Below are 144,179 nucleotides of genomic sequence, written 5' to 3' on the forward strand. Positions count from 1 at the left end.
GATTCTGATTTTTAATACCTAAATTAAAGGGGATTAATTACAATAGGATTAAACAAAATCAATACAGACGCAATTCCCCAACCCCCCTCCCAACGATATTCTAATCCCTACGGCAAACAGTCAGACACGATTACGCAACCACGCACACAGTCAGACACTCTGATGCACACACCCCAGATCCCAATCCAACTGAAATAACACACATACAGATTAGGGCAGTGAATGAACGACCAAATGGAACACAATTTTTTTAATCTTATTTAGAATGATAGTTTTGGAATGCCCATGCACATCATTTAAAATGTAACACAAATTTAATCTTAATTTTTTTATGGTCAACAGGGGAAGAACAACGTGAACACGATGCACAAGAATGTGTTATGGAAATAGTGATGATGGAGCAAAATACTGGAAACCTGCAACACAAAATGAGAAGACCCCATACGAAGGACCCGCACTTGAATATTTATATTTATCAGACTTATTATTACTAGCACTTGATTTTATTGCGTGGAGTAACATACGCACACATGAAGATATATGTTCGCACACATGTTGGAGGATTAAACCCATATTGCCCAGGCGAGCACACTGTAACATATTGCGGTGCACATAGTGGTTAAAATATATCCTAATCGAGGGACGTGGACGTCTGGCTGAAAATCATGAAAATAAAAATCATTGTGCACACAGGAAATTATAAACATTGCACACACCTCATACGTAGCCTCAGACACCAAAAGAAGAACGACAGATTCGTAATCATTTAATGTGTGCACGTTATTCGTAATTTGTGTTACTCGTAGATTAGCGTGGTTTTGAATAAACTATTTGCTATTAAAACAATGTGCATACATCTAAAAAATATATAACTATTTTAAAAACTGCCATGCACATGTTCAGTTAACTGCGAGCACACACCCTCTAAAATATATATATATATATATATATATATATATATATATATATATATATATATATATATATATATATATATATATATATATATATATATATATATATATATATATATATAGATTTTGGATCCGGTGAGGTCACCCTAATTAGGTGAGGTGGTGAGGCTCAATCTGGATCATCCATTGTTTTATTTTAATGGGTCAGATTTGGAGTTTTTTTAAGTGATTTTCGCTGGAAAAAATAGGGGTGTGGGCTGTTTAGTAATTTCGTTTATTCATTAATTAATTGCCATTGAATATCGAGATATTCTCGGTATCTTCATGGTACCTTCCTTAAATTTAATTTTATACTCCTTCACTCCACAGAAGACATAGTAGCCGATCTCTCTCTCCCTACCGTTTGTACAGGCGATTCAAATGTTCCATGGCAGACTCCTCGCTCCGGTGGTCAAAGGGGCAGAAGCTATTGTCTTCTGATGGTATGCAAGGTAAGTTTTTCCTCCTTTTTTAATGTTTTTGATTTGCGTTTTTCGGCTAGATAATATTATGCTGATAAGGATCTCTTCCTTAAAAAGTTTCCTGAGTGCTTGCAAAATGAACCAACCAAATCAGCGGTTGACGTTTCATCTGTTTGTTATGCTGAAAAAGTGGCTGTTATTCGTAGAAACCTAGGTAACTTGCTCTGACTAATTCATCTGATTTTTTAATCTACTTATTAGGAATTTTTTTATTTTTTTTTTTGCTTTACTAATGATTAGTGTTTCCAGGTTCACTTCTGAGTCATGCTGAATCTTTAATTCCTACTTTTCTAAATGAAGAGGATGTGCAACTTTTGAGGTGATTTAGATCTCAATTTTGCAAGTCTGTTATTGCATCCTTTTTCTTTGTATTTTGTAGGACTCTTAGTTGTAGATCTGGTCATTACATGAGTTTTGCTATACTTCCTATTGGTATATTTATTTCTTTATAATCAAATTATATGCCATCTGATCTTTCATTGCAGGGTGTTCTTCACTCAGTTAGAGTCTCTGATTGCTCCTGCTGAAATTGGAGAAAACCGAGTTCAAGTAATTTCTTTCTTCCGATAACGATGTATACCATTCATTTTATTTCTACATATTTGATTTGTTGCTCAGAAATGTCTTTTCAATTTTCTTAGTAATGGTATAGTTAACTTGTTTGTCTACAAACTGAACATGTGCTTGAATTGTTCTATTGAAAGAATTCAATAAAGGAAAAGATGGGTTTAACATGTTAGAATAAATTATCAATTAGCCCAACATGATGACCTGAATGCTATATGTTTTTATTCATTTTCCCCAATAAATTATGAGATTTATAAAAAAAAAAAAAAAAAAATTGTGGTGTGATGGTAGTTGGGTTTATGTAAATGGGCGTGTGCAAAATCTTAGAGTGCAGCGTTTTAGCTCATTAGGTTTTTGGAGTTTGATTTATTTTCGTTAGTACTTATTTGCCCCTGACATTTGGGTAAATTGTGAAATAGGGAATGGGTGAATTCCTGCATGATGGACCAAAATGTTGAGACCCAGGTGTGAATCTTTATTCATCACAGGGAGGATATGTAATCTGCAATATAAGAACTTGAATGAATCTTGAAGTTAATTTTATTTGGTTAAAAGAGGAGGAAAGTCTTGAGGATTTGCAAAGGACATTTGTGGAGATGTTCGACCGAGATTTAGCGAACATGATGGACAATGAAGATCCAATGGTGAAGAAGAGACCACGGGATTATGGACCTAGCTTGAGGACCACGTGTTTGAAAGCATGAGTATTGTGTAGTGAAACTAGTGAAATTACATACATTGTTGTGTGCGTTGGTGTTGGATGGTGTGTGCAAATTACTGGGTGATGTGTGCAAATTACTGGGTGATGTGTGCATTGTTGTGTAGTAGCCTGTACGAATCACTTGGCGGGGCAAGTTTGAGAAGACTAACCACAGTGTTACTTTGACTAAGATTGGGTCCATGGTGCTTTGATTAATATACTTGATTACAAAAAAAAAAAAAAAAAAAAACCATTTCAGCGACTAATTCTTTCATTATATGTTTAATTTTTTTAATTTATTTATTTTGTTTTTTTGCAATATAAGACCTCTTGTTTTTTATTTGAGATTAGACAAACAATTTTATTCTTCGACGTAAGCTTTTTAATTAGGAAACAAAATTATTTTATACGATCAACCACTTCTATTACTCGACTTGCACAGACTTTTAAGTACATATGCACAAGTCAATCACGCCTTCATCTTTGAATACCAACATGTACAGCAAATGCACACGGCCGCGCATACGAATGCACAGACCTACTTAATATGCAACTTCGTTTACTAGTCTTGATTACGATAACAACATTCCAACAACTAGATTCTTTCATTATATGCTTTTTTTTTTCCAATATAACACCTCTTGCTTTTATTTTAAATAAGACAAACTATTATATTCTTTGAATAAGCACACATCCATATTTGAATACCAACCTTTACAATGCAATGCACACGAATGCACACTCCTACTATACGAGCAACTTTGATTACTAGACTTTATTAAGATAAAACCCTTGTAGCAACTAGATTCTTTCATTATATGTTTTTTTTTTTTTTTTTTTTTTTTGCAAATATAACACCTCTTGCTTTTAGTTTAAATAAGACAAACTATTATATTCTTTGAATAATCACACATCCATCTTTGAATACCAACCTTTACAGTGCAATGCACACACACTAGCACACTATACGAGCAACTTTGATTACTAGACTTTATTACGATAAAATCCTTCCAGCAACTAGATTCTTTCATTATATGTTTTTTTCAAATATAACACTTCTTGCTTTTATTTTAAATAAGACAAACTATTATATTCTTTGAATAATCACACATCCATCTTTGAATACCAACATTTACAGTGCAATACACACGGCACTAGCACACGAACGCACACACATACTATACGAGCACTTTTGATTACTAGACTTTATTAAGATAAAACCCTTCCAGCAACTAGATTACCCTACGCACATATCACAGTGTTAAAAAAAAAAAAACACAAACAAATAACACCCAGAAAACACCAAACGGTTAGTCTATGCACAAACTTACGACCTTTCACGGGTACACGCACAGACAAACATATATAGCACGCACACATCGGCAAAAATATCAATTAAAAAAAAAGCCAAAAAACAACGCCTAAAACACATTGCTGATGCATTACGCACACGCATGAGCCCATTCACGCACAAATCGCCTTCTACTTTAATGATGTTATAATAAAAACAAATGCACATACCAGGATTGTTACTTTCCATGCTCAAGCTCTGAACTGATAAATTTACAAACCTTGACTTCGCTGGTTTTGTTCTCAAAAGCACTGGTCAGCATTATCTTGTGCATATTACCATGTATATAATCCCACTTTTTATGCTAAAGATTACATTATTAATTCTCACCATATTTAATCATTTTGATACAATTACCTTTAAATCCTTCTGATAAAATAATATCCTAAATTAGTTGACATTAATCTCTCAATCTAGACCATCCATTGTGTTTGGGTTGATGGATGTGATATGGTCTCATGATCTCACAAATCATAGAGATCTCACTGGATCTGTAGCCTATATATATATATATATATATATATATATATATATATATATATATATATATATATATATATATATATATATATATATATATATATATATATATATATTTAGTACATGTTTTTGAAAAAAAATTGAAGGAACCAAAGAACACAAATAGGAGCTAAAAAAATTACATGAAACCGGGCATCAAAATTGCCGTGCACATTTACAGACAAATGCTAGCACACACCCTATCAAAAAAAAATAAGTAACTATAATAAAACCTGTCGTGCACTAGTTTAGTTAACTGCGAGCACATACCCTGTAAAATATAGTTACAACATGTTTTTAAACAGAAAGTGAAGGAACCATGGAACAAAAGCATGAGCTAAAAAAAATACATGAAACCGGGCATTAAAACTGACGTGCACCTCTACAGACAATTGTAAGCACACACCCTATCAAATATAGTAAGTAATTGTTTTTAAATCTGTTGTGCACATGTTTATTTAATTGCAAGCACACACCCTCTAAAATATATTTACAACATGTTGTTGAATAAATAGTGACGGAACCAAAAAACAAACACAGTTGCTAAAAAATTACGCGAAACCGGACGTCAAACTGCCCTGCACATTTACAGACAAAAAGCTAGCACACACCCTATCAAAAATATTAGAAGTAACTAATTTTAAAACTGTTGTGCACATGTTTAGTTAACTGTGAGCACACTCCTCTTCGGATATCGAATCATCATCAGGGGCATTCCACAATGGGTCTTGTTCCAACCTTGCCAAGAAGGCCAACTGTGGCGAAACGAAGTCGTCATCACTCACACAACTTGGTGCCCCACCTGGAACACACCGCGACACCTTGAACTTTTTACCTTGAAAACAAAACAACAATACCATCCACAATTGGAAAACCAAACAAAACCAGGCAGAACAACTACAACTACAAAAACACCAAATCTACCTCTTATTTTGCTTAATTCCACAACTAGAAAACAATTTAACACCCAAAGCATTCCCATTTTCAGATTTTGCAAGGCCATTATGAAAGACAACATAAATTGATTGCAGTATCTTGACAACATAAACTTAGAAACAATATAGCAGTATCTTGGAATAAAAAATAGCAAAAAAATGATTAAAAGTACAACACACGCTGATTTACTATATTCAAAACAACAGAAACCAATTTAATAACGAACCAAAAAATTAAAAGAGAAGCCAAAAACAACTAAATTCATCACCACCAGCAACCCCCACCCCAACGACACGGCAGAATGCATATTATTTTTTAAAAAAAATGGCAGAATTGGAAACAAAAACGAACACAGAAACCATTCCCATCTCCAGATTTTGCAAAATGATAATCAAAAACTACAAAAATTGAACTCTTAACTTCCAAACAATATAGCATTATATAGGCATCAAAATTAGAAACAAAACAAACTAACTAACATTATGTAGGCATAATATTCAAAATAAGAAAGAAATTGAACCATCCAAACACATGCCAAAAACCAAAAACCGAAAACCCTAGCTCCAAAATACTGCATAAATTCGACAACAAACCCCTTGACCACCCCACAAAACACACAAGATGCGTAAAAACAATGAAACCCCCCACAAAAAAAAAATGAAGCAGAAGCAAAGACCCACCAACAATATGTTGGAAAAATAGCATTAAAATGTCATTTTTAAGTGGCTATTTTGTGGTACAATTATCGGTGGGGTCCACTTCCGATTTGGGTCGGGTCAAAGTGGATTCGGGTTCTTCATAGTGAGATGAAGAGATTGATATATTGTACGCTCAAAACGGATAATGGGTGAATGAGATATTGATTCTCAAAGTAGACCCATTGAGTTGGAAAAATGAAGGGAAAAAGTGAGGTTTTGTCCCACATTGGTTTGGAAAGAGGATTTGACCCCCCTTTTATACAAGAGCATTTTTAGAGCTTGTAGAATTGTATAGCATAGAGGCTCTCTCGCGCCGGGGGGGGGGGGGGGTGCAAATCAAATTCTAACTAGACGAGATTGAAAAAGGTTTGATTCAAGCCCGAGCTTGTGTGCGCCGGCACCTACGGGCACGAATGTCGTCCAGAAATTGGCTGGCCTTGCGGGTCTCATCTCGGTCTAGGCTGAACTGAACCATGGTTTTGGCCAGACCGAAACAGAATGCAGCAATGTTTCGGCCCCTGAGGCTGAAGGCCAACAGTCCATTAGTTGTGGATTGGATTTAAAATCTGAGGACTATTAGTTCCAATTTCGGTTGATATATATTGGTATATCTTTTCCGTAGATATATATGTATATATAACCGTTGGTTCCGTCATATATATATTTGTGTGTATATATATATTTTGGATATATATCAAATAATATTTTATATACTTGTGTGTGTATATATAAATATTATTTTGCAATATAAAATCGATTTTGGTTCATTATCACCAACAATCTTAAAACCTTATTTTTTTTATAATGAACAAGTCGATGGATTCCAAAAGTGTTGGATCCGTGAAGGTTGCTCGTGGTGCACATTCAAATGGTCGAAACGGCAACGATGTTGCACATTCCGTGATGCCGGTTGACGGCGGCAACGTTGGAAATAAGATTTCCATGGGAGTTGCGAAAACACACGATGGTGCTCCGGAGAACTTTGGTTCACGAACCGGTAGACCTGTGGCTAATGGCACACAATTGGTACCTATTGTGTTGTCTAGTGGATCGGCTAAAAGCCACAAAGGATCCTACGATGGTGTAATCACTACATGGTCTGAAGACTATTGTAGTGTGACCAATGTCTTCAACGATAATCAAAGGAAAGGCAAGCGGAAGCTTAACTTTCAAGAAGATTATGAGAAGAAGGAGAAATGCCACTACAAAGCGAACTGTCATCCTAGTGAAAAGGTTGAGGACAACTTCGCTATGTTTAAAACATGTGGATGGTTGGACGAGTGAGGTCACAACCGAGGTACCCCCGATGTGCGCTATGGACCACCCTTTGTAGAGTGGACGGTTGAGAATGGAACAAGGCACACGGGTTCAAAGGACTACTACATAGGAATAATGGAAATTGGTTTCCAATGTAATTTTTCCTATTTATTTATTTGTTAAATAAATGTTGTAGTATCCTTGTGATACTTTTTTTTTTTGTTGAATAAAAAAAAATGAATGAACAAATTGCACTTTTGGTCCTGTGAGTATTAGGGTACTGACAATTTGAGTACGTGACTTTCAAAACTCCCAATTTAAACCTTTAACTATGCAATTATTGGCAGATTTGGTCCTCCGGGCCAAATTCCCGGCCAATTTTGGCCAGAAAAACATAAATTGGTTCAAATTGTTTTTTGACGAGGGTAAAATTTTCATTTCACTCCCTTCTTCTTCATTCTCCCTTTCTTCTTCGTTCTTCTTCTTCTTTGTCCCGATAAATATTCCGACCTGTCTTTCTTTCTTCTTCCATTTTGTACAACTCAAAGCCTGTCTTCCTTTCTACCATAATAATACACAACAATAACAACAATATAATCAAAGATTTTATCTTAATGAAAATGGCTTAAGCCCCTAAAACTAAAATTGTTCTCACCTCTAACTAAATTCAATCAAACAGATGGCTACTTTGTATGGGTCCTCAACCATGGCTGACATTCACCATCTGTGACTGCTTCTTCCCCAGCTTTTCTTCTCATTTCTGTGACTTCCTTGTGAGAGCTGGAGTGTGAAGAAGGAATGAACGTCGGGCTAGCCGCGGGTCGATATTTGGGAAATAGCCGTCCAGAACGGTACCGAACTCCACAGGCATTGCAGAGTGTTTTTGGCCCCATTGGTCCCTCCCTCCACTGTGGGGTTTTTGTAACTTTACAGTGTAAGCATTTTTTAACTGGAGAACTCTGCCGTCCCTTCTGATGCATGGTTCTCCTGGGGGTTTCTGATGTCCTTTGCGGCAATTGATCTCTGCGACAACTTTCTCTCTCGTTTCTTTTTGGTGCTGGCAGAAATAAAATGCCATGGTTTGAACTTTGACAATCTCATGCGTTTGGACCGAGTGCCTACTGCCTACTGGGACTATGAAGTTAGATTTTATCGCCATGATCATTTTGCCCAAGTAAAGAGCACGGTTCTCAGAGATGCGGGTTGGGGTTTGTGTCTGAAACATTCCAGATTTGTGGTCGGAATATTTATCGGGACAATGAAGAAGAAGAACGAAGAAGAAAGGGAGAATGAAGAAGAAGAGAGTGAAATGACAATTTTACCCTCGTCAAAAAATAATTTGAACCAATTTATGTTTTTTCGGTCAAAATTGGCCGGCAATTTGGCCCGGAGGACCAAATCTGCCAATAATTGCATAGTTAAAGGTTTAAATTGGGAGTTTTGAAAGTCACGTACTCAAATTGTCAGTACCCTAATACTCACAGGATCAAAAGTGCAATTTGTTCAAAATGAATTGTTCAATTGAGTTATTGAATCATAGTACATACGACTTATTTGATGAAATAATGTTAAATGTATGAAATGGTTCAATATGGATGCGTAGAGCATCACGTAGCATTATATGGAAAAATGCTAGAATGGCTTAACGGCCGGAATGAAATGTAACAAGCGTGTTACATGCTTGAAATCCCGTAGAGAACTTCGGTTCTGGTTCATGTAGAACCATAAGGATTTCAATTATCAATTTGTCAAAAATTGGGATAGCTATATAATCGTGAGCGTCACAGCTAAGTGTTGAATATTTTAATTAATATTCTGAGAACGATTATATAAACTTGATTCAACTAGTCGGAAATTTGGTTGATTTGCTCTCGTTGATTGTGTTATAATTAACTTGATCAAAAATTCCAAATTATACTAGTATATTTAATTTGAGACAAAATTGTGTTTTGGTGAATAGTGCTTTTGTAGCACTAATGGAAAGTGTAATTTGGCACTTTGAAGTGCAAATTAAAACACTGTAACAGTGCTATTAAGCACTAGGTAGAGTGCTTAATTAGGCACTTTCTGCCACTTGGTGGCTGCACCTTTAGGTGTTGAAAACTTAAGCATTTGTGCTTTGGTAATAGCAATAAAGGTTCTAGATTATGATTGGTTTTAAGGCTAATCTACTTAGCTTAAACCTTTCGTATGTGGCTAATTAAATTTAGCGTTGTAAAAGTGCTATGTGATTAGCACGAAAGGAGGTTTGGTTAATTGTGTAATTAACTAATAATCCTAGTGCTATGTAGCATTGGAATTATAAATTAAGCATCCGAATGTTGCTGTGAGTTTATAATTTAAAGCAATAGAGATTGCTTTGGAATCGGTGCGTTAGTTTGGCAGCAATGATTCGTGCTTTGTGTAGCATGTTTCATGCTTCACTACTAAGCACTGATTCGTGCTTCAAATTTCGGAAGCATTAATTCGGGTTTGTGGCCTCTCGGTCAAAAACCGAATGGATTCGTGAGGGCTAATCTGTTAGCACCTACGAGATGTGTTAGTGTCTAACACATGTTTACTCTTTAATAGAATAAAAGAGAAAAACCAAATTAATCGTGGATTAATGCGGTTACGAACAATCAATGTGGTGAACATGAAAGACCTATTGGTGATTCCGGTGCAAGCATTGGTATCGTACTCGAGCGTACGACACGGTATTCACCTCGATCAAACGTTGTTGCCGAACATAAATATCAAGACGCTGATAAGTTCGGGTCTACCTCAAGGTACGTGGGGTGAGACAATATGATAAACATTATTTTTGTTGTTATTTTAAATAATTTTTTTATAGTTAAGTTGCAAATAATTGATTAATTTTTATCTAATTTTATTTATTATTGTCATAAGTAGTTTTGTTAATATTAATCTATTTTAAGATTGTTTTTATTAAATTTGTCTATTATTTGAATTATATTAGAACAATAATTCCTTAACCCCAATTTAATAAGATTATTATTATTATTATTATTATTATTATTATTATTATTATTATTATTATTATTATTATTATTATTATTATTATTATTATTATTAGATCTGTCCATTTTGTTAGGATCAGGACTTTAATTAATAAAATTTGAGAGAGGCGCAGCTTCATCCCATCGGCTAACGAAGATTCGGTCCGGTCAGAAGACCCGAAAGAAGAGCCGATCCTCATTCTCCTGCGACATCTATGCCAAGAATTGAATAGTGTAAGGAGAAGCAGTCGAAGGCTATAAATAAAGTTCGGTCGAAGATCAGAAGCGAACCTCCTCACCGCCATTTATCACCTTCATCACCGACCACGGAATTTCACCACGAATCACCACCCACCATCAGGTTTTACTCCGGACCACTTCCAAAGTTGATAAACGAAGGAGGCGATCTATGTGCGAAGTCCTGTCGGCGGCGAGTTCTGGGCGTGAAAACTGTTCGGCGTGACAGCCGTGAATTGAGCAGCAGTGAATTACATTCTAGAAAGCAGCACATTGTCCCTGGTTCTATTTCCCTTACTTCAAATTGCAATTCGTTTTCCTTTTCACTTTGTTAATTTATCAAACTCTAGGTGTAAGCTTATTTATATTTAATTTTCATGTTAAGCGTTGTTTTTCTTTCTTAATTTGTTTGTCTCGTATTTGTTTTGTATGAGTTATTAATCCAATTCCTTTAAATTCAAGTATGTTAAATTGCAAACTGAGTTGCTTCATGAATCATTAATATATGACGTTAGCCAATTAGTTAGTATTTTGAATAATTACCAGGTTTATGATTTCAAAGCGGTAGTGTTAATTTATAATTCAAAGTCTTTCTCATTGAGCTTTTAATTTATGGATGAGTTGTCGGTTTATTTGCTTAGGGAAATGTTGAATAGATAATTGCATTTGCTTAAAAACATGATGATATTAGTATTAATTGTTTGCAGTAATTCACGTTTAATTTGTCAATTGAATTAAGTTTTATTCCATGTTTAATGTTGAGATTAATTGTGTTGAATTTGGCCAATTTAGCATGAGTTAATTTATTGAGAGAATTAATTGAGTTAATCTAGCCAGTATTCCTTAGCTATTTCATTTCGTGGTTGATTATTTATTGTCTTGCTTAGTTTTCTAATATGTTTTATTATCTTACTTGCCTTGTTTTCTACATGCGGTTCCACTTAGTTTATTTCATTTTGAATTGTTAAGTTGGATATTTTATTGGATTTTATTGCTAAATTCTTTTCACTTTTACAATTGATCTTAAGCTTATTGCACTTTGAGTATTTTGGAACATTTCATTCAATTATTTCTTTTGAGTTCAGTTATTAAATTGCATTATTACAATTCCCTGTGAGATCGACCCTTGCTTTGCACGCTAAAACTACAATTGACTCGTGCACTTGCGAGGACATAAATAATTAAAATTGTCCATCACAATACTTTGGACAAGTAAGTACCTTTTAAATAAGGTTACCCGCATGAAATTCTTGCAAATTATGGGTACGTAGGAAGCTTTCCTACTAATGCCTGAAATGTGGGGGTGTCTTGCCAAAGTTGTGTATTGGTTCTTAGTACACGAGTCCAAGAGTTTGGATGTACATAAGAACACGAAAGATTGATTCAAGAAATTCATCGTTCTTGGAAGATGTATTTTTGTGAAGGATCAATAAAGGACCTAGCATGTTGAAAGGAACTTCCGGCGTAGCTGTGGTTGGAGGGTATGAAAGATAACCCGAGCTCAAAGCTAGACGTATCAAGAGAGTTAGGATTGAAAAACCCTTTGGTCCAGATTTTTTGACGTACATGTTAGAGTGTGATGCGCACAATCTAACTTGTTTAATAGAAAATAAATTGGATTTTCTGACATGGTTGTTAGAAAACGAGCCTCGAACGTATGTAGAAGCGTTGACTTCTACAAGTGGACCAACCCGAGAGAGGTTATCGAGAGTGAAGTAGATTCTATCTTACAGAATCATACTTGGAACTGGTTGTTCTTCCTTCGGGTTGTAAGACCTTTGGATCCTAAGTGGATCACTAGTCGGAAGATAAAACCGGTTGGTTATATTGAAGTAAAATGACCAAGCTTGTAGATTACATGCAACGCGAGCGCTACGGTTACTTCGATATACATTCTCGTGTGATGAGAATGGAATCCATTAGAATGATACTTGCCAAAGCCGTTTAGCGAGACTTGGAAGTTCATCAAAATGGATGTGTCGCTTTCTTAGTAGACATGGAACGACCTGAGGGTTTGTGGTTCCACGATGTGAAAAGAATGTGTGTAATTGGTGAGATCATTGTATTGTTCGAAACAATTGCCTTTGAGATTTGGCATGTAAGGTTTTGATCATGCAGTGATGACCAACGAATTTAGTATAAACGGAAGTGAAAGTGTGTCTACGTATTGCGTACGATAGACAGTGATATCACTGTTTGTTTATACACGATAAACTCATCGTGGGTAGTAACGATCAAATGATCAATTCTACCAGAAACATGTTAAATTCGAGATTTGACATGAGAGGTGTGAGTTTGGCATATTTAATCTTCGAGATTAAAATCGTGAGAAGACCGTATGGTCTCTTGATAAGCCAATCTCATTGTGTTGATTGAATCCTTGTAAAGGATGATAATCAAGTGGCTTGGACACCGTTAGATACTAACGTACAGCTAGCCAATAATCACGGAGATTGTACTTCTCGTGGAGAACACATTCAGATTATTGGTAGTTTAATTATATCAAATGGGTTGTACTAGGCCAGATATTACCTTTGCGGTTAACGAACTTGGTAGACATCCGAGTAACCCTAGTGTTACGCACTAAAAGGGAATAGTGAGGGTTATGAGATACTTAAGGTATGCTCGTGACTTTGGACTGCACTACGTGGGATATCTAGCCGTACTTGGAAAGTATAGCACGAATATCAAATGACGCTAAGTCCATTATAGGCTACGTGTTTACATAGGCCAGTGCAGTCGGTTGGATGGAAATTCTCGAAATGATTTGTGATAGCTAAGATCCGACGGGATCTAAGCTGAGAGCCTTACACTCGTGTCGCGAGCGAGTAGGCCGAATGGCTATGCCATTATTTCGAGAATGTTCTTGGTGGTGAAATCGTACCTCCAATTTGTGTGCATTGCGATAGTCAAGCCAAAATTGGTTAAGTGCAGAGTTAAATGTGGAACGGTAAGTCTAGACTTATAGACATAATACCATTAAACAATTTCTCACAACGAGGGTTATCTCTATTGACTACGTGATGTCAAAAGATAACGTAGCGGCCGCTAACTCGCTAACCCGAGGGTAAGCAAATGGTTGTTGAGAAATTGGAACGAGGAATGGGTCTAAAGCCCTTGGACTAAAAGTTCTATAGTGGATACCCAACCTAGTTGGCACCTAGGTTCAATGGGACAACTAACTTATGGAACGGAGCGTGTCACTGTGGGGGTTTTGGACTCCCTACCACTCCTCGTTAGAAACAGTGACTCCCGCACGAGGCTAGCACGTTGATGCTTTAATGATTCGAATGTCTGTTGACATATGTGAGTATGCGGGATACTCGAGAAAGAATCGCCTATGTAAGAGAGAAGTGATGGTCGCTTCAAAGGAGAATTGTTGGGCACAATTCTTTAGAAACTCTCGCAAAACCAGGAACGGTGACCCACGATCAAAATGGGCACACTCATGAGAACAGAGCATGGTTGGGAGGTTCCTGTGTGAGATATGTCATCGTCTACACAAACGGCAGTCGGTTCAAAGACATCGCGTTCTACCGAATAGCCAGTAGAGTAAACATTTCTTCACAAGGGAAGGTTCAAAGGGTATAGTGACTCCCTACCTATCCTATGCAGGGATCGACCGTTTGAACACAGTTGTTTTGGATTTCAAAATACCCCGAAAATCAATTTTTCATTCATGTGGGGTATTGTTGGAAAAATAGCATTAAAATGGCATTTTAAGTGGCTATTTTGTGGTATAATTATCGGTGGGGTCCACTTCCGATTTGGGTCGGATCAAAGTGGATTCGGGTTCTTCGTAGTGAGACGAAGAGATTGATATATTGTACGCTCAAAACGGATAATGGGTGAATGAGATATTGATTCTCAAAGTAGACCCATTGAGTTGGAAAAATGAAGGGAAAAAGTGAGCTTTTGTCCCACATTGGTTTGGAAAGAGGATTTGACCCCCCCCCCCCCCCCCCCCTTTTTATACAAGAGTTTTTTTTAGAGCTTGTAGAATTGTATAGCATAGAGGCTCTCTCGCACGGGAGGGGGGTGGAAATCAAATTCCAACTAGACGAGATTGAAAAAGGCTTGATTCAAGCCCGAGCTCGTGTGCGCCGGCAATGTTTCGGCCCCTGAGGCTGAAGGCCAACAGTCCATTAACTCCAGTTTTGAATTGTGAATTTAATTCTGCTAATGGGGGTTGTTGTTTCAGATGTTACACAATGTGTAATTAACGCCGTGATAAATGCTATTAAGTACTCCTCCCCTATATAAGAAGGGGTAGAAGGTAGAAGCTTTACACACCAAGGAAACACACAAGAGCTCTACACGAAAATTTATTTTCAAGCTTCAAAATTTTTCTGCTTCTACTCCTTTCTTTGCCAAAACTGTGTTCATAGCTTTGCTCTAGTTCGCCGGGTTCGCTCGTTTGGGTACGCAAACGTCAAACCGTAGCGCATTTTATCCTGGGAAACCTAGGCCACGACGCTCCTAGCACTTGTGGGAGGTGGCAAATAAGGTTTTAAGGAAAGAGTGGTCTCTTGACTCACGCTAAAAACCCTATACCCATACACGAGTCATCTTTCCTTCTTTCGGTTTTGGATTATGCTTCTAAGCAAAATCCTTCTCTCTATTTGATTTAGTTGTGGATTGGATTTAAAATCTAAGGACTATTAGTTCCAATTTTGGTTGATATATATTGGTATATCTTTTTCGTAGATATATATGTATATATAACCGTTGGTTCCGTCATATATATATTTGTGTGTATATATATATTTCGGATATATATCAAATAATATTTTATATACTTGTGTGTGTATATATAAATATTATTTTGCAATATAAAATCGATTTTGGTTCATTATCACCAACACAATATAAAAAACAAAAAACAAAAACGGCGAGAATACATACCTCGGCCGGCACCTCCCACCGGTGATCCCCGCCTCTTCGATGTGCAGCCGACCATTGCTACGTGGAAGTGAAAAGTGAGGGATGAATCCGTAAAAACGACACGAAGCTCGGAAGTGTACGACCAACGAACGGACAGACAAAGAGAAGCGGAAGGAAAAGGCTGCAGAAGTGTGATGCGCGTGAGAGATGAGGAGATGTGGTCTAAGTTGACTAGGTCTCAAACATAAGTAAAATACCAGAAATAACCCCTTACAAGCAAAAACACACCACTTAGCGTAAAAAAAAACCCCTACCGCACGCGCTAAAACTTATACCACATCTGGACCATCCAATCTCAACATCCAACGACCCCATATTATCCACAGGTTTGTATCTTAAGATGTCTTTTTACCTGAATCTAAATATATATATATATATATATATATATATATATATATATAGAAATCGGTTCTCGTGCGGTTGTGCGGTTTAATCTGAGCCATTCATCTCGCTTTAATCAACGTCCAAGATTATCAAAATTTAAAAAAAAAAAAAAAAAACGCGGTGACAATTTTGTAATTTTTGCATCTAGGTCAAAATTAAAGTGAGTGGTTTATATTATTATATTATATTATTTTTAATAAAGTTTGTTATATTTAATAATATAATATTTAGTACATTTTGTATTTTCACTTATTATTAATTAGTTTTGTTAATATAATAATTGGGGTTTTTTTTTTGAATGCTACTAACTCTATTACATTGTAGTATCTGTTCATATACTTTCTCAACCTACTGAAACACAAAGAGCCAATAACGCCTGTACTTGTTAAGTTGTTATTATTATTATTATTATCTTAACTATAATAAAGCTATATGGTTTGGGAAGTAATTAATATTACAATTATTATTTTGGTGAGTAATTATTGTTACAATTACTATCTCTATCCTTATTATTATTACAAAATAACCACAACATCCTTTACTATAAAAAATTTAAAAAAAAAAAAAAAAAAAAAAAAAAAAAAAAAAAAAAAAAAAAAACACAGCATTTGAAAAATAAAATAGCTATTTTTTTCTCCCCCATAACAAAGGGTTACATTTATTTTAAATTTACTCATACAAAATTTGAAATTTGCTTTCTTAATGTAATTATCTTAGTTATTATTCGTATTTGAAAATTATAATATAGATGAAATACAATTAAGAATAAATCAATGTAATTATGTAAATTCTCTCTATAAGTTTATTTGAATATGTACATAATTAGAGATTATATTAATCATACAAAATTTTAATTTTAATTTTTATTGTAATATTGTATTCTATAAAAATAATAAATACTTGACCAATGGAAGTTCAAAAATACTATTATATTAAACAATTTAAATTATTTTTATTTTTTCTATTTTTTATTTATATTTATAATAACATCATTTTTTTCCGTGCATCGCGCGTGTGAATTACTAGTTATAATAAATAATAAATAGTAGTTTTAGTTGAAAAAATTTTACCAGCCCATATCTAAACCCAAGTCTAGGGCCTATTCTTAATTAAATCGTCCTTCCGGACCTTCCCCTTTCTGATGGTCACAAAAGCTTACGGAGAGAGAGGCGCAGAGTTTGGGAACCAAAGACCGGACGGTGTGGAGAGCAGCTTCAGAAGACACGGTCTTCATCAATTTCCGATCGACCATCGGAGAACTTCGAACGGACAGAAAAAGTCTTCTATGGATGCCCCTAGTATGAGCCCATCTGTGGAAGTGCTACCAAGAATTGGAGCGATATTTGTGTGGGAGCTCGGTGAAGTGGTTGAGGCTAGGTGTATAAAAAGAGAGACCAATTCGATCGGTGGATCATCTTCATCATCAATTTCACTCCGAACTAATTTCGGAGGCAGTGAGCAGCTTAAATCCGATCATCAATTTATCCCGAATCAATTCTGGTCGGTACGGTTGGGTGTAGTTTTCCGGCGGCTTTAGCGAATTTCGTGATTCAGCAGTCCTAACAAGTCTCCGTTCGGCACAAGTATATTAGTGAAATCTGGTTAATCTTCGTACTTAGCATTTCATAATTCTTTTCAATTGGTTTAGTATATGTGTAGTGTTGATTTTTAGGAATTCCGTATTGCATGTTGGATTGAATTGAGGAGTTTTTTTTACTGCCTATTTATCTTAATGAGATTGTTGTTAATCTTTCAAAGATTTGCTAAGTAATTTGTTCTAGGAACTTTTGATGAATTTACCTTTAAAATTCTATATTGATTTATGATCCTAAGCTTTTCCAATTTAATTGTTATTTGATTTACTAGTTCCTAGTGATTCATTTGTTTAGCTTCCTGAATTGTAATTCAATTATTGGTCTTTATTATTGGTATTTGTCTCTACTATTTTACATTGTTAAATTAATTGTTTTTCTGCCCGCCTTTACGTTAGCCTGCGTTTCATTTAGTTTAATCCATGTTGATTGTCGTTTAGTTTAATCTATTTGTTATTATGCGTTCTGGTTTAATTTTATTATTTAAATGATAAGTTGATTATAATTTTGAAATACTAAAAATAATAAACAAATGCTTTTATAATTACTTCTAATTTTGATACATTATTGATACATTCAGTTATTAAGTTATTTGAAATAGATTAGGACTATGTGGTCCAATGGTACCCAGGTTGGACTTCCATTAGGAAGGTTGTGAGTTCAAGCTTCAGTGGAGGCGTTATTAGCTCCTTGTGTTTCAGTAGGTTGAGAAAGTATATGAACAGATACTACAATGTAATAGAGCTAGTAGCATTCAAAAAAAAAAAAAGTTATTTGAAATAGAATAATTTTCAGTGTACTTGTGTTTCAGTAGGTTGAGAAAGTATATGAACAGATACTACAATGTAATAGAGCTAGTAGCATTCAAAAAAAAAAAAGTTATTTGAAATAGAATAATTTTCAGTGTACTGGAGATCGAAGAACACAACTCCCTAAATATTATTGTTCAAAATAATATAATCAATCTTAATACACTTGAATTTTTTTTTTTTTTTTGTATATTACAGAATACTTGAAACCTATTGTAAAATCTGATACATATAAAAGAGGAAAAAGCTATACAATACTTAAACCCTTCTATGTCATCACTTTATTACCAAATAAAATTGAGAATGATGATCGGTCACCATGCCTGCCTGGAATACTTTCTGCAATATGAGGAAATTCAAGACAAACAACTATAATAGAAAACAATTAATAAATAAATATAAAAGGAAACTAAAGCATGAATATAACATTTTATATTGCCAGATTAAAAAAAAAAAAACAAACAAACAAACAAACAAAAACTGCATAATCACCAAAAGGAACTTGTAATCTTTATTTAATTTCACATATAGAAACTAAAGTTAATAGAATGGAATGCTTCAAATTGCTCTTCCTCAATCTTCTGTTTAAGTCTGGGTGATGGAGGGCAAATTATGTTGTGCATCTGTATGCACCATGCATGGTGCATACGGATGCAAAAACGACGTCGTTTTAATAAAACGCGCGTCTCCCCTTAAAAAAAAAATCAGGTTCGATTCCCAGCAACAACATATGAACTAAAATTCCATAATCGATGAACTATAATTCTATAATCGATGAACTATAATTCCATAATTGATGAACTATAATTCCATAATCGATGAACTATAATTCCATAATCTAATCTATGAACTAAAAATTCCAGAATGAATGAACTAAAATTCCATAATCTATAAACTAAAATTTCAGAATCGATGAACTACAATTCCATAATCGATGAACTATAATTCCATAATCAATGAACTATAATTCCATAATCTATGAACTAAAATTCCATAATGAATGAACAATATAATGTTGTTGCTGGGAATCGAACCTGAATTTTTTTTAAAGGGGAGACGCGCGTTTTTTAATAAAACGACGTCGTTTTGGCATCCGTATGCACCATGCATGGTGCATACGGATGCACAGCATAACGATTGGTGATGGAGTGCTGGGTTTGGGCTATATTTATAGGTGATTTAGGAATGTTTGAGTACAACATTGAGTTGTGAGATTGAGTTTGATTTTAACTGGGTTTATCAGTGTTGACACATAAAATATATTGCCCTATTGTATTATATATGAATAAGAATTTTAATGTAGAATTATAGTACGAATAGGAAAGTAGGAAACAATATATTTTATTAGAAATTGTATTACACTATTTTATAATATTAGAATATGAATTTTAAACCCGCATGGGCAGCTCAACTGATCATAGATGTGAAACTTTGGAAGAATGACCAGGGATCGAGTCGATAATCCAGAATCCATGGCCAAATTGAAGGAAGAAGTAACAAGAAGCTTGGGCGTTAATGTGTGCGTGAGTTTTCTAGTTTGCTTTCTTCTGAGCTCGTAATTCTGAACTACTCACGCACATTAATGTGCGTGAGTTTTCTGTTTTGCTTCCTGAGCTCGTAATTCTGAACTACTCACGCACATTAAGCACAAATCTCACGCACATTAAGTACAAAACTCACGCACATTAAGTACAAATCTCAGGTACCATGATTTACATCCCCCCAAATGCTCTGTTGGGTCGGAGTGTGGGGGGGAGGGGGGGGGGGGGCCCTTAGGGTTGGGGTTCAACCTTTTGAAAGAATATGAATTTTAACCTAGAATTATAGTACGAATAGGAAAGTAAAAAACAATATATTTTATTAGAAAGCGAGATTTTTTAGGAGTTGGGAGGAATTTAAAATTCAGGATTTTGTTTTTATATATAGTATAGATTTCATCATCTATCTTAATTTTCATAATATTTTTCTTTTGAGTACTAGTGTCCATACATACTTTCTCAACCTACTGAAACACAAAGAGCCACTAAGATTACACTAAGGTTCGAACATGTGATCACCCATTTGGAAGAATCACAGTTATATTGCTCCATAACAATGTCTTTGGTCATAATATTATTTTATTTATTATAAGTTTTTTTTTAATACAATGTAATAGAGCTAGTAGCATTCAAAAAAAAAGTTTTTTTTTTTAATACTATTATAAGGTATCTTTAAAACTGCAAGTAATTAAGTAAACATATTGAGTTCGGATAGTCTGAATACGTACTAAGCATTAGTTTTCTTTAATTTTCCAACCACTTTTTAAAATTTCAAATCAATTCTTGTGGATCATTCTTATTAGTTTATCAATGTCTCTTTGGATTTTGATATGCTCCATCTCTTTAAAATTTCCATTAACTTGCAAGATCATCCTTTAGAATTTTATTAAATAGATAGGTTACGTTGATGATGAATTGATGATATATATGCATGGGAGGTTAATTAGTGAATCTTTTTCTCCAACTATTTCTATTACAATTTTTTTGAAAATATTTCTATTTAAATTCTTTGCCCCCCGAAAGATGAAATCTTTCACTTCAAAAGTCTTAGACTCCAATCCATAAAGATGGTGAAATAGTGGACGGTGAATTTTTCTTTGTTTAGTATTTGCATTATTGTTGTTAAAGCTAAGCTAAGAGTGATCGCGATTTAGTTTGAGTTTCGAACTGTTGGTTCCAATTTCGAAATTAAAACCTTTTAGGAAGGTTCATGTTCCTAGAATAGGCGATTTCGGTTTGAACTGCCAGCAGAGGTGTTTGGGTTGAGCTCTTTGTACGCAAAAGCATATAATTTAATGTTGAGCCTCAAAATTAAATTTGCATAATTTACCTCATCATAAATCTAAAAAGCAAGTTCATAAGATTTATGATATTATTCAGATGAGTTCTACTACATGTATTCTCAAATTCTACTACTTTACTTTTACTCCCGACAAACAAAAAATTTGATATTTTAATCATGTAGGCTTTCAAAAATGTCTACATAAAAGATTTGTGAGAAGAAGTAGAAGTTGGGAGTAAAAAGTGAGATTCTATATTTTCCTATTCAAAATAGCTGGAAACCTGTGTTATGGGTACGTGAGGAACACGTGCAGACGCCAGCCATCCACGTTTTGACAAGACTAAGGTTTTCACGGATTCCTGGGATAAAACCTTGATGGCTGTCTTTGCAGTTCCTGTAACATCATAACGCCAAAGAAGATTTTCTCCGAATCGGGACAGAATTGAATCCAACTTCCCGCCACACATTCTTCACCTCCCTTATCTCTCTCCTCCACCAATACCCTCGAATCCCCGCGCTCAATTTCACCAATGCACCCTCATTTTGCAGACTTGCGCCACCGCTTCACTCCCACCACCATCCCCACAACCGCCGCCGCCGCCGCCATAAATGGCCACCAAACTTGTCTTCACTATCACGACTCCCCGCTTTCTTCGCGCCCCGCTGAGAAGACCATTCATTTCTGCATGTTCACCTACTTTGCCTTCTAATTCTAAGCTTCCGTTGATTGATTTCGCCCGTGGGAAGTTCTTGCTTCGACGGAGGCTGCTGCTTCTATCTCCCAAGGCCACCAGTGATCGGCCAGGTTAGTCTTCCGGCCAAAAATTCTTATTTTCTTGTATTATTTGCTTAGAATATTAGAATACTTTGAAACAGATGATTATGGTGAAAGAAGAGGAATTAGATTATTTGAAAAAATTTGTTAATGGGAAAAAAATGAGCAACTAAGGATTCATATGAGCAATTGGATGCTTCATTTTTTTTAATGAAGTCGGAAATTGCAACCACTACCCATGTGCACCGGCTAAATTCTGCCTTGTAACCCTAGCGGTCAAAAGATCACATGGAGGTAAAGCAATCTAAGATGGCGAAATTGTTAACTTGGTAACTACAACAATTACAACTTCACACAAGGTTACAAGTTGGACTCCCAACGAGAACGGCCAACAGGCCGCTCCCTGGAAATCGAACTTGTAACCTTTTGGTTACTAAGTCAACAATCTGACTAACTTGGTTGGAGTTACCCCTAGATGTTTCATTTTGTATATATGAAGCTGACATGAAGTTCAGGAAGTACTGGACTAGCTAATAGTCCAAAATTTTGCCTAAGTAATTGGAATTCATGTGATTTTGATGTGTAGTTTGGATTAATGGCATCTAAGAAGTTATTTTGAGTTTGGAATAGTTGTTAGCTGATTGAGTTAGTGGGTTTGACTAATTGATAACATTAACTGATTGCAAAAAGATGTCTGGTAAATTAGTTGATAGCTGATTACATGTAAAATGACTTCATCAAAAAACTTATCGAAAAATTTGCTCATTTTGGAGCAATAAGCTGTTACAAAAAATTAATTAATCAAACACTCATATTGGCTGTTTAACCAAGTCAAACAGGTAATAGTGGTCAAGCCAAAATTGGCTGATAGGCTAACTATGTTACCAAACAGGGCCAATATGGAAAATCAAGCACAGGGTACCATTTTGATAGCATAGCCTATGTCGATGATTGCAACCAGTAAACCGCCTTTTTTTTTCAGGTGAAGTCAAAGAAGATGAAGTTGAAGACAGTAAGATCTTGCAGTACTGCAGCATTGACAAGAAAGAGAAGAAGTCTTTGGGCGAGATGGAACAAGACTTTCTTCAAGCATTACAAGTATAGAAGCAGAACCTTTAGTTCTTTTTTTTTTTTTTTAACTTCACCTCTGAAAATCTCCCTTAAATTGTTTCATCTTTAGTCAAGATTGCTAGCTGACCTGATTTTCTCTAAAAGGAGATTCTATTTGTGTGGCTCGCTTCTAATTCTATGATATATATGTTTTTTGATTCATTGCATAGGCATTCTATTATGAAGGAAAGGCGATAATGTCAAATGAGGAATTTGACAACCTCAAGGAGGAATTGATGTGGGAAGGGAGCAGTGTAGTCATGCTAAGTACGAAAGATTTTCATTCACGAACCATAGATTTTTTAACATATTTCCAGTCATTATCATTAAATTGATGTGTGAATATTGGCGATAAATCCTATAATGTCAAAGTGCCATAAATTGCAGGTGCTGATGAACAGAGGTTTTTGGAAGCTTCAATGGCTTATGTTTCTGGGAATCCAATTTTGTCTGACAAAGAATTTGACGAGCTAAAATTGAAACTTAAGGTGCATTAGAATCAGCATCAAATTCTATTTACTCTGTAAATACCTTAGTATATAAATCCAATCAATACACTAATGAAAGACCAAATCTTATTCTTATCCTTACTGCATGAACCTTTCACTTAGTGTACTCTAAATTTCAAAAGAATTCTGTTCCGTTGCCACATAATTTTTCACCAAACGGACAGAAACTTATTCTGTGTTACTAAGTTTTCCATTAGAATCAGCAACTACTTCTCTTTTGTTTTCTAAATTTATATGCTTTTTTTTTTTTCCCTTTAGATGGATGGTAGTGAAATTGTGGTTGAGGGTCCCCGGTGCAGTCTTCGCAGTAGGAAGGTTTGTTTGTCAGTAATTTGAAAGCAATGTTCTAGAATAATTGTATTGCCCCGGGATTTAGTTTTGGAGTATAATCTAAGAAAGGAATTAGTTATCCTGGATTAACTGGTATTACATTCTGCAGGTTTACAGTGACCTCTCTGTTGACTATCTGAAGATGTTCTTGCTCAATGTTCCTGGTGTTTTGGTAGCCCTGGGATTGTGAGCGACACAAACTGATTTTTTTTTTTTTTAAATTTTAAATTTAGAACATTACTTTTGTCATAGATTTTGTTGAACCGCTATAAGTTTTAATTATAGGAATAAAACTTAATCTGTTCTTATCTCATTCCAGATTTTTCTTCATTGACGATTTGACTGGATTTGAAATCACTTACCTGTTGGAGGTAATTTTCTTTGTTACTTGTTTTGGTTCCTTCAGTTACTTCCTTGCTAAGACTCGGGTTTACTTTGCAGTACCAACATTCGTAAAACTTGATAAATTTCTGCATTACATATTTGATTGTTTGACAGTGCCAATTGTGTATTCATCGAGCCATTTGCTCCTAAGCATCTTTGGTGTATTCGTCTTGGCGTGACATGCTTATTTCATATTTGCAGCTTCCGGAGCCATTCAGCTTTATCTTCACATGGTTTGCTGCTTTGCCTTTCATCCTGTGGCTATCTTTTACAATCACGGGAATCATCGTGAAAGATGTCCTGATCGTGAAGGTAAGCTCATCGTTTGTAGATGTTGGGCAGGGCCGGTAGAGGGCCAAGTCCATCACCCTGCCTCTCGAAAATGTGATGGCAGTATATAAGGAAATAAAGTTGCGCCTTTGCTACTAGCTATAACTTGAACTTTGCTTGATGTTTCATCTGAACTATATTTTTGCGTATCGTTCAAAGTTAACTAGTGAAGCTCTAATTCCAGGGCGCCTGTCCAAATTGTGGAACAGAAAACACTTCATTCTTCGGTACCATATTGTCAGTATCCAGCGGAGGTTCCACCAACAACGTAAAATGCACAAAGTAGGTTTGACATATACGCTTTTCCCTGCATACATAACAAGGTATTCTGCATATTCTGACCCTCGGCTTATTCTTACACAGTTGTGAGACGCAGATGATATACGATTCAAAAACACGTCTGATCACCTTGCCTGAAGGAACCTAGGTACCTATTCTCGTCTTATATAGTTCAGTCTAGACCAGCTTAAACAACCTCATCTTTCTAATATTTTTAGTAACGGTCGTTTTATTACGAAGTATTTTTATAACTAAAACATGGTAAAATCAACACTGAAGAGTTGTTATAAATACTTGGAACCCACAGAGATGGAGTTCAACCATATTCTGCAGTTTTCTTACTACTTTTAGTCCATGTTTGATATGTGATTGCAAGTATTAGCAGCCTTTTGACACACTCATTCTCAATGCAGATGGACATTGCACATTGGCAAAATGAATAAGGTAATGCATATGGATGAAGCTATGAAAGTGGAATCAATTCTAGTGTTGAGGGGGTGAATATATACTGTACTGCTACATGAGAATTATATTGCCAATGTGTTGCTATCTTGCTGTGTCATATGTATATTCTTGAAAAATACCTTTGCTCAAGCTTCTAAATAAAACTGCATTAGCCCATCCTTATTCCTGCAATACTCTCTCACTTTCAAAAATGGGTCACACTTCTACATCATCAAATTTGCAATTTCTCCACTATTTTCTTTACATTCCTACAATATTCTCTCACTTTTAAAAGTGACCTCACTTTCATATTATATTATAAATATAATAATAAAATAACTAATAAAAAAAATAATGGTGCGGCAGCTTTTGCTGCCATTAGCAAACTTACAAAAGTAACAACTTTGCTAGTCACGGTGAATTTCAAACAAAAGAAACAATTTTTTTTTTTTAATTTCCACATCATCTTGCAAGTCCAACATTGGTTGGGTTGAAAACAGCCTTACTTCTACTTCTGCTAAGACGACCAGATGATTTATTTATTTATTTATTCTTATAGTATGTGTTACATTAAAAACTGATTAACTTACCAACCTATAATTGTTCCAACATTGATTCCAATATAATAAGATGCAGACCAAATTTGTTCCTAATGTTGGGTCAGATTCATTGTTCTATTCTTCCTAAAAAAATTTAAATACCAAGTACAAATGCAACAGCAGACATGTATAAAAACTAGGGATGTCAATTTAGCCCTGAACCAATGGGTTAGCCCAATAAGTCCTAAAAATTGCAGGGCTAAAATCCAAAAAGTTCAATCCAATAAAAAAGTAAGCTCATCAATCGTTATGCGTTGGACCCGTGTCCAGCATGCTTGCTGGACATGGGTAACAGTGCCGTTAGGCACTGTTATCTCTTTTTTTTTTTTTTTTTTTTTTTTTTTTTTTTTAATTTCAGACCGCTTCATTATAGGAGTATATGTTCATAATTTTATTACTATATGTTAATAACTGTACTTTCATAACTCCATAACGGTACGTTCATAACTCTATAACTGTACATTCATAACTCCATAACTGTATATTCATAACTCCATAACTGTACATTCATAACTCCATAATTGTACATTCATAATTTTCGAAGCTCTATGTTCACAATTTTAGAGCTCTATGTTCATAATTTTATCACTATATGTTCATAATTGTAAGTTCATAATGTTAGAGCTCTTTGTTCATAATTCGGTCAATAACTGTACATTCATAATTCCATAACTGTAGATTCATAATCTCATAACTGTAGATTCATAACTCCATAACTGTAGATTCATAACTCTATAACTGTACATTCATAATCTTCGAAGCTCTATATTCACAATTTTAAAGCTCCATGGTCATAATTTTATCACTATATATGTTCATAATTGTAAGTTCATAATGTTAGAGCTCTGTGTTCATAATTTCATAATTGCATAACTGTATATTCATAACGGCATAACTATACATTCATAACGGCATAACTGTACATTCATAACCAAAAAAAAATAACGCCGTTAACGCTGTTAACGGCAAAACGCGCGCGAATTTTTTTTTTTTTTAACTAAAAGACGCGTTTTTTTTGAAAAACGACGTCGTTTTGGGCCCGTGTCCACAATGAATTGTGGACACGGGTCCAAGGCATAATTTGCCTAAGCTCATTGGGTTGGCCCTATTGGGTTATTGGATGGAGTTGGGGCAACCCATGGATTGTTGAGCTGGCCCGTGTAATATCCAATCATTATTGGATGGACCATAGTCCATACAACTTGTGTGGACCATGAATATATGGTACATTTTTAATATACTAAATGTACATTATTTGTGTATTGAAGGTACATTATTTGATAGTATATATAAAATAATGCACTTTTATACACTACACACATTATATATACACTACACACACACACTATATATATATATATATATATATATAGAAGAGCGCTCATATGCGGTGGGGTCTTACGGTGCGGCGGTGCGGTCAAATTTCAGAATACACCAACAGTGTTAACAATATGCACCAACAGTGTAATAAAAACACACCCCAACGAAATGTAATAAAACATCACAAAATACAGTGTATGGTGTTTTTAAACACACCTAATGGTGTGTGTTTGGTGATGCAGGGCTCTGTTTACTCTGTTTTGTGTGGTGTATTTCCTAACGTTGATGGTGCATATTTGGTGAACTATTGGTGTTGCCGCACCGTAAGAAATAACCGCACCACAAGACACTGCCGCACCTGAACCCGCCTCTATATATATATATATATACACACACACACACACTACACACTATATATATATACACACACTATATATATACACAAACACACTGTACACACAGACACTATATATATATATACACACACAATGTACACAGAAACATTATATATATATATATATATATATATATATATATATATATATATATATATATATATATATATATATATATATATACACACACTACACAAACACTGTACACACACACACACACTATATATATATATATATATATATATATACTACACACCCACTGTACACACACACACACTATATATATATATATATATATATATATATATATATATATATATATATATATAAACACACACACACCATATATATATATATATACACACTGTACACACACACTATATATATATGGTGTGTGCGTGTTTATATATATATATATATATATATATATATATATATATATATATATATATATATATATATATATATATATATATATATATATATGGGAAAATGGCACTTTTTTCCCCTAAACTATATACTTATAGCACTTTTCCCCCTGAATTATTTAAGTGGCTCTTTTTCCCCCTAAAATGTTAAATGGACATATTTACCCTTAAAATAAATATTTAAAATTAATATTTCATTTATTTTTATTCTCCAACAAATTATTACTATAATTTGGTTCAAACCAAACAGATACTATAGCAACCAAACCAAAATATTCCAATTACAATTTATAATCAAAACGCGATATTTAGAGTTTATTAAAATCGCGAACCGGAATGACTGATTCATGTTCCGAACTGAAAAAATATAAAAATACAGTTATTGTTGAATTTAACTATTTTAAAATAAAAAATAAAATTTTAAAATAAAGACGGTTCAAAATCGCGAACTGGATCCGAAACCGCCGGTTCACGGTTCATGATCCAGTTTTTTTTTTTTTTTTTTTTTTTTTTTTTTTTTTTTTTTTTTTTTTAATTCTTAAATTTAATAAATTAAAATCCAAATATTGGGTTCTAGATCTGAATCATAACTGAAAAATTTTAATTCGATTGTTATAGTGTCTTGTTCAGTTCGAACCGAACCGTGGTAATCGCTACATATACGCAATAATTTGTTGGAGAAGTGAAATAAATAAAATGTTTGCTTTAAGGGTAGAAATGTCAATTTAATATATTTGGGGGAAAAACCACTACTTTTAAAATAATTGAGGGGACTAATGTGCTTACATAAATAATTGAGGGGGAAGAAGTGCTATAAATATATAATTTAGGGGAAAAAAGTGTCATTTTCCCTATATATATATATATATATATATATATATATATATATATATTTATGAACCTACTTTTTTTTGTAATAATAATTTTGTTTAGTAATTTAGCCCGTTGGATTAGCCTAACAATCTGTTGTTTAGGGTTGGGGCCAACTCAACTCAAAAATAAAAAAAAATAAAAATTCATTTAGCCCAAGCCAATAAGTCCATCAACCCTGTAGAGCTAGTCCAAAACTCAAAGGACTGGCCCATTTGACATCCCTAATAACAACCATGCACATCTCTGAGAATATTTTGCCTTTACGAATACTAATAAAACATATTATTTGACTTTTGTTTCAGCTAAGGTGATAAAATACTATAGTACTTGTTCAGTTTGGATAAAATACTCTGCAATGCAAATATAAAACATTATAGTATGCTGCGAAAGTCAACATTCGTGAGGGCACAACGTTGTTTCTGTAGTCCAATTATAGGAGAAATTTAGCCTTATTAAAGGCAGCATGCAGAAGTCAAATCAGCACATGAAGGATCTACCACATATGAATTGTCAAGTTCGAGTGTGGTGGCTTCTAATTTCTAAATACTAGATGGCAAAAGGATAGTTGATATGTACACTACATCCTCTAGATACTCATATCATTGTGTTATATGGATGGTTAAAGTTTGTCTTTTTTTATTCAAGTTTAAAAGGAAGCTTGACTTTAATGTCTAAATGAGAAAATTAAAGAGGGAGACAGCTTTGTGTAATTCTCAAAAATTTGACAAAGTTGTGTAAAGTACTATTTCTATTACTGTTGCATTTGTACATGGTCGAGTCAGCGAAATGTCGGGAAGTCGAGTCAGGTGGAGTGTTGAGAGAAGAGTTGGCTGCAGGGGGATAGCCAAGGAGCATAGGCAATGAGAGACGATGGATCTGTTGCCTATAAAGGCTTAGTTCCTCCCACACTTTAGGAAGGGAATCACTAGATAAGGAAAGTAATCCAGAACAGATTTCGTGACAAATTAGAGAAGGTCCTATAAGAATTAGGAAAGAAATTAATTATATGCATTTATGATTAATGTAGTGGTGACGCTACTTTTCTGTGATGGAGGAAGCGGCAGCAACATGCAGAATAATAAAAGGGGGAATATGAAAAACACCAAGAGTCAGGTAAATAATCTATTGTACTCCATCAAGCTCAACATAAATGTATTCTTGGGTTTGGAAAGAAGAAAAATTGAGTTGGAAATTTTGATTACTTGAATTGCCTCTTTCCATTGGGGGCTGCAAAATAAATTGGTTTGAGATGCATAAATTGAAAGAGTGATATGAATGAATTGAGGGTAGTATAAGAATGAATTGAGAGTATGATGAAGTGTTTAAAATTGTTGAAGAGATAATATTTATAGGAAATAAAAATTATAATAATTATTTTATTTTATTTTATTTTTTTGATTTGGGCGTTGCATTGGCAATGGCCAAATGGCCATTCATTTTAGAGTGGCTGCCAACTCTGAAACGCTCCAGCGGGCGCGTGTGGGTTGGACAATAAGACGCAATTGCGCGTCTCGCTGTTCAATTTTTTTTTAACTGCAAAAATCAGTGCATTTCAGGAGAATCTACCTCATATTCAAAATCCAATCTTCTCATTTGTGAAAAACCTTTCCATCAGTTTTTAACACTACAAAAACCATTGAAGATCCTTCTATTGGGATTGCTCTTAGTATTTGAAGAAAATCATTGTTTTAACAATTAGATTTTAAATTCTTGAGCAGTGTATAGTGGTGAATTACTTGCTTGTCGGAATCCATTTCTGATTCTCCTCATCATTCTTGGATAGCTTTCGTTAAACAAATTTCTAATCGTTAGTATTAAAAACAAAAAAAGTGTCAATTTTACCGCCAACTTCTGTTTGGCAAGGGAGTTGACAAAATACGAAGTTGTTGCCTCTTTTTTTTTTATTTTTTCTTTTTTTTTTCATAATTCCACTCTTTTCTAAATTTAATTTTGGAACATTTTTCAAAATTTACCAATTTCTTATGCATTTGTGATTATTTTTTTCTGATTAAGGAACCATAAATCATAGAACTACTTGAAAGTATGCAGGATAAATCTCACTCGTATACATAAAAGGTAAATCATACAAAAATAAAAATAAAAACACAAGACAATAGACATTTATGATATTTATTAGTTACTCTCATAGGTTGCAGTTCACGGCTGGAAATTATGGAATTTCCGACCACCTGAAAGTGATCTTATATCAAGTCGAAAGTAAAAAGTGGTCGGAAATAGCAACAAAGATTTTTCCGGATACCAAAAGTAGTCGGAACAAGACTTTCGACCTGATTTAAGATCATTTTTAGATGGTCAGAAATTCCATAATTTTCAGTCGTGTTTTACCTCAAGTTTAAGAATGTACATATTTTTTTATTTTATTTTTTTTTCACACAGCATGACATTCCTAGCATAGTAACAATGTACATATTTATGATTACTAAATAACATGCACGCTTCACATTATTTTTTCATATCATAAATAAGTTCAGTATCAAACTACAATCATAAATTTAATTTCCACCCCCACAAATTTTGAAACCGAGTGTAAAACTACAATCATAGGTTTGCACCCCTCACAAATTTCAAAACCTAGAACATTGAGCATGACCTTCAATGGTAAAATAAGTTATGACCTAGATGTACCCAAAAAAAGACACTGGAAAACATAAATCTCAGAGTTGATGCACACAATCTCGTAAGAAGAAATCTCAAGACCCCATGAATAGCAATTACTGTATGCTTAAAAATCATTTAAGTTTCTCATTGGAGATGAAGCTTTAAAAGGCCAACAACATATCTAACCAATTCTACTTCCCAGCATAATATAAACATTAGACATAACCAAAGCAAACATTATGGCGAGCTCTCCATTTCAGTGCACAGCAATTCAAATGCAACCTGCTCGGCTTCAAGAATTGACAACGAGATAGTATGATAAAAATTTAAGCAATGTGGACCCTAAAGAATTTATATATTACCAATCAATGAAGAAAATTCAGCTCTTCCGGCAAGTTTCCTCAGTTACAAAATCAAAGTCGTAGACTGGCAGTGAAGTCCTCATAGCTTTGTCCTGCCTCACCAAGTTTTTCGACAATCACCAGCTTAACTTCAGCTTACAGTCATCATGAACAGCCACCCCAAGTGTATGTGGGTAAAGCAACACAAAAAAGATAGGGGAATGTAAGTGTACAAATTTAGTACACGTTAAAAACCTTTGTTGACTAATTTATTTAGTTTTAATTTAATTAAATTATTAGTTAGATTAAAACTCTTTGGACCGTTACTTATTATCTAATATTAATTAAAAGGCTAATATTAAATGGTGGAGATTGGAAGTCTGCTTTTGCGTGAAGTATGAAGGGTTCAAGACAACATTGTGTGGCTATGGTTGATTGAAGACTTTGTGATGTTAATAATATGGATCAAGTGATGGGTTACCTATTACTATAAAAGGAAGCCACACCAATGAGGAAAGTTGCCGATTTGAAAACTGCTATATTGAGAGAAAAGGAATTCTTTACTAAGTGATTATATTAATCTCCTTTCATTAAATTATTATCTCTTAAGGGTGTTTTATCTGAGCTGCACAGTCAGTACCTAGAACAGCTGAAGCTTCGCTTGAAGATTGTTATGGCATGCATGGTTCAGTCCTGAGTAGGTGTTAGGATGGGTTGGGGTAGTTAAGGCTGATAGTCATTTGTACTTACCTTTGTATAACTCCTTGGTGAACATCTATAGTGGATTGGACAGACGTGGGTTGCCCCGCAGACGTAGGAGATGCGCTCTGAACTGCGTAACAATTCTCTTGTGTTCTTACGTTATTTTATGCTTTCAATTTCTGTTATTTACATTTGATTAAATAATCTAATTAATGAAAAGGATTGTCGCATAACATAAAATCAAGTAGAATTCTAAGTTATATCTTACATTCAAGATTCACGGTGTAATTTCACTTGGTATCAGAGCCTACAGACATAATTTATTAGTCTGTCGATCTAGCTATTCCGTGCCTCTTGAACTCAAGCTTTCAGCGGCTTTTTTTTTATTTTTCCGTATTCTGTTAATTTGTTCAATCTCACGGGTTGTTGAGTGTTATCGAATGGATCGCGTTAAGGTTCTTTCCCAGCTAGTCGGCGAAACCTACGCTTATTGGAAAGCTCGCACACGTACACATCTTAAAGCTCAAGGTAATGCAGTATGGCGGTCTGTGGTGACAGGTTGGACTCATCCGACTAAAGCCAGTACCAGTGATGATGGAACGCGAGTAACTAAACCTGAAATCGAATGGTCCCAAACTGAAATAACGAATGCTGGAAACAATGATAAGGCTTTAGATACTATTTATTCTCTTATCCATGAAAGTCAATTTCCCATAGTTGCAGGTTATGATTCAGCTAAAGGCGCGTGGGAAGCCCTTGAGTCTACTTACGAAGGCACAACGTCTGTAAAACAATCGAAGTTGCAACTGGTACAGTTCGATTTTGAAGAACTCCGGATGAGTGAGGATGAAACCATCACAAATTTCCTCACACGCGTTCAAGAACTAGCAAATCGTGCGATGGTTCTCGATGAACCTTTTCCCCAAGAAAAACTTGTTAAAAAAATTCTGAGGTCGTTACTACCAAGGTTCAAAATGAAAGTCACGGTCATTCAGAAACACGACGGCTGGGAAAACAAAACTGTTACTCAGTTAATGGGAAATCTTAGAACCTATGAAATGAATATTTTAACTGATCACACGAAAAAATAAAAAAATGTAGCTTTTGCTGCTGAAGAAAATAATGTTGTATATGATTCAGACAAACCAGGTGATGATACTGTTGTATTTTTGACTAAACAGTTCTCTAAAATTTTGAAGTTGAGTTTAATAAGTTGTACCCTAAATGGGAAGCCCTACGAAAAGCAAATCATAAATTGACTAGTGAGATAGGAATTGTAACCAATGCTATTAAAGTGTATCAAAATCAAGTAGCTGACAGAGATTTCCTCCTTAAAGAGGCAGCTGATGGAGAAGAGAGACTGAAACAGGAGGTACAGACACTGAAGCAGGAGCTAAGCACCTATAAAAGGCAAATCCAAATGATGGACACAACTTCAACACTTGACCAAATACTTGATTCATGAAGAAAATCCTCTACAAAATTTGGTCTGGGTTTCACTGGGGGTACATCAAAGGACAAAACGGTGTTTGTCAAAGCATCAGGACCTGATCCAGTGGACGTCCCTGAATCCAGCTCAGCTAGACAAAACAATGGTATAGAGCAATCAAACAAGCAATTTTATAAACCCTATAACCATGTGTGTCATTATTGCAGGTTGCGCGGTCATACTAGGCCCGAATGCTACTACTTCTACAAGGATCAGAGAATCGAGAAGTTCAGGCACAAGAACATCCAACCCTTTACAAAATAGATTTGGGTTAAAAAGACTGACTATATCTCTTTTGTCTCTTTTTACTCTAAAAGTGCAGGAAGAGAAGAGAAATGATACTTTGACAGCGGATGTTCCCGTCACATGACATGAAATGCCAAATTTCTAAGTAACGAAAATGCAAGCAAAGGTGAAGTTACCTTTGGAGACGGTATTAAAGGTCAGGTCACTGGCATAGGAACGCTAAATATAGTTGGCCTGCCAAAGCTAGAAAAAGTATTGCTAGTCAGTGGACTTCACGCAAATCTCATAAGTATAAGTCAGCTATGTGACCAAAACTGGAACGTGTGCTTCACCAAAAATAACTGTAGTGTCCTGGACAAAACAAATCAATGCGTTATGGAAGGTAAAAGGTCAACTGATAATTGCTATATTCTAACTAACAATATCTCCTGTTGCAGGACCAGCATAGATGAAGTTGAGCTATGACACCAAAAACTGGGGCATCTTAGTTATAGACTACTTGATAAACTAGTGAAGATAGAAGGTGTTCGTGGTTTACCCAAGATGAAAGTCGAATCAACCATTTGTGGTGCCTGCCAAGCTGGGAAACAGACCAAATCATCTCATCCAGCTCAACATACCATAAACACGAGTCACTGCCTAGAACTGATCCACATGGATCTCATTGGTCCAACTCAAACAGAGATTTTTGGAGGTAAGAAATACATACTGGTATGTGTTGATGACTTTTCTCGTTTTTCGTGGGTAATCTTTCTCAGGGAAAAGTCCAAAGCACTTGAAGCGTTCAAAACACTGGGACTAAAACTCCAAAAAGAAAGAAACGAACCCATTATTCGAATTTGAAGTGACCACGGCCGAGAATTCGATAACAAGTTGTTCGATGACTTTTGCAATCAATTAGGAATTACCCATGAGTATTCTGCTCCAAAGACACCTCAACAAAACGGAGTCGTTGAACGAAAAAACCGCACCATTTAAGAAATGGGAAGGGTACTGCTAAACGCTAAAGGATTACCGCAGAAATTCTGGGCAGAGGCCGTAAACACTGCATGTCATATCATCAACCGAGTCTATCTTCGACCGGGCACAAATCAAACATCATATGAATTATGGAAAGGTAAGAAGCTGAACATTAAATACTTTCACATTTTTGGCTCACGATGTTTTATTTTGAAGGATAGAAATCCTGTTGCAAAATTTGAACCAAAAAGCGACGAGGGGATCTTCCTCGGTTATTCAACAAACAGCAGGGCATACCGTGTATACAACAAAGTGACCAAAACCATCATGGAGTCCACTAATGTTGTAATTGATGATCAATCGAGTGAGATTGTTGAAGTCTCACAACCTGAGTCCGTGACAGAACCTGATACAAACCGGCCTAAAACTCCTGATCCTGAAACTTCTGAACCAGATCTAGAGTCCCGTATGCCGTCACCCACACCAACTCAACCTGACCTAGAACCAGAATCATAATCTGATACTGATCAAGATGGCATTGACATCCCAACTCGTAACCAGAAAGATCATCCAATACAAAATGTCAATGGAGATCCCAGTTCAGGCGTGAAAACTAGAGGGAAACCAAAACGCGATTATCTTTAACTGGCCGGTTACGCCTGTTATACTTCACAAATCGAACCAAAGAATATCAAAGAAGTCCTGACAGATGAAAACTGGATTAAGGCCATGCAAGAAGAACTGGGGCAATTCGAAAGAAATAAGGTATGGACTCTAACGCTTAAACCTAATAATGTAAATGTTATAGGTACCAAGTGGATTTTTCGCAACAAAACTGACGCAGCTGGCAGCATCGCTCGAAGTAAAGCCCGCCTTGTAGCTCAAGGTTATTCCCAGATCGAGGGAATCGACTACGACGAAACTTTTGCTCCTGTCGCTCATCTAGAATCAATTCGGCTACTGCTTGCTATTGCATGTGCTTTAAAAATTAAACTTTTTCAGATAGACGTTAAAACAATCTTTTTAAACGGCTATCTCACGGAAGATATATATGTGGCTCAACCAAAAGGGTTTGAAGACCCACATCATCCAGATTATGTATACAAGCTACAAAAGGCCCTGTATGGACTTAAACAAGCCCCGAGAGCCTGGTATGAAAGACTTGCTCAATACCTTCTTCAAAACGATTACAAACGAGGAGGATCGGACAAAACTCTGTTCATTAAACAGTCAGGTAAACACATTACTATTGCCCAGGTTTATGTTGATGACATTGTCTTTGGATCCACACAGACAGGTGAAACGGATCAACTGGTCAAAGTCATGCAACAAGAGTTTGAATTGAGCATGATCGGTGAACTAGCCTATTTTCTTGGGTTGCAAGTAAATCAGCCAAAAGAAGAGATCTTTATAACACAAGAAAAATACGCGAAAAATCTCCTAGCGCAATTTGGTCTTGAATCAGCCAAAGATGCCAGAACGCCTATCTCAACGACAACCAAACTATTCAAAGATGAAAAAGGAGTCTCTGTAGACTCTACCTTGTACAGGAGCATGATAGGCAGTCTACTATACTTAACTGCTAGTAGACCCAAAAGAATCACACTTGAAGGCGGTAAAGCGTATTTTAAAATAAGTTAAAGGTACACTTAATTATGTTATTTGGTATTCAAATGACACTAATCTCAGTCTTACAGGGTTTTTCGACCAGACCAGGTATCACAAATAAATTTAATTCTTTATTGTCATAACCGTGTTATTTTTTTTTCTGCAGAATCTCGTGCGTGTCATTCCGGTCGTGTGGTTTTTCAAAAACCCATCTTACCTTTATAATTCTATTCCATCCAAACCTTACCTTAAATGTTTAATCCCTTTTAAACACTAATTCTACTCAAATCTTACCTTCAGATTTTAATTCCAAACAAACTCCACTCAAATCTCTCATATTCTAACTCTTCATCTTAGATTTAAAAGCTTGTCTCATCATCCATCACATCCCACGCCTTTTGAGAAACCACCACATCAAAAACTAATTGATTTATCTCCTCTTGCCTCTACTCTACGCCGAAACCACCTCACTCTCTCATCTTCAACCTTTCACTCTTCCACCATTGTCAAACTTCACCACGCTTCAACCATGGAAAATCAGTTCATCACCTACACATCCTCGAGTGCAAGACTTGGTCTCTTCAGGAAAATAATTGATGTTGATTCCCCTCTCTCATCAGAAGCTACGAATAGAGTTCTTGCCACCATCAAGCACAATCTGACTCTTCTTGAAGGCCTCACGGATAGGGAGAAACGACAGCTTCTGGCCTTTGCCCGACACATATCCGATGAGCCGTGGCCTATTCCGGTCGAAGCAGCCGCACCTCCTTCGCCACTGCCCGAGACCGTGCATGTTTCGTCACCCACAAATTTGGTATCCCTGTAATCCTATATCTCCTTCTCCTCTAGAGGATAATCTCTCACTATCTGCATCTAGGAAATTAAATTTTAGTATATCTCTGCCTGAACAATTTGCTTCTATACTGCCTAGTGGTTCCTTCTGTGCCCAATTGTTGCCTGTGCCAGGGGATCCTTATGATCCTTCTACTCATAATTTGCCTAGCAATATCGTTTATCATGTTGCCTCTGAAAATTTAGTAGCATTGTCTGATTTTGTGCACTCTATGCCTTCATCTTTTTCTATTCGTAATGTTGCGCAGTATGTGTCTTCCTCTGTGACACCCGTGACCTGCTCTGCCTTCACCATTCCTATAACCGTTCCTATCCTTTCATCCAAGCCGGAGCTTGCTCCTATACCTATGTCATCTACCCATGAATCTGCCCTATAATCACAGTGCCCTTGGAAAAATCTTCCCGAAAAGGGAAAGGAAAATTTTTTGTTCAGGTACGGTTGAAAAACGAAAACTGGATCTTTTAGATGACGTGGAAATTGTGTCCGCATCTAAGCAACAAAGAAGGGGCTCCACACTTCCCCCTCGGGTGACACGGTCCGGGACATGTGTTGATTCTGCTACTATCTCTGCCCCATCCGGTTCCAAGTCAAAAACATCCAAAAAATCCTATCGACCTATTTTATTATCTCCATCTTTGATGTCAGAATGGCGGGTACATGCTAATCGGGTTTTATATTGGAAAAATCCATTAATATGGAAGAGTTGGCAGAAAAGTGCAACATAATTCCTATTCTGCGTGACCAATATCTACTTGCCTCTCTTCAGAATATTGGCCCTTATTCTGCTTGGTTGACTACTGAATTATACACCAACCTCAACATGGATACATTTGCTGAAGGTTCGGCTCATTTTCAACAAGTTTTTATCCGGGAAAATGGTATCCTTTTGGCCCGGCTGACATTAATGCATACTTGGGCACTCCAAATCACCAAGCCATTCCAGACCCAAGTCCTCCTTTACTGGCTGCGGCATTGACTCACAACAAGGAGATTTCTTGGCCTAGTACCAAACTCAAGAGTTTAAAACTTACTACAGTCTATTCAGTTCTTCTACGGCTTGCCTCGGCTAATTGGCTTCCGGCGGTTCGTCATCACCTTGTATCTGATCAGTTGGCTGGTTTGTTATACACGATCCGGAACCGACATCCTTTTCATCTTGGTGAAATTATCTTTTTGCATCTCATGGATTTTGTGAAAAAGAGGGAGGCCAAAATACATTTCCCTTTTCCCAGTTTGATATTTGGTGTACTTCAAAATCATGGGTTCAAGCCGTACAAGGATGAGGCCGTGACAGCTCATGACAATGTCTACCAATTTGATGACCATTTGACTCATAGGGATCACTATGATGATCGTGCTACTCTTACTGTCATACCTGATTTTGCTACTGCAACGCCTCCGGTGTCTGCTCCAGCTTCATCTACTGACACAGTCTCGGCTCTAGTTCCAGGATCTCGGGCTATCCCAAAGGAGCCTCAAACCCTTGTTAACCGTAGACAAATTGTGATCACTCTTGAAGCCTCTATTGCACAGCTTCAGTACAAGGAAATTGGCGAATAAGAATATGAGAAATAACATCTAACAATGTTAACAGTTGCTAGTTGGGGATCATCTCACAGATATAACTCTGTTTATACCATAAATAATCCATAACAAGATCATTCATGTTTAATATAACAATGCTCGCTAGATTGAAAGCCTGATCGCGGCATTCCTACTTCATACTCATTCAACCAACAAACGCATTATCTGCTCTAGATGTGGACAAAAACTAATTAGTTAATACAAACTAGGCATGCGGTTAATCATGAACTTATAATTGGAATATCAGGCTCAACCAGGTTCAAACTAGTGACATCTTGATCTACAGTTAAATACTCTACCACTGAGCTATGAACCCTTGTTGGTGGTTATTTTATTTAAAATATTATGCACAGTATAGTTTAAATTTAACACTTAAGCTAAATCCTAAGGTCAAAAACCTGGTGAACTATATGTTCTTCAATTCCAGCGAGAATTCAGACTCATATAAACACTGTTTTAATTCATAGAGGTGGTTCTCCAATTGTGGCTAAATAGTGTGTCGCAAAGGATTTAAAGGCAGTTTTCAATAAATATGGGAATCAATGGAAAACTTATTTCGTGTCGGTTTTTAATTCATTTAGCGACGGTGGTGTAACCGCCGCGAATAATTAGTTATTTTTGTGTAGAGTTTAGCGACACTTATATAACCGCCTCTAAATTTTTTATTTATTTTTACTTTAAATATTAGCAGCGGTTATTAGGTGTCGTAAATATTTTTTATTTATTTTTAAAAATTCTAGTGGGAATTATTTAGTGTCGCTAAATATTTGTCTTTATTTATTTTTTAAAATATTAGAGGCAGTTATTTATGTCTCGCTAAATAATTTTTTTTTTCATAATTAAGTGTCGCTAAATGTTTTATAATTGTGAGAGTTATTAATATATTGGTTGTTGTAGTCAAACTAGACTCTAGCTAGATGTCCTATTATACAGGTTTAGTTACGCTAATTGTGTTGTATTTAGTATTTGTGTATTATCCATTTACAGTTTGAATATACAATTAATCTCATCTGGTATCAGTTAGCGATATGTATCCCGATCCTCTCTCTACCCATCACCCATGTCGACTAATTCCTCCGAAAGAACCGTCAGCGTCACCGTCGTTCCGGCGCTGGCCATCCCCAATTCCCTTTCATCCGCCCATCATTTTGTATCCATCAAACTCACCATGCGAAACTATTTGTTCTGGTGCACCAAGTTAATCTCGTTTCTTCGAGGTCAGGGCCTCCTGGGGTACGTAGAAGGCGATCATCCCTGTTCGCCAATGGTTGTCGAGTCATCCGCACCCGCCGCTGGCACCTCGGCAGTTGTCGAGTTCGGTGCTGCTACCACCACGGTGAATCCAGTGTAACACCCCGTGTTACGGCCTTCAATCCCGGATTAATTATTTAATTAATCCCGTTAATAATAATTAAATATGATTTAATTATGTTAGGTTTACCTTTAATTAATTAGTAAGGTCCACCATGAACCGTGGACCCTTGCCCGAATAAGAATCTTAAGCCTGTTAGGAATAAAGGAAGTAGGCCTTTTACTATTCAGATTATGATTAGGATCCTCTTTAATTAATATGGTCCACTATGGACCATGGACCCTTATCCCTAGAACAAGCCCTAGCCCTATAAGGAATAGAATTAGTAAACCCATATCATTCAGGCCCTAACTAGGAGTCTTAAATATATAAATAGGGAACTTAGGAGGCACCTAGAATCCCCACCACAATAATCTCTCACCACCCAAAGAGTTCCAAGAACCCCCTTAGGAGAAATCAAGAAATCAAGAAAGCTTAAAGAAAGATCCTTCATAGCCAAGGAATTAATTAAGGCTAAGAGGTAACCCATGTCTCAACAAAACCTATTTTCATAGCTATGATTCCCCCTTAGGGTTTCCCCCATATTATTGTGTATTGGCGAGATATGATGATTATTATTGATGTTTGATGTGATGATCCCATGAGGGATCTTGATAATCTTGATATTGGGAGATTCTTGATAATTATGGTGTTCTTGGTAATTATATGGAGTTCTTGATGATTATGTGTTGTTCTTGATAATTAGGTGATGCTCTTGATGTTTATGTGTTATTCTTACCGAATCTCGCAATTAGAAGACGAACCGTATTCTTGTTGATATAAAAGTGATTAGAACCCTAGGTTGTATCGTATGATCTTATTCTTGGATTATCGGGTGGGGAAATCGCATGTTTGGGTGTTGATTATATTTAGAAAGGCATGATAGGTTATGTGCCGTTCGTTTCTTGTATTTGATTCGTTAATTGTCTACGTATTGTCATTAATTGCGTTGTAAAGTGTCTAAGCATGGTTTCGGGTTCCACAGCGGTTCCCGGGGCGTAAAGTGTGTGAAAAGAGTCAGTGGGGGGTAGGGGACCCGCCACCTACCCACGGCCGTGAAACACCGCCCGGCAGCGGGTGGCCGGCGGGCGGGCAGCTGCCCGCCGGCGACCCGCTGCCCGGAACAGTATTATCCGGCGGGCAGCCGGCGGGTGGCCCCCACCCACCGGCTACCCGCTGGAAATTCATCCCACCCGGGATCCCGGCGTCCCCGTTTGATGTTCCCCCGTTCCCCGTGGTGTCCCAACGGACTCCGTTTATCGTGCCTATGTCTAGTTTGATGTTTCGGGTACCGTTCGTAGGTTTATGAGTCTATTATATTGCATGCTAGTTGAATTGGTATCCCGTTGACCTAGGTGGAAGAAGTATGAACCCCTTAGGACTATTCTTAGTAAGTGATGGATCACGCATAGGTTTTGTTTTACGCTTTCTCCCCCTTCCCAATGTGTAATGTGGGTTGCATGTGCTTGCTATGTGTTATGTGTGTGTGTTACCCCAATTCGGTTGCGATCGGATTGGTTATCCTGAGCTGCGGTTCAGAAGCTGGCTGCGGTCAGATTGATACTCTTGGGCTGCGGTCCACCGTTTGGTTGCGATCAAACGTTTCTATACGAGCTGCGGTTCGTCCTTTTTCCTGGCTGCGGTCAGATGACATTCTCTTGGGCTGCGGTCCACTGTTTGGTTGCGATCAAACACTATGATGAGCTGCGGTTCATCGGTCGGTTGCGATCGACCCCTCCGTGTTGCGATACGGGGCAGGGTGCTGCGGGGCCGTGTCAGAGCTATATGCGCTGACCCTCATGTATGGGCATGCGATTGGTCCTGTGGCGCCAACAAAGTGTGTTATGTGTTGTGACATGGACGAGTTGTGATTACGAGTGTCTTGGGGGATGTGACTATGGGATTTATATTGGGGATTGTTCATGTTGGGTTATGATCATTGTTTATGCTTTGCCTTATCTGCCTTATCTGTTGTGAACTGCATATGCTCGTTATGACCATTGCTTGTGTCTGGCCTTATCTGTCGAGTCATTCCCGGTTTTAAAGCTAGAGTTCGTAGGATATATCTTCATGCTCAAAATGGTTTTCGTATATCTATATATATCTCTATATGTATTGTATTTCAACGCGTTGGAGTGGGTTACCAGCATCTCTCGCTGAACAGATATATTTGGCTTTCAGGCACAGAAGATTAAGTCACTGGAGTGCGCTAGAACTTAGAAGTAGATAGTTTCCCTTTTCGCCTGCGTGCCACGTTTACGTATTTACGCTTTAAGGATATTAGTTAGTTAGCCTGTGCACTTGGGTTCTCTAGCCCAGGTGTGGCATAGCACCCCAAACGCTTGTATTTATATCTTGGGATTTAATAAGATTCTACCTTTATTATAAGTTTTAAATGTCTTGAAAATCTGGGGTGTTACATCCAGTGTACGCGGTTTGGGTCCAACAAGACCAATCGATCCTCTAGTTGCTGAATTCATCCCTCTCCGACGAGGTGATGTACATGGTCATTGGCCGGAGCACCTCTCGCGAAGTCTGGCTCTCCATTGCCTCTGCCTTGGGCTCCTCCATCCGTGCCCGTTGTCTCAACCTCATCGGCCAATTCCAGGCGCTTCGCCAAGGAGACAGTACACCGGTGGAATATCTTGGTCGAGCACAACTTCTGGTCGAGGATCTTTCTCTAGCTGGATGCCCCATGTCCCTCGACGATCTAAATTAGTACGTGTTCCGGGGACTCCGGCCGAAATTTCGTGCCATTGCCGCTTCAATCGCTGTCTCAGGTAACCCAGTGTCTATTCCGTAGCTTTCCGATTATCTACAGGCACATCAATTTATTTTCATGGATGATTTTCCGGCGACGGGGACGGGGTTCCCCGGTGGCTCTCTCTCGGCGATGGTGGCTGATCGTGGGCGAAGGCAGAACGGAGATGGGCATTCTGGAAATCGGCCAGGAGGTCGCAGAGGTCAACGTGGCCGTGGTGGGCAAGGTCGCGGTCGCAGTGGTGGTCTTCGCTACTAAATAATGCCGCTCACATGGCTACACGGCGTTATACTACTTCAAGCGTTACTCCGGGCAGCCTCCGGCTCAGGCGCATGTGGCTGTCGCTGGCGATGGAGGAGCGGCAACGGAGACAGAGGCGTGGTATCCGGACACCGGGGCCTCATCGCATGCAACTCCTGATGCGGCTATGTTGACTCAATCAGAAGAATACACCGGCGGTGATGTGCTACGTGTTGGAAATGGTACAAGTTTGGGTATTTCCCGTATTGGTTTTGCATCTATCCCGTAGATCTATGTCAAAATCTTTATATTTGTCGAATGTTCTACATTGCCATGGACCAGGAGTTCAACGCTTTGTTACACAATGACACGTGGCGGCTAGTGTCGGCCGATCCGGGCATGAATATAATTGGGTGCAAATGGGTCTACCGTACCAAGCGCAAAGCGGACGGGTCTGTGGAGCGCTATAAGGCGCGTCTGGTTGCAGAAGGGTTTAACCAGGTTGCAGGTGAACACTTCTTCGACACATTTAGTCATGTAGTCAAACCGACTACGGTATGCATGTTGTTTTCTTTCGTGGTCTCACAAGGCTGGACTATGCGCCAGCTAGACGTACACAATGCCTTCCTAAATGGGCATTTGGCCGAAACGGTTTTTTATGCACCAACCCCTAGGTTATGAAGATCCAAGGCATCCCGGTCACGTCTGCCATCTACAATGCTCTTTGTATGGGCTGAAACAAGTGCCCTATGTGACACCCCGTAAATCCAAATCCTCTTTAGGGATTAATTGAGTAATTAATCATAATCTATTTGGTAATTTATTCTTTAAATTCCTGAAAATTCAATAGTCGGAGACTAGAAATTGACTAGTCAACCCAAATTAATGAGTTGTACTCTAAGCTTTGTGAATAGTTCCCTTGTTCCCTTACACTTTTCCATCTTAGTAAGGGTAATGAAAACATTTCACCTCATGATTGTATTCCAAGCTAACCTAGAGTTGTCTTTCATTCTTTCCCTAACACACTCAAAACAAAAGCTCCTCCTTTTCTCAAGAATTTAGCTAGCTTCTACTTCAAGCCAAGTTTGGGCATTCCAAGATCTTCCAAGTTTGTCTCCAAGATTCCACCTTTCCTACTTTTGAGCATCTAGGAGGGTAAGATCTATGGTCCTTTAGTGTTTTTAGTGCTTTTAAAGGTATCTTTTTCTAAAGATGAAATCTTTATGGTTTTGTGGTGTGTTCTTGAAGTTGGTGTTGAAGGTGAGCCTTGTTAGAAGCTTGTTAAGGTGTGAAAAGTGAAGTTGTAGGCTACAAGAGGTAACCCATGCTTTACAAAATCTATTTTACTTACCTATATGATGATTTCTTGGATTCTACTTGTGATTTTGCTATGAAATGTGAGTGTTGATGCATTGTCTTGTGAAAATGCATATCTAGAGCTTGTTATTAGGGTTCATGTATGCCATTGCTTGGCTATTCCTTTGATTCAAGTCATATTGTTGTATTTTGTGAGATTTTAGGTGTTTTGGACTTGAATTTGAGCTTGGTGTTGAAAATCCCCGAAGGGATCATTTGTGGTACAGGGCATGTACCCGCGGGCGGAACGGCGGGTAGAGCTCCACCCACCGCCCCTCCCGCGGGGTGCATACCTCGTGGGATGTGGTTCCCGCGGGCGGAACCACGAGTGGGGGTCCACCCGTGGCCTCACCCGCGGGTACGTATATTGTGATTGTTTGGGCATTTGTTCCCGTAATTCTTTTGACTCGGTATTCGATGTTTTGACTTCCCGATGTTCTTTTGTTGGGCTTTGAGTGTCTTCTTGATGTTTCGTACGTCTAGAACTATATGGTAGGATTCCATGTAGGTTTTTGGTGTCTTGAATCGTGCTAAGTGTTCAACCTTGTGATTCGTTGAACCATGATGAGTCTTGTACGTTCTTCGAAACTATGTTTGGTTTACCCGTTCGATAAGCATGCTAGTTTGATGTTGAAATGCTAGTGTGTGGTTTGTTCTTTCCTATTGCGGATGATAACTTGTGTTGATCATCGTTGGAGTCGGATTGTGATCCTTTCCTTGATTGAGTATGGTTTCATATCTTCGTTGTGATCCGTTGATTGATTCCTATGTTGATGTGTGTGTTGGATGTACCTGGATTGCACGATTAATGGTATGGGACATTAATCACCAAGGTACAGATGTGGTCCTCGTGGTGGCCATGAAATGATATTATGGAGTTGTAAACTGGCCTTCAGGCTCATGTGATTTGGGCTTCAGGCTCATGAGATTGGTGGTTGTGTGATTGATATATTCGGTACCCTCGTGTACTTTGAGATTGGTGGTTTTGACTTGGTGGATATTGGAGGGGGAACGGCGGTTCCCAGAGGTATAAGGTTGGACTTGGAAGTACAGGGTGGCACTCGGAGGTAAAGGTTGGAACTAGATATAAGGTTGGGGGTAGCCATATTGTTGGAACCGGCCATAAGGAGGGCATATTGAATCTGGAATGTGTTATGTGACATGTAGTGTCACGGTGGCACGGGTTGCCAATGTGTGTGATTGTTTATCCTCTTCTTTTGAGCATGTCGAGGGGTATTCTACATTGTGATCAGTAGAATACACCTCGAGTTGTACTTGTCATCGTTGTTGTCTTTGCCGTGATGTTTCTACTTTGTGATCAGTAGCTTATATCCTGAGCGGTGTTGAGTTGTTCGGTTGTGTCTTGTCTTAACGTTTTGGGATGTGATTCCCATGTTCTTTGAGAGTGGAATAGAGTCTGTATTGTTGTCTTCTCTCCTTATGGTTTTGAACTGATATATAGAGTATTCCATTTCGAAAATGATTTTGTATTAAACTATCTACATATATGCTATTGACGCGTATTGATGGGTCACCAGCATTATTCGCTGACCGGGCGTCGTCCCATTTATTTATGTGCTTTTCAAGTTTCGAGTAGTCGGCGAGCGCGATATAGAGATGGCTAGTTTAGTCCCCCAGACTCTTTTAGTTATGTTTTGGGCCTGTGTGCCTCTTTTGATAGACTTCTTAGATTGATGTTGATGATGTTGTTGCCTGTGCGTTCACTTAGTGTGGACGTGACATAACACTCTTCGTTTTCCAGTTTTATATAATTAGACTTCCGTTGTGTTTTGCTTATGCTTATGGTTAGAATATCTTGCATGTTTAAGTTTAAAATAGCATGAAAATCGGGGGTGTTACACCCCGGGCCTGGTTCAAACAACTTCATGATATTTTTCTTTCTATAGGTTTTTCTGCTTCCAAGACTGACGTCTCCTTGTTTCACTACACTGCTGGCACCTCGCGGGTATTCCTATTGGTCTACGTGGATGACATCATCATGATGGGCAATGACCCCGCCTTGATGGACACGTTACTCTTGCGTCTCTCCTCTACCTTCAAAATACAGGATCTAGGGGCCCTGAATTTTTTCCTTGACACTGTCCGTTGACGGGAGTTTGACTCTATCCCAGCGTCGCTATATGGGTGATATTCTGAACCGCGCAGGTATGTCTGACTGCAAGCCATTAGCGACTCCTGCTTCCATCACGAAGCCTGTATCCTCGTCTGCCCAGCCGTTTGACAATCCCATGCAATATCGCCACTTAGCTAGTGCATTACAGTACTTAACCATCACACAACAAGATTTGTCCTATGCTGTAACACCCCCTAATTTCCATACTGAATTAAGCCTTAAACATGCAGATAACTAACCAAACATCAAACACAGCGGAAGACTCAACAAGGTTTATATAAACTGGAAATGAAAAGGGTGCTATGCCACGCTCACCCAGAGGTGAACGCACAGGCTAAACATCTGCATAATACACAATCTAAAATCCATACATAACAAAAGTACTAATGTCTATCCTTGGCACACAGGCCATAACAACACAAACGAGGGATCTACACTAACGGGATCTAGACCGCGCTCACGTCTACACATCACCTGAAAGAAACACATAAAAGATGGGACGACGCCCGGTCAGCGAATGATGCTGGTAACCCACCAGTACATGTGGAAATATCATACATAGATAGGATATACGTATGTAAAATCATTTACGAAACGGAATATATATATGTAACACCCGGTGTTACGAGTCCTAAAACCAATTAGTTAATTAATCAATAGCCCAAGAGAAAGAATAAATTATAATGATTAATTAGGGAAAAGGCCCACCACAGCCCGTGGGCCCTCATATATAACCCCAACCCCTAAACCCAATCCTTAATTCCAAAAGGAATAGAATTAGCAAGCCTATAATATTAGTTCCTAATTAGGACTCCTAAATATATAAATAGGGGACTTAAGAGGCACCTAGAACCTCCCCACAAGAATAACGCCCCACCACCCCAAAAGAGCTCCAAGAATCCCCGTAGAAGAAATCAAGAAAGCAAGAAAGCTTAAAGAAAGACCCTTCATAGCCAAGGAATTAATTAAGGCTAAGAGGTAACCCATGTCTCAACAAAACCTATTTTCATAGCTATGATTCCCCCTTAGGGTTTCCCCCATATTATTGTGATTGGCGAAATATGATGATGATTATTAATGTTTGATGTGATGATCCCATGAGGGATCTTGATAATCTTGATATTGGGAGATTCTTGATAATTATGGTGTCCTTGATGATTATACGGAATTCTTGATGATTATGTGTTGTTCTTGATAATTGTGTAATGCTCTTGATGTTTATGTGTTATTCTTACCGAATCTTGCAATTAGAAGATGAACCGTATTCTTGTTGATATAAAAGTGATTAGAACCCTAGGTTGTATCGTATGATCTTATTCTTGGATTATCGGGTGGGGAAATCGCATGTTTGGGTGTTGATTATATTTAGAAAATCATGATAGGTTATGTGCCGTTCGTTTCTTGTATTTGATTCGTTAATTGTCTACGTGTTGTCGTTAAATGCGTTGTAAAGTGTCTAAGCATGGTTTTGGGTTCCACAACGGTACCCGGGGCGTAAAGTGTGTGAAAAGAGTCAGTGGGGGGTAGGGGACCCGCCACCTACCCACGGCCGTGAAACACCGCCCGGCAGCGGGTAGCCGGCGGGCGGGCAGCTGCCCGCCGGCGACCCGCTGCCCGGAACAGTAAAGACTGGCGGGCAGCCGGCGGGTGGCCCCCCACCCACCGGCTACCCGCTGGAAATCTCCCCCATTCGGGATCCCGGCTTCCCCGTTTGATGTTCCCCCGATCCCCGTGGTGTCCCAACGGACTCCGTTCATCGTGCCTATGTCTAGTTTGATATTTCGGGTGCCGTTCGTAGGTTTACGAGTCTATTATATTGCATGCTAGTTGAATTGGTATCCCGTTGACCTAGGTGGTAGAAGTATGAACCCCTTAGGACTATTCCTAGTATGTGATGGGTCACGCATAGGTTTTGTTATACGTTTTCTCCTCCTTCCCAATGTGTAATGTGGGTTGCATGTGCTTGCTATGTGTTATGTGTGTGTGTTACCCCAATTCGGTTGCGATCGGATTGGTTATCCTGAGCTGCGGTTCAGAAGCTGGCTGAGGTCAGATTGATACTCTTGGGCTGCGGTCCACCGTTTGGTTGCGATCAAACGTTTCTATACGAGCTGCGGTTCGTCCTTTTTCCTGGCTGCGGTCAGATGACATTCTCTTGGGCTGCGGTCCACTGTTTGGTTGCGATCAAACACTATGATGAGCTGCGGTTCATCGGTCGGTTGCGATCGACCCCTCCGTGTTGCGATACGGGGCAGGGTGCTGCGGGGCCGTGTCAGAGCTATATGCGCTGAGCCTCATGTATGGGCATGCGATTGGTCCTGTGGCGCCAACAAAGTGTGTTATGTGTTGTGACATGGACGAGTTGTGATTACGAGTGTCTTGGGGGATGTGACTATGGGATTTATATTGGGGAATGTTCATGTTGGGTTATGATCATTGTTTATGCTTTGCCTTATCTGCCTTATCTGTTGTGAACTGCATATGCTTGTTATAACTGTTGCTTGTGTCTAGCCTTATCTGTCGAGTCATCCCCGGTTTTAAAGCTAGAGTTCGTAGGATATATCCTCATGCTCAAAAATGGTTTTCGTATATCTATATATATCTCTATATGTATTGTATTTCAACGCGTTGGAGTGGGTTACCAGCATCTCTCGCTGAACAGATATATTTGGCTTTCAGGCACAGAAGATTAAGTCACTGGAGTGCGCTAGAACTTAGAAGTAGATAGTTTCCCTTTTGGCCTGCGTGCCACGTTTACGTATTTACGCTTTGAGGATATTAGTTAGTTAGCTTGTGCACTTGGGTTCTCTAGCCCAGGTGTGGCATAGCACCCCGAACACTTGTATTTATAGCTTGGGATTTAATAAGATTCTACCTTTATTATAAGTTTTAAATGTCTTGAAAATCTGGGGTGTTACAGTTGGTATCAGAGCCTAAGTCTAACCCTAGGAAAAGACTCTTAAAGACCGGACCTTAGGACATTAGGCTTGAACTCCAGGTACTTAGGAACATAGGTCTTAGGGATCTTAGGACGCACGGTGAGATTGAGAAACCTACACATCACCTCCCCTCACTTCATCCCTCTCTAATATAAAGAAACTCTCCTCCGCTTATTACATCAAGGTGAAAACACAAAATAATATCAACCTTTAACCACCAGGATGGCACCCAAGAAGAAACAGACGGGAACACCGGGACACCCTACTCAGGAATTCCTGACCCAGAATCTACAACGCCTGGCCCAAATCACCCAGGCACTAAGTACTGTCATTCCCCAAACTCTACCAACAAACGAGAACTTGGAGATCCACCACCAAGTCTCGGCACACCAACCACCCACCTTCTCGGGAGACGAAGACCCCACAACCCTCGAAGAATGGATTGAGACCTTTGACAGGGTATTCAGGGCAACCCAATGCCCCGAACACCACCAAGTCGGGATAATCTCCTTCTACTTCAGACACGAGGCCGACATCTGGTGGGCACATGAGGGACCTACGTACGAACAAGACCCCAGATTCAACTGGGAAGGCCTAAAAACACGGTTACGAGAACAGTTCTACCCCAACCACCTGAAAGCCGCCACATGCGAGGAATTCCTCCATCTAAGACAAGGGGCAGCCTCGGTCTCAGTATACTACCAACGATTCTGCCAACTGGCTCGCCTCACCCCCGAACTAGTATCCACCGAGGGGATCAAAGTCATGAAATTCTTAGCAGGCCTTAACCCCGAACACCAGAGAGCCTTGGCCGCCCAAGAACCAAAGACCCTCGGAGAAGCCTACGCCAAGGCATGCCAACTACAACAGGTAACGAACCCGCCCCAAGGGACGCAACTGGGGTATAAAAGGAAGCCCAAAAGAAGTCACCCAATTCCCACCAAAGAGCCTAAGAACCCCAAAACCACCTCACTTGACCAGGCCATCACGCTGACTGCCCGGGGAAGGATCCTTACCCTAAGCAAGGCCAGGATCGGAGATAGCAACATAGTCTCCGGAACTTTCCTAGTGCACGCCACCCCAGCCACCATACTATTTGACTCGGGGGCTACCAACTCATTTATAGCAACCAAGTTCGCCGCCCAGCTCGGCCTTAACGCCAGCACCAAGGTCCGACTCCAAGTCAAGGTGGCCTCGGGCGAGATCATAAAATGTGATCGCATGTACGAGCATGTAATGATCACCATTCAAGGAGTGGAATTTCCCAGCAACCTAATCCAGTTCCAACTAGATGGGATGCAAGTAATCTTGGGCATGGACTGGCTAGGAAAATTCCAAGCGCAAATCCTGTGCGGAGAGCAGAAAGTGGTCCTACGAGGACCAAACGGTAAGAGGGTGTCATACCGCGGTACCCGCCAGGATCCGGAGATCAAACTTGTAAACATGATGAAAATTAAGAAGTATCTGGGCCAAGGAAACGAGGCCTTCTTATGCTCAGTCGAAGACCTCAACGCCAAAATACTCGAACCACGAGCCATCCCAGTGGTAAACGAGTTCACCGACGTCTTCCCAGACGAAATTCCCGGGGCACCCCCGGCCAGAGAGGTCGAGTTCATCATAGACCTCATACCGGGCGCCGCCCCGATCTCTAAACCACCCTACAGACTAGCACCAAAGGAAATGAAGGAACTGAAAACGCAACTCCAAGAACTGCTAGATAAGGGTTACATCCGACCCAGAACCTCCCCATGGGGAGCACCGGTACTATTCGTTAAGAAAAAGGATGGAAGCATGCGCCTGTGCATCGACTACAGGGAACTCAACCAAGTTACAATAAAGAATAGGTACCCCCTTCCCCGAATAGATGACTTATTCGACCAACTTAAAGGGGCAGGGGTATTCTCAAAGATCGACCTAAGATCCGGGTATCATCAAATCCAAGCGGCCAAACCAGACATCCAAAAAACGGCCTTCCGGACACGTTACGGCCACTACGAGTTTACCGTAATGCCCTTCGGCCTCACTAACGCGCCCGCCATATTCATGGACCTCATGAATCGAGTATTCCGACCTCACCTGGATGACTTTGTCATTGTGTTCATTGACGACATCCTAGTCTACTCCCGAAATAAAGAAGAACATGAGAAACACCTTCGCATATCACTGCAAACCCTCAGAGAAAACCAACTTTACGCTAAATTCTCCAAGTGCGAATTCTGGCAAGACAGCGTAGCCTTCTTGGGCCACGTGATAACCAAAGAGGGGATCATGGTGGACCCCGCTAAGATTCGCGCCGTTAGAGAATGGACCACGCCGAGCTCACTCTCGGAAGTCCGAAGCTTCCTGGGCCTGGCAGGTTATTACAGGAGGTTTGTACCCGACTTCACCAAGATAGCCCAACCCCTCATTAAGCTCATGAAAAAGGAAACCCCCTTCCGATGGGACAGCGACTGCACCTCAGCCTTCCAAGAATTAAAGGACAAGCTAACCTCGGCACCCGTACTAGTCATCCCCTCCGGAACGGAAGGATTCGAGGTCTACAGTGACGCATCCAAGAAAGGGTTGGGATGCGTGCTGATGCAAAAGGGCAAGGTAATAGCTACGCATCCAGGCAACTCAAAACCCACGAAGAGAATTACCCCACCCATGACCTCGAACTGGCTGCTATCATATTCGCACTAAAAATCTGGAGGCACTACCTATATGGGGTACAATGCAAAATCTACACCGACCATAAAAGCTTAAAGTACATCTTCACCCAAAAGGACCTAAACATGAGACAACGAAGGTGGCTAGAACTCATAAAAGACTACGACCTAGACATCCAATACCACGAGGGAAAAGCCAACGTCGTTGCGGATGCCCTAAGCCGAAAGACGAACCATTCCCTCAACACCACATGGGTCCTACCGGACTAACTGTACAGGGACTTCCAAAACCTACACTTAGAAATAATAGAGCAAGGACAAACCCGCCCCAATGCCTACCTACTCAACACGCAAGCCATACCCGCCCTCTTCGAGGAAATCAAGGCAGGGCAACATCAGGACCCGGAACTAGACCTAACCCAAGGGAAGGAAGGCCCCTTCGAAGCACGCCCGGACGACAGTCTCCGTTACAAAGGAAGGTGGTGTGTACCCTCAACGCACCCTCACTTGAAACAACGGATCTTGGAGGAAGGGCACAACTCCCCGTACTCAGTTCACCCAGGAGGTGACAAGTTATACCAAGACTTAAGGAGGACGTTTTGGTGGCCAAACATGAAGAAAGAAATCGCAGACTTCGTGGCCAGGTGCCTAAATTGCCAAAAAGTAAAAGCTGAACGATGCAAGCCCAAGGGGCTCGTGCAACCCCTTGAAATACCCCAAGGAAAATGGGATTCCATATCCATGGACTTCGTCGGAGGGTTACCCCCAACGAGAACCGGCAAGGACAAAATCTGGGTCATAGTGGATCGGCTGACCAAAACAGCACGATTCATTGCCATGAAGGAAACATGGACAATGACGCAACTAGCCCAAGCCTACATAAACCGGGTAGTGAAATAACACGGAGTCCCCCGAAACATTGTGTCTGATAGAGATTCCAGGTTCCTCTCGCAATTCTGGAAATCGCTACAATCGGCGTTGGGGACGCAACTAAAACTAAGCACAGCCTTTCACCCCACCACAGACGGCCAAACCGAGAGAACCATCCAAACCCTCAAGGACATGTTAAGAGCCTGCACGCTAGACTTCCAAGGGACATGGGAAGAGCACCTAGACCTCATCGAGTTCTCATACAACAACAGCTACCACGCGAGCATTCGCATGGCACCCTACGAATCACTATATGGTCAGAAATGTAGAACCCCCTTATGTTGGGAAGATATGGTCAACCCGGTAACACTGGGCCCCCAATACCTCCAAGACACCATAGCTAAGTCAAACACATCCAGGAAAGGATGAAGGCCGCCCAAGACCGCCAGAAGTCTTACGCCGACCTAAAGCGGAAACAAGCTGAATTCAACCTCGGGGACAAGGTCTGGCTAAGGATCTCGCCCACACGAGGAGTAATGAGGTTCGGCGGAAAAGGAAAACTCAGCCCCCGATTCATCGGCCCTTACGAAGATGTAGAGAAAATCGGGGATTTGGCCTACCGCCTCGCCTTACCCATCGAACTAGAACGGGTACACAACGTGTTCCACGTATCTCAGCTAAAGAAATACATACACGACCCAAGCCACGTACTCCAACCCGAGGTCGTAGACCTAGACGAGTCACAAGTATACGAAGAGAAACCCGTAAGAATCTTGGACACCAAGACAAGAAACACCCGGAACCGAGCCATAGAAATGGTGAAAGTCCTCTGGACCAACCACGGGACCGAGGAAGCAACATGGGAACTTAAGGACACAATGAAGGAGCGGTATCCCGAGCTTTTCACACCAGGTAACTAAAGGAAAACCTTTCACCAAGGGCCAAGCTTCGGGGACGAAGCTTCCTGTTAAGGGGGGAGAGTGTAACACCCCGTGTTACGAGTCCTAAAACCAATTAGTTAATTAATCAATAGCCCAAGAGAAAGAATAAATTATAATGATTAATTAGGGAAAAGGCCCACCACAGCCCGTGGGCCCTCATATATAACCCAAACCCCTAAACCCAATCCTTAATTCCAAAAGGAATAGAATTAGCAAGCCTATAATATTAGTTCCTAATTAGGACTCCTAAATATATAAATAGGGGACTTAAGAGGCACCTAGAACCTCCCCACAAGAATAACGCCCCACCACCCCAAAAGAGCTCCAAGAATCCCCGTAGAAGAAATCAAGAAAGCAAGAAAACTTAAAGAAAGACCCTTCATAGCCAAGGAATTAATTAAGGCTAAGAGGTAACCCATGTCTCAACAAAACCTATTTTCATAGCTATGATTCCCCCTTAGGGTTTCCCCCATATTATTGTGATTGGCGAAATATGATGATGATTATTAATGTTTGATGTGATGATCCCATGAGGGATCTTGATAATCTTGATATTGGGAGATTCTTGATAATTATGGTGTCCTTGATGATTATACGGAATTCTTGATGATTATGTGTTGTTCTTGATAATTGTGTAATGCTCTTGATGTTTATGTGTTATTCTTACCGAATCTTGCAATTAGAAGATGAACCGTATTCTTGTTGATATAAAAGTGATTAGAACCCTAGGTTGTATCGTATGATCTTATTCTTGGATTATCGGGTGGGGAAATCGCATGTTTGGGTGTTGATTATATTTAGAAAAGCATGATAGGTTATGTGCCGTTCGTTTCTTGTATTTGATTCGTTAATTGTCTACGTGTTGTCGTTAATTGCGTTGTAAAGTGTCTAAGCATGGTTTTGGGTTCCACAACGGTTCCCGGGGCGTAAAGTGTGTGAAAAGAGTCAGTGAGGGGTAGGGGACCCGCCACCTACCCACGGCCGTGAAACACCGCCCGGCAGCGGGTAGCCGGCGGGCGGGCAGCTGCCCGCCGGCGACCCGCTGCCCGGAACAGTAAAGACCGGCGGGCAGCCGGCGGGTGGCCCCCCACCCACCGGCTACCCGCTGGAAATCTCCCCCATTCGGGATACCGGCTTCCCCGTTTGATGTTCCCCCGATCCCCGTGGTGTCCCAACGGACTCCGTTCATCGTGCCTATGTCTAGTTTGATATTTCGGGTGCCGTTCGTAGGTTTACGAGTCTATTATATTGCATGCTAGTTGAATTGGTATCCCGTTGACCTAGGTGGTAGAAGTATGAACCCCTTAGGACTATTCCTAGTATGTGATGGGTCACGCATAGGTTTTGTTATACGTTTTCTCCTCCTTCCCAATGTGTAATGTGGGTTGCATGTGCTTGCTATGTGTTATGTGTGTGTGTTACCCCAATTCGGTTGCGATCGGATTGGTTATCCTGAGCTGCGGTTCAGAAGCTGGCTGCGGTCAGATTGATACTCTTGGGCTGCGGTCCACCGTTTGGTTGCAATCAAACGTTTCTATACGAGCTGCGGTTCGTCCTTTTTCCTGGCTGCGGTCAGATGACATTCTCTTGGGCTGCGGTCCACTGTTTGGTTGCGATCAAACACTATGATGAGCTGCGGTTCATCGGTCGGTTGCGATCGACCCCTCCGTGTTGCGATACGGGGCAGGGTGCTGCGGGGCCGTGTCAGAGCTATATGCGCTGACCCTCATGTATGGGCATGCGATTGGTCCTGTGGCGCCAACAAAGTGTGTTATGTGTTGTGACATGGACGAGTTGTGATTACGAGTGTCTTGGGGGATGTGACTATGGGATTTATATTGGGGAATGTTCATGTTGGGTTATGATCATTGTTTATGCTTTGCCTTATCTGTTGTGAACTGCATATGCTTGTTATAACTGTTGCTTGTGTCTAGCCTTATCTGTCGAGTCATCCCCGGTTTTAAAGCTAGAGTTCGTAGGATATATCTTCATGCTCAAAAATGGTTTTCGTATATCTATATATATCTCTATATGTATTGTATTTCAACGCGTTGGAGTGGGTTACCAGCATCTCTCGCTGAACAGATATATTTGGCTTTCAGGCACAGAAGATTAAGTCACTGGAGTGCGCTAGAACTTAGAAGTAGATAGTTTCCCTTTTGGCCTGCGTGCCACGTTTACGTATTTACGCTTTGAGGATATTAGTTAGTTAGCCTGTGCACTTGGGTTCTCTAGCCCAGGTGTGGCATAGCACCCCGAACACTTGTATTTATAGCTTGGGATTTAATAAGATTCTACCTTTATTATAAGTTTTAAATGTCTTGAAAATCTGGGGTGTTACAATATATCAGTTCAAAGTCAAGAGCAGAAGTCAACACAAGACTCTAAGCACTCACAACAAGACAAGGGAACACATTCCAAGACCACAAGTAACAACAACGACTCACAAGAACGGCTCAAGGCATAATCTACCATCACACAGTAGATTAACACCCTACATGCATAACACAAGAGAATAAGGACACGACCAATGGCAACACATGCCTAGGCAACACATGCCTTTGTGACAACACATGTCACAAATAGAGAAACACAACAACGGCTACACAAGCCTTCGTGACATCACCCATCACGAATTGATATGCCTTCCTTATGCCCGGTTCCAACCTTATGGCTACCCCCAACCTTATGTCTAGTTCCAACCTTTACCTCCAGGACCCCTGTACACCAAGTCCAACCTTTTCCCTCCGAGGACCGTCGTCCCCATCCGCCAACGACCGCCAACAAAACCACCGATTCATAGTACACGAGGGTACCGATCACACACACGGCAACACATGCCTCCCAAGAAATACGTGAACCTTACACAAAGGTCACAAACTCCATAATCGCGTCATTGCCACCACGAGGACCACTGCCGTACCTTGGTGATTAAGGCCCCATAAACCGAAATCGTGCAATCTAGGTACAGCCACACACACCACAATAGGAATCAATCAACGGATCACAACGAAGATATGAAACCGTACTCAATCAAGGAATGGATCACAGTCCAACAACAACGATGATTAACACAAGTCATCATCAACATTAGGAAAGGACAAACAACACACACGCTAGCATTTATTCACCGAACTAGCATGCTTATCAAACGGGTAAACCAAACATAGTTTCGAAGAACACACAAGACTCATCACGGTTCAACGAATCACAATGTTGAACACTTAGCACGATTCAAGACACCAAAACCTACATGGATCCCTACCATATAGTTCTAGACATACGAAACATCAAGAAGACACTCAAATAGTTCCACAAAAAAACATCGGGAAGTCAAAAGACCAAATACCGAGTCAAAAGAATCACAGGGAACAAATCCCCAAACAACACCATATTGTTCCCCGCGGGTGGACCCACGGGTAGACACCCCCCCCCCCCCCCCCGTGGTTCCGCCCGCGGGTACCACACCCACCGGTCATGTACCCCGCGGGTGGGGCGGCGGGTGGACGTGTAACACCCCAGATTTTCAAGATATTTAAAACTTATAAAATAAAGGTGAAATCTCATTAAATCCCAAAACATAATACAAGAGTGCGGGGTGCTATGCCACACCTGAGCTAGAGAACTCAGGTGCACAGGCTAACTAACTAATATCCTCAATAATGTAGCGCATAAACATGGCACGCAGGCCGAAAGGGAAGCTAACTACTTCTACGCTCCAAATTCTAGCGCGCTCCGGTGACCTACTCTTCTGTGCCTGAAAGCCAAATATATCTGTTCAGCGAGAGATGCTGGTAACCCACTCCAACGTGTTGAAATACATTACATATAGAGATATATATAGATATACGAAAACCATTTTGAACATGAAGATATATCCTACAAACTCTAGCTTTTAAAACCGGGAATGACTCGACAGATAAGGCTAGACACAAGCAACAGTTATAACAAGCGTATACAATCTACAACAAGCAAGACAGATAAAGCTGAGCACAATTAATAATCATAACCCAACATAAACAATCCCCAGCATAAATCCCATAGTCACATCCCCCAATATACTCATAAACACAACTCCTCCATATCTCATCACATAACACACTTTGTTGGCGCCACAGGACCAATCGCATGCCCATACATGAGGGTCAGCGCATATAGCTCTGACACGGCCCCGCAGCACCCTGCCCCGTCTCACATTACGGAGGAGCCGATCGCAACCGACTGATGGACCTTTGTCCTACATAATATTTATATACCTGACCGGTCTTTACCATCCTGGTTAACAGTTGGGATGGTTCTCAGCCCATTCAACTGCCCGTATAGTGGACCTTTATCCTATATAATATTTGTATACCTGACCGGTCTCTACCAGCCTGGTTAACAGCCGGTATGGTTCTCAGCCCATCCGACTACCCGTATAGTGGAACTTAGTCCTATATAATATTTATATACCTGACCGATCTCTACCAGCCTGGTTAACAGCCGGTATGGTTCTCAGCCCACCCGACTGCCTGTATAGCCCGATTGATCTTAACCAACTCGGGGTTACATGCACAGGTAACACATAGCAAGTACATGCAACCCACATTAACACATTGGGAAGGGGGAGAAAACGTATAACAAAACCTATGCGTGATCCATCACATACTAAGAATAGTCCTAAGGGGTTCATACTTCTTCCACCTAGGTCAACGGGATACCAATTCAACTAGCATGCAATATAATAGACTCATAAACCTACGAACGGTACCCGAAATATCAAACTAGACAAAGGCACGATTAACGGAGTCCGTTGGGACACCACGGGGGACGGGGAAACATCAAACGGGGAAGCCGAGATCCCGAGGGGGATGATTTTCCAGCGGGTAGCCGGTGGGTGGGGGGCCACCCGCCGGCTGCCCGCCGGGTATTACTGTTCCGGGCAGCGGGTCGCCGGCGGGCAGCTGCCCGCCCGCCGGCCGCCCGCTGCCGGAGATGTGTTTTCCGGCCGTGGGTAGGTGGCGGGTCCCCTACCCCCCACCTACCCCCCACTGACTCTTATCACACAATTTCGCCCCGGGAACCATTGTGGAACCCGAAACCATGCTTAGACACTTTACAACGCAATTAACGACAACATGTAGACAATTAACGGATCAAATACGAGGAACGAACGGCACATAACCTATCATGCTTTTCTAAACATAATCAACACCCAAACATGCGATTACCCCACCCGATAACCCAAGAATAACATCATACGATACAACCTAGGGTTCTAATCACTTTTATATCAACAAGAATACGATTCGCCTTCTAATTGCAAGATTCGGTAAGAATAACACGTAAGCGTCAAGGGCATCACACAATTATCAAGAACAACACATAATCACCAAGAACTCCATATAATCATCAAGAACATCATAATTATCAAGAATCTCCCAATATCAAGATTATCAAGATCCCTCATGGGATCATCACATCAATCATCAATAATAATCATCACAAGTCATTAATACACAATAATATGGGGAAACCCTAAGGGGGAATCATAACTATGAAAATAGGTTTTGTTGAGACATGGGTTACCTCTTAGCCTTAATTAATTCCTTGGCTATGAAGGATCTTTCTTTAAGCTTTCTTGCTTTCTTGATTTCTCCTAGGGGAATTCTTGGAACTCTTTGGATGGTGAGAGATTATTGTGGTGGGAATTCTAGGTGCCTCCTAAGTTCCCTATTTATATATTTAAGACTCCTAATTAGGGCCTGAATGGTATGGGTTTACTAATTCTATTCCTTATAGGACTAGGGACTTGTTTTAGGGATAAGGGTCCATGGTCCCCATTGGACCATATTAATTAAAGCGGATCCTAATCATAATCTGGATAGTAAAAGGCCTACTTCCTTTATTCCTAATAGATAACTAGGTCTAGGATTCCTAATTAGGATCTGAATAGTAAAAGGTTTACTTTCTTTATTCCTAATAGGCTTAAGCCTCTAATTTAGGCAAGGGTCCACGGTTCATGGTGGACCCTATTAATTAATTAAAGGGAAACCTAACATAATTAAATCATATTTAATTATTATTAGCGGGATTAATTAAATAATTAATCCAGGATTGAAGGCCGTAACACGGGGTGTTACACTCTCCCCCCCTTACGAGAAGCTTCGTCCGCGAAGCTTAGAAATCATTGTAGGGTTAACGAGTCAAGAGTAGAACGGTGGTCTTATAGAGAAGGTATTCTACAGGGAAACTGTATAATTGTATGTCTATGTGTGTTGGGTTTTTTTTTTTTGGGAATGATTAGGTTTACAAGACTAAGAGAGTGGGTTTCAACTTGAGGACAAATTGAATTCAATACTTAGGATCAAGGTTTTCGAGGTCGCAACTTAGGTTGTGAGGTTGTCGCCTTGTGCGGAGTCGTTAAAACATGGAATCAAGAATGGGGTTTGAAGGGTAGAAAGGGTTCTGAAATAAGGATGGGGCCGATTTTCCGAGGAAGGGAAAGGAATTCGGCTAGGATGGGTTAAGGGTTCTTGATCTCAAGTGAATAATCTGGTTTGATGTTTTGATCACGGTGCGTCGACGAGCCGTTGATCCTCCTTCCTCGGTGTTGGCGCTTGGTTGACTTTAAGATCCTTGTTAGACCTTGCTTCCCAGGCTAAGGTTTCATCCTTCTCTTCTATCTTGAGGGAGTTTCCCGTGGTGATTTAACACTTACCTCTTTAATGCGTCCAAGGTCTTGGCCGAGTTGGGTCGACCAAGCCAATCTTTTAGGGCGCACTTCCCAAATTCTTCCCAAAGTCTCTTGGGAGTCGCTAGACTTTGGGTTGAATTTCTCTCCTTATTGAATTTCATCTCCTCGTTAGTGGATGAAATTCTTAGTAAGACTTCATGTCTTCCCCGAGGTTCGGCTCGTGGTGCCCTTTTTGTGTAACTTTTAATGATGAAGGTGTCCTTGCATGCTCTTTTCCTTCTTGAAGCGCAGTAGGTTACCTAATCTCATTGTGGGATGACTCGGTGTCTTTACGAGTCATCTCATTTCCTTGTGGGTCCTTAATGACTCTTGAGGTCTTGGCACAAATGTGCTCTTTACCTTTTTGCTTAGCACCATGGACTACGTAGTTCTTGGTTCCTATACAACTTGTAAGGAGTCCTCTGATTTGCTTGAACGATATCCATGGTTTGGAGGACTCCCGGTCCATCCTTAGCATTTTGACTTTTAAGGTCTTCGTGGGTTCTTGGCACGAGTTCCCAACTCGCCTCCTTGGTTTGCGCAATCCTTTACGCCAAACATCCCTAGTCGGTTGTATCGTAGGATCCGACTTCAATTACTCGTGCAATGCAATTGATTGGGGTTTTCCGATGGTGCCTCATGCGTAGGACACTATGTTTGGGTGGCCCATGGTTCCTTACCCAAGACTCATTTTCATCAATCGAGGCACACAAGTGCGCCAAAAATCAATAAAATGAGGGGTTAAGAAATCAGCACATTGTACCAGTGGGCGCGAGGTGGGCGGTTGTCCGCCTGCCAAGCTCCTGCCAAGGACCCGTTGGGGACCCGCGGGAAAATGACTAGGAAGAGTCAATTCCCTCGGGAAAGGCCCCAAAAAGGCACCGATTCTTGTCCTGACAAGTCCCATGCCCTTGTGCACTAAAAGGGGCTTGAATACATAGGATGACCCATCGTACAACGTTTATTGATCCTTAAGCATGAGTTCTAGATGAGTCAAGACTCTTGTATGTTCGTTCCGCTTAGTAGGTCGGGTCCGGTTTCCAATCAGCAACCTCGTCATCTTCACCGGGTAGTTTGGTTATAAACCAACTTCGTCTTTTCCTTGCTTGATTAAGGGTGAGCCCTCTTGGTTCTTCTTGGAGTTTGGCTTGTCGCCCGCTCTTTGTTCAATCCTTTGGTGACCGAGTGCTCGGTGATGCATTTCCCTTCCTTGGGATGCATTTGATTGACTGCCCTTGACGTTGCATGGTGTATTGGCGACTTTGCGTGTCTCACGTACTTCTCACGGTGCCTTAAAACCATCAAGGTCCTTGTTCCAAGGTAAGATCCTTATTGCTGGGAGGTTCTAGTTGTATGATACTTTCCATGTGTTCGTTGCCTCTTCTTGTCATATCGAGCCTCTTTCGGTGATTCGTGCCAACGATTAGGAAAGGGTGACGTTGACGTACTACCTTACTTCCTTGCATTCTAATTGGCGTTCCCAGTCTCCGGGCTGGGATAGTTGCGCCCATTCGTGACTAGTTCCGAAAGGGTTTGCTCATGCTGGAGGGAGCGGCTTTCCACTTCTGTTACTTCTTCTTTCGGGTTTGTTCCTGGATTCCGCGTTTGGAGTAGTTGGATTCGGTAGAGATTAGCAGCACTGGAGTAAGCCTCATTGAGAGTCCGAGGTCTGCTTACCACTAGTGATTTTCGGGCTTCAAAGTTGAGGCCCGATACGAATCTCTCTACTCCGGTTACCTCGGTGGGACTAGTTCTAGTGTGAAGCGTGCTAGTTCAAGAGAAACCCGATACCAGAATCCCTTTATGCCCCCTGTAAACAAGCTATACATGCGAGAAAAAACTAGCCACAAAATAAAATAAAATAATAAAAGACGAGAAAATAAAACGAAAGAGAAATAAAGCAGAGCACCGCCCTCAAGGCGGGTCCGCAAAGTCGAAGGAAACATAGGGCACGTCATCATGGATGAGGAGAGCGCGCACCCTAGGTGGTAAGTCAGCAAATGTAACGAAGGCAGTCTCCCCAGGTGTATCAAGGGCCCAATCTGCAAGAGCCTGAGTCGGGAGATTCGCCCGGGGAGAACATAGCATGAAATTGATAGTGCCGCAGGAACAGAGGAAATGCAGCCTGGAGACCACGTCATCCATATACCAAGGTGTGGTGGCCGAAGCATCAAAGTAAGCCTCCAGGTCACGGACAGAGGTCTCCACCACAAGAACCCGATGACCTCCGTCCAGGCACCAAGTCAGACAAGAAAAGAGAACTCGGAAAAGGCCCCGAATAGTCTCCCCCTGCCTAGACCAGGAAACCCCGTAGCAAAGCCCGCCACCTTGGTTACGGACCAAGGCAGCCGCCCCCCCTTCTGAAGCCGAAAGCGCAAGATTAAGCTTGAGAGAACCAGAAGAAGGGGGGGACCAACGAACAGAACGGATCACTCGGCGAGGCACATGTGCCTCCAGATAAGACACAATCATCCTCCAATTAGGCGGGAGGATATGCTGACCCGGCCACCGCCGATATAGGCACTCAACCACGCCCCGAGCTACCCCAAACATAACTCGCGCAACACTCGGGGTATCTCGGCTGTGTAAGCACCCATTGCGGTGCTTCCAGAGTTCCCAGAGAACCAGATATGGCAACCTGCAAAGAACAAAAGAGCGAAGAGGGTTATGCGTACCACTCCGCCCCCAGCTAGCGATCAAAGTCCGTAAACTCCTATGGCGTGACTGGAGGCCGAGGGACGCAAACACATGATGCCACACAGCACGAGCTGTGTCTCCTGAGTAAAAAATATGTGCAATGGAATCAAAAGCAGGAGCCGGACAACACCAACATCTCGAGACGACCACATGGCCAAAACGAGATATGACGTCATCCATAGGCAGGCGACCCCAAAACACCCTCCAGGCTAAGAAGGACACCTTAAAAGGGAGGTGCTTATGCCAACATCTAGCAAGGAAGGGATCCGGGTCAACAAGCCTAGCAGGTCGCAAAAAAGACTTCGCCGTAGCGAAAGAAAACATACCGTCGGATGCTGGACGCCAAACAGGAATATCTCGCGGTCCTTGCCCAAGTCGGGACAAGTCCACCTGTAACCCGGCCAAAGCCAAGTCCGGATGATCAAACAAGTCGAGGACGCCATCAGTAACGAAGTCAAGAAGCGGAGCGCGGGAGTACGAGACCCCCGGGAAAGGGTATAGTCTGCCAAGCGGACCAAGACCCGACCAGTTGTCCCACCAGAAATTAACCCGGCCTTGGAACAACCGCCAGCCCATGGCACGCTCTGCCTCATCACGAACAGCCAACATCCGCTTCCAGGTATGAGAGTCTGAAGTCCGGACAAGTTTTGCAACCGGGTGAACCCGGCTACAATACTTTGCCCGCATGAAATCTGTCCATAGCGTGTGCTCAGTGCGAAAAGTCCACCACAGCTTCTCACTAGCAGCACGCACCATCAAGTCCAAGTCTAAGAAACCAACCCCGCCCTCTTTTTTGGGAAGGGCGAGATTCTTCCACGAACTCCAGTGATACCGGGACCCACCTGACTGCCTCCAAAAGAAACTGGCAAAACAACGCTCAAGGTCCCGGATCACCTGCTTAGGCGGGGCGCAGGTGGCGAACAGATGTAGGGGTATCGCCTGTAGAACTGAAGTAATCAAAGTGGCCTTCCCGCCCTTCGACAAGACACGGCGTTCCCAGCTCAAACACTTGGCCTTCACCTTGTCAACTGTAGGGCTAAAGTAGATGCACTTCTTTCATCCCACGTACACAGGGCAACCAAGATATGTAAAGGGGAATGAGCGGTGGATACAACGAGTTGCCCGACATACTCTCTATAAATATGACTTCATTATGCCTTAAATATGAATATATATACATCCATACAACTCTTCATATCCTTCAATATAAATAATGGAATAAATATAAGGCAAATGAAAGGTCTTGTGATAATGGCCATAATAATAATAAGGGAAAATTGTAAAACATGTCTCTCTGTAATATGTCAATTATCAATGTCACCCCTGAATTACGAGTGGTGTAAATGTTACCCCTCAATTATCAAAACGGTGCACATATAGCCCCTCCCGTAACGGACATGTGGTTCCCCGTTAGTGTACGACATCATTAAGTCAGAGTAAATATGTAATTTAGTTGTTTTTTCCCTCATTCGATTCGAAGTACCAGCGATGGGGAACCACAGGTCCGTTACGGGAGGGGCTATATGTGCATCATTTTGATAATTGAGGGGCAACATTTACATCACTCATAATTCAGGGGTGACATTGATAATTGGCATATTATAGAGGGGAATTTTTTACAATTTTCCCTAATAATAATATTTATAACACTCCCCCTTGGCCATTATCAAACTATACGCATGCCTCGTTAAAAACCTCGCTAGGAAAACCCAGTGGGAAAAACCTCGACGAGGAAAAGAGTACACGAAGTATGTCAAACCATGTGCTGCACCGATTGCCTCATTAAAAACCTTAGCCTAAGAAAACCCAGTGGGAAAAAAACTTAGCTAAGGAAAAGAGTACAACCATAAGCCTTCCGGGCATAATCTTCAAGATTTCAAGGTTCTTCAAGACTATCCACTCAAGTGCACCAACATCAGTTGCCTCATTAAAAACCATAGCCTAAGAAAACCCGGTGGGAAAAAACTTAGCTAAGGGAAAAAGAGTACAACCATATGCTTTCGGAGCATAATCTTCAGGATTTCAAAAGTCCTCTAGATTGTCCATTCAAGCACAACTGGTGATTGTCGCTCCCCCTGAAGATAACAATTTTCTAAGCCTACGCATCCTAATTTTATAAACATATTACTCAAAAGTGGATGTAGGAAGAGACTTAGTGAACATATCTGCAAGATTGTTCAGTGGGGAAAACTTTCTCAACAAGAATTTTACAACTCTTCTAGAGTTCATGTGTGTAAAAAGACTTAGGTGCGACATGTTGTTTTGTAAGGTTCCCCTTAACAAACCTATTACTTGCTTGTGCAACACAATTTTATTTGTCCTCATATGGGACATTGGGGGTAAAAATATAACATAACCAGTTTTGGACTTGGCATCATAGGGATCAAATAAAAGAGCCAGTGCCTAAGTAGCCCATCAAAACTACATATGGGTTTCTCACATAAACGTCAAAATCTTTGTACCTCGAAGGTGCTGGAGGATATGTTAAATACCATTCCAATTTTCATTGTAGGGGGAAGCACTAAATGTTGCTAGCAATTTCATCGCAAATTCAATATCAGGCCTGATGCGATTATGGAACATCTATTTCAACAATAGTGCTCCAATAGCAATGAAGTAATGGACTTCCTGTCCCTAAATATCCCCATTATCATCTTCGAGTCTAAATGATCCTTTATCTACTTCAAGAGATTATTGGACAACCGTTTGTGTGATAAGTAAATAATACTTATCCATATAAAACATCTTTAGGACATTTTTCAAATAGGCTAACTGGTGTATAAGACAATACTTGGATTTCCAAGTCATTTATTTCAAAACTCCGTCTTTCAGCATGAGCTAATATCACCAAGCTCTCTATGTGTTTCAATAATATTTAAACCATCAATATCGACTAAGATGATAAATAAATAACTCCATTAGCAATTCGTTAACGAACACATAATGGTACATATTATTTGTACATTCCTTCTTCGAGAGGAAAATGCTCAGTCAATAATATTCAAGTCATACAAAGACTTTAGTAGTTTAATGATACACATTGCGATTTCCACTTTCCTCATTTAAAAAGTGTTGAGTCCACCAGGGATTTACAAATAAATATTAACGTCTAATGACCAGAAAGTTGCGGTCATGACGTTCATCAACTGCATATCTAGATTTACAATTCACTGCCAATGATGTTAATTAGCGGAATATAATGCCATATGTTGTGGGAGAGAATATTTGATCAAAATCAATTCAGGGTCTCTGCGTAAACCCTTAAGCTACTAGTCTCGCTTTATTTCATACCACCCGATTATTTGTAATTCTCATTTGTACAAACACCCATTTGTAACCAGGGGCGGAGCCAGAAAAATACTTGAGCGGGGGCGAAGTTTAAATGACGGTTAGAAATATCAATTACGAAATATCAAACAGTCATAATAAGGTTAAAATACAAAATATATTATAAATTACAATAGAATACTTTTGATAGATTAAACAATAGTTAGAGTTGGAGCAAAAAATATACTTGAGTGAGATGAAAATGTAAAAATATTTATGACAAAATATGAAACATAATCAATTAGATAAAATAATTTGAATAAAATGAAGTATAATATAAACTTGTATACTACATTAATTAAATGATTCATAAAAGTAGGCTAAAAAATATTTATCTTGGGAATGAATGAAAGATATAAAATAAATAAGTGAAGATAAGAAAAAATGTTTTTAATGAGATTTAAACCTATGACCATACACTTTTTTTAATAATTAAATTTAAAGTTCAACTAACTAAACTACTTTAACTATTAATAAGTTAAACATAAATATAAATTTTATATAACATTTAATGCTATATATGTAGATATATACATACATATATATAAAGGGGTGGGGTAGGGGGAGTGGGAGCAACTGCCCCCACTGCCCCCATACTGCCTCCGTCCCTGTTTTTAACCTACAGGGTTAACATAAAATGGTGTACATGTTATAATGAGAATATAGTTTTAGCGAGTTGAGCTGTATATGCCTTAATTGCTCTTTTATACATTAAAAAAAAAAAATCAGGGCACTACTGGTGCCTAGCTCTGGATCCAGAATATCATATAACAAGAGCAATTTGTAAAGGCAATTCTGTTGTCGACAACTATAACATTTTTCATAAATTTCTCCCATATATATAAAATTCATGGCAATTTCTAATTCAACCAGACTCTAGACATTTCCCAATAATATTTTTATCTGGTCGTTCCGCATTCCGAGTATTATGATTTTGGGTGCACCTATAAATTCAATGGAGATTTTCGCCTTCTGGACAAATGTCTTCAGGACATACTTCTTTAAACGATTTCAAGAGTGACGAAATTTTCTACAAGCTTTAGCTTTCCGCGGATTCTTGTCTTTTATACCAACATGTCTCCACGCTTCTGGCTTCAAGGAGCATTGGTAGATACATACGGTCCATGTTGGGGAAGATATATAGGACCTAGTCACTCTTTTATGATCAATATATATATATATATATATATATATATATATATATATATATTGGCAGATTAATTATCTTCTGAACTTCCAGTTCAGTTTACTTCTTTTGAACTTCTAGTTCAGTCTACCTAGTACGTGGACTTAAATATTGAAGATCAATCATCTATAGAATTTCTCGGCATTCTATTAAATTTGAGATCTTATCTCCCCCTAATGTCGTGAAATGATCTTCATAAAGTGTGCAGTCAGCGTACCTAATTATATATTGATCCCTTATCATGGGCTCTAAGAATTTAAATAACAGACGGAGGTTTATAATCAACATATATATGCCCACAAAGGTACGTTATGGTAGTGATATAGGAAAAAGACTGCACACTGTGAATAAAACGCAGATGAGAAATGTTTAGTTTTATACCACGTACTAGGTTCTAGGGGGAATAATTATGATATGCAGTAGGTCAGATTGTGATAACCACAATAGCATATAAAACTGATGTCCCCAACAAGAAAATATATAATCAGATATGAAAGCATACATATCAAATGATATTACAAGGGTACACAACAATCATAGGGAAGCTGTGAAGCTTGTCAAATAAAATAAATCTTCAAGATCTTCCAAAAATCCTTATCCTCAACTTTACATTAGTTCACTCACTGGTTTGGGAATTGTTTCGTGCAAATTCACATGATATAATTCACTCCCTCATTTGCTTCGGGAAAACTAATATGAAATAATTTATTCCTTCGTTTGCTTCAGGCAAATTGATATGATATAATTCATTCCCTCGTTTGCTTCGGGCAAACTGATATGATATCATTTTTTTTATCTTTCAAACTAATAATATCTAAATCAATCATATCATGTATGACATAAGTCAAGGATCATTCTTATAAAAGGGTATAGTATACAACCCCTTAAATAACACAGAATTGCACTAAGCCATACTTGGAGAGGAATTCGACATTTTGACATCATAAATTTAGTCAAAAGATGATTATCATAATTTGTTAATAATATCAATCCTTCCGGAATTGATATAGGATTTATGGAACAAATAATAATTTAATTTTGAATTAACAACCAGTCAATTGCATACGAGAGTCATGTTGCATGCATGAGAAAACTTCCATATATAAATAAGCATGCAAACTAAGAGAATTAACTCTGAGAAGTAAACTTCCTCTGGAAAATAAAGTTTCAGAAAGTAAAATTTCAAGAAGTAAATCGAGAAGTAAGATTACAGAAGTAAGCTTAGAGATGTATTCTCTCTACTCTTCCATTCCATATTGTAATATTTTTCATACATACAATCGAAGCATTGTTGTACAACTATCACGCGGAAACTGAGCTAATCAGAAGGCCAAATTACAACACGTTATCAGCACGAGTCTCTATTGTAATCTCCGGTGAACGGTACTATTGGTTCATTTTCCTATGCATTTTGATTTTTTGAATCATATGCCATTGTTTATATATAAATATTATGTGTATATATGGCTACGAGTTTGGTTTGGAACCTTCAATTATTGTTTCTATGAAATGAGTGATTATTCTTCATGTTTGTTAACAACTTTTGAGTGGTGAATCCCTCATCAAGACATGGTTAAGAATTTGGGTAAATACATGAATTTGTAAATACATATTATCTTTATTTATTCTCTCAATTCTTGTATATGAGTTAGGCTCTATATGAACCATGATGCTTTGAAATGGTAAATACATGTAGTTATATGCCAAATTGTATGTATTTGTATCCATGTATGTTCTATGACTATGGATATCAAATGCATAATCAATCCTTATTATATGTTTGCATCGGATTGTTGTGTTTGTATTAGAATGCTAAGAAACATATATTGCATATTTATGTAAAAGATGTTTCTTCATCCATTGCTTGAACATGTATTCAAAATAATGGTTTTTCCCCAAGTTGTCACATTGCTTCCCAAAGTTGCATCAAATGATGATCTTGTAGATCATGCCTTTCATTGAAAAATGTGAATCTATTGAGTTCGCTCATGTCTATAGCAATTATTTTACTTAGGCTTTGGATATTGAAATATATTTGGCATCATAGAAATTGAGCAAAACTTTTGTTGCTAAGTCACAGAGCACCGATGCCTAAAAGGCACAAGCTCTCATTTTCATACGTCACCACTTGAACCACGATCTTAAAAATTTGTATCTGATTGAAAAAGAATCCCTTGAATTAATGGAAGTCCCTGAAGGACTATCCCGACCAGAAGTCATCAAATGTTCTTCCTTAGACACATTTTGACTAGTTTAATCTCATATTTAATTTTGATATTATAATGTAAGTCAATGATTAACTATATTCAGCTATGCACAAAATAGTCTCGCAAGTGAAATTCTAAACAAGAAATTTCAAAGGAATATTTAATTGAAAAGACATTGCCAACTTTTCATCAAAGTAATTTTGTACTCCAACAGCAGTACATGATAACAAATTATGAGAAACATTACAAGCTGATTTTAGCACCTCTTGTTGCTAAGAAACGCAACCATTTCTTGATGAAGAATCATAATGCAAGTATGGTTGTCTTTGCACTGGTGCCTGAAGCACATAATGTTGCCTAGTTGAGTAACTTTATAAGGGGTTGCGGTCGAGATTATGACTAGTGTGGTATGAGTTTCGAGCTCAAAATAATAAGAAGCAAAATGATCAAGATAATTAAGGACGACCAAATTCATCGAAGCAAAATTCTAGCCAGAAGCAGGTTTGCTTTCAATATGAGTGTGAAGGGCATTTGTCCATACGTACCGCACACCAAAACATTTGGTCATCGAAGAATGAATCTCATCTTGATGATTCTAGTTTGCCTGAAGCAAATATTGTGATAAATGATGATAATGAAATGATGAGGTATTGATGAAGAAATGATTGGTGTCATGATAATGTTTGAGTAATTCATGAAAATATATTCATGGATAAAAAGGTTAGCTTATGCCTGAAGCATGAAGCATCCAAGAAGTTAACTCACGCTTGAAGCATTCGAGAAGTTAGTTTATGCCTGAAGCACCCGAAAAGTTAATTCATGGTCGCAATAACTTATTGCATAACCGAGTAGTATATACACTCCAAATGTGTTTTTGAGAGCAAAGTTATTTTTGGAGGCTAATTATTATGAGTGCAAAGTGACTTTACTTTGCTGATTTTACTACTCGAATTGACTATTCAAAAAGTATTACACAAGAATGTAAAATTCAAGACAAGTATATTGAATCCATCAATTCCTCTCATCTTAACATTCAATATAAATAATGGAATAAATATAAGACAAGTATATTGAATCCATCAATTCCTCTCATCTTAACATTCAATAGCAACAACAAATGATTAAAAAAAATATAAAAAAAAAATAAGGGTAAGGGTCAAATAGACCCTCAAACTATAACTAAAAGAGCAATTAGACCCTCAAACTATAACTAAAAGAACAATTAGACCCTCAATCTATAAAAAGCTCTAACTAACCCCTTCAACTTGTTAAATTAGCTAGTGTAATTCACCCATTTTACCTGTAATCTTCAAGTTAATGCTAACATAAGCATCTATGTGCCCCCCCCCCCCCCCCCCCCCCCAAAAAAAAAAAAAAAAAAAAAAAAAAAAAAAAAAAAAAAACCTCCTACATATATCTATGTGGACTACAATTAAAATATATTTAATGTATATTATTATTATTAAAACTAAAACTAAATAAGTAAAATAAATAAATAAAACCCTAAACTAATCGCCAGTCCTAAATTTTCCGGCTTCTTCATCATCGATGTTGTCTATTTCTGCACCATATTGCATAATGGAAGACAATCGACGTGTGTGTCCTCAATTTTGAAGTTTTTCATGTTGTTAGTGGGGAAGAACTCTAGGACTAGCACAGAGCCGTCGGTCCCAGAAGAATTCATCCATTACGATAAAGTTTGGGCAACTTTGGAGGGTCTGCAGGGCTTCGATTTCGCAGAGGACCGACTTGTAAACGTCGATTTCCTTCAAGGCGACGATGAGTGAGTCGGATCAGAGACGACCTCGGTATGCGCCCGACCCGCTCGATGATCTCGTATTTGGACGTGATTTCTTTACGAGTGTGGATGCTCCAGCTCTTGGAGGGCGGAGAATCCATTGGGGTTTCTTTCTCTATCTCCTTCTTGTTTCGTTATAAGTGGCGGTGCTCACAGTGGTCCTCGTCGACTAGGGGAATGATTCTTTATCTGGTCATCGGTGTTTTGATGTTTTTCATGTTGTCCCAGAACAGTGCTTTCAGTCCTTTCAGATCTCTGATCAATGTTCTGTCATACAACGGCAGAAATTCAAGTGGTAACGACACAGACGATGTTTTCTTGTCGCCGAGAGTAGAGAAGAATTCCCAGGCCTTCATGAAACCAAAGATGCTACTAGTGTCGCGGGTAGCATGGTGGTTGGTCAAGCCGATGCAAATCCCGACGTTCGGGAACAGCGTCACTTGTAGCGCAAGCACGGGAGCTACAGCGGAGCCGTCCGGTGCACGCCAAGCCAGCGATAAGGCCGTAACAAGAGGATTGCTTGCACATGGTTACAGACTTAGAGGTAGGTTTTTTTTTTAGTCCACGTGGCTGCTATGTCAGCATTAACCTGAAGGTTACAGGTAAAATGGGTGAATTGAACTAATTTAACAAGTTAAAGGGTTCAATTAGAGCTGTGTAAATTGAGGATCTAATTACTGTTTTGGTTATACTTTAGGGGTCTATTGGACCCTTATCCCAAAAAAAAAATAATAAAAATAAAAATAAAAATTTACTAAACACCAACATTTGACAAACTTCATAGCAGCAACAGCAACAAGTGATCCTTCACAAACTCCTCCGGATAACACAACTATGATTATTAAAAACAGAACCATGAATTGAAAAAATTAAACTATGATTATTTAATACCCTTCACAAAATACACACGACCATTAGAAAAAGAGAAGTTCACATATTTATTTAATACCCTAAAATATGTATCAAAAGAAAGAAAAGAAAAAAAAAAAAAATCAGTCTATGATTACCAAAGTGATGGGATTGATTTTCAGAAGTTTGGCAGCAATGAGACCTTCTCTTTCTTCTTTCTGTAAAATCTCACATAGATTAAACCTGCCAATAAAAATACTCCTACTATTGCTGCTACAGATATCCCAGCTTTGGCCGCAGTTGATAGTCCTGATTATATAGAGGAACAATGTAAGTTAAGGTATTGTAAAGTCCTCTATGACATCTTCAAATTGAGCCCAAGAATTGACAATGAAGAAGCCAACATTGTAGCTGGGCAAGGAGAAACCACCTGTGCTGTAGAACAACGAAATTAAACAAAAACAAAAACAAAACAAAAAAAAAAAATGTCAGCAATAAGCAAACAAAGGTAAAATTGAAAAGAATGGACATGATTTTTATTGAAAACAACATCAAAGCTTAAAAAAGCTACCTTTTCGGCATAGGTGGAAAGTTCCCATTTCTATCTGCAAAAAAGAATTAAGGCACCAAAGTTAACAAACCTTTCAAAAGTTGAGAGCGGATGAAAACATCTTAAACGGCATAGGCTATTGCAAGGCAACCCATGGGTTTTAGACATGCAGATATCGATTTAAAGTTTTAGCAAGACAAACCAGTTGTATGCATACAAAAGCATGATATATCCATAATTTTGAAGTCCTAACTCTGGTTTTTCTTGATATATTATGATTTAATGCACACCAGGACATGACAATCCTTTAAACAGTCTAGAATATATAGAACAAACTTTCAATCAAATGCAAAAAAAAAAAAATGAAAAAATTAAAGTAAGATGGAGAAAACTAAAGAAATTTACAGCTTTTTTCAGTATGCATATATGATTTAAGTACATACATTAGTTGTTTAATTTCTTCATCTGATACCTACCTACATTACAAAATGTAGTTTACAAATCCATAATAAAAAAGAAATTAACAAAAGCAAAGGCAATTCATAATCTGTATTTTTTAAAATAGAAAGATGGTGACTACATACAATAAAATAAAATATATATTCTAAAAGCATAATAAGTGTAAATGAAGGTTATACCCCTCATTTATGTCCGTTTTTTTTTTTTTGTTAAGTTTTTTTATACATTCTGCTATAAAAGTTGTACTTTGCAATATTTTGGACAAACATACTACATACCCCTACCATTATAACTTCCGTTACCTTTTCCACTATTGTTACCATGCACATGCATCCACCATATATTTTCTTATCTTCTTATTCTTCTTCTTCTTCTTTCTTCAATAATAATAATAATAATAATAATAATAATAATAATAATATATTGGAGTTATATGTTAGTTATTTTTAAAAATATAAATATCAAATTTATAAAGATATTTTACATTATTATTATTATTATTTACAATAATTTAAATATCTAAATAAATTTAAAATTTTAATATAAAGTACTAATATTGGGAACCTATTTTTGCGCATCGCGCATAAAAAAAATACTAGTAATAACATACAAGTGAATCTTAATAAGGTTTATAAGTTACCATTTTTCAATTATACCTCAAGCCCTCTATAGGTTCCCATGTGTCAAAATCTGCACCATAGCCCTTCGAATATATCTAGGAAAAAAGAGAAAGCACATAAGGTTGAGAGCAATTGTATTTGAGGCCTTTCTAAAGAAGATACAACTCACAGGAGTTTCAAATGTACTTTCAAGTATAGTATAGTCAAGGCTTATTAATACTATTAGGATCTCCATAACAAATATCCAAAATATGTTCAACCTCAAACACCAGAAATTTTATTTAATGCAAACATATTTAGCAAGTGTTAAAAGCATATGATTTAAGGGCATGAAAAGAACAGTTCTCACTTGGCCTCCTGTCAGCGTAGCAAGATCTTGAAGATTGGCCTTCCTGTTTTCACCAACTTACATTTATGCATTGCCAAGAATTCAAATAATTGAAACCACAGTAATTATGATAGATTAAGTCTAATCTGTAATGAACTTAGTTAAACGCAGCGTTTTGAGTGTAACCGTTGAGTTAGTTACGCGCTGAAAAGACAATTATGCCCTTGGCCGTACTACTTAAATAACGGATGTAACCGTCTTTGGGAATTAATGAGAAAATTTACAGTTTCCAAGCAATCGTTACAACTGGTATCAGAGCCTCTACGATGACCAACACCCGCCGCGATTACGACGAAGCTGCGAGACAAATCGCCGAGATGCAGGCGGTTCAGGCGCAGCTGAATGACAACCAAAGAGCGAGTGTAGAAGCCATGGGAGCCTTCCAAGCAGGGTTCCAATCGTTCCAAGCCGAGGTCCGTCAATGGATGATGGCCATCGGAAATCAGAACACCGCCAATCAGCAACAAGCCGCTAATCAAACTCCGGCCGGCGTACAGATACGCCACACTGAGGGAGCAAGCTCATCAGTCAATCGCGCAGGAGGTAATCGCCCAAACTTTAGTCAGGCTGACGTTAATTCAGGAGTACATGTAGGGAATCACGAGCAAAATAGACATATATTGCGTCCCAATGATGATTACTTGAGAGCGCCAAAGCCTAGAATTGACTTCCCTGAGTTTGATGGCACGAACCCTAGGGGATGGATTAGAAGGTGTAATAAATTTTTCTTCCTATACCATATTCCGGATGAATTGAAGATGGAATATGCGTCATTCTATATTAAGGGAGGAATTGACGCATGGTTTGAAGGGTACATGATTGACCATGGTGGAAGAGTATTCTGGGAAGATTTCGCAGAAGATGTGTGCAAAAGGTATAGCTCGCTTGGACTGGAATGTGTGGAGGAAGAGTTCAAGAGATTGAGACAAATTGGAGGTGTGGAGGAGTACAACTGTAAGTATGATGAGTTGAAGATACAGATGTTGCTCGCCCACCCCACACTGACAGAACTATACTTCATCAGGAACTATATTAGTGGACTGAAGGGGCACATAAGATGCTTTGTGAAAACTGCCAACCCCCTAACACTGACAGATGCATATGTGTATGCCAGGCAATTTGAGGAAGATCTAAAGGGGAATGAATGGTGGGAGAAGAGGCCAAATCAGGTATCCAACAGCAGTTCTGGAACCTCTTCTGGTGGCTCTGTGAGTGTGAACAGAGGGAAGTCTATGATACAGTTGAGCCAAGCTGAAATGGAAAGGCTCAAAGAGCAGAAATTGTGCTTCTATTGCAGAGAGAAGTGGCAACATGGACACAAGTGTAAGCCAAGAACATTTAATCTGATGACAGGATTAGAAGAGGATCTGCTGGAACAAGGAGAGAAAATAGAAGAACCATTGAGTTCTGAGGAGGCTGAGAAGAATGGAGATCTGGCAGAAGTTTCTCTTCTAGCTATGTTGGGAGGGGAAGGATTAAGTACTATAAAATTACTGGGAAGAGTGGGCAAGAGGAAACTAATCATTCTTGTGGATACAGGCAGTACTCACAGTTTCCTAGACCCCATGGTGATCCAAGGGCTCAAAACACACACTTATAAAACCAATCCCCTCTATGTCACAGTGGCCAATGGCCAAACACTTGTGTGACGAAGCATGCAGTGAATTTCTCTGGACAGTGCAAGGAGAAGAGCTCCAGAGAGACTTTAGACTACTAAGGATGGGGGGCTGTGACATGGTGTTAGGTATGGACTGGCTAGACCAATTCTCTCCTATTCAGTTACACACAAGACCACTGGGAATATCCTTTGTTAAGGAGGGTAAGGAAGTCACACTACATGGCATCTCTGGGAGAGTGGACCTCAAGGAAGTAACTTCCAAGGAGAAGGGCAATTGGGCTAAGAAGGGAGCCTTGGGATTCCTAGTCTACTGTTTTGACTCAGATCAAAACTCAACAGCCTCCTGCAGTGCAATTGAAGCATCATCATCACCTGAGGAAAACATTGATGACAAGGTGAAGGAATTACTTTTCCCGTACTCTGATGTGTTTGAGGAACCACAAGGACTACCTCCCACCAGACTACATGATCATGCCATACCACTGGTGGCCAATGCAAATCCTGTCAACCTGAAGGCTTACAGGTACACACATGATCAGAAAAACATCATTGAAAAAATGATTGGTGAGATGCTACAAGCTGGAATTGTATGTCCTAGTACCTCTTCCTTTGCATCTCCAGTGTTACTAGTGCCCAAGAAGGATGGGACATGGAGGTTTTGTGTGGATTACAGGGCCCTAAACATGATCACCATAAAAAATAAGTACCCTATTCCATTGGTAGAGAACTTATTCTCAGAACTATCAGGCTCAACACACTTCTCCAAGATAGATCTGAGGGCTGGTTACCATCAAATCAGGATGAAGAAAGGGGAGGAGTTTAAAACTGCATTCAAGACGCATCAAGGCTTGTATGAGTTCATGGTGATGCCTTTTGGGCTCACCAATGCCCCAGCCTCATTCCAAGCTTTAATGAATGAGGTATTCATGCCCTACTTGAGAAAGTTTATCCTTGTATTTTTTGATGATATTCTGGTTTACAGCTCAGGCTTAGAGAAACATCTGGAACATCTCACCACAACATTACAGCTATTGAGAGAGAACCAGTTGTTTGCCAAGAGAAGCAAATGTTTCTTTGCCCAAAAGCAAGTGGAATACTTGGGCCATGTTCTGACAAGGGAAGGATTGGCTACTGATCCAACCAAAATAGAAGCTATAATGTCATGGCCTCAACCTTCCACCATCAAAGCACTAAGGGGATTCCTTGGTCTCACAGGCTATTATAGGAGATTCATAAGGGGATATGGAACTATTTGCAGGCCCTTGACAGAACTATTGAAGAAGAATGGATTTGCCTGGTCTGAAGAAGCACAATTGGCATTTGAGCAACTGAAGAGAGCCATGTGTTCAGCACCTGTATTGGCAATGCCTAATTTTGAAAAGGAATTTGTAATTGAGGCTGATGCATCTTGTAAGGGAATTGGAGCCATACTAATGCAAGAAGGTAGACCAATAGCATATTACAGCAAGGGGTTAGGGCCTAAACATGCAGCATGGTCCATATATGAAAAGGAATACTTAGCCATCCTAAATGCAGTAGAGAAATGGAGACCCTATCTACAAGGGAGGCATTTCAGTATTCAAACTGACCACCAAAGCTTGAAATACCTACTAGAACAGAAGATTACCACAGTCATTCAGCAGAGAGGATTGACTAAGTTACTGGTGGGCTGGATTACTCTATCACTTACAAAAAAGGGAAGGACAACTCTGCAGCTGATGCCTTGTCTAGGAAGGGAGAAGGAGGGGAATGTTGTGCCACATCAGTTCTTAAACCCCTATGGACAGAAGAGGTGCTGCAAAGCTATATCAATGACAACTGGATTCAAGAGAAAATCACTGCCTTGAGCTTGGATCCCAACTCTGTGCCCTCCATGAGACTGGAAAATGGATTACTAAGATACAAGGGGAGATTGGTCATTGGGGCCCAAGAAGACTTGAGAAAGAAATTAATCACTGAATTTCATAGCACTGCCTTGGGAGGCCATTCTGGAGTCCAAGTGACTTATACCAGGTTGAAGGCAATCTTCTATTGGAAGGGAATCAAAAAGCAGGTTAAACAATTTGTGAGCAGCTGTGACTGTTGCCAAAGAAACAAAACAGAAAATGTGCAGCCCCCTGGACTCCTGCAACCACTTGTTATCCCTGAGCAAGCTTGGTCTCAAGTGGCTATGGATTTTATTGAAGGCTTGCCTAAATCCAATAACAAGAATGTTATCATGGTGGTGGTGGATAGATTGACCAAGTATGCCCACTTCATGAGTTTAGCCCACCCCTTCACTGCTGAAAAAGTGGCAAGCAAATTCATGGAGCAGGTGTACAAGTTACATGGATTACCCCAGGGCATAGTGTCAGATAGGGACAAAGTGTTCCTCAGTAAGTTCTGGAAAGAAGCTTTCAAGAGGATGGGAACTAAATTGCACATGAGTTCAGCTTACCACCCTCAATCAGATGGGCAGACAGAAAGACTAAATAGGTGTTTGGAAACCTATCTTGGGTGCATGTGTTCACATAAACCTCAGCAGTGGGAGAGTTGGCTTTCACTAGCAGAGCATTGGTATAATACAAACTACCACAGCTCAGTAAAGATGTCTCCCTTTCAAGCCTTATATGGCTACCCTCCCCCACAGTTAGCCATCAATGATACAGCAAGATCAGTTGATGAGAGTGCAGAAAGCTGGGTTCAAAACAGAATACACATGATGGCCATACTTAAGGATAACTTGAGAGAAGCACAACATAGAATGAAGCACTATGCTGATAAAAACAGGACAGAAAGATCATTTGCAGTAGGGGATCTTGTCTACTTGAAACTGCAACCCTACAGGCAGGTATCTATGGCTGTTAGGAGAAATGTCAAGCTCAGTTCTAAGTTCTATGGGCCCTATGAGGTGTTGGAAAGGATTGGTCAAGTGGCTTACAGGCTAAAACTTCCAGCTGGGGCTCTAATCCACCCAGTAAAATATATCACAACTAAAAAAGAGGGTTAGCCATGGCAGGTCAGCTCAGTTCGAACCTCCTCTGATTGGGCCTGATGGGCAGCCTTTAACAGAACCAGTAGCAATCTTGGGAAGGAGAATCTTGAAGAAGAATAATGCTGCATTGGTTGAAGTATTGGTGCAATGGGCTAATCTATCCCCAGAAGAAGCTACGTGGGAAGAATACCATCATCTGATGTCTCAGTTCCCGAATTTTAAACCTTGAGGACAAGGTTGGTTTAAGGGGAGGGTATTGTAATGAACTTAGTGAAACGCAGCGTTTTGAGTGTAACCGTTGAGTTAGTTACGCGCTGAAAAGACAATTATGCCCTTGGCCGTACTACTTAAATAACGGATGTAACCGTCTTTGGGAATTAATGAGAAAATTTACAGTTTCCTTCTTTCTTTCACTAAGCAATCGTTACATAATCATTGGCAAAGTAATACCCTGATTCCGACACGAAGTTTGTTGAGGATAAGAGTTACTAGGGCGCCGCATTGCTATCCACATCCTCAGCTACAATCAAGAGGGGTCTTTATCTCTACTATAATATGCAGTAAGGCATAAATCTCCAAGGCAACTTACACTAAGCCTATATCATTATCAAGAATTTGAGAAAAGAACAGTACCTTCAAAGCCAACTCCAAGATTTTCACAATAGCATTTATGCTTGAGATTTTCACAATAGAGTCGTAAGCAAGTATGTATGAAGAATTACGCTTTGCATGTAAATAATAATTGCAATAGTATACCAGCCATCAGATTATGAAAACTTACACATTTATGTATGTTCTTCTGGTTTGTAATAATGAAATATGGAGAGATGTATCCCCTATCTAGCTTCATCCGCTCCACAACTTCCAGCTCATTTAATAATGTCTTTCCATCCTAGAATAGAAGCAAGGACCTACAACATTAAGAAATTCATTTGCATTGTTCCTTTTAGCAATGTTAATAGTGTTAAGAAAACAAATACAAGCACTTACTTAATAGTGATGACACCTTCCTTGCCTACTTTCTCCATAGCCTTTAACAATTACCTCACCAATCTCTCTCTCCATTTACATAGATTGTCCCAACCTGTTAGTGTAGGAAATTAAGGAGCATTAATGAGAAAATGACTGCAGAGACGCACTTGGCCCATCACCAGCAACATCATTAGTAGCATTAGCCAACTCGAAATTAAAATGACAGTAAGTGCAGAGGAAGATGTTTGACTTTCTAATATGATTAATTGGCTTAAAATTGCTGAATTTCCTTGGAATTCTGTGAAATATAAATAAACATTTTTAATGTAAAATCACAAACTCATTTTCAAAGACTTAAATAAACCTTGGAGCAAAAATAAAACAAAACAATGGACTAAATACTTAGAGAGCAGAAAGATGAAACTCACCTGAAAATGAATTCCCAGACAGCACTAAACCCAAGAAAATCCTGAATCTCCAGTGGAAATGTGAATAAATGAAAACCCACCTATAATCAGCTCCAAGAATCACAACTGAGCTGCAGAAAGTAGTGGCCGTTTGGTTAGTGTGGAAGCGAAAATGGTGGAAAATGCAAGTGGCCGCAGTTCAAAACTGCTACGGAGAAAAAAAAAAAAAATTGGAATCCGATATGCCACCATTAGCGTTGAAACTTGAGAACACCATGAATTAATCTCCTCTTTATCACAGTCCTAAAATGGACTCTTAAGTAATAAAACCATCAATATGCAAAAGTTAGGTTTGAACCGTACTAAATAACATTTCTGCATTTTTCAATAACTCAACTCAATAAATTATAGGAAGTCTGAAGGCAAATGAATAAAATTGAAATAGAAAGGGAAGAAATTTTGAGAAATATTAGGGTGAAACGAGAGATTTTACCTGTAAACGAGAGATTACTGCAGCAGCAGCACTGTGAGTCAACGGAAGATCGAAGACGGCGATGGAAGATGGTGATGGAAGATGGCGATGGAGAAGGGCAAAGTGTCGAAAGGGCAAATCCGGTTTGTTTATACTGGACAAATACGGAGTATCATACTATCATTTTAGTTTAAGTGTTAAATTAGCGGCAGTTTACATAACCGACGCTATATACTTATTTAGCGGCGATTATATATAACCGCCACTAAGTATATGCAGCTAAAAATCCAATTTGTTGTAGTGTTACCATATCTATATTCCACAATGGCACAATCCACATTAATAATAAGATTCCTTTTCCAACCACTATATATGCAGAATAGTCTCACATTTATACAACCCAGGCATGGCCCCATAAGATGCTCCATCACACAGTAAAGCAATAAGCTGACATGTCAAGTGCATTTCTGATGTGGCTACCCAAGAAGTTGGTAAATTCAGCAAAGCTCTGGTTCGGCACATTCCACAGGAAAACTTCCACACTCCCCCACATGCCAGCCCTATGCCAAAATAGGTTCAATGCCGGCTCTTCCCTTTATAAAAGGCATATGGCTTACCGTTCACATCCATCCTCAATCTGATTCGGCACATTCCTCAGGTAACAATCCACAATCCCCACATGCCAGCCCTACGCCAAAATGAGTTTACCCTTCACATCCATTCTCAATTCAAGGAATACTAGCTGCATAGCATTGGTCTTCTAAACCCTGCCCCAATACGCTCATCGTTCTGAATAGCAGAAGAGAATGTCTACTGTTCTCAAGATCATTGGTTTGGGATAAAGGAATGAAGCTGATGGAGATGCCAATGATGATGATGGATTCAATTATGCTCCAGCAACATGCTTAGAAGGAGATGGAGACGATGATGATGGAGACTATGGTTACGCTCCAGCTGCATGATTTATTATATATGCCACAATAACATAAGATATTTAGGAGTTAGTATGTAGTCTAGTGAGGGATGAGATTAAGTTGGACTTGGCTACTGGCTAAGTTTATATCCTTTTGGTAATAGTAATAACAAGCATTAGGATTTGATATTACTTGTTGAAAGCCTTTTCCTTTTGCTAGGATAGTTTATAAATCCCTCTAACTTGATGTTAATGAAATCTATATTATGCCATTTTATAAATTCAAATGCAGTCCAGTGAAAATGTATATCTAAAGAATGAGAGGATATCAGACTATTCAAAACTGGTGAAAGCAATGTGATGATATCATGCAAATGATTGCAACATTGAATAGTACTTTTATCAAATACCATATGAAATATCATATTGCATATAAATATTTAGTTATCTAGAATTATGTTATTTATTCATTTCCCACCATGGCAAAATATATAGACATACATCTGAAATCTCTTGGATGAAAAGTAAATTATATTCCAACCAAACATCATAAGAAACATCATGTAGTATATTAATTAATACATAGTCCTCCAGAATTATATTGTTTATTCATTATAGATCTCTTGTTAACTGTTGCCTGCTAGTAGCACAACAAGAAGGCATATATTTGAAATTAATTAGCTAAAAACAGAAAGTAAGGAACAAAAGCAACATATCCCTGATAGCTTACTGGCAATAATTTATCAACGCCCTTACACCCCAAAGAATCTCCAACTTGGCTTTTCAATTTTTGTTGTTACAGACTATAAGAATATAAGTTCTCTACTAGTCCAGTCAAAAACAAAGTGAGTACCTCATCAGTGTCTGCAACCCACTTCTCATGTGCTCAAACGATGATATTAAGTTTTGAAATTCCTGAAAAAAAAAAAGTCTGGCAATTGTAGAACAGTTTCCTTCATTTCTGAGTAAGATGGATCTCTAATTGTGAACTCATGTATGGTCATCAGCCTCAATGTAACTGCAACCCTGGCAAACTTTTTAAGACACAGAATTTCAGGAGTAAAAAATAGATTAAGTTTCATATGAGAAAGTTTTTCTAGTCAACATAGATCCTATAAGTATTCAACATTATAGATACAAAGAATTTCAAGTATATTTACAAAGTATATAACTTGAGAGGGGGAAGAGGGGTGGGGGAGGGTTCTGAAGCATATAAGCCACATGTAACATTTTATTTCTGATGGATTTAATTTAGCTTATTCATGCTTATTTTGCAAGCACTGTAGATGAGTAGAAGACTATTTCAGGGTTTCAATTTCAAGAGATGAATAAAAACACGCTCCTTAGATAGTTTCTTCACAATAAGTTTAGCATAGCTATATTCCAGAATCCACATTGATAATAAGATTCCTTTGCCAACCATCATATATGCAGAATTGTCCCCAAAAGATGCTCCATATAACACTATCATTTGACAGCAATAAGCTGACATGTCAAGTTCCTTTCTGATGTGGCTACCCAAGAAGTTGGTAAGTTCAGCAAAGCTTCTGCTTCGGCACATTCCTCAGGAAACAGTCCACACTCTCCACATGCCAGCCTTGTGCCAAAATGAGTTCAATGGTGGCTCTTCCCTTTATTGAAACAGATAGCTTACCCTTCACATCCATCCTCAATCTGATTCGGCACATTCCTCAGGTAACGCTCAACACTCTCCACATGCCAGCCCTACGCCAAAACAAGTTCAATGGTGGCTCTTCCCTTTATAAAAGGCAGATAGCTTACCGTTCACATCCATGCTCAATTCAAGGAATACTAGCTGCATAGCATTGGTCTTCTAAACCCTGCCCCAATACTCTTATCGTTCTGAATAACAGAAGAGAATGTCTACTCTTCTCAAGATCATTGGTTTGGGATACAGGAATGAAGCTGATGGAGATGCTTATGGTGACGATGGATACAATTATGCTACAGCAACATGCTTAGAAGGAGATGGTGACGATGATGATGGAGACTATGATTACGCTCCAGCTCCATGATTTATTATATATAGTGCTAGTACTATGGTAAATCAACAGAAAAAAGATTGGGGAACACAAGGAAATTGGCAAATAAGAATATGAGAAATAGCATCTAACAATATTAACAGTTGCCAGTTGGGGATCATCTCACAGATATAATTTTGTTTATACCATAAATAATCCATAACAAGATCATTCATGTTAAACATAACAATGCTCGCTAGATTGTATGCCTGATCGCGGCATTCCTACTTCATACTCATTCAACCAACAAACACATTATCTGCTCTAGATGTGAACAAAAAGAAGCCAGAACAAAAACTAATTAGTTAATACAAACATTATATACAAGAATGAGTTGTGATTGATCCAAATAACTTCATAGCTAGGCATGCTGTTAATCATGAACTTATAATTGGAATATCAGGAGTTCATTATTTATTATCTTTTAGAATGCATGTAATGTTTGTAATTTGCTGTGTGAAGAATCTAAACCTCTATATAATGTGCTCTGTGGTCTTTTTAAACCTTTTATGGCACGTCTTAGTGTTCCATCCAACTTTTTGCCAATTATCATCCCTCATTCAAACCAAAGGGAAATAAATAAAAAACATGACTAATTGAGGCCTAATTTTATTTTTCATCTTAGTATAAACATAAGCCATTAGTGAACTATGATCTAGAATTGAGGCATTTAAGATAATGTCATTTGGCCCATCCACCATTCTATCAACAACCATCCTTTAACCCCACAAACAAAAGCAGAAAAGATAACCTAGTTAAGCCAAACAGAAATAATACATTTCAGTAGGGTCAGTGGCTAGTGGCTTGCGACTCTGATATCTATCTGGATGCCATCCATCAAGCTCTCTCTTGAACCTACCTTTGGAGCTTGCATAGATAGATCATCTTGCATTGCTTCTCACCCTAGCTAGTTGTATCGGGTGGTGACCTTCAATCATTGGAAGGGTAGAGGTCAAATCCCAAAGAACTGACAACGCGATAGTATGATAAAAATTTAAGAAGCAATGTGAACCCTAAAGAATTTATTTAGATATTAGTATATTACCAATTGTAGTTAATTGCCACCGGGTCATAAAAATTTGCCTAGAAAAATCTCATCATGCATCCATGCCAATAGCCCACTTCATGCACTCATTAGGCAATTAAGTCTAGCGACCACTCCAAGCCTGGGGCCTATTAATAATAACCATTGGGCATTATCTGGGCATGTTCTAATAAGTTATAAGGCATAGATATATGAACTAGATAGAAATAAAAAATAAGGATGCTTCAAAGGGCCCAACCAGGTTCAAACTGGTGACCTCTTAATCTGCAGTCAAATGCTCTACCACTAAGCTATGGACCCTTGTTGGAGATTGTTTTATTTAAAAAATTATCTTCTAATAACCATTGGACATTATCTGCGCATGTTCTAATAAGTATAAGGCATAGATATGAACTAGATAGAAATAAAAACATAAGGATGCTTCAAAGGGCCCAACCGGGCTCGAACCAGTGACCTCTTGATCTGCAGTCAAATGCTCTACCACTGAGCTATGGACACAAGTTGGTGATTGTTTCATTTAAAACATTATGTACAGTATAGTTCAATTTTAACACTAAAGCTAGATCCTAAGGTCAAACACCTGGTGAACTATATGTTCTTCCACGGAGAACTCAGACTCCATATAAACACTGTTTATTGTTTAACAATGAAGAGTGGTACAGAAAGAGAAAAATATATTCAGAAAAATTTGTCTTCCAGACTTCTAACATGAAAAGAATACAAGGTTAGAGCATTTACGCTACCATTTTGTCACTCACAGTGAAAGGTCTTTTGATAAACTTTACAGTGACCATGTCTGAGCAGAGAGTTTATGTTGCAGAGTTTCAATATCAAAAAATTTTCCACAGGAATTCTTTATTTCTGGGGCACTAGTAAAAAGTTCGCTGAGAAGATAGTTTCTACTCACAATTTTTATCGAACATCTATTGTATCCTGGAAGTAGTCTACCTTCTTGCCTTCTTGCAAACCATCACCTGCCCACAATACAAGTGGAGAAGTAATTAATATATGAAACCTAAAGTAACGAACTTTCATTGAAATAGAGTGGAAAGTTGCTGAACTGACTTCAAGGACCACGATGCAGGCAATTCCTTCATATTTACCAGCCTTTCTGGATCGGTTGCACCTTTTCCAAGCACCCGAAGATGTATGGTTGGCTTGCATTTCCTAAATTTCCAGTGTAATTCTTGTTGCTCTACTTCTTCTCGAAAGTATTATATGACCTTCTGCATATGTATGCAGCCACATCTACTTCATGTTCACTTTCAAACAATTCATAGCACCTTACTTTACTTCTAGCCAACTACATCTTGGAGTCTTTTTCAATCCAATTACATGCATCCTTACTCGTGTTTCCTGGAACAATGTCTAGTTGTGAGCCCACACGGACACACGACAATCACCTGCTTAACTTCAGCTTGCAGTCATCATGAACAGCCATCCCAGATGTTGCGTTAGCCTACAGTTTTGTATGTTAAATCCATCATTATATTAATGGTAAATCAACACAAAAAAGATTGGGGAACAGAAGGAAAATGACAAACTAGAATATGAGAAATAGCATCTAACAACATTAACAGTTGCCAGTTGGGGATCATCTCACAGATATAACTTTGTTTATACCATAAATAATCCATAACAAGATCATTCATGTTAAATATAACAATGCTCGCTAGATTGTAAGCCTGATCGAGGCATTCCTACTTCATACTCATTCAACCAACAAACACATTATCTGCACTAGATGTGAACAAAAACTAATTAGTTAATACAAACATTTCATATAAGAAAGAGTTCATTATTTATTATCTTTTAGAATGCATGTAATGTTTGTAATTTGCTGTGTGAAGAATCTAGACCTCTATATAAAGTGCTCTGTGGTCTTTTTAAACCTTTTATGGAACTTCTTAGTGTTCCATCCAACTTTTTGCGAATAATCATCCCTCATTCAAACCAAAGGGAAATAAATAAATAACATGACTAATTGAGGCCTAATTTTATTTTTCATTTAAGTATAAACATAAGCCATTAGTGAACTATGATCTAGAATTGAGGCATTTAAGATAATGTCATTTGGCCCATCCACCATTCTATCAACAACCATCCCTCAACCCCACAAACAAAAGATAACATAGTTAAGCCAAACAGAAATAATACATTTCAGTAGGGTCAGTGGCTTGCAACTCTGATCTATCTGGATACCATCCTAGCTAGCTGTATCGGGTGGTGACCTTCAATCATTGGAAGGGTAGAGGTCAAATCCCAAAGAAGTAACAACGAGATAGTATGATAAAAATTTCAGAAGTTATGTGAACCCTAAAGAATTTATTTATATATTAGTACATTACCAATTGTAGTTAATTGTCACCGGGACATAAAAATTTGCCTAGAAAAATCTCGTCATGCATGCATGCCAAATCGTCGCCAATAGCCACTTCATGCACTCATTAGGCAATTAAGTCTAGCAACCACTCCAATTATTACTCCGTGTAGTCGTGTGTATATATATATTGTTTTCTTTATTTTTGCATGGGGCCTACAAAAGACTATTAAAAAAAAAAAAAAACATTAACCATTGTCCATTGGGCATGTTCTTATAAGGCATAGATATATGAACTAGATAGAAATAAAAAATAAGGATGCTTCAAAGGGCCCAACCAGGTTCGAACTGGTGACCTCTTGATCTGCAGTCAAATGCTCTGCCACTGAGCTATGGACCCTTGTTGGTGGTTATTTTATTTAAAATATTATCTATAGTATAGTTCAATTTTAACAATAAAGCTAGATCCTAAGGTCAAACACCTGGTGAACTGTATGTTCTTCCACGGAGAATTCAGATTCCATATAAACACTGTTTATTGTTTAACAATGAAGAGTGGTACAGAAAGCGAAAACTATATTCAGAAAAGTTTCTGTCTTCTAGACTTCTAAGTTCTAAAGTGAAAAGAATATAAGGTTAGAAGAGCATTTATGCTACCATTTTGTCACTCACAATGAAAGGTCTTTTGATAAACTTTATAGTGACCATGTCTGAGCAGAGAATTTATGTTGCAGAGTTTCAATATCAAAAAATTTGGCACAAGAATTCTTTCTTTCTGGGGCACTAGTAAAAAGTTCGCTGAGAAGATAACTTCTACTCACAATTTTTTTCGAACATCTATTAGATCCTGGAAGTAGTCTACCTTCTTGCCTTCTTGCAAACCGTCACCTACCCACAATACAAGCAGAGAATTAATTAATATATGAAACCTAAAGTAACGAACTTTCATTGAAATAGAGTGGAAAGTTGCTGAACTGACTTCAAGTACCACGATGCAGGCAATTCCTTCATATTTAACAGCCTTTCTGGATCGGTTGCACCTTTGCCAAGCACCCGAAGATGTATGGTTGGCTTGCATTTCCTAAATTTCCAGTGTAATTCTTGGTGCTCTACTTCTTCTGGAAAGTATTATATGACCTTCTGCATATGTATGCAGCCACACCGCCACATATACCTCAGGTTCACTTGAGAAAAATTCATAGGACTTTCCTCTACTTTACCCAACTACGTCCTGGAATCTTTTTCAATCCGGTTGCTTGCATCCTTACTCTTGTGTTTCTTGCGTCGAACCACCTACCAGATTGAGAATATATATTCGACAACTCCACATAATGAGTTGGATTTTCTACCTCAAGATTTATGAGATGCTTTAGTGCTAGCTCAGCTAACTCCACATTGGAATGCATTCTAGATGCACCCAATAATGCTCCCCAAACTGCAGCATCGGGTTTCATAGGCATATTCTTAATCAAATCCATGGTTTCATCAAACAAGCCAGCACGACCTAACAAGTCTACCATGCACGCGTAATGTGGTAATTCTGGTTTGAGATGGTACTTGTTCTGCATATTCTGAAATATGCTCCTCCCTTCCTGTATCATGCCTGCATGTCTACAGGCAGACAGAACACTAATGAAGGACACAGAATCAATTTCAACATCATTCTCTTGCATGTGAGAGAAAATGGAAAGTGCATGATCAACATTCCCATGCACAGAATATGCAGCAAGCATAGCATTCCAAGAAACTGTATCTCTATTTTTCATCTCGAGAAATACATGCTCTGCCATATCGAGGTGACCACATTTTCCATACATGTCAATTAGGCTATTCCCGATAAGTGTATTGAACAGAAACCCCTTCTTGACGATGTACGCATGCATTGCCATGCCTTCTTTTAGGGCTGTCAGATATGACATTGCTGGCAAGATACTAACAACAGTGACCACATTAGGTTGAAAAGATGCTAGTACCATGCAACGAAATGCAGAGATTGCTTCCTTGGCACATTCATTCTGCACGTATCCTGCAATCATTGTGTTCCAAGACACCTCGTCTTTAGCAAAGGAATTACGAAACAGGAATTCAGCAGAGGAGAGTTTCCCACATTTAGCATACAAGTCAACTAGGGCATTTGTGACATGGCAGTCTGACTCAAACCCATACTTGATTACTTGACCATGAATATATGTTCCCCGATAAATGTCACCCAGGAGAGCACATGCTGGGATCACACCAACCATTGATCCAGGATCTGGTTGCAACCCAGATAACCTCATCTCTGAAAACATCTCTAGTGCATGATAGGAGTCACCAGTCTGTGCATATCCATTTATCAAAGCATTCCATGTTATGACCTCTTTAAATGGCATCTTATTGAAGGCACCGAGGGCATAAGGAAATAGGCAACACTTAGCATACATGGATACCAATGCAGTTCCAGTTGAAAGATCAGAATCAATAGCTGCTTTAACAGCGTAGCAGTGCAAGCCTTTCCCTAATTTCACAGCCATCAGCTCGCCACAAGCAGGCAAAACACTTACTAGAGTCACGTTATTTGGAAGTAAATTCTCATGCTGCATATCTCGAAATACAGAGAGCGCCTCTTCTGGATATCCAGATTGGGCAAAAGCAGCTATAACTGCAGACCAGGCAACCAAATCCCTTTCCTGTGTCACTCTAAACAATTCTTTAGTCTTCTCCAACTGTCCACACTTTGCATACATTGTCATCAGAGAAGTAGCAATCATAATGTCTGAATCAATCCCTTCTTGAATTGTATAATTATGAATCTCCACACCTTTTTCTAGATCCCTCATCTCAGCAGCTCCCAACAATGCACTTACAGCAGATACCTTATTCATTTTCAAATCTTCTCTTTTCATGCAATCAAAAAGCTCCAGAACTTCAAGGAAGTTCCCAGTATATGCATAACCAGCCATCACTGTACCCCATGAAACATCATCTCTCACTCTCATCTGATAAAAAACATGATGAGCTACATTGGAGTGTCCACATTTTGAGTACATATCAATCAACCCATTATAAACAGAAATAGGGAACTCCCTCCTATAAACAAACCCATGAATAGACCTGCAAATCTTCCCGTCCATTAACTTGCAAACTGCGGGAAACAAATTCAACAAACTTACCGAATTAGGCTGAACCCCACAACTAAACTGCATGTACTTAAAAAACTCTAATGCATCAGTAGGCTCTGAACTCTGAGAAAACCCCGAAATCATTGCATTCCAAGCAACCACGTCCTTTTTAGGCATTTTATCAAACATCTCCCTCGCGCTCTTTAAATTACCCGTTTTACAATAGAGGGAGACAAGTCCGGTCCCAATAAAAACATCACATTCAAGGTTCCTCCTAGATACATCATCATGAATATCACGACCCTTTTCCAAGTCCAACATCTCGGTGCAAGCTTTCAAAACAAAGGTGAAAGTATACTTGTCGGGTTGGAAACCTTTCCGCGTCATTAAATCGTACATTTGGATGGCTGCTCGATACTGGTTGGTTCTGTTGTAAGCTCTGATCATCGAATTCCATAGAATCAAAGGCGGGTTTTGCTCGGAGTCGAAAACTAACCGTGAAAAATGGCATTTTCCGAAGGAAGCGTAGAGGTTTACAAGGTGGGTTTTTACCATACAGTTGATTTTAAAACCTGAAGTGATGAAGTGGGCATGGAGTTGAAGGAGATTACTGAGGTCTTTACATGAAGAGAGGAGGTGCTGCTCAGAAGGGATTTGGGATAACGTAGAGGTTGGTCTTGGTAGTGAATTAAAGCTCCTGCATGGATATTTCAACCATTGTAAAAAGAAAATTAATTGGCATTAAAGAAAATGAAAAAAAAAAAAAAATATATATATATATATATATATATATATATATATATATATATATATATATATATATATAACTGGAAGAATAAAAAACTCCACCAAGCATTTGTAAGAATAAAACCTGATCTTAATTTTCATAATGCCTTTCGGGCTTGCCTTCTTCCCGCCACTGCAACACGAGGAGCAAACTAACTGCAAGTTTCGTTTTTTATCGTCAAGCTTCCCTGTTGATCAATTTGTATATGTATGCAATATGAATATGCTTATATATTTGGAATTCATGTGTATATATATTTTTGGGAAATTTTATATATACTAGTATTATCCGCGTTGTGCAAAAATTAATGTCTAATATTAGTACTTTATATTAAAATTTTAGATTTATTTAGATTTTAGATATTTATATTTATATTATTGTATATTGTATAATAATAATAATAATAATCATTTTTATATATTTGATACTTACATTTTATTAAAATAACTTATATAGTACGCAATAAGATGAAAATATATGGTGAATGTACAAGATAACAAAAGTTATAACGGTGAATGTATTTTTAATCAAAATATTGTACACTACAAGTCTACAACTCTTATAGCATAATATATAAATTTAAAATAAAAATAATAATAATAATAATAATAGAAAAAATAGACATAAGTTTTTGGATTATTTTGAAATATTTTTCGAAATTAAAAAAAAAAAAATTTATTATTATTATAACCTACTGCTTGCTAAAGCTTTCACTGCAGAAAACAAATTCTACGGTTTTGGTCTTCTTTTCCGGCAACTCGCCGGGGACCGCGTGAAAGGTTTCGGACGGTCGCCGGTGCACGGTATTTTCCTGCGACGGCCGTTGAGGGGTGGAGAGACGTCGACAGTATATATTAACAAAAAAATAAAAAGGAAATACCCATTACCGGAAGGAGATTTTTTGGAGACGTCGGCAGCCGGATTCATCCAGCGAGCGGTGGTGGCGAGCCGTGGTGCTCTTCCTCCATCTGGCGACGGTCGGCGCCGTTCTTCCCTTCCTCTCCATCGGCGTCGTCGCTCTCTCTTTCGGCGAAGATAGGCAGCTAGGATTGTTTGGGTTAAGGTGGGCCAGGTCTGGATGAATGGGCAAGACCCATTCTTCTTTTAAAAAAAGAGCTTTGCTGGTTTAATTTTAAATTTGGGCTTAAATTTCCCATTTTGGGTCGACCCAAGAAACCAACAGTTATACCATGGACCTAGGTCAAAATACATGGCAAATTATGTTCTGGACCCGTGTCCACAGTGAATTGTAGACACGGGCCCAAAACGACGTCGTTTTTCAAAAAAAACGCGTCATTTAGTTAAAAAAAAAAAAAATTCGCGCGCGTTTTGCCGTTAACGGCGTTATTTTTTTTTTGGATTATGAATGTACAGTTATGCCGTTATGAATGTACAGTTATACCGTTATGAATGTACAGTTATGCAATTATGAAATTATGAACGCAGAGTTCTAACATTATGAACTTACAATTATGAACATGTATAGTGATAAAATTATGACCATGGAGCTTTAAAATTGTGAATATAGAGCTTCGAAGATTATGAATGTACAGTTATGGAGTTATGAATCTACAGTTATGGAGTTATAAATCTACAGTTATGAGATTATGAATCTATAGTTATGGAATTATGAATGTACAGTTTTTGATCGAATTATGAACAAAGAGCTCTAACATTATGAACTTACAATTATGAACATATAGTGATAAAATTATGAACATAGAGCTCTAAAATTGTGAACATAGAGCTTCGAAAATTATGAATGTACAATTATAGAGTTATGAATGTACAGTTATGGAGTTATGAATGTACAGTTATAGAGTTATGAATGTACAGTTATAGAGTTATGAACGTACAGTTATGGAGTTATGAATGTACAGTTATTAATAATATAGTAATAAAATTATGCATATATACTCCTATAACAAAGCGGTCTGAAATTTAAAAAAAAAAAAAAAAAAAAAAAAAAAAGAAAAAAAAAAGAAGGAGATAACAGTGCCTAACGGCACTGTTACCCGTGTCTAGCAAGCATGCTGGACACGGGTCCAACGCATAACGATTGAAAATACATAATATACTGAATGTTCACAATTCAAATTGTAAAAATTTAGTGTAAATTATAAACATTTAGTATATAAAATTGTGAACATTTAGTATGTAAAATTTGAACATTCAATATGTAAATTGTGAACATTCAATATGTAACTGTGAACATTTATTATATAAAAATTGTTAAAAAAAATATGTAAATTGTAAACATTCAATATATAAATTGTGTACCTTCAAAAATATATATATATAAATTGTGTATTTTTTTATCCAGGTCCACAAATAATTTGTCCTTCAAATCTCCTTTCACCATTTTGTTATTTCGGCTCTCTTTTAATCCATATTTTCCTAAGGGTCCGTTTGGAAAGCAGGAAAATGACTCATTTTCCAGAAAATATTTTTTTTCCCGTGTTTGGCTGCACAATGAAAAACTGTCTTTTTTTGTGTTTGGCTCATTTTCCAGAAAATGTAGAATATAACAATTTTTATTTCAAATTCCATACAACATAAATTTTGATTGTATTTAATCATAATGCCTTTGCTCTCAATCTATCTTTCTAGTACTCAAACTATTCTCAATCCATTTCCTCCTCAAGAAATAAACAAACTCCCATAAAAAAATAATAAAATTAAAAAAAAAAGCATTGGAAACCAGTACTGGTTTCACTGATTTCCGCATCGGAAACCAGAACTGGTTTCCGAAACCAGTTCACGAACTGGTGAACTGGTTTCGCATCGGAAACCAGTTCTCTGGTTTCCGATGCGGAAACAAGAGGAACATGTTTCCCCAGCCGGAGTTGGTTTCCGGCTGGGGAAACCAGTGAAATTAAAAGATGGAAAATTTTGTTGGAGGAGGAGTTGATGGTGTTGGTGTTGGGTGGACTTTTCTCTTCTGAATGTTGAAGGAGGAGGCGGGGGAAGTCTGAAGCAGTGAGCAGCGTGTTTAGAAATTAGATGGAAAAAGACTTCCCCAAAAAAAGGGGAAGTCATTTTCTGGAAATTTTGCCTCATTTTCCATTGACTTGTTTTCATTTTCCTTTGACCACTCAGTTTTTTGCTTAGCCAAACACCAAAAACCCGGAAAATGATTTCCAGAAATCATTTTTCGAGTTTCCAAACAGAGCCTAAGTTCAGTATTATAATCTGTTCCCAATCTTTGCTTCGTCATTTTATTAATAATTAGTTTTACACGCCTATTGAGCAATTGATTTAATGCCAAATGTTTTAATTTGAAGTGCACCTAAATGCAAATAAAATATATTAAAAGTGCAACAAATAATATACACCAAACAACAATATTAAGTGCATCAAACGTTATCATTAGTTGCACCTATCATTAAGTGTAGAAATGCGTTATCATTAGGTGCAGCAATATGAAAAGATAAATTACTTGCACTATTAAGTAAAAATGGTTGCACTTTTAAGTGATTTTACTTGCACTATTAAGTAAAAATGGTTGCACTTTAAAGTGATTTTACTTGCACACTTGCACCAGTTACTTGCACTTTTAACACATGTTGAATGCACAACATCACTGCACCACTACACAACTGCACAACTGCATTGAATGCACCACTACACCAACCTTAAATCTTGACCGTCCAATCCACATCTCAACGGTGTGTGGGGGTTCACAGGTTCACATCATAGCAATGGTTCGCACATGAAACGGGTCCTATATACATATGTGTGTGTGTGTGTTGTAAGAATTGTGGATTAATATTGTGACACCCTGAAATCCAAATTCGGTTAAGGGATTAATTAAGTAATTAATCCTATTTCAATTTGTAATTTAATTCCTTAAATTCCTGAAATTTAATAGTCGGGGACTAGTAATTGACTAGTCAACCCCATAGTCAAAGTTGTACCCTGAGCTTTGTAAGGAGTTCCCTTGTTCCTTACACCTTTCCATGTTAGTAAGGCTATTCTTGACCTTTCACCTTGTGTTAGTATTGTAACCTAACCTAGTGAGAACACCTCATTTCCATCCTTACACTTTCCAAAATCCTAGCTCCATCTTCTCTCTAAAAAGGTGGATAGCTTTTCTTCCAAGCCAAGTTGAAGCCTTGTCAAGACTTCAAGAGTTGTCTCCAAGATTCTACCTTTTATACATTTGGGCATCTAGGAGGGTAAGATCCATGTTCATCTTGTGTTTTTAGTGTTCTCTTAGGTGTCTTTTCTTAAAGATAGGATCTTTATGATCTTTTGGTGTGTTCTTGAAGTGGGTTTGGAAGGTGAGCTTTGATAAGAGCTTGGTGTGGTGTTAAGTGAAAGTTTTTGGTCTACAAGAGGTAACTCATGCTCTACAAAATCTATTTTGCTTACCTATGTGAATATTTCTTGGATTCTACATGTGTTTTGCTATGAAATGTGAGTGTTGATGCATGATCTTGTGAAAGTGCATATCTAGAGCTTGTGTTTAGGGTTCTTGTGTGCCATTGCTTGGCCATTCCTTTGATTCAAGTCATTTTGTTGTATTTTGTGAGATTTGGCATGTTTTGGACTTGAATTTGAGCTTGGAGTTGAAAATCCACGAAGGGGTTTATTGTGGTACAAGAGTGTACCCGCGGGCGGAACGGCGGGTAGGGGTCCAACCCGCCGCCCACCCGCGGGGTACATATTGTGGAAGGGCTTGTACCCGCGGGCAGGACGACGGGTAGGGGCCTACCCGTGGGCCCACCCGCGAGGAACATGTTGTGGTTGTTGGGGGATTTCTTCCCCGTGATTCTTTTGACTCGGTATTTGGTCTTTTGACTTCCCGATGTTCTTTTGTGGAACTATTTGAGCGTCTTCTTGATGTTTCGTATGTCTAGAACTATATGGTAGGATTTCATGTAGGTTTTTGTGTCGTGAATCGTGCTAAGTGTTCAACATTGTGTTTCGTTGAACCGTGATGAGTCTTGTGTGTTCTTCGGAACTACATTTGGTTTGCCCGTTTGTTAAGCATGCTAGTTCGGTGTTTAAATGCTAGCGTGTGTGTTGTTTGTACCTTCTTATTGGTTGATGATAACTTGTGTTATTCATCGTCGTTGTTGTTGGACTGTGATTCATTCCTTGATTGAGTATGGTTTCATATCTTCGTTGTGATCCATTGATTGATTCCTGTTGAGGTGTGATGTGTGTTTAACAAAATGTTCCCCGGCAACGGCGCCAAAAACTTGATTGCTATAATCTGCAAGCGCACAGAGTCAATCACAGTATAAATTCCTGGAGTATTTTGGGGTCGATCCCACGAAGAACACTACTAACTGTTATCTTGAATAATCAATTGGTTGATAAGGAGAAACACAAATAAATAGAATGAATGTAATTTAAAAGAATATTTTATGAATTTTAAGCAAAGGAAAACTTTCAATTGAGAGAAGACTAGGGATTTGGGATTCACCTATTAGATAATTAACTAACTCTCCTAAATATTAATTCTTGTAATTATAGTGATGATTGCTCCAGTTATATCCTAATACTCTGTCGAGCTACTAGGTTGTATCCAATTAACTGTGATCATCCGTCGATATCTCACCAACATTAATTGAACTCATTAAGCAACAATCAAATCTCACCACAAATACCTAAAGCTATGTCTAGTCTAGGTCAATTGTGTTTGTGTTTATCTTACGAGTTCTAAGTTCATAATTCACCTGTCAGTTTTTCTTATAAACCCTGATATTAGAATTATGCAATGGCCAGTCACACAATCCACAAATAAAATACATAAAATAAATATAATCAAGTTCAATCACTAAACTGAAATTGGAAGAATTAACACATAAAAAATATTCAATTAATCTAATCTAGACTGATCCAAATCCCTAATTAAAAGTTTTAGCCAAGAATCATATTTAAATATATGGATTGTTCAAGAAATAACATTCTAAAAATCTAAACAAGAATAAAAGTGAGGGAGAAAATATTCAAGCCTAAGAAGATGATAGCTGCGATTGAAGCTCGAAATTTCCTTGATGAAGCCGCTGCCGCTGCCGCTCCCAAGCTTTCGTATTCTTCTCCCTTTTTCCTATTCTGTCTCGTACGGCAGCGCCCAAAACCTCAGCCTTAATCCCTTTCTTTTTTCTTGTTTTGTTTCCGCCGAACCCTCCAGATCAATAAAAGAAAACCCCAACTTAATATATTATCTTTCTTTCCCTTTTCCTCACTGCTGCGCAATTCCCTAAGAAAAACAAAACAAAATAATATAAAATAAAATAATTATAACCTAATGATATACTTAATTAAACCTAAATATAAAAAAAAACTTATTTAAATTAATAAAAACGTAACATTATCTTAATATTTATTAAAACCCATCTAAACTAGCCTAAACTAGTAACATATAAATAAATATAATATTTATAATAAAATCGACCCTAAAACTTAATTTATTTATGCAAATCACTTATTTAAATTACTCTAAATAATGTCTAGAAATTAAGCTTATCAAACTTCCCCACACTCAGTGCTTTGCTTGTCTCCAAGCAAACTTATGCAATGAAATCAAACTACCAACCATAACCATGTCAACTAGGCATTCAATTCAAGGAAATTGGTGAACACATAATACTTCATGAGAGTTCAAAGTTATATGCACACAAGACAATAGAGAATAGTAGTCCTCACGGTTGTTCACTCAATCTCTCATAAATATATGTATAAGAAAGGTACACACCATCCTCTATTGAGAGTGCACTTGCCATAGGCTTGCTTGTCCACCAAAACTCCGCTACCAAAATTATATGAAGAACACGAGTCAAAAGGTCTTTATTTCAGGGTTGTAATGGGGCCAAGGGTATGTGTTTAAAAAAGAAAGGATATAAGGAAATACAAATAAAGTCCAAGGAATCAGTAGAACCATAATTTCACCATATCAAGAGCAAGAACTTGTATTCTACCAATACAACGAACTCTATTAAAACAAGCCATCACTGCTTCATTCTCCCTCATCTTTTTCACTGATAAACAACTCAACACAACTTTCAAAATCTTCTTTCTTTTTTCATCTTTTTTCATTTTTTTTCTCTATTTTTTCCATTTGTTTTCTCTTTTTTTTTTTTTTTTTTTTTTTTTTTTTTTTTTTTTTTTTTTTTTTTTTTTTTAGTAAAACTGAATAGATAGCTCCTCATTTCCACATCACCCTCAATAGTACTATTCCCATAATCATCAAATTTCTATCATGCCTTCATTGCTCATAAATCATTTAAGAATAAAATGAGCACAAAAGTTTGGCCTAACAAGATTTTTCAGCCCACAAATTAGAACATATCATTTTGTTCTCTTTTCCATTTTCATCCCCTTTGATCACAAACACTTCTTCACCCAAAGAAAATCAATTGTACAATCACCTTTCAACTCCGATCTCACCCATACTTCATCACTTTTGGTCACCTTGCACCGATAAATGAAATAATGACATCTACTGACCCAAGGACGGGTTAAGAGAAGAGTCTTCTTTTATGAGCTAAGGTTCTTTGGGACTGGCTAATGAAGAAAAATGTCTTATATTTATTATAAAGCTCAACATGGTTCACTAGGGGGAAAATAACATGTACAAGGATATGGTCATTTTTAAGGCTATAAGGCTAAATCCTAATGCCTAAATCATTCTCGCGTCATCACATAACATGTAGCTCTGAATGGTATTAAGCAAGTCCTAGAAGTAACACAATCAAAGAGGGCAAATAAACACTCAAAATGAAAATAAGTTGCAGTGGGCAACCTCTAGGCTAAAAGGCTCACGATGTGACAGAATTTGACTACCAACTCTATGCAAGCATACATATAGCCAAACACATTCATTGATATTATGCACTCCCAAAACACTAGAAATTATCTCCCAATCAACATAGTCATTTGATGGCATTTTTTTGAACTTTATTTTGCTGAAAAATTGCAGAAAAATGAAAAAAATGACGCTGTAAATCCCATCAAATGCAAAAAATTAGTGCAGAAAATGTAGAAAGAAAAATGCAGAATTTTACTGTAGCAAAATGCAGAAAAATAGAGAAAATGCAGAAAATGTTGCAGAAAATTGCAGGAAAAATGCAGAATTTTTTTTTTCTTATTGCCTATTTTGCATAAAACTTGCAGAAAACATCCCCTAATCTTACTTTCCCTTCCCCACACTCAAACTCAACATTGTCCTCAGTGTTAAATATAAAAGCAAGTATGAGAAAATGAAATAAACAGGAAACTTCCCTGTTATTTGCCAGTTTCTTCCGGTGTTTCCTTTTGGTGAAGCAACCATGAATGGTCTCTTTCTCTCTCTTTCAATCTCTATGGCCTCATACAAACAAACTTTAGTGACCATGAAAGGACCAAACCATCTAGACTTCAATTTCTCTAGAAAAAACTTAAGACAAGAATTAGACAACAAAACTTCTTGCCCTACATTGAATTCTCTCCAAAAATTATTTTTGTCATGCCAAGCTTTAGTCAATGTTCCCCACAATCTCTCTTCTTTTGCATGAAGTAAATGAGCATAAGAAAACATAAGAAAAGTATCATTGTTACTCAAAAATTCGTATTTGAACCGCAATGAAGGTGGTTTAAGTTCAAGTTGATGTGGTGTTTCACTAGGTGAATGCTTAACAAATTCTTATTCTGAAGGTTTCTCAATAACATCAACAAAAAGACATGATTCATCAAAAGTTGGTAATTTTACAGCTTTAGAGATAGAGAATTCCTCTTTTTCTTTACCTACTCTAAAAATCAATTTCCCGAAAGGCATATCAATTAATACTCCTCCTGTCAACAAAAATGGCATACCAAGTATAAGAGATGTATCTGGGTCACTACCCATATCAAGAATCAGAAAATCAGCAGGAAAATAAAATTTACCAACTTTTACCAATATATCCTCCACTACTCCAAGCGGGTACTTGGCTTTACCTGGATTGCACGATTAGTGGTATGGGAGACTAGTCACCAAGGTATTGCAGTGGTCCTCGTGGTGGCCATGACGTGATTATGAAGTTTGTGACCTTTGTGTAAGGTTCACGTATTTCTTGGGTGGCATGTGTTGCCGTGTGTGAAATCGGTACCCTCGTGTACTATGAAATTGGTGGTTCTGTTGGAGATCTGTTGGAGAGGGGACGACGGTCCTCGGAGGGAAAAGGTTGGACTTGGTGTATAGGGGTCCTGGAGGTAAAGGTTGGAACTAGACATAAGGTTGGGGATAGCCATAAGGTTGGAACCGGGCATAAGGAAGGCATATCAACTCGTGATTAGTGATGTCACGAGGGCTTGTGTAGCCGTTGTTGTGAGTTCTCTTCTTGTGACGTGTGTAGTCACAAAGGCATGTGTTGCCGTGTGTTGTGTCTTTATTCCTTTGAGTTATGCATGTCGGGTGTTGGTTTATTGTGTGATGATAGACCATACCTTGAGACTTCTTGTGAGTCGTTGTTGTTCTTTGTAGTCTTGGGATGTGTTCCCGTGTTCTTGTTGAGAGTGTTGAGTCTTGTGTTGACTATTCCTCTTGGTTTTTGACTTATATATATGTATTCCGTTTCGAAAATGGCTTTACAAACCTATATCTTATTTATGAATGATATTTCACATGTATTGGTGGGTTACCAGCATTATTCGCTGACCGGGCGTCGTCCCATGTTTTATATGCTTCTTTCAGGTGATGCTTAGACGAGTGCGCGGTCTAGTGCCTGCTAGCATAGTTTCCCCTTTTTGTTTTGTGGCCTGTGAGCCAATATAGACGCTCTGTTGGATGGTTATAGATTAAAAAAATGCAGATTTAGCACAAAGCACCAACTGCTACTACTAAGCTAACAAAGCAACAAGGCAACAAGCAAAACAAGCACAAAAGCAAACAACAAACAACCAACAACGGCTAAGGAGATACAACTACTAAGAAAAAGGCGAACGGGATAACCGCAACACAAGCTAGAACTCCTCACTCTCCGACTCCTCGGCCTCCTCAGATTCTTCATCATCTTCTCCTTTGCGGCTTGAACTGGCTTCAAGCTGGTCCAACCTCCGGTTAACTGCGACGGACGACGTCTTCATAAAAGCGAAGCAACTAAACCAACTACTCCAACTACAAGCTAACAACCACGGTAAACAAGAGAGAACGACTAAACGCGCAACTGAGGAAACAACTACCAACGAACCTACTAACGAAACAAGCATGGGACGCAACAAGGTTCCACAACGAAAACGGTCGGCTTGCGAAACGGATGACAAAGCTTAAGAGACGGGTTGCAAACGAGGTTTTAAGAAACAAAGGTGTTCGCCACTAACCAAAGTTAGAGGAAACAAGGGTTTAAAACAAGGTAGTGAGATAGATAGGTTTGGTCACAACAAAGTTCAACACCAAAACCGTCGGTTAACAAAATGACAGACAAAACTTAGAGATAGGTTGAGGGTTCACAAAGGTAAGACAAGAAAGAAGATATGGTGATAGATAAAAGATTAACTGGAAGGGAAAACTAACTTCACACCGAGCCCAACTCCTGCTCAAAACTAGCCAACGATCTACTCAAAACGAGACGGCTCAGCTAAGGAACAAGCCACAAACAGAAACTGACACCACAAGAACTCTAAACTAGATCACTCGGGATCACAGAACCGGGGTTGCATCTTCAACTGATCTCTGCTGGCTTCTTCGACCAAAGGAAACAAGGTACCCCCACTACATAACTTGAGCTCGGCATCTGCTTGAACTTGATCCAACACTTCCGACAAAAGCTTCAACTGCTAGATCCAAAACACGAGTTGGATGTCCTTCTCTTTGGCTTTTGGCTAACTTGATGCAGGCTACCGACTTAACACTTGCATTAACACACAACCCACAACTCACTGCAAGGAAACGCTTGAAAACTTCGAAACTTCGGTCAGGATGAAAGGTTCAAACAGGAACGATAACAAAGGAGAAAGGTATCTCAGGGGAAAGAAGACTCACAAGAAGAGATGCGGTTCAACGGAAAGGATTGGAGCGAAAGGTTTTGGGTTCAGAAACTCAAGGACCACGTTACATAGGAATAGGATCAAAGTCATCAAAGTTGCAACTTAGGAAATAAGGTTGCCACCTTGCACAGAATCGTTAGAAGTGGGGAATCAAGAACGAGGTTCGATTCAAAGGGACGATCAAGGTAAGAGTTTAGGTTCAACAATTCGAGGACCATGTTGATTAAGAAGAAGAGGTTTGTAAACAAGGCTACAACTCAAGGAGTAAGGAATCAAAATGGGGTTTTAGGGAGTTGAAAAGAATTTCCTCACGGAGGATATCCAATTTAAACTCAAGGAAAAAGTTGATTAGGAAGGGGATCAAGATTTTCAAAGTCACAACTTAGGAAAGATGAGGTCGTAACCTTGAACAGAGTCAAATCAAGAGAGGAACAAGAACGGGGTTTGAAAGAATTGAAAGGATTTCCTAATAAAGGGTACTAGATTTAGGCTCAAGAATAACGTAGGTTAAGAAGGAAATCAAGATTTTCAAGATTACAACTTAGGAAAACGAGGTTGTCATCTTGTATATAATCGAATTAAGAAGGAAACGAGAACGACGCTCGAAGAGATAGGAAAGATTTCTCGGAAAGAGACAATTGGTTTGACAAGAAGATGATAGAAAGACGGCTTAAAGAGGGTTAGGGATTCTCGAATTCAGGTTACTACTTCGACTCGGACGCGGCTTAACTCTTAGACTTTGCTCGATTCCTTCAAAAGCAGATGTCGCCGCCGTCTTGCACAAGATGATTCGGAAAGAAAACAAGAACAAGATTCGGAAGAAAAGGATTACTTGGCAAAAAGGGTGATAGGGTTTGACTAGGGAAAGGAAAAATTAACGAGGGTCAAGGGTAGCACTCAAACAAGCTAACGCTCGAAGCTAACACGCAGGAAAGGCACAAAGACGAAGGAAGGTGCAACTAAAGGGTACAAGAGCTTACTTCAACGGTTCTCACTTGCACTTAGCCCATCGTTGCTTCCACTTCGATGCTTACTTCCCGACCGGGGTCTCACACTACCAGCTGGTTTTGAGTCCGCCGAGGTCTTCCTCTTAAACTTGTACTCGAAGGACCGGTGACCTTTCTTGCCACAAGCGAAGCACTCTATCGGTTTCCCAAGGCAGTCCACGCCGGGGTGGTCACTTCCACACTTCTTGCAAACGGAGCGCCTTCCCTTAGCCTTGATCTTCCGGCTTGGTTTGGGAGCCTTACCTCTTTTAGAGTCGTCTCTTTGCAGGCTTCTTGTTGATCCAACACTAGTAGCCGACAAACTCCTAACCACAGGTGAAACGCTTCCGTCAAGCTTCTTCTTACGGTTCTCCCGAATTCATATTTGAACTCGCTGAACTCGGTAGAGGTCGGTTGCATAAAGGTAGGCCTCCTTGACTTGAGCAGGATAGAACCGTTCACGTAACTTAACCTTCAGATCTTCCCAATTGAACTCCGGATCTTGACTGCAGATAGGCCTTTCAAGCATCCACCACGAGTCCGCTTCTCCGGGCATACCACAACTTCGAAGGTCTTGTCAAACATCCGGATCCACTCGTCCAACACTGTGAAAATTTCTTCACCGGCGAAGATCGGGGGACGGAGACTTGCGACTTGGCGTACTACGTCACGATTTCCATTCTGAAGAGGGTGGTTGTTGAGGAGGGCGTTGCTCAGCGTCTGGGTGATCTGCGTCAGTTGATGGAGACTTTGAGCTAACTGTTCACTGGTGACTGCTTCTGAAGAACTTGCATGACGTCTCGATGAAGCCATCCTCGACTTTTCCACAATAACAGCACGATAACGGGAGGAAACTTAGGGCCCGCACCCTTACCTGGTGCCTTAACTAAAGAGAACCAAAGCTAAAAGGAGAACCAGCACAGAAAACACAATAGAAAATGATAAAAGAACTCACAATCTCACCGCGCGTCCTAAAGATCCTAAGTCCTAAACACTTAGATTCTTACGGTCACCCTAAGGTCTCAAACCACACTTAACCACTTAGAAAGTCTAGACTTAGCTCTTCCGAGGCTCAAACCTAGGCTCTGATACCAACTGTAACACCCCCTAAAAACAAGCTATAAAAAACCTTAAAACATGCAGATAACGGAACTAAACATTCAACACAGCGGAAGTCTGAACAATAGATAGATAGGTAAAGTCTGAAACACAGGGTGTTATGCCACGTTCACCATAAGGATAAACGCACAGGCAATATCTGCAATGTTCAAAACTAATCCCATAAGTTCAAAGTTCTACAACTACACTGGCTCACAGGCCACAAAACAAGAGGGGGGAAATCTATTCTAGCAAGTACTAGACCGCGCGCTCGCCTAGACATCACCTGAAAGAACACAATAAAACATGGACGACGCCCGGTCAGTGAATAATGCTGGTAACCCACCAATACATGTGAAATAACATACATAAGTAAGATATAAGTTGTAAAGCCATTTTCGAAACGGAATATATATATATATATATATATATATATATATATATATATATATGTGTGTGTGTGTGTGTGTGTGTGCAAAAACCACGAGTAATAGTCAACACAAGACTCAACACTCTCAACAATAACACGGGAACACATCCCAAGACCACAAAGAACAACATGACTCACAAGAAGAGTCATGGCATGATCTATCATCACTCAATAGATCAAAACCCGACAAGCACAACGCAAAGGAATAAGACTCACCCAACGGCAACACATGCCTTTGTGACTACACACATCACAAGAGAAGAACTCACCACAATGGCTACACAAGCCCTCGTGACATCACCCATCACGAGTTAATATGCCTTCCTTATGCCCGGTTCCAACCTTATGGCTACCCCCAACCTTGTATCTTCTTCCAACCATTACCTCCAGGACCCTTGTACTTCTTAGTCCAACCTTTTTCCTCCTGGGACCGTCGTCCCCCACCAACAAACCACCAACAAAACCACCAATTTCATAGTACACGAGGGTACCGTTCACACACACGGCAACACATGCCACCCAAGAATCACGTGAACCTTACACAAAGGTCACAACTCCATAATCACGTCACGGCCACCACGAGGACCGCTGCAATACATTGGTGACTAGTGTCCCATACCACTAATCGTGCAATCCAGGTAAAGCCACACACACATATCACACCACAACAGGAATCAATCAACGGATCACAACGAAGATATGAAACCATACTCAATCAAGGAATGGATCACAGTCCAACAACAACAACGATGAATAACACAAGTTATCATCAACCAAAGGATGGTACAAACAACACACACGCTAGCATTTAAACACCGAACTAGCATGCTTATCAAACGGGTAAACCAAAGGTAGTTCCGAAGAACACACAAGACTCATCATGGTTCAACGAAACACAATGTTGAACACTTAGCACGATTCAAGACACCAAAGACCTACATGCATACCTACCACATAGTTCTAGACATACGAAACATCAAGAAGACACTCAAATAGTTCCACAAAAGAACATCGGGAAGTCAAAAGACCAAATACCGAGTCAAAAGGATCATGGGGAACAAATCCCATCACAACACCGAAGTGTTCCCCACGGGTAGGCTCCCACCCGTGGTTCCGCCCACGGGTACACTACCCACCGGCCTACGTTCCCCGCTGGTGGGCGGCGGGTTGGAGCTCTACCCGTCGTTCCGCCCGCGAGTACATATACCTGTACAAAATAATCCCTTCGGGGATTTTCGACTCCAAGCTCAAATTCAAGTCCAAAACATGCCAAATCTCACCAAATACAACAAAATGACTTGAATCATAGGAAATGCCAAGCAATGGCACAAATGAACCCTAAACACAAGCTCTAGATATGCATTTTCACAAGATAATGCATAAACACTCACATTTCATAGCAAAACAAATGTAGAATCCAAGAAATCACATATAGGTAAGCAAAATAGATTTTGTAGAGTATGGGTTACCTCTTGTAGACTAAAGACTTCACTTTACACCTTAATAAGCTCTTCTCAAGGCTCACCTTCCAAACCCACTTCAAGAACAAACCAAAAGATCATAAAGATCCTACCTTTAAGAAAAGACACCTAAGATGAAACCAAAAACACAAGATGAACTTAGATCTTACCCTCCTAGATGCCCAAATATAAGAAAGGTTGAATCTTGGAAGCAACTCTTGAAGTCTTGGCAAGGCTCCAACTTGGCTTAGAAGAAAAGCTACTCACCTTTTTAGAGAGAAGGTGGAGCTAGATTTTTAGAAAGTGTAAGGATAGAATGAAGATGGTATACTAGGTTAGGTTACAATACTAACACCATGTGAAAGGTCAAGAATGCCTTTACTAACATTAGGAAGTGTAAGGAACAAGCGAACTCCTTACAAAGCTCAATGTACAACTTTGACTTTGGGGTTGACTAGTCAATTATTAGTCCCCAAGTATTGAATTTTCAAGATTTTAGGAATTAATTCACTAATTGAAATAGGATTAATTACTTAATTAATCCGTTAATTGAATTTGGATTTTGGGGTGTCACACCACCCGCGGGGAACATGTTGTGGTTGTTGGGGGATTTGTTCCCCGTGATTCTTTTAACTCGGTATTTGGTCTTTTGACTTCCCGATGTTCTTTTGTGGAACTATTTGAGCGTCTTCTTGATGTTTCGTATGTCTAGAACTATATGGTAGGATTCCATGTAGGTTTTGGTGTCGTGAATCGTGCTAAGTGTTCAACATTGTGTTTCGTTGAACCGTGATGAGTCTTGTGTGTTCTTCGGAACTACATTTGGTTTGCCCGTTTGTTAAGCATGCTAGTTCGGTGTTTAAATGCTAGCGTGTGTGTTGTTTATACCTTCTTATTGGTTGATGATAACTTGTGTTATTCATCGTTGTTGTTGTTGGACTGTGATCCATTCCTTGATTGAGTATGGTTTCATATCTTCGTTGTGATCCGTTGATTGATTCCTGTTGAGGTGTGATGTGTGTGTGGCTTTATCTGGATTGCACGATTAGTGGTATGGGACACTAGTCACCAAGGTATTGCAGTGGTCCTCGTGGTGGCCATGACATGATTATGGAGTTTGTGACCTTTGTGTAAGGTTCCCGTATTTCTTGGGTGGCATGTGTTGCCGTGTGTGAAATCGGTACCCTCGTGTATTATGAAATCGGTGGTTCTGTTGGAGATCTGTTGGAGAGGGGACGACGGTCCTCGGAGGGAAAATGTTGGACTTGGTGTACAGGGGTCCTAGAGGTAAAGGTTGGAACTAGACATAAGGTTGGGGGTAGCCATAAGGTTGGAACCGGGCATAAGGAAGGCATATCAACTCGTGATGGGTGATGTCACGAGGGCTTGTGTAGCCGTTGTTGTGAGTTCTCTTCTTGTGACGTGTGTAGTCACAAAGACATGTGTTGCCTTGGCATGTGTTGCCGTGTGTTGTGTCTTTATTCCTTTGAGTTATGCATATCAGGTGTTGGTCTATTGTGTGATGATAGACCATACCTTGAGACTTCTTGTGAGTTGTTGTTGTTCTTTGTAGTCTTGGGATGTGTTCCCGTGTTCTTGTTGAGAGTGTTGAGTCTTGTGTTGACTATTCCTCTTGGTTTTTGACTTATATATATGTATTCCGTTTCGAAAATGGCTTTACAAACCTATATCTTATCTATGAATGATATTTCACATGTATTGGTGAGTTACCAGCATTATTCGCTGACCGGGCGTCGTCCCATGTTTTATATGCTTCTTTCTGTTGATGCTTAAACGAGTGCGCAGTCTAGTGCCTGCTAACATAGTTTCCCCTTTTTGTTTTGTGGCCTGTGAGCCAATATAGACGTAGAACTCTGTTGGATGGTTGTAGATTTAAACAATGCAAATTTAGCCTGTGCGTTCACCCTTGGGTGAGCGTGGCATAGCACCCCGTTTCCTTGTTTTATATATACCTTATCTTTCAGTCTTCCGCTGTGTTTGGTGTTTTGGTTTAAGTTATCTGCATGTTTTAAGGCTTTAAATAGCTTGGTTTTAGGGGGTGTTACAAATATGGACCATAGATTTTGCAAGATCAATGGTCAGATGTTGTTCCCAAATTTGTTGTTGATTTCCAAAAATTTCATACGCACATGGACAACTTAATAAGTAACTAAGGGCAAATTAATAAATTAAGAGCCAAATAGTTCATCCCAAAAATACTTTGCACAACACACAAGAACAGGTTGCACAACACACAACAACGTGTTACACATTGCACCATAACGGTTTGCACAACCAACACATGTGAACACAAGCTCCCGAGCGGGTTCAATAGACTCTTTGAGTAGCCTCGTTAGAACCACGGGTCTATTGAACCCTACACCAAAAATCAGCACTTAGCGGTTTTGCACTTTCAAGGTCAAGTTCAAGTCCAAATGACCCCAAATCTTCCATACAACAAAGATATGACTTGAACCCATGAATAGCTCATACAATAGCATACAAGAACCCTAAATACAAGCTCTAAACATGCATTATCACAAGATCATGCATCAATCACTCAAACACATCAAGAATATCACATAGAAGCCAATAATCATTCTTATCAAGTGAAAATAGGTTTTGTGTAGCATGGGTTACCTCTTGTAGACCAAGAACACCTTCTTCAACCTCAAAGCAAGACCAAAGCTTCTCTAGATCAACCTAGCACTTCACCCACCACTAGATCTTCTACAAACTCCCAAACCCAACAAGGTAAAGGAATGATTTAGAGAAAATATGGAGGAATCTTGTAAGGAAAAGGTAGGGAAGGATAGATCTTACCATTCCTAGCCTTGTAGTGTTGGAAAGTTGGAATCTTGGCTTGGGATTTCTTGAAGAACTTATGAAGATGAACCCTAGGATTTCCTAGAGAGAAGGAGGAGTAGGGAGCAAGAAAGAGATGTAGAGAGAAGGGGAATCCTGAAAAATGATTTGGATTCCTTGGTTAGGGTAGGGTTTTAATGCTAGCATTGTGTGGAATGACCAAAAGGGCCCCTTCCTCCCAAAACTTGTTAGGAGAAAGACAAAGTCGAAGGTACAAGGGCTAAAGCCCAAGGTACAACTCATTGACCAAATTATAATGATAAGGAATTTGGTCAAACTAGGTCCTTCAACTAATTTCAAAGTGAAATTAGGATAAGATCACAAGGAATTAATTAAGAAATTAATTCGGGATTAAGGCACGAATTTCCGGGGTGTCACACTCTCCCCCCCCCCCCCCAAAAGAAGCTTCGTCCTCGAAGCTTAGATGTAACGAGGGTTGAGTAAGGACAACAATCTGGACTACAAGTCGTGTGACAAGAATGAAGGTTACGATGAAAGATAGGATTTGGAATTAATCAAGAATTGAAATCAAAGTGGAAAGATCGGTAAGATTTAGAAATAGGCCAAGGATTCAAATTAAGGTGGAAAGATTGATAGGTCTAGAAATAAGCTGAAGGTTCACAAAGGTGTGACAAGAATGAAAGATAAAGTGATGGATAGAAGATTTACAGGAAGGGGAAACTAAACCTGCCTTAAACTTAACTCCCTGCTTATTACTAACCACCGGTCTACCCAGACCTAGACGTCTTAGCTAAGGAACAAGCTACAAACTAAAAGCTGACACTAAGAGAGCTCTTAAGCTAGATCACTCAGGATCAAAGAACAAGGATTGCGTCTTCAACTGATCACCGCTAACTTCTTCAACCAAAGGAAGCAGGGTACTCACACTGCCCAACTTGATCTCGGCATCTACTTGAACTTGATCCGTCACTTCCGGACAAAGGCTACTACTGCCAGCTCCAAAACACGAGCAAGATGTCCTTCTCCCTAGCTCTTGGGCTAACTTGATGCAGGTTACCAACTTAACACTTGCATTAACACACAACCCACAACTCTCTATAAAGCGATGTTTGAAAACTTCAAAACTTTCGGTTCGGATGAAAGGTCCAAAACAGGAACGGTAACAAAGGGGAAAGGTAACTCAGGGGGGAAAGAAGGCTCACAAGAAGAGATTCAGTTCAACGGAAAAGATTAGAATGAAGGGTTTAAGGTTTGAAAACTCGAAGACCACATTGTTTAAGAAGAGAAGGAAGGTAAACAAGGCTACCAGTTAGGAAGCCAAGGTTGCCACCTTGCTTTGAATCGTTTGAAGCGAGGAATCAAGAACAGAATTGAAAGAATTTCCTAACGGAAGGGATGAGGTTTAGGCTCAAGGATAGCGTTGTTTAGGAAGTAAATCAAGATTTTCAAAGTCACAACTTAGGAAAATGAGATTGTAACCTTGTACATAGTCAGTTCAAGAAGGAAACAAGAACGAGATTTGAAAAGGTAAGAAGGATTTCTCGAGAAGAGGCAAGGGGTTTGACGAGGGAAAGAGAGGAAGATCGGCTTCAAGAGGTGAAAGGGTTCTCAACTTCAGGCGAAAACTTCGGCTTGTCACTATAACGCTAAACTTTTGACGAACGTAAGGTTCTTTCTTTGATTCTGAGGCGACTTAACTCTCAGACCTTGCCAGATTTCCTTCACAGGCTGGGGTCACCAACACCTTGCACATGATAGATGGGAGAGAAAACAAGAACGAAGTTCAGGAGAAAGGGTTACTTGGCAACAAGGGGGTTTGAGTTCGTCTAGGAGAAGGAAAAAGATTAAGGAAGGTCAAAGGTTCTTTGACTTCCAACGGTTTCTTCTGCTTGACAAGCTGAGGGCACCCGTACCTTACCAAACTTCTCCAGATCTCTTGCGGCCCAAGAAACCTCGTGCCAAAACCAAGGTCAAAGCTGACTCTTAAACTGGCCAAAACCCGAAGCTAAGATCTTAACACTTAACACCCAAAGCTAGCGCGCAGGGAAGGGCACAAAGGCAAAGGAAGGGCGCAACAAAGAGGGTACAAGAACTTACTTCGTTGATTTCAACTTGCGTCTGACTCACGATTGCGGATCTCCCACCACCAACTGGTTTCAGGTTCGCTGAAGTCTTCCTCTTAGACATGCACTCAAAGGACCGGTGACCCTTCTTACCACAAGCAAAGCACTCTACAGGCTTTCCATGACAGTACACGCCGGGGTGGCCCCTCCCACACTTCTTGCAAACGGAACGCCTTCCCTTAGCTTTGTTGTTTCGGATTGGCTGGGGAGTCTTACCACTCTCAGAGCCGTCTCTTTGAAGACTTCTTGTTGGTTCAGCACCGGTAACTGACAAACTCATAACCACAGGTGCAACACTTCTTTCAAAACTCCTCTTACGGCTCTCCCGGATCTCTTTCTGAACTTGATGGACCCGGTAGAGGTCGGCTACACAAAGGTAGGCCTCATTGAGAGTCTTGGGCTTCGACACAGTCAAGGATTTCCTAGCCTCGAAGTTGAGTCCGGCCACAAAATTCTCAATTTTACTCTCCTCGGTAGGTACCAAAACTGAGGTGAAACGGGCTAACTCCGAAAAATTCTTGTGGTACTCCATCACCGAAAAGGGTACTTGCTTCAGGTGGAGAAACTCCTCGTACTTTGCCGCCTTGACATGAGCGAGATAGAACCGCTCACGTAGCTTATCCTTCAAGCTTTCCCAACTGAACTCCGGATCATGTCTACAAGCTGGTCTTTCAAGCATCCATCACAAGTCCGCTTCTTGCCTAAGGTAGAACGTAGCCAACTCTACTTGGCGATCCTCCGGGCAAACCACCGCTTCAAAGATCTTGTCGAACATCCGGATCCACTTTTCCAGCACCGCGGGATCTTCTTCACCAGCGAAGACCGGGGGACGGAGACTTGATACTTGGCGTACTACATCCCGATTCCCATTCTGAGGAGGGTGGCTGTTGTCGAGGAGGGCGTTGCTCAGCGTCAGGGTGATTTGCGTCAGCTGATGCAGGCTTTGAACTAGCTGATCGTTGGTGGCCACTTCTGAAGACCTTGCACAACGTCTCGATGGTGCCATCATTGACTTCTACAGAAACAACACGATAACGGGAGGAAACTTAGAAGCCCGTACCCTTACCCGATGCCTTAACTTAAAAGAACCAAAGCTGAAAGAAAAACAAAGCACAGGAAGCACAACAGAAAACGATAAGAGAACTCACAACCTCACCGCGCGTCTTAAGGTTCCTAAGACTTAGGTACTGAAACACTTAAGATTCGAGCTTAACTTCTTAAGGTCTTACGCTTGAAAGCACTAACCTAGGTTCCAATCTAGGTTTTTAAAGTCCAACTCTTAACTTCCTAGGTTCAAACCTAGGCTCTGATACCAATTGTAGCACCCCCGAATTTCAACAACTTTTAAAACCAAATAAAGCTTATGAAAAAGCTAAAGTCTAATCATTAAGAATAAGCAAAGCAGAAGCTAACTATACAAATCTGGGAGATGTTATGCCACACCTACACAACATTAGGTGCACAGGCAAACACTAACTACTAAGCAGTCTAACAAATCAACTACTTAGGCTCACAGGCCTCAACAACTATTAAAGGAAGAGATCTAATCTATCTACAGACCACTAGCGCGCTTTCCAAAGCTACTCAACCTGTAAAAGATAAGGGATAACACTTGGTCAGCGAATAATGCTCGTAACCCACCAACACGCGTTAAGTATCATAATATACATAGATATAATCAAAACCATTTGAAACTGGGAATACGGTATATATCATTTTAAAGCCGAGAGATGGAACATCAATAGACTCATCAATCACTCACAACAAAGGTCAAAGACCATCATACTCAACAAGACAACAGAACCACAAGCAAGAAGCTCAATAACAAGGTACAACGTACGACACACAAAGAAGGATTCACAAAAGACATGCTCTTAAGCAAAGAGAGGCAAGATTCACGCCATAACGAGTTCCAAGTCCTCATAGGACACAATCACTCCAATTCATATACTATGGAGTCAGCACCACGGCTCGATTCGTAGTGGATTAGTGTGGAGGGCTCCAAATCATCAATCATGTATCACGTAGTCATCGCAACGACTCGGATCACATGCTATAGTGTCATAGCAATGACAAAGACCGCAGCCCAAGCAGAGCTAGCAACTTTAAGTGTATACACCCCCTATTGAGATTCCAAGCTCAACGGGTTAGCTACTATCTCTGGCAACGGGGATAAGTTTCCCAAGTTGCCCACAAGCCATAAGTATCCAAATGGCAATCCAGAGCTTTAAACCCACTACCAGATCAATTCACACATAAGTCCCCACACTGTCCACTTTACCAGCTCAATCATCTCATCACATCAATCCATCATCTCAGCAAGAGTCAATACACACGGAATCTAGAGATACAACAACACATAAATTCCACACAAATTGTGTACAACAAGGGATAAGCTCAACAATAGCTTAATCAAGGAATAATCATACACACATGATCACATCAAGGGATCCAAGCAAGGGGTTTCAATGAAGGACATGAAACGATACTCAACAACAACAATGGACCTCAATCCAATATCAACATGGTTGGCAACACGAGTTGCCAATCCTCAATGGAAAGGGACAAACAATACATAAACAATACATACTAGCATCAATGACACCAAAACTAGCATGCATATCAAACGGGTAAACCAAAATAGTTCCAATGAACCTCAAAGACTCACAATAATCCAACGAATCACAAAGTTGGACCACAAGCACGATTTAAGACACCAAGTCCTAACATGGACACTTAAGACATCGCTCTAGACATACGTAACATCAAGGAGACACACAGCTCAACAATCCAATCAAACGGGGGCCAAAGAATCACACACGAATGGGCGAAACGATGAGCAAACAACCCCTACCCATTTCTCAAACATGTTCCTCGCGGGTGGGGCCATGGGTAGGACTCCTCCCGTGATTCCTCCCGCGGGGAACATCCCTGCACCAAAAATCAGCACTTAGCGATTTTGCACTTTCAAGGTCAAGTTCAAGTCCAAATGACCCCAAATCTTCCATACAACAAAGATATGACGTGAACCCATGAATAGCTCATACAATATCATACAAGAACCCTAAGTACAAGCTCTAAACATGCATTATCACAAGATCACGTATCAATCACTCAAACACATCAAGAATATCACATAGAAGCCAATAATCATTCTTATCAAGTGAAAATAGGTTTTGTGTAGCATGGGTTACCTCTTGTAGACCAAGAACACCTTCTTCAACCTCAAAGCAAGACTAAAGCTCCTCTAGATCAACCTAGCACTTCACCCACCACTAGATCTTCTACAAACTCCCAAACCCAACAAGGTAAAGGAAAGATTTAGAGAAAATATGGAGGAATCTTGTAAGGAAAAGGTAGGGAAGGATAGATCTTACCATTCCTAGCCTTGTAGTGTTGGAAAGTTGGAATGTAACACCCCGTGTTACGGCATCTAACCCGGACTAATTATTTAATTGATTACCATTAATAATAATTAGAAAGGATTTGATTGGGTTAGGATCCCCTTAATTAATTGAGGTTGCCCACCATGGATCATGGACCCTTATCCTTAAACCAAATCCTTAGTACTTTAAGGAATAGAATAAGTGAATCCTTAGTATTCTGACCCTAGTTAGGACTCCTAAGTATATATAAGGACTTAGGAGGCACTTAGAAACACCACCATAATTGATTCTACCACACAAGATATTCCCAGGAATTCCCCTGTCACCAAACGTAGGAAAACCCACGAGGAGAAGATCTTAGAGAAAGAACCTTAGTAGCCAAGGATTCTAATTAAGGCTAAGAGGTAACCCATGTCTCAGCAAAACTTATTTTCTTCGCTATATCTTATTCTTTGGCTCCTTTGATATTTGATTTTGTACTTGAGTCATTGCCTAGGGTTTATATGGTGTTTATATGATAATCTTGATGTTTATGTGTTAATCTTGATGCTTATGTGATAATCTTGATGTTCTTGATATTATGATAAATTATATAAGCGATCTTATGTTTCGATTATGTATAGAGCCCTAGGGTAATAAACGTGGATTTCGTATTATGTGGTTTTGGTATGTTTGGGTGGGATTTCGCATGTTCGGTGTTGAGTCTTGGCATGTTTAGGAGTCGTGTTAGGATGTATTTTGTGAGGTTCTTGGTTTACATCCATTACTTGAATACGTGGTGTCGTCGTTCGTGTTTAAATGTGCCTGGACATGGTTTCGGCTTCCACGAAGGATCCCGGGACCAAAATATTACATAGGAGTCAGTGGGGGGTAGGTGGGGGCAGGGGTGCCCGCCACCTACCCGCTGCCCCGTGCCCAAGTCCCAGCGGGCAGCCGGCGGCAAGCGACTGCCCGCCGGGCACCCACTGGAATCTTGGTACAAGTCGTGATGTTTTCCCCCGTTTGATGTTTCCCCGTGTCCCGTGGTGTCCCGTTGTACCCCGTTGGTCGTGTGTGAGTCTAGTTTGGTGTATCGGGTACCGTTCTTAGGGTAAAAGACTCTTGTGTATTGCATGCTAGTTGAATTGGTATCCCGTTAGCCTAGGAGGAAGGTGCATAATCCCATAGGAAGTGTCATGGGTGGGTTAGCGTGGTTTGTTGTATGATAAGTGTTCCCCGGTGTTTCCCCATCGTTATGTGTTAATATGGGTTGCATATTGTTTGGCTTCTATGTTAATTGTGCATGATACCCCGATTGGTTGCGATCAATTGGCTATAATGACTATCTGATGGGTTGAGAACCATCAGGTATTAACCCGACCGGTTGCGATCGGTCGGCTATACAGGCAGTTGGATTTGTTGAGAACAATTGGCTGTTATATATATATATATATATATATATATATATATATATATATATATATATATATATATATATATATATATATATATATATATGTATATAGGCTTGCGGTCCACCGTTTGGTTGCGATCAAACGTTTTTGATATAAATGAGTTGCGGTTCATTGATTGGTTGCGATCAATCTCCTTGTGCTGCGATACAAGTAAAGTGCTGCGGGGCCATGTCAGAGCTATATGCACTGACCTTCATGTATGGGCATGTGAAGGGTCTTGCGGCACCACCATATGTGCATACGTGTCTTATTGATGATTGTGACTGAAATAGTAATTGGATTTTGATAGGATTGATATTGGATAGTCTTGTGACCTTAGGATGCGTGCTAGAATCTTTATGTGTATGATTAATTATATCGAATATATCTGTCATTGCTTGATTGAGTCGGTCCTCGGTTTTAAATTAGAGTTTCATAAGTATATATGTATTCCGGCTTCAAAATGATTTTCCTTATATCTATCTATATTGTACTTAACGCGCTGGAGTGGGTTACCAGCATTATTCGCTGAACAGATATATTTGGCTTTCAGGCAGAGATGAGTAGCTCCGGAGCGCGCTAGTCGGACCCGTGGCATAGATAGTTCTATTATCGGCCTGCGTGCCCTAAAGTTGTACTAGATATTGATTTGAGGATTTCTTATGTTTGGATAGTTTAGCCTGTACATCTGAGTTCTCCAGCTCAGATGTGGCATATCACCCCGACAATTATGTTTAGTTTATGCTCTGTTTGGGATTTGATAATAGAATTGCCTTTCTTTCATAAGCGTTAAAAGTTTTAAAATTTAGGGATGTTACATGGAATCTTGGCTTGGGATTTCTTGAAGAACTTATGAAGATGAACCCTAGGATTTCCTAGAGAGAAGGAGGAGTAGGGAATAAGAAAGAGATGTAGAGAGAAGGGGAATCCTGAAAAATGATTTGGATTCCTTGGTTAGGGTAGGGTTTTAATGCTAGCATTGTGTGAAATGACCAAAAGGGCCCCTTCCTCCCAAAACTTGTTAGGAGAAAGACAAAGACTAAGGTAGAAGGGCTAAATTAGAAGGATAATGAATTTGGTCAAACTAGGTCCTTCAACTAATTTCAAAGGGAAATTATGTTAAGATCACAAGGAATTAATTAAGGAATTAATTCAGGATTAAGGCACGAATCTCCGGGGTATCACATGCACAATCCACAACAAAGGATTGCACATCTCACACCACTTAGTTGTTGCACAATTAACACAAACCGACTCCCGTGATCATGCCACCAGCTGGATGGAGAACAAATAAAATATAAATACGTTACACAGCACAAACACATGGGTTGCACAATCTACAATAAGGAATTGCACAACTCACACCATTGGGTTGCACAACTAACACAACCGACCCCACGATCTTGCCACTAGCTGGACGGAGATAAAATTACACTTCAGGGGGGCCGAGGGTCTAACGATAGCGAGGCTTCACCAGCCTAGCGAGACCGGGAAGATCATCTAGCAAGGCATCGCTAGCCTAACAATGTAGGTGTAAGCCCCCACTCCCTTACTTGTGAGAATCGTCGGCATAAGGGAGTGGATGTGTGACACCCGTATTTAATATTCTACAATTGTTATTCCTAAATGAATCCTTATGGGATTTTGTCTTTCAATTAGCCCAATTCTTCTTAAGTAATTAAATTCCTAACTCATATGAATTAATCTATGGCGGCCCAATTCCTAATGAATTATTAGTCTCCACCCAATTTCTTAAGACTAAAATACATTTTGACCTTAGTTATTAATTTGAATTATAATATACGCATATCTTCTAGCCCAAATTATATAATATTAGCCCAAGCTTGTTATAAGAATTAAATAGCCCATTTATACCATATAATATCCATTCCTACAACTATAGTCTTACCTAATATATACAATGCCTTGTATATAATGCCATAACCTAGCAATCCTTACAAATAATATCCTAACACTTTGTCTTTCTCCCTACTCCACTATATCATTTCACACGCCATTTTCGTTCTCCCTAACACAAGATATTAGCCTTCATCTTCTACAAGCAAAACATCATCAAGACTACTCTTTTATGCATCTTTTCTACAAAATAAAGTAAGATCATCCTTCACTTTGCATTTTCCCTTCTCATTTCATAACCTTTATTCTATCTTCTTATATTTCCTACATTGGGGTTTTGGGATTTCTAGAGGTTCAAGATGGAGAATTCTTGCTAGGTTGATGCTTGGTGTTTGAGGATTGATTTGCTAGCTTAAAAGGAAAATTTCATGTCAAATAAACTTATTTCCAACTTATATAAATGTCCTAAATGTTCTTGTAAATTCGTGAGTATATTCCAGATGTTCTTCTTGATATATCCCTTGTTCTTGAGTATATTTTGGTGTTCTTCTTGAGCTATGATGCCTATCATTGATTCCCTATGATTTATTGTCATTCTAGTCTTGTTGGTATGGATGTCTTGTTAAGTTGTAGCCTTTGTTTTTTTTTTAAATAACATGACTTTTGTCTTCTGCTGAGCTTATTGTCTCTGCTGTATTTTTAGCCTTGCGGGCATGTCTCGCGGGTATGTGATGCCCGTGAGGGACACCCGTAAGGTATCTTGTAGGGGTGTGTGGCGGGGATTGTTTTCCCATTACACATGCCCACCCCCTTCTTGTGGGAGAGCCCAGCGGGAATCCTCTTCCCGTGACAACTACCCGTTAAGTCCGGTGCATTTCTAGAATGCATCCTTTGATTCTTTGGTGCATTGTTGAGTACTCTTTGGTTCATTGCAGGTCTTTCCCGGTACCTTGTGAACTCTTTAGCCTCCGTTTGAATTGTGATTCTCTTGTGAATCCTTGTTCTTTGATATCAATTGATTCTTGAATGACTTGATGGTATATATATACACTTCATTGGCTATATTGTATTATTATTGTATAATTGGGCTTCGGCCATTGGATTGGTGGAATTGGAGAGCCTCGGCGCCACTTTGTTTGGCGGAATTGGAGAGCTTCGGCTCCACTTTGTTTGGCGGAAGAAGCTTAGGCTTCATTTTGGTGGATAAGGTTGGACTGGTGTACAAGGTGATCTCTTGGTGTAAAGGTTAGAACTGATATAAGGCTGGATATTGATATTGATATTGATATTAAATATTGATTATTATTATTATAAGATTCCTTGACTATGTATATACCATTATGCTTTGATTGATGAGAGAACTCTTTGAACTCTATCTTGTTCACGTTGTGGTATTGATCTCTTGAATCTAAGTTGAGTTGAGTTGATTCCTTGTTGACTTTCTTGAATTGAATTCATTTGAGTATTCTATTGAATGAGTCTAGTGCCCCTAGAATTGATTATTGTTTATTAAGTATCTGTCTTTAATCCTTCAGCTGAGTTCGTTGGTATGATATATATATATATATATATATATATATATATATATATATATATATATATATATATATATATATATATATATATATATATATATATATATATGTAGTCATACCGTTGCAAAACCTATTTGAATATAAAAGTTTATGTACGTAGTTTTACGTGTTGGAGTGGTTTTACTTAGCATTATCGCTAATTTTGTTAAAATGATTTCAGGTTGGCTTAGAGATGTTTCCCGAGAGCGTTGTCTAATATGGATAGTTTAGTAGATTGGCGTAGAACCTAGATTGTTCTATAGTTAGCTGTATTATACATTGTATTTGAATTTGTAGTTAGACAACCTTTGTAGCATGTGCATTTGGGTTTAGACTAATCTAAGTGTGGCATAAAACCCCTTTTGAGTTTTATAGTTTGAAATCACTTTCCCATTGAAATTTCCCTTTTATTTCTTTGGGTTTTTTGCATTGTTAGTTTGGGGGTGTTACGGTTGGTATCAAAGCCTTGTCGAACCGTTGGGATAGTAATCCTGTGTCGAGCCTAGGTCAAGCCTAAGTATCATAAGATGTTAAGAAGTTGACTTTAAGAGCCTAAGTTGAGACTTTAGGATTTGTGAAGCTAATAGGAATCGCGGTGAGGTTGGGTGTTTTCCTTCTTGTTCCAGCTGTGTTTCTTCACCTTGTTGTTTATGTGTTTGCTTGTAGTTGTTGCACCCTGTTGGTGTGCACCTCTTTGGTACGTTCGGGTTTGTTCTTCTTTGTGTTAATCCTTTTGGTTAAGTTGGTAGATCTTAGTGCTTGATTTTGGTTGGGTTGAATTCCTAGAGTTGTGATTAGAAACCTTCATCGGCATATCTTTTGTATATCGGTTTCTTTTACTTCATATCCTTAAAACCAGTTGAATTTACTTCATCCCATCTATCTTTTGCTTCGAGGACGAAGCTCCTTTTAAGGGGGAGAGGGTGTGACACCCCGTATTTAATATTCTACAATTGTTATTCCTAAATGAATCCTTATGGGATTTAGTCTTTCAATTAGCCCAATTCTTCTTAAGTAATTAAATTCCTAAATGAATCCTTATGGGATTCCCGAGAGCGCTGTCTAATATGGATAGTTTAGTAGATTGGCGTAGAACCTAGATTGTTCTATAGTTAGTTGTATCGTACCTTGTATTTGAATTTGTGGTTAGACAACCTTTGTAGCCTGTGCATTTGGGTTTAGAATAACCTAAGTGTGGCATAACACCCCTTTTGAATTTTATAGTTCTAAATCGCTTCCGCATTGAAATTTCCCTTTTATTTCTTTGGGGTTTCTGCATTGTTAGTTTGGGGGTGTTACATGATGCAATAACTTCTTGACCTCGGTTTGCAACTTTGATTGCGATCGGGAAATGACCCGATTGGTCTCTTGATGCCGATGCACCAGACCATACTTATAGCATCGGTTGACGATTTGCCTAACTTGTAGGACTTTAAGAAATTATGACGTGTCCGGTGATGGCAATGCCGACCTATCCGGACTTAGAGCCGGGACATAAAGTTTTAGCGTCATTGCGGTCAGTAGGTTGGACTTGTGCCCTCATCGGTACGAAACTGGAATAAAGTTTACGCGACATTGCGGTCGGTTGGTCGGACTTGTGCCCTCATCGGAATAAAGTTTATGCGACATTGTGGTCGGTTGGTCAGACTTGTTACCTTATCAGTAATGAACCAGAATAGAGTTCAAGCGGCATTGCTGTCGTGGATCAGAACCTCGTCCAATCGGTTTGGAATTAGAACATGAACCGATCTTCAAGTCTCAAGTCTGGTAGTCGGATAATGGATAAAATACTACAACTGGCATTTCAATTACAACTTTCAACGAACGGGAACATTAGACTATGCACTATTCCCATCCATCGATTACACATTAATGAAACAAAGTTGCACATAGGAAAGTGGAAATTACACACTCGGTACTCGGGTGCATACTCCCTAGCTTCTACTCCCGGTCACCGATTACAATATTAGGAGAGAACGGAATGACGATCTACGTTGACTGGTCCTTAATGGCGAAATAACACCAAGTTCTCCGAGTTCCATGTTCGGTCAACCGGTCTGCCAGTGGTGGTCTCCAATCGGTATGTTCCCGGTTGGATTACTGCTAAAACAACGTAAGGGCCTTCCCAACTTTGGGCGAGCTTCCCGCCTTCTTGTGGTCGGCTGGCCTCTCGCTTTCGTAAGACGAAATCACCAGCCTGAAAGTACCTCGGTCGGACTTTAACGTCACAACTTGCTTTGACTTTTTTCTGATACTCGGCCGCCCTTCGGGCTGCCAACTCTCTCTTTTCTTCTACACAATCAAGATCAACGGCCAAAAGACGGTCATTTTCGTCCGCATCGTAGGCTCTTTAGCGGGAGGTCGGGATCCAGGCTTCAATCGGGAGCCTAGCTTTAACCCCATAGACAAGGGCAAACGGCGTTTCCTTGGTCACCTCCCTCGGGGTCGTTCGATAAGTCCAAAGGATGGACGGTAACTAGTCCGCCCAACTGCGACCAAATGAGTGCAATTTTTTCTTTAGGCCGTCAAGTATAGTGTGATTAGCATTCTCTACCTGGCCGTTCCCCTGAGGATATGCCACGGACGCTCGAATCGATCTGGTCCCTATTGTGGCCAGGAAGTTCTAGAAGTGATGCCATTCGAACTGTTTCTCGTTATCGGCCACCAGTTGGACGGGCACTCCAAATCGAGTTACCACATTGCGCTAAAGGAACCGGGCACATTGCTGAGAGGTAATGGTCGCAAGCGGCTCGGCTTCAATCCACTTTGAGAAGTAATCGATGGCGACTATGATGAACCTTCACCGCGCGGATAGCTGAGGGAACGACCCGATGATGTCCACCCCCCACCGAGCGAAAGGTATCGCCGTGCTCACTAGTTGATAGAATATTGTAGGTCACCCGGGCATCTTAGCAAAAACTTGGCACGTTTCACAATCTTTGGCGAGTTTCTCGCAATCGAGCTGTATTGATGACTAATAATACCCGGTGACCATTATCCTTCGAGCGAGAGATCTCCCCCTTGGTGTGATGATGTGAACCCAATTATACATGTTTATAGTGTTAGTTTGAATCCATTTATGGGGTTTAAGTTCATGAAAATGTTACTTTAATTTCATTTTCCCTTGTTTTATCATGTATATATGGTTTACACACGTTTTGAATGTTTTATGGTATTTGTTAGTGTTTTGGAACCATTGTAGGTCAAGTGTAAAAGCAAGGGAAGTTCTAGGACGAGTTTGGAGCCAAAATAAAGTCAAGGTGAAGCTAAGGAGGTGTCTAAATACTTCAAAGAGAGCCAAAGAGTGGTACTTTCAATGGATTTGATCACAAGAACAAAACAAGGGAAACGTGGAGTAAAAGACCAAAGAGTTGTAATTCCCGCTGAATTTGGAGACACCTTAGTATTTTGATCATATCTCACTCTAGGAATGTCCAATCTAGGTGATTCTTGCGCCATTGGAAAGAAGACTCAAAGGGATACAACCTATGAGTCAGAAAAAACTCGACGCGTCAAAAACTTCCAGTAAGTTTCATCACGTTTCAAAAAGAGCAGATTGACGATAGTTGGGTTTTTGGACCATATCTCAGCCTAGGATTATCCAAATAAAGCGATTCTTGTGCCATTGGAAAGAAGACTTGAAGGTATACAACTCTTATAAATACATCAAAGTCTTTATCAGAAGGAAAAAAGGGTCAAAATAAGCCTTCAAACTGGACCTACGTCATTAGGCTCTATTTGGAAAGTTGTGTGGAAATTTCCTAATATATTCCTATTGAGCTTCTACTATAAAAAGCCCATCTTCCCTCAACCCTAGGGTATTATTCAGAGTTTTGGGAGACAAGAAAGAGAGAAAATTTAGAACTACAAGTTGTCTTGGGAAGCAAGAAGAAAACTAGGGAGATTTGAGAGAATCACTTGGTTTATTCTTGTACTCTTTTTTATTACATATAAACTCTTTATTATTGCTATGTATTGCATATTAGTCATGTATGGCTAAGTTTTCTTAGAGATTCTTGGGTAAAAATTGTTTATGAACCTATTTGCATGTGCTCTCAGATTCTTTAATATATTAATATTTGAGTTTTATACTTGTGTTGCAATTGTGATTTATGTTGTTGATGCTTGTAATTAGTGGTCATAGTTACTTGTTTCATAGCTTTCTTTGTGTCATAACGGGAGTTAGGCATAATTTATGGCACACACAGTTGCACTTAATTGTTGCACCTTGGGAGAGGGAAAATTGGTTAAGGAGTTTAATTCTTGATTATTGCACATCGAGAGATGGTAGTAGTTAGGAATTTATTATGAATGCTTGTTCTTATTGTATTGGGTGTTTATATCACGGGAGTGAATATTCACTAGGGTTAGAGACTACGGGTGTGACACCCCGTAAATCCAAACTCTAGTTAAGGATTAATTAGAAAAGTAATCCTAGTCTTATTGTTAATTTATTCCTAAAATCCTGAAAATTCAATAGCCGGAGGACTAGAATTTGACTAGTCAACCAAAGTTAAAGAGTTGTACCTTATGCCTAGTGAGTTGTTCCATTGTCTCCTTATTCTTCCAACTTTAGTAAGGGCAAAGGTGTCTTTCTACCTTAAGTATGTGCTCCAAGCTAACCTAGCATCATCTTTTCATTTCATCCACCAACACTCTAAACACAAAACCTCTACCTTCTCTCTAGGAATTTGGTAGCTTCTTCTCCAAACCAAAATTTGGGCATCCTAAATCCTACAAGTTGTCTTACAAGATTCATACTTTCCTAATCTTGAGCATAGGGGAGGGTAAGATCCTTGATCTCTTGGTGTTTTTAGCATCCTTTTAGTTGTCTTTTTCTAAAAATAGAATCTTTGTTGTCTTTTGGTATGTTTATGAAGTTGGTGTTGAGGAAGAGCTTTAGGAGAAGCTTTTTAAGGGTGAGAAAGTGAAGTTCTAGGCTACAAAGGTAACCCATGCTTTACAAAACCTATTTTCTTACTTATATGATGATTTCTTGGCTTCTACTTGTGATTCTTGTGTTGAAATGTGAGATTGGATGCATTGTCTTGTGGTAATGCATGTTTAAAGCTTGTTCTTAGGGTTCTTGTATGCCATTGCTTAGCTATTTCTTGGGTTCAAGTCATATTGTTGTATTGTGTGAGATTTTGAGTGTTTTGGACTTGAATTTGGACTTGTTGATGAAAATCCCCGAAGGGATTATTTTGGAGCACAGGGTGTACCCGCAGGCAGAACGACGGGTAGTGAACCACCCGCCGCCCCACCCGCGGGGTACATATGGTGTGTGGGCTCGTACCCGCAGGCGGAACCATGGGCGGAGGTCCACCCGTGGCCCCACCCGCGGGGAACACAGATGGATGGTGTCGGGGATTTGTTCCCCGTGATTCTTTTGACTCGGTATTGATGTCTTGACCTCCCGATGTTGTTCTATTGGGCGATTTAAGTGTCTTCTTGATGTTTCGTATGTCTAGAACGGTATGTTAGGAATCTATGTAGGATTTGGTGTCTTGAATCGTGCTTGTGGTCCAACTTTGTGATTCGTTGGATTGATGTTGAGTCTTGTATGTTCTATGGAACTACTTTTGGTTTACCCGTTCGATAAGCATGCTAGTTTGATGTTGAAATGCAAGTGTGTGTAGTTTGTTCTTTCCTATTGAGAGTGGCAACTTGTGTTGACCATTGTTTGGTGTCGGATTGTGATCCTTCGTTGTTGAGTATGGTTTCATATCTTTGTTGTGATCCATTGATTGATTCCTATGATGTGAACGTATGTAATCGTTGTACCATTTGATGGAAACATGATTAAGGTTTATGGGGCCTTAGTCTTCTTGATAATGATGCGGTCCTCGTGTGGCCATGATTGAAATTGGTGGTGTGACCTGAGCGTAGGCTCATATGTAGGTGGTTGTGTGATTGAAATGAATAGTACCCTCGTGTACTTATGTGTAGGTGGTCTTTTTGGAGGTTGTTGGAGGGGGGACGACGGTCCTCGGAGGCATAAGGTTGGACTCAAAAGTACAGGGTGGCACTCGGAGGTATTGGTTGGAACCGAAATAAGGCCGGGGGTAGCCATAAGGTTGGAACAGGGCATAAGGTTGGAACTTGGAACTGTGAATCTTGTGACATGTAGTTGTCACTGTGGCATGTAGTTGCCAATGTGTGAGTGTCTATTCTTTGCTAATGAGCATGTCTTGATGTATTCTACTTTGTGATCAGTAGAATACATCTCGAGTTGTATTGTTTACTGTTGGTATTCTTGTCTTGTTGTTGTCATGGGATGTTGATTTCCCTTTTTCCTTTGAGAGTGTGAATGAGTCTTTGAAGTTGACTTCTCTCTATAGCTTTTTGAAATGATATATATACTGTATTCCGTTTCGAAAATGGTTTTGACTTATACTATCTATTTATTCTATTTAATGCGTATTGATGGGTTACTAGCAATGTTCGCTAACCGGGTGTCATCCCCTATCTTTATGTTGCTTTACAGGTTTTGAGTAGCTTTTTGGAGAGCGTGCTAGTAGTTCGTTAGTTAGTGTAGCTCCATATGACTGTTTTGTTAGACTTTTGGCCTGTGAGCCGTGGATATTTATAAGCTTGACTTTGATGTGTTGTTTAGACTTAACATGTGCACCTATAGATGTATAGGTGTGGCATAACATCTCCCGTACTTATTTAGTAGCTTCCGCTTTGTTTTATCTTAATGAGTAGTCTTTATCTCTTTCTTAAGCTTTAATTTGGTTTTTAAAATTTGTGAAAATCGGGGGTGTTACAACAGGAGTAGCTCTATACCATCTTTGCATTCTCACACTTGTTTAAACCCAGATTTAATATTGAACTTAGATTGACACTATGTGATTAAATACTTGAATCCCATGAATCTCATTCTCTTTCTATTGTTTTCACAAACATGCTACTTTGTTTTATTTTAATTATTTTAATCAACCATCCATGATAATCCTTAGGATTAGCTTCACAAGAATTAATTAGTAGCTAGTGCTTGATATGCCCCACTTCCCTGTGGATCGATAACCCGATACTCTGGGTATTTGTTTGAGAATTATACTGCAATCATGTGACGAGCACAGACCTTAATGTAGCTTGGTCATAACAATACCAGCCTCGAAGTCAGTAAGGCATCGCATTAGTGGTCCTCCATATGATCGTCGATACAGCCGGCCGTCAACAATCTGGAATTTCGGTGCCCGGAGTTTGGCTTTCCGAGCTCTCTCCTGGTCCTCAGGTAACCCACCGTCTTGCAAGTAATCCAGTATATCGGTTATCCAATTTTCTTCCGCACTATGCACAGGCGCAACCTCTAAGTGATCTACACTAGGGGTTGGGACCACCAAGACCCGAACGATCTACGAGATATGTTCTGGGCCTCTTGTACCAGCTTAGACAGAATGTCTACATCAGCATTATCCAGTCGTAGAACATGTCTTACCACGTATGCTCTGAACGCGCTCAACTTCTCCAAAGCTGGGTTTCGGTACTGATATAAACGCTCTCCGTTGACCTCGAAGTCGCCTAGGACCTGCCCGACGACCAATGAAGAGTCGATCTGAATTCTAACGTAGTCCGCTCCTAAGTCCTTAGGGTGCTGCAACCCCGCTATGAAGGCTTCATATTCGGCCTCGTTGTTGGTCGGGGAGAACTGATAAATTAGTGTGTAATAGACCTTGAACCCCTCTGGGCTTGTTACCACTATTCCACGTCCCGACCCCTTCTTGCTGCTAGATCCATCGGTAGCGATCTCCCACCAAGTCGCATCACGATCGGTCATGTCTGGCGCTTGGGGATCTCGGGCCGTGCACTCTACAACAAAGTCGGCCAGCGCCTGACCTTTGATGGCTGGTCGAGGTCTATATTCAATCGCGAGTTGTATCAACATCATATCCCATTTAACTAACCGCCCTGATGAAGAGGTGGTACGGAGGATCGTACTGATCGGTTGGTCGGTCAACACTTGAACAGTTCGTCCTTGAAAGTACGGTGTCAATTTCTTAGCTGCAACATACAGGGAAAAAACCATTTTCTCGATGCGAGAATAGCGAAGCTAGGGCCTTGCAAAGCTTGGCTAACATAGTACACGGGTCTCTGAACCCCTTGGTGATCGGTCCGACATAGTACTTCAATAATATCCTGATCTGACACAGCTAGGTATACGTCGAGCTCCTCCCCCGGTTCTGGCTTAGAGAGAACGATAGGGGACATCAAGTAATCCTTCAGATCGTCGAAGGCTACTTTGCACTCGCCGTCCCAAGTGAAGCCATTGATTTTCCTTAAGGTTTTGAAAAATGGCAATGCACGCTTGGCTAGCTTCGATAGGAGCCTGCTCAAGGCTGCAAGCCTCCCGGTCAGCTGTTGTACTTCGCAGATCGTGGTCGGGGCTTGCATGTCGAGGATAGCTTTCACCTAAGCGGGGTTGTGCTCGATTCCTCACTTTGTCATCATGAATCCCAGGAAATTACGGGTTTGCACGGCGAAGTGCACTTGTTCGGGTTCAACCGAAGCCGGTACGCTCGCATAATTTCAAAGCATTCCCGGAGGTCATGGCTATGGCTCGCTCGATTCGTGCTCTTTACTAGTATATCATCAACATATGCCTCCATCATTCAACCAAACAACTTCTCAAATAGGGTGCTGACCATCATCTGGCATGTCGCACCGGCATTTCGCAATCCGAAGGGCATGACTCGATAGCAGTATAATCCATTCGGCGTGACAAAAGAGGTCTTACTCTTGTCTTCCTCAGCCATCATAATCTGATGACAGCCTTGGAATGCGTACATGAAGCTCATAAGGTCGGCCCCGACAGTCTCGTCGACCAACTAGTGTATGCTCGGCAACGGATATGGATCCAATGGACAGGCTCGGTTTAAGTCAGTATAGTCAATACACATTCGCCATGTCGGTGGTTTCGGGACGAGAACTATGTTCGCGACCCAGTCGGGGTAAACCACGGGTCGGATATTGTGACACCCCAAAAATCCACACTCCAATCCATGAATTAATTGAGTAATTAATTCTATTTCTTTTGAGGAATTGATTCCTAAAATCCTGATTTTTAATACTCAAGGACTAGTATTTGACTAGTCAATCTTTAAGTTGTGTTGTACCCTGTGCTTTGAGAGGAGTTCCCTTGTTCCTTACACTAAGAGTTAATAAGGGTATCCTTGTCTTTTCACCAAGAGCTAGTGTTGTAATCTAAACCTAGAAGACTTCTTCATTTCATCCCTTACAATTCCTAGAAAAATATCTCTACCTTCTCTCTAGAAAAGAAGAGTAGCTTGTTCTTCAAGGCAAGTGAGACCTTTGTCAAGATTCCAAGTTTTGCTTCCAAGATTCAATCTTTCATCTATTTGGGCATCTAGAAGGGTAAGATCTAAGCTTGTCTAGTCTTTTTGGTTCCATCTTAGTTGTCTTTTTCTTAAAGGTGGGATCTTTATGATCATTTGGTTTGATCTTGAAGTGGGTTTGGCTAGTGAGCTTAGTGGAGAGCTTGTTGTGGTGTAAGAGAAGTCTTTTGGTCTTCAAGAGGTAACCCATGCTCTACAAAACCTATTTTGCTTACCTATATGTGATTTCTTGGATTCTACTTGTTCTTTGCTATGAAATGTGAGGGTTTATGCATTTATCTTGTGATATTGCATATCTAGAGCTTGTGTTTAGGATTCCTTTGTGCCATTTCTTGGCATGTTCCTTGGTTCAAGTCATTTTGTTATGTTTGGTGAGATTTGGCATGTTTTGGACTTGAATTTGTGTTTGGAGAAGAAAATCCCCGAAGGGATTTGTTGTGGAACAGGGATGTTCCCGCGGGCGGAACGGCGGGCGGGGCACCACCCGCCGGCCTACCCGCGGGTACATAGGCCTGTGGGGATGTGCTCCCGCGGGCGGGACCACGGGTGGGGCACTACCCGTGGGTCCACCCGCGGGGAACACAATGGTGTTCGTTCGGGATTTGTTCCCCGTGATTTGTTTGTCTCGGTATTTGATCTTTTGGCTTTCCGATGTTCTTTTGTGGAACTATTTGAGCGTCTTCTTGATGTTTCGTAGGTTTAGAACTATATGGTAGGTATCTATGTAGGATCTTTGGTGTCTTGAATCGTGCTAAGTGTTCAACATTGTGTTTCGTTGAACCAAGAGGTGTCTTGTGTGTTCCTCGGAACTATCTTGAGTTTCCCCATTGTTAAGCATGTTAGTTCGTTGTCTTAATGCTAGCATGGGTGTTGTTCGTACCTTCCGTTTGGTTGATGATAACTTGTGTTATTCATCGTTGTTGTCGTTGGGCTGTGACCCGTTCCTTGATTGAGTGTGTTTCATACCTTCTTTGCAATCCGTTGATTGATTCGTGTGAGTGGTGGTGCGTGTGTGGCTCTACCTGGATTGCACGATTAGTGGTATGGGACACTAGTCACCAAGGTATTGCAGCGGTCCTCGTGGTGGTCGTGACGTGATTATGGAGTTGTGTTCCTTCGAGAAAGGTTCACGTGATTGGGGGATAACATTGTGTTATCCGGCATGTGTTGCTGTGATTGGTGGTGGTTCGTTGGTGGTCTGTTGGTGGGGGACGACGGTCCCGGCGGAATAAGGTTGGACTTGGTTGTACAGGGGATCCTGGAAGTAATGGTTGGCTTGAAGGTACAAGGTTGGGGGTAGCCATAAGGTTGGAACAGGGCATAAGGAAGGTATACCAACTCGTGATGGGTGATGTTGCGAGGGCTTTTAAAGCCGGTGTTGTGTGATCTTCTCTCGTGACGTGTGTAGTCACGGAGGCTTGTGGTGTTTTGGCATGTGTTGCCGTTGGGTGAGTCTTTATCCTTGTGTGTGGTTAATCTTTGTGGTTGGGATGTGTTCCCGATGTTATCCTTGTGAGTGGTGAGTCTTGTGTTGTCTTTTGATCTTGGCCTTTTGACTTATATATATGTATTCCGTTTCGAAAATGGTTTTTATATCTTATATCTACCTATTTATGATACTTAACGGTATTGGTGGGTTACCAGCATTATTCGCTGACCGGGCGTTGCCCCGATGTTTATCTTTGCATCTTTCAGGTGTTGAGTAGTCGAGCGCGATGTCTAGAGCTTGGTAGCTTAGCACCTGTATCTTTAGACTGTGTTTTTGTGGCCTGCGCGCCAATGGTTTTAGATTGTTTTTAGATTGATATTTTGGGTTAGTGTGATACACTTGCAGATTGTCACCTTAGCGTTACCTAGTGTGGTATACGTGGCATAACACCCCTGTTTGGATTTCTTTTATCCAGTTTCCGTTTATCTTCCGCTGTGCTAGTTTTGTTGTTAATCTGCATGTGTTAAGACTTGTTTTTATGTCTTGTTTTTGGGGGGTGTTACAGATATGGCCGATCACCACCAATGTTTTGACTTCTTCTTTAACGAACTCTCGCCTGTCAGTAAAGAGATGTCGGGTCTTCTGCTTGACCGGCTTCACGACCAGATTGACGGCTAGATGGTGACATATGACAGAGCGATCCACCCCAGGAATATCCTCTGGGCCCCATGCAAAGATATCTGAGAACTCTCGAAGGACCGACAAGATCGATTCTCTCAACTCCGGGGTCAAGGTCTTGCCGATCTTTACCCTTTAGTCTGGTCGGCTGTCATGTACGGGACTTGTTCAATCCCATCTAAAGGCTCAGGCTGGTCTTTCTTGTCTTCGTCGCTTCTCTTGGAGATGGTGTTTACCCGAGAGCTCCCGGCTTCCTTGTTGTTTACTGCATTGAGGTAACATTTCCGCGCTAATCGGATGTCGCCCCGAAGAACGCTGACCCCCTTTGGGTTCGGAAACTTCATGCATAGGTGGGGCACGGAGATGATCCCCTCGATCATGGCGATGGCTGGCCGGCCAAGGATGGCGTTGTGAACACAACGCAAGTTGACAACCACAAATTCCATCACTGCCCTAACAGTCCGGGGAGGGGTTCCCAATTCTACGGGTAAGCTTATCTTCCCTTCCGGGTGTATGGTGTCTCCGGTAAAACCGGACAAGGGGGTACCAATCGGTGTAAGCTCGATGGGGTCGAGCTTGAGCTTCTGGAAAACTTCCATGTAGAGCATGTTAACACTACTACCTGTGTCGATCATCACCCGTTGGACGTCCACGCCCATTACATCGATGGTCACCATGAGGGCTTCGGCGTTGCGGTCCATTCCTACGGGTATGTCTTCTAGGGTGAATGTGATCGGCTCGGTCTTCTGTCTTTTTCTTCCCCCCCTGCGAACCGACCGGGAGATGTTCCCTTGGTCCATCATTGTCCTCTGACCCTCCAAAGATTACGTGGAGGGTTCTCTTAGCGGCCGGGGGAGGGGAATTGCCGATCGTTCCCCTTATCCCCTTTTCCCTTATTGGATTTTTTGAAGATCTTGTTCCATGAGGATTTCTTCCCCTCGTCCTTCTTTTCCACGAACTGGTCTAGCTTGCCTGATTATAACTGATCTTCGATCAGCTGCTTCAAGTATGTGCATTCTTCTGTTCCGTGGCCCTTACATCAGTGATAGGCGCAGTACTTTGTCCTATCCCGACCATCCCTGAATGGTTCTGGAAGTTGGATCAGGTTACACGATTGGGCATATCGTTGCACATCGACCGCTGGTCGATTCAAGGGCGTGAACTCAGCAGCCCGACCACGGCCTCTGCCCCGAGGTACGGGTTTCCTTCCCTCGGGTCTTCCAGTCGGTTTTCTGCTCGGGTCGGTTTCTTGCTGTCGCTTAGCCGCATTAGCCTCTCCGACGTTCGCGTGATCGGTCACTCGGCAAATTACTTCCTCGTAAGTTGACGAGGGGGGGGGGGGGGGGTATAGTATGAAATCCCGATACAGACATCTCGCCCGGAGGGAAGAATGCAGCATATTGATCGCTGTCAGGTCGTCCATGGCTCGACCTCTCTAATTGCGCTCTTCCATTTTGCAAGGAAATCGGACAGCAGCTGACCTTCTAGCTGCTTGGCTTTTTCCAGGTACATGAAGTGCTTCCGCACAGTTTTGGAAGTTACGAACTTCCGTACAAACTTGGTAGTGAGGTCGACGAAGCAAGAAATCGATCCCGGTTCCATAGACTTGAACCACTCTGCCGCTCGTCCGGTCAAAGTGGAATAAAAGGCCCAGCACATCACAACATTAGTAACTCTCATCATCAACATGTTCCATAGTACGAGTTGACGTGCATTTCAGGGTTGGTCTTCCTGTCGTAGTCCTTGTTGCCCGGGACACGCAGATCATAAGGATGAGGTTGGTTCATAATCTTAGCGGTGAAATGTGTTCTCAGCAATGGTGTCGCAGCCTTTGTCGGCTGGGAACCGTGCTCTTGCTTCCATCAGTTGAACTCACAACGGACCTGTCCTAACAATCCTCTAGCGTTCGACTGCACATTGTCCCGAATGCTTTTCTTGGCCCCCCTATGGTGTTAGGACCTAGATAAACTAACCTCGCCAGAATCCCCCTAGTGACTCGTCGTCGGCACATCGACGGGAACCCAATTGTCATCGTGAGACCCAAAACATTGTTGCATTGTTGGTCGAAGTCGCTCGAAGGCGTTGGTCCTCCGCCAAGGCTCTCCGCCCCTGGCCTCCGGTGCACCTTCGGACCCCAATCTAGACTTAGTCGGGCGACGCTCTGATTGGGTTCGACGAAACTCTGGCTCAACGGTCCTTAGGGGGTCCCCGACGGACGCAAACTCGAGTGCGCTGGGCAATATGAGTTGGCGATGGATACATTCCCGGGATCGTTGGAACAGGTAAGACAGAGGGTAAAATCTCTAAGGGCTCTGCCAAAACTGGAACGCACGGTCGAACGCCTTGGACCGTACATCAGATACTAAAACGGCACTTGCCCCGCCATGGCGGGGTAAGCGAGTCCTTGCTGAACTACGTTAACATGGTCGGGGGTCGGTACTCTCCCCGGCGTGCTGTTAAGATCCACACGGGTGTTCAACTGCGTGCGGAGGTAGGAGGAGCTCTCTTTGGCCCCTGATCGGTGCAAAAATCCATGAACGGATACATTCTACTTAGGATCGGTAATGTCGTGCTAAGAGGCTTCTCGTACCGGTCCCCACAGACGGTGCCAAAATGATACTACAAATACGGGTGTGTGCATATGGTATCGAATACGGGCACTTGGGCTCGGGATCCTACGACAGTGGGTCGGTGGTCTTCGGTCAAGTGGCCAGAGTCTAAGTTGGTCCAAAAGTCCCTCTCACTGCCATAAATGCAGGTATTTATAGGGGGGCAGGGGACACGGCCTGGGTCACCGGAATGGCGGGCACGTGGCCCCCATGCACCGGACAGAACACAGGTCGAGAGAGTTTGCAAAACGTGGTGTTAGTTTCCTGGCGCAAACCCACTACGGCCTTTATGATCGGTTCTAAATCGGTCGGGATGAAGTTGCCGGTCGGCTTCGGTCGGCGATGGTCGGGTTGGAAGCAGTGTGACTACACGGTACGGGACCGACCATTGCCCCGACCGTAACTTATACTACGAGGAGGGTATATTCCTATTATTAACTATCAAATGTATTTAATGAAACTGCAGCAAAGGGATCAACTATATTAGTATTCATGGGCTCTTGTTTTGAAGATTTCATAGCTGGATCAGGTACTGAAAAAAAAATCAATGGATAACGACTGAGTGTAACACCCCACTTTTCTAACTCTTAATCATAATTCTAAACCACAATTATCATGAACTAAGCAGCGGAATTAAAAGCTAAAAAGATAACTTAGTGGGAGTGTCACCGCTACAACCACCACTCCGTGGTGATTGCACAGGCTAGGGGGTAGAACTAGAAACAAAATAAATATCTAACATCCATAATAAATATAGAAAAACATAAGGGGAAAAAGGTCACCCCAATAGTCTACATCATCAAGTCTACAAATCATTAAATTCTAAAAACTGGATAACAAGGTCATCAACAAAACATAAGAGTTTAGACATCTCAAACTACGAGACTAATCTAACTCGATCACTTCTCATTGCTGGGCCGACCTGAAAGGGGTTTTGCAAGCAACACATACACAAATAGGAAAACACCCGTTAGTACGAAGCTAAGTATAACCACACTCAATCCTGTAAAGTACTATAGAGTATACTTTGAAAACCTTTGATTTCATTCTTATATAACAAACTCATCTCATAGACAGCTTTAGTCATATCACATACTTTCTATATGCTTTTTTTTTTTTTATACTTCAATATATCAACAGGCATACTTCGATATATAAGACTTAACAACTTAGATACTTCGATCATGTAAACTTCACAACAACTTAACAAGCAACTCATGCTTACAAGTGGTACCATGCTAATAAACCAAACAATAGGTATTCTCATGCTCTCAAATTCTCATCACATAAACTGGATATACAAGGCTTCAAATGTAACCAATCAATCATGCTCGATAAACATTCTTAAATCAACATTCTCATTATACAATCTCATGCAATATTCTACTCAAATGCAAACTTGTGCAATACTATAGTTATATGCAATCTCGTGCAACACTATAAACATACTCATGTGCAATCTCGTGCAAAACTATACTCATGCTCATATGCAATCTCGTGCAATGCTATAAACATACTCATATGCAATCTCGTGCAATATTATAAATATACTCATACACTCATTGTAAAAATAGAGTACTTTCTGTGGAGGTCTCTTTGAGTCATAAATGACTTGCTTTCTTTCTCTTTGGAGTCGCAATGACTCATACTTTCTCTTTGGAGTCGCAATGACTCATACTTTCTCTTTGGAGTCGCAATGACTCATACCTTCTCTTTGGAGTCGCAATGACTCATACTATCTCTTTGAATGAACGAGGTAGGAACTCCATCATAGTGTGAATGAACCTATCTGGGCATGGCTTCTAGCCGACCTAATACTCTGCTCGTCCACCAAACCACTCTATTGGTTCTATACTCATGCTCTGTGGAATCAGGTATCGAACTTTTAGTGTGCACACCCCCTGACCAGGATTCCAAGCCTGGCGGGCAGTTTCCGACCTCGTAACGTGGGAATACGCCGCGTTACATATACTGGGACCGCAATGTCCATAAAATCATCCGAGAGGACATAGTCCAAACGGGATCCTCCAAAACCTCACCGATATAGATGATACATAAATATATCTCTCATGCATGCAACAACTCTACTACTTCTCAATGCATCAAAGAATGATATGTCACATGCTTATGGCTTTTTGAAAATAATACTTGGGCTCACGTTGGCCCCTTATGCATTTTCGAAATATGACATATGTGAGATCCAAAATACTCTATAACATGCTTCTAAACCATGTATATAAACCATAAAATACTCAAAGATATAATATCATGCTCGGTTTGCAACATAGTAAATTCTATACATTTCTATTAACAAATATGCTTTCTCCTTGATCAAAGATCATATATTAGTCATGCTTGCATAATAAATCATATTCTCAAATGATCATGATTCTCTACTCAATAAAAATAACATCAGATTACAAAGCTAAGCATTTCTCATACACAGAGAACTAAGCAAATATGCATTGTGTAGTAATTTCCTCAACAAATTCATCATAACATGCTCATTTTTTATCCAAATTCAACGAAATCAAAGCTAAAACGTGCGTCGAGACGATCCCGAGGTACCGAGCCACAAAGGCCCGTGACACTTGCCCCGAAACGACACGTAGCTGAGCCACAATGGCCCGGCCACTGCACAGATTCCTCCCAGATCAATACTCAGGGGCCTGGGGCGGGACTCCTCATGAGCCGCCCCATATGCCTCGTTACAATAACGGGCCTAGGCGGCGACCCTTTTCTAAGGTCGTGCCCTAGTCCCATGCAAATCCGGCTCTAGCCGGCGGCCCTCCTGATGGGCCGCAGCTAGGGCCGCAGGTCTGGTCTGGTGCACACTGTGTGTGCACCAGATGACATTTTAATCTGCAAATTTAATCCAAACAAGTCCAAAACATTCTCAACAACTCAAAGACAAATACTAGATCACTTCCAAGCATAAACACAACAAAATCTCATAATTTCTACTCATTTCTACTCAATAACAAAGGCTTCACATAGCTAAAACTTAAGAAGGAGTCCATGGGGTTATACCTCTTGTAGCTTCTTCTTCTTGTATGGATCTCTACCTCCTCTCTACTCAAACACCACCTCCTTCACCACCTAAACATCTCAAACACAACTCAAGACTAATAAACTTCAGAGATTGAAAGCTAAGAGGAGAGGAAACCTTGAGCTAAGATGGAAAATGAATGGAGGAAATAAAGGTGGAAACCTACTGCAAATTTCTCTCTTGCTTCTATCAGACAAGGATTTGGGGAGAGGCAAGGTTGGAGATCAAAGGATCACAAATGAATAGTGTTGTTTATATAGGGTGCAAAACCCTAGGTAGAAAGCAAATGATTGGGTGAGGGCAAAATGGTAAGAATTGGCTAGAAAGTGTTCTCAAGCAAAGGCATTCTTGGAATGAAGTGGTTCACCTAGCATCATGAACCAAGGGCTAGAGTTGCTATTTTACATACTTTGGGGTTGAAAATGAATTTTCTCAAAACGTTATCTAGATGAACCCTTGTTTAAAGTCTTTTTGAATTCTCCCGGTTTCACTCAGATTGATTTCTCGATTTAAGACTTGGTACGCGAAGTACCCGAAAATTTAGAAATTTCGGATAAAATAAGTTTTGGTGTCTAATTAATTTAAAATGTAACAAAAATAGTTTATTCAAACACCAATTTATCGCAAAAATTTTTAATGGAGTGAAAATGGCTATTTTCAGAATTTCTTAAAATTGAATTTATAAAATAAAATTTTGGGTTGTTACACTAAGGCACGAGCATTGCTGAAGGATGGGCAGGCAAAGGCGTACGTTAAAGAAGGATAAGAAAGTTAAATGGTTGAAAGGATTGGACAATTATAAACTCATGAAAAATAAATTATTAAAAACAATTCTAATTATATAACATGAGGGACCAAATGTGCCACATTATGAACCATTAAAAGATTAGATTTGTTCAAATCAATTGAGGGCTTAAATTTACAAAAGTAAAAACAATTAAGGGACCAAAAGTATCGTTTTCTTGAAAGAAAATGTACAAAAGCACGTGCATTGTCAAACTTAAGAGCTGAAATTCAATAGTTCTACCAAGTTACTAGTTCATTTGAATGAAGTTTCAGGAAACACAATTAACATTTTGACAAAGGAAACATTTCTTCATAATAAGACATGAAAAGCAATAGTTTTTTTAGCCATACGCTGTTGAGCTTCTTCAATCTCAAATGATTACCACAAATAATGGCTTATTAGGAATTTAAGATGGAAATTACAAATTGAATAGGCCTCAAAGCATTAAAGTGAATCTGAGAAAGGAAAAAGAAACTATGATAAAAACAAAGAGGAACATTTGTTTCCAGGGAACACAGAATTATGGTTGGCACCTGAACTCAATATAAAATGTAACATAAAAAGGGTAAAGTTGAAATATTTCAAGATAATTTTATATTACCTAAGAAAATAGAGGTAATCACATTATCTTGAAACATTACTGCCACATCTGCTTTGGGATAATATAATATTATTAGATAATCACGTTGGAAAACAATGAATTTTCGACCACCTAAAAGTTATCAAAAATTACTTAAATTCAATCAAAAATTCTTGTTCCGACCACTTTAGAGATCTGCAAAAACATTCATCGTTAAGACCACCACATGCGGTGGTTAAAAATAGCGACCACTATTTATTGGGTGGTCGGAATTTAAGGAACCCAAAAAGACTGGCGGTTTCCTTTATTTCCGACCACCGGTGGTCAGAAACCAATAACTACTTTTTTTAATTTGTACTTTCATAAAAATTCCATACAAATTATCCACTGTTTTAGTAATTTTATAACTAGTAATTTCATAACAATACAACATCACTAAAAAAAAAATTATAGATTTCAATAGCAATTTTAATTACATATAATGTATCAATTCTAATATCCACCTCCAAAAAACTAATTTTCAATTTTAAAATGCTACTTTACAATTCAAAATACTTCCTATATTTATATTCACAAGTAACATCACAAAAAGTTAGAAACTTTGATGAGTTTGATCTATTGTGCTTGCGAAGGAGATTGTGTGCCATCATTCAATCCAAGATCATCTAGCTCAACATCACTGCTTTCATGGCTGCCGGCTCTATCACTTGATTGGAAGCACTGCGGATTTGCACTAAATACAACAACATGTGGTTCCAGCCTTTGTAAGTGCTCAATGATCCTCTGATGTTGCTCTAAGATCCTCTTGTTCTCTTTTTTTAATTGCTTAATTTGTTCTTCACAAGCTGCATGTGAAAATGATTGTCCAGAGTTTGACTTCCTTTGCCTAGTGGGGTAATAGTGTTGGGTATCTGATCCAAATCCAATAATACACGCCTTTGTTGAGACCATCGACTGTCCGACTGCCTCGTATCATGCAGTTGCGTCTCCAAGCTCAGATTGAGTTTGCTGTATTTGAGTTTCATCCTCCTATATTCATAAACATTTTTTAAAACTTATAATATATACTAGTATTTTTTATGCGCGATGCGCAAAAAATAGGTGCCCAATATTAATACATTATATTAAAATTTTAAATTTTTTTAGATTTTAGATATTTAAATTATTCTAAATAATAATAATAATAATAATAATAATAATAATAATAATAATAATAATAATAATAATAATAATAATAATGTAAATCATTTTTATAAATTTGATATTTATATTTATGTAATAATTAACATATAACTCAAATATTTAATGTGTATATATTATTATTAATGAAGAAGATAAGAAAATATATGGTGGATGCATGTGCATGGTAACAATAGTGGAAAAGATAACGAAAGTTATAACGGTAGGGGTTTGTTTGTCCAAAATATTTTAATGTACAACCTTTATAGCATAATGTAAAAAAAAAAAATTTAACGGAAAAAACATATATAAATCAGGAGTATAACTTTCATTCACACTTATTATGTTTTTAGACTAGTTTTTTACGCGCATTGCGCAATCGGGATAATGCCCAATGTTTTTTTTTAAACAAGTACTTTAAAGTATATTAAAGCAAGATTATATTGGAATTGTTCATGCATAGATAATTGAATGTTGAATTTGCGTATTTAAAAAGGTACTTCTAAGTTTACAAATGCAAGATAATATAGTCAAGATTGATTATAATTGTCAATATTGTAATTGTATTGGTATTGTTGAAACCAAATACGAGACATAAGGGGGAGCAAATAAAAATTAGGGCATAAAAATTAAATATATATTAATATTAAAGAGCTAACTGCTGATTGCCAAACAAGAACATTGCGAGATAATTTCCCACTTCAATTTGTTGTGTGATTTGAATACTCTTTTTGCCAATAAATCTCCCAAATAGTTAATAATAATCAATTTGTTGTGTGATTTGAATACTCTTTTTGCCAATAAATCCCCGAAATAACAATAATAACAATAATAACAATAATAATAATAATAATAATAATAATAGTAATAATAATAATAATAATAATAATAATAATAATAATAATAATAATAATAATAATAATAAAAAGAAGAAGAAGAAGAAGAAGAAGAAGAAGAAGAAGAAGAAGAAGGAAGAAGAAGAAGAAGAAGAAGAAGAAGAAGAAGAAGAAGAAGAAGAAGAAGAAGAAGAATAACAATAATAATAATAATAATAATAATAATAATAATAATAATAATAATAATAATCATCTAAACAGCTAATTTTTTCAAATATATTTTTACCAACTGTTAATATAATTCGCTAGTCAAATCCGCTAACGCTAACATCAAACAAGGACATTGCGAGGTAGTTCTCACTTCAATTTGTTGGTGATTTGAATACTCTCTTTGTCAACAAATCCCGTAGTTAATATAATTGACTTTATTAATTATACTTTTTTAATTTTTTCATGGTATTAATAAAATACTTGGTAAATAAATATATAACACTATTTTTTTTATAACTTTGATATTTAATTAAAAAATAGTGCACAAAAAAAAGATAATAGACAATATAGTGAATATAATCAATTGATGAATTTGAATGTAAAGCATTTTTACATTGGAGAAATATAAAGACAATATAACTAATAAAATTATTTCTCTTAATTAATTTATTGATAATGAATAAATTTTTTAATAAAGACATTGTAGGAACAATGTAGCAAATATAATCAATTGATGAATTTGAATGTAAAGAATTTTTATATTGGAGAAAATTAAGACAATATAACTAATGAAATTATTTCTCTTATTTAATTTATTGATAATGAATAATTTTTTTTGAATAAAGACATTGTAGACACATAATTCTAAATTAAAGAAATGCATATGTATTATTTTTTGTTGTAGCTACTAAATTATTATTTTAATTTAATAAGAGTAAAATATAGTACTAATTATGTCAACTTTGATTAGAATGAGGTTCGAACCTAAGAACTTTATTATTGAAATCAATGAGTAAATTAACAGTGAACTAACATAAATTAACGAAAAAGTTAACGGATAATCATATTCATTAAGGAAAAATTAAAATCTGATCAATCTAAGTCATTTATTTGATTAAAAAATTTGACTGCCATTTTTTCTACCCATTATAGGAAAAGTTGTCTTAGTTTCTTATAATTATTAGTAATTTCCTATTCCTATTAGGACTAATTTAGTATCTAGTTTAGTATATATAGAGGTCCATAGAAGTATAGAACACACATTAAGAGAGACAATCTATTGTAATCTTCATTATAATATATTCTTTCTATTATCTTTGTCTTTGATTATCATATATCTAGCTTTTGCTTAACTAGCGAGTGGTGGATATTCTCCACCCGCCAGGTCTCTCGAACCTTCAATCTTAACAATATATAAGAAAGCAAATGTACAAAAGCACGTGCATTGACAAACTTAAGAGCTGAAATTCACAATAGTTCTACCAAGTTACTAGTTCATTTAAATGAAGTTTCAGGAAACACAGTTAACATTTTGACAAAGGAAACATTTCTTCATAGTAAGACATGAAAAGCAATAGTTTTTTTTAGCCATACGCTGTTGAGCTTCTTCAATCTCAAATGATTACCACAAATAATGGCTTATTAAGAATTTAAGATGGAAATTACAAATTGAATAGGCCTCAAAGCATTAAAGTGCATCTGAGAAACTATGATCAAACACAAAGAGGAACATTTGCTTCCAGGGAACCCAGAACTATGCTTTGCAACAGACAACAGCATAATGATACTGATGGATATATTGGACCCGGAGCGAACCGACCCGGAGAGACAGACCCGAGAAGTCCCCCGGCCTAGTCAAGTGGGCCGTGGCCGAGTCGGCCCAAGGCATCTCGGCCTTGGGCCGAGTCCGGCCACGGGTGGGCTCGGTACACCCGAGCCCACCACCATGGACTCGGTACACCCGAGCCCACCACCATGGACTCGGCCACTGAAGGGCCGGTCCATGGTGGACTCGGCTAGGCCGAGCTCGGCAGCTCGGCCGTGCCGAGTCGGCCCGCCTTGGACCCGGTCCCGGGGGACCCGGTCAAAGCGGCCGATCCAACTAACCCCGATTCTAGGGGTGCGGTTGGGGAGTTTGAGCTGATATAAAAGGGCTCCCTCTTGTCCTAACAAGGGACCTGATCACTACCTGATTATTACACAACAAATTCCTAAATTGCTATCTTCTAGCATTATTGTCCTATTAAGTCTTGTAATAGCTTATTAGCGGCAATCAAAACAAATATACGGTCCCCAGCGACCTACGGTCCCTGCGACCTTATTATATCTTTGCATCCAATTATTTATCTCGTACGTATACTTATTCGGGTTTGATAATTCGGGATACCCCCGGGGAATTAAATCCATCATTGGTGCTCTTGTTGAGAGCTGCTGTACAAGCTTAAGCGCTCTCCCCATTATTGTTCATTGACAGCGATGACGAGATCGAGATCCAACTCTCGCCACACCAACGGTTCCCGCGGCACCCAGCTCGTCGCAAACGGGAACGTCCCCAACAGGGCCCCCAGCGTCCAACCGGCCGCCTCCAACAGGTCGGGAGGAGACCTGAGGGCCCAGCTCACCAACCGCCGTAGCAGTGGTGCACCACCCCCCGTGGCTCCCGCTACTACGGCTCCCGCTACCGCTCCAACTCGTGCCCTCATCCAGGAGGGGGTGGCGGTCTTCGAACAAGCCTCCACGGCACTGGCTCGTGTTGCAGCGGGCCTCCGGGCAGAGGAACACGCCGACCTAGGCGCCACCCAAGGGGGCGTGCCGCCGAGCGCCATACCGCCTCCACCTCTCTCCCGGGGGCGCAGCGGGCCGAGCGCCGTGCCACCTCCGGCACGGGCCACACAAGGAGAAGTCAACTCCCCCCGCCCGACGGACAAACGAGGAGGAGGGAGCTCCCGCCAAGACCGTCAGCACGGTGATGATGGAAGGGCCCCAACCCCAACCAGGCCCGCCCTGGAACGGTTGGGCGACCGCGTGTCGGCACGGGACAGGTTGGGTCCGAGGCCGGCGGCCAATGACCCGCCAGCGGCCGAATCGTGCTCCCGCAGGCCGCCACGACAAGCGGCGAGCACCCGGAGGTCGCCAAGTCACGGCCCCCGAGCCCGACCGCAACAGGAGGCGGGCTCGCGTAGATCCCCAGACCGTGAGACCCGAGCTCCCCCGCAACGCGGACAGCCCACCCGGGTGGAGCGAACAGGTGAGACAAATGGCCGAGTCCCGAGCTCCAACCGGGACGAGGTCGAGCAGTTACGGAGAAGGATGGACAAGCTCCAGAAGAAGTTCGATGAAAGGGACGGGTCCTCGGAGTCCCATGACATACTGTCCACCCCGTTCGCGAGTTCTATCATGGAAGAACCCTTGCCCAAGGATTTCCGTTTCCCCGCCATCAA

At 39.6% G+C, this 144,179-nt stretch overlaps 6 protein-coding genes, 3 long non-coding RNA genes and 3 other non-coding genes across 17 annotated transcripts in view; 4 read left to right on the forward strand and 8 right to left on the reverse strand.

Annotated features, from left to right (window-relative positions):
- Positions 1-1,299: 1,299 nt before the first annotated feature.
- Positions 1,300-2,892, forward strand: LOC109168087 (nodulin homeobox-like). The gene is made up of 5 exons (XM_019317137.1): positions 1,300-1,405; positions 1,493-1,589; positions 1,685-1,754; positions 1,921-1,984; positions 2,422-2,892. The coding sequence occupies exons 1-5, from the start codon at positions 1,394-1,396 to the stop codon at positions 2,458-2,460; spliced, it is 282 nt and encodes a 93-aa protein (XP_019172682.1). The 5' UTR covers positions 1,300-1,393; the 3' UTR covers positions 2,461-2,892.
- An 18,750-nt stretch (positions 2,893-21,642) lies between these two features.
- Positions 21,643-25,601, forward strand: LOC109168032 (PGR5-like protein 1A, chloroplastic). The gene is made up of 11 exons (XM_019317082.1): positions 21,643-22,053; positions 23,006-23,121; positions 23,304-23,400; positions 23,521-23,621; positions 23,901-23,957; positions 24,082-24,158; positions 24,292-24,343; positions 24,558-24,668; positions 24,871-24,968; positions 25,050-25,113; positions 25,379-25,601. The coding sequence occupies exons 1-10, from the start codon at positions 21,858-21,860 to the stop codon at positions 25,111-25,113; spliced, it is 969 nt and encodes a 322-aa protein (XP_019172627.1). The 5' UTR covers positions 21,643-21,857; the 3' UTR covers positions 25,379-25,601.
- Positions 25,602-30,037: 4,436 nt separating this feature from the next.
- Positions 30,038-39,693, forward strand: LOC109168093. Its single transcript, XR_002051976.1, has 3 exons — positions 30,038-30,137; positions 31,383-31,385; positions 39,684-39,693. It is a non-coding gene; the product is annotated as an uncharacterized LOC109168093 (long non-coding RNA).
- A 23,602-nt stretch (positions 39,694-63,295) lies between these two features.
- Positions 63,296-64,834, reverse strand: LOC109168096. Its single transcript, XM_019317141.1, has one exon. The coding sequence runs from the start codon at positions 64,832-64,834 to the stop codon at positions 63,296-63,298; it is 1,539 nt and encodes a 512-aa protein (XP_019172686.1).
- Positions 64,835-73,484: 8,650 nt separating this feature from the next.
- Positions 73,485-74,060, reverse strand: LOC109168143. Its single transcript, XR_002051997.1, has 3 exons — positions 74,017-74,060; positions 73,876-73,880; positions 73,485-73,754 (listed from the first exon to the last, which is right to left on the reverse strand). It is a non-coding gene; the product is annotated as an uncharacterized LOC109168143 (long non-coding RNA).
- A 6,627-nt stretch (positions 74,061-80,687) lies between these two features.
- LOC109168144 lies at positions 80,688-81,549 on the reverse strand. Its single transcript, XR_002051998.1, has 2 exons — positions 81,455-81,549; positions 80,688-81,138 (listed from the first exon to the last, which is right to left on the reverse strand). It is a non-coding gene; the product is annotated as an uncharacterized LOC109168144 (long non-coding RNA).
- Positions 81,550-85,449: 3,900 nt separating this feature from the next.
- LOC109168141 (pentatricopeptide repeat-containing protein At2g39620) lies at positions 85,450-93,220 on the reverse strand. Of its 6 annotated transcripts, XM_019317189.1 has the most exons (8): positions 93,001-93,220; positions 92,198-92,300; positions 89,205-92,023; positions 89,047-89,113; positions 88,063-88,136; positions 86,813-86,879; positions 85,906-86,033; positions 85,450-85,788 (listed from the first exon to the last, which is right to left on the reverse strand). In XM_019317189.1, exons 1-3 carry the CDS (start codon positions 93,038-93,040, stop codon positions 89,437-89,439), a joined length of 2,730 nt encoding a protein of 909 aa, XP_019172734.1. In that variant the 5' UTR covers positions 93,041-93,220; the 3' UTR covers positions 85,450-85,788; positions 85,906-86,033; positions 86,813-86,879; positions 88,063-88,136; positions 89,047-89,113; positions 89,205-89,436. The 6 variants fall into 6 exon arrangements, with proteins under 6 accessions (XP_019172734.1, XP_019172736.1, XP_019172733.1 ...); XM_019317191.1 differs by lacking the exon at positions 85,906-86,033; XM_019317188.1 differs by lacking the exons at positions 85,450-85,788; positions 85,906-86,033 and having other exon boundaries at positions 86,523-86,879.
- On the reverse strand, positions 86,134-86,205 carry TRNAC-GCA. The gene has a single exon. It is a non-coding gene; the product is annotated as a tRNA-Cys (tRNA).
- On the reverse strand, positions 86,332-86,403 carry TRNAC-GCA. The gene has a single exon. It is a non-coding gene; the product is annotated as a tRNA-Cys (tRNA).
- Positions 88,554-88,625, reverse strand: TRNAC-GCA. The gene has a single exon. It is a non-coding gene; the product is annotated as a tRNA-Cys (tRNA).
- Positions 93,221-139,169: 45,949 nt separating the features above from the next.
- LOC109168126 (putative late blight resistance protein homolog R1A-4) overlaps positions 139,170-144,179 on the reverse strand; it is an 82,642-nt gene continuing 77,632 nt past the window's right edge. The window contains exon 9 of the mRNA XM_019317173.1: positions 139,170-139,762. The gene's annotated coding sequence lies outside the window, so the exon portion shown is untranslated. The remainder of the gene's footprint in view (positions 139,763-144,179) is intronic.
- Positions 144,049-144,179, forward strand: part of LOC109168097 — a 992-nt gene continuing 861 nt past the window's right edge. Inside the window, exon 1 of the mRNA XM_019317143.1 lies at positions 144,049-144,179. This exon is cut by the window's right edge and continues 329 nt beyond it. Within this exon, the coding sequence (XP_019172688.1) occupies positions 144,049-144,179 (131 nt within the window).

The sequence above is a fragment of the Ipomoea nil genome, unplaced genomic scaffold, assembly GCF_001879475.1.
Source record: "Ipomoea nil cultivar Tokyo-kokei standard unplaced genomic scaffold, Asagao_1.1 scaffold3172, whole genome shotgun sequence".
Lineage (NCBI taxonomy): Eukaryota > Viridiplantae > Streptophyta > Magnoliopsida > Solanales > Convolvulaceae > Ipomoea > Ipomoea nil.

Excerpts from the sequence above, each read along its gene's own strand:
- LOC109168087 (XM_019317137.1), top strand. Across the intron at positions 1,755-1,920 it reads GAGGATGTGCAACTTTTGAG|GGTGTTCTTCACTCAGTTAG; the intron begins GTGATTTAGATC and ends CTTTCATTGCAG. Across the intron at positions 1,985-2,421 it reads TTGGAGAAAACCGAGTTCAA|GGAATGGGTGAATTCCTGCA; the intron begins GTAATTTCTTTC and ends ATTGTGAAATAG.
- LOC109168032 (XM_019317082.1), top strand. The coding sequence starts at position 21,858 with ATGGCCACCAAACTTGTCTTCACTATCACGACTCCCCGCTTTCTTCGC. Across the intron at positions 23,622-23,900 it reads AGCTAAAATTGAAACTTAAG|ATGGATGGTAGTGAAATTGT; the intron begins GTGCATTAGAAT and ends TTTTCCCTTTAG. Across the intron at positions 24,344-24,557 it reads AAATCACTTACCTGTTGGAG|CTTCCGGAGCCATTCAGCTT; the intron begins GTAATTTTCTTT and ends TCATATTTGCAG.
- LOC109168096 (XM_019317141.1), bottom strand. The coding sequence starts at position 64,834 with ATGGTGCGTGCTGCTAGTGAGAAGCTGTGGTGGACTTTTCGCACTGAG.
- LOC109168141 (XM_019317191.1), bottom strand. The coding sequence starts at position 93,040 with ATGAATCCGGCTGCCGACGTCTCCAAAAAATCTCCTTCCG. Across the intron at positions 92,301-93,000 it reads CTCCAAAAAATCTCCTTCCG|GGAAGCTTGACGATAAAAAA; the intron begins GTAATGGGTATT and ends ATTGATCAACAG. Across the intron at positions 92,024-92,197 it reads ATTATGAAAATTAAGATCAG|GAGCTTTAATTCACTACCAA; the intron begins GTTTTATTCTTA and ends ATATCCATGCAG.